The sequence below is a fragment of the Calonectris borealis genome, unplaced genomic scaffold (genome assembly GCF_964195595.1).
Source record: "Calonectris borealis unplaced genomic scaffold, bCalBor7.hap1.2 HAP1_SCAFFOLD_65, whole genome shotgun sequence".
Classification (NCBI taxonomy): Eukaryota; Metazoa; Chordata; class Aves; order Procellariiformes; family Procellariidae; genus Calonectris; species Calonectris borealis.
Genome location: NW_027441470.1, coordinates 607,022 through 749,142, shown reverse-complemented (window position 1 = coordinate 749,142; position 142,121 = coordinate 607,022).

Here is a 142,121-nt window from a genome sequence, read left to right as displayed (position 1 = left end):
TCAGTGCCTAAGGCCCACGTGGAGGGTGGTCGCTTCGGAGCTTGTCTGTGAAGCGGGTAAGTGCTAGGTCGAGGTTAGTTGAGAGAACAGACACAGAGCCCCGGTTTGGTGGGGCTGCCAAGGGAAGGTGAGAGCCAGCATCAACCTTGATTCCTGGCTACCTCAGTGCTTAGGCCCATGTGGCGGGTGGCTGCTTCAGGCTTGGCTCTGCTGAGGATAAGGGATATGTCGAGGATAGATGGAAGAACAGACTCAGCGCCCCGGTGTTGGTGGGGCTGAGAAGGGACTGCTAAGAAATCGTGACGGCCAGCGTCAACCTTGATTCCTGGCTACTTCTGTGCCTGAGCCCCATGCGGTGGGAGGCCGCTTCGGAGCTTGGCTCTGAAGTGGGTAAGTGCTAGGGTGAGGTTAGGTGGGAGAAGAGACACAGAGCCCCGGTGTTGGTGGGGCTGAGAAGGTGCTGCCAAGAGATCGTGAGGGCCAGCATCAACCTTGATTCCTGGCTACTTCAGTGCCTAAGCCCCCCGTGGAGAGTGGCCTCTTCGGAGCTTGGCTCCGATGAAGGTAAGGGATACGTCGAAGATAACTGGGAGAACCGACAGAGAGCCCCGGTGGTGGTGGGGACCTCAAAGGGCTGCCAGGGCAGGCGAGTGCAACGAACACCCGTCACCTTGGTTCCCTCTGTGTTGGAGCGCCATCTGGTGGGTAGACGTTTCAGAGCCTGGCTCTGATGAAGGTAGGATGTAGGTTGATGTTTAGGTGGGAGACCAAAGAGAAGGGAGCAGTTGTTGGTGGGGCTGAGGAGGGGCTGAGAAGAGATCGTGAGGGCCAGCACCAGCCTTCATTCCTGGCCATGTCTGCCCCTGAGCCCCATGTGGAGGGTGGCCGCTTCGGAGCTTGTCCCTGATGAGGGTCAGGGCTAGGTTGAGGTTAGGTGGGAGAACCGGCACAGAGCCACGGTGTTGATGGGGCTGCCTAGGGACTGCAAACGGAAGGCGAGGTCCAGCATCAGCCTTGATTCCTGGCTATCTCAGTGCCTAGGGCCCTCGTGGAGGGTGGTCGCTTGGGAGCTTGGCTCTGATGAGGGTAAGGGATGTGTCGAGGATAATAAGGAGAACAGACACAGAGCCCCAGTGTTGGTGGGGCTGAGAAGGGGTTGCCAAGAGATCGTGAGGGCCAGCATGAACCTTGATTCCTGGCTACCTCAGTGCCTAAGACCCACGTGGAGGGTGGCCGCTCCGAAGTTTGGCCCTGAGGAGGGTAAGGGGTAGCTTGATGTTAGGTGCGAGCAGAGGCACAGAGCCCCGGTGTTGGTGGGGCTGCCAAGAGATCGTGAGGGCCAGCATCAACCTTGATTCCGGGCTACCTCAGTGCCAAGCCCCATGCGGTGGGTGGCTGCTTCGAAGCTTGGCTCTGAGGCGGGTAAGTGATAGGCCGAGGTTAGATGGAAGATCAGACAGAGAGCAACGATGCTGGTGGGGCTGAGAAGGGGCTGCCAAGGGAAGGTGAGGGCCAGCATCAGCCTTGATTCCTGGCTACCTCAGTGCCAAGTCCCATGTGGAGGGTGGCCACTGGAGCTTGGCTCTCATGAGGGTAAGGGATACGTCGAGGTTAGCTGAGAGAACAGACACAGAGCCCCGGTGTTGGTGGGGCTGAGAAGGGGCGGACAAGAGATCGTGAGGGCCAGCATCAACTTGATTCCTGGCTACTTCTGTGCCTGAGCCCCATGAGGTGGGTGGCCGCTTCGGAGCTTAGCTCTGATGAGGGTAAGGGATGTGTCGAGGATAATTGGGAGAACAGACACAGAACCCCGGTGTTGGTGGGGCTGCCAAGTGAAGGTGAGGGCCAGTATCAATCTTGATTCCTGGCTACCTCAGCGCTTAGGCCCATGTGGTGGATAGCCGCGTCGGAGCGTGGCCCTGATGGGGATAAGGGATATGTCGAGCATAGGTGGAAGAAGAGACAGAGCCCCGGTGTTGATAGGGCTGAGAAGGGGCTGCCAAGAGATCGTGAGGGCCAGCATCAGCCTTGATTCCTGGCTACCTCAGTGCTTAGGCCCATGTGGCGGGTGGCTGCTTCAGGCTTGGCTCTGCTGAGGATAAGGGATATGTCGAGGATAGATGGAAGAACAGACTCAGAGCCCCGGTGTTGGTGGGGCTGAGAAGGGACTGCTAAGAAATCGTGACGGCCAGCGTCAACCTTGATTCCTGGCTACTTCTGTGCCTGAGCCCCATGCGGTGGGAGGCCGCTTCGGAGCTTGGCTCTGAAGTGGGTAAGTGCTAGGGTGAGGTTAGGTGGGAGAAGAGACACAGAGCCCCGGTGTTGGTGGGGCTGAGAAGGTGCTGCCAAGAGATCGTGAGGGCCAGCATCAACCTTGATTCCTGGCTACTTCAGTGCCTAAGCCCCCCGTGGAGAGTGGCCTCTTCGGAGCTTGGCTCCGATGAAGGTAAGGGATACGTCGAAGATAACTGGGAGAACCGACAGAGAGCCCCGGTGGTGGTGGGGACCTCAAAGGGCTGCCAGGGCAGGCGAGTGCAACGAACACCCGTCACCTTGGTTCCCTCTGTGTTGGAGCGCCATCTGGTGGGTAGACGTTTCAGAGCCTGGCTCTGATGAAGGTAGGATGTAGGTTGATGTTTAGGTGGGAGACCAAAGAGAAGGGAGCAGTTGTTGGTGGGGCTGAGGAGGGGCTGAGAAGAGATCGTGAGGGCCAGCACCAGCCTTCATTCCTGGCCATGTCTGCCCCTGAGCCCCATGTGGAGGGTGGCCGCTTCGGAGCTTGTCCCTGATGAGGGTCAGGGCTAGGTTGAGGTTAGGTGGGAGAACCGGCACAGAGCCACGGTGTTGATGGGGCTGCCTAGGGACTGCAAACGGAAGGCGAGGTCCAGCATCAGCCTTGATTCCTGGCTATCTCAGTGCCTAGGGCCCTCGTGGAGGGTGGTCGCTTGGGAGCTTGGCTCTGATGAGGGTAAGGGATGTGTCGAGGATAATAAGGAGAACAGACACAGAGCCCCAGTGTTGGTGGGGCTGAGAAGGGGCTGCCAAGAGATCGTGAGGGCCAGCATGAACCTTGATTCCTGGCTACCTCAGTGCCTAAGACCCACGTGGAGGGTGGCCGCTCCGAAGTTTGGCCCTGAGGAGGGTAAAGGGTAGCTTGATGTTAGGTGCGAGCAGAGGCACAGAGCCCCGGTGTTGGTGGGGCTGCCAAGAGATCGTGAGGGCCAGCATCAACCTTGATTCCGGGCTACCTCAGTGCCAAGCCCCATGCGGTGGGTGGCTGCTTCAGAGCTTGGCTCTGCTGAGGATAAGGGATATGTCGAGGATAGGTGGAAGAACAGACTCAGAACCCCGGTGTTGGTGGGGCTGAGAAGGGACTGCCAAGAAATCGTGAGGGCCAGCATCAGTCTTGGTTCCTGGCTACTTCAGTGCCAAGCCCCATGTGGAGGGTGGCCACTTCGAAGCTTGGCTCCGATGAGGGTCAGGGCTAGGTTGAGGTTAGGTGGGAGAACAGGCAGAGAACCCCGGTGTTAGTGGGGATTTCAAAGGGCTGCCAGGGCAGGCGAGTGCAACGGTCAGTCAATCTTGGTTCCATCTATGTTGGAGCGCCATCTAGTGGGTAGATGTTTTAGACCCTGAATCTGATGAAGGTAAGATGTAGGTTGATGTTTAGGTGGGAGACCATAGAGATGGGGGCAGTTGTTGGTGGGGCTGAGGAGGGGCTGCCAAGGGAAGGTGAGGGCCAGCGTGAACCTTGGTTCCTGGCTACCTCAGTGCCTAAGGCCCACGTGGAGGATGGTTGCTTCGGAGCTTGGCTCTGATGAGGGTAAGGGATATGTCAAGGTTAGCTGAGAGAACAGACACAGAGCCCCGGTATTGGTAGGGCTGAGAAGGGGCTGCCAAGAGATCGTGAGGGCCAGCATCAACCTTGATTCCGGGCTACCTCAGTGCCAAAGCCCTATGAGGCGGGTTGTTGCTTCAGAGCTTGTCTCTGAAGCGGGTAACTGCTAGGTCGAGGTTAGTTGAGAGAACAGACACAGAGCCCCGGTTTTGGTGGGGCCGCCAAGGGAAGGTGAGAGCTAGCCTCAACCTTGATTCCTGGCTACCTCTGTGCTTAGGCCCATGTGGAGGGTGGCCGCTCCGAAGTTTGGCCCTGAGGAGGGTAAGGGGTAGCTTGATGTTAGGTGCGAGCAGAGGCACAGAGCCCCGGTGTTGGTGGGGCTGCCAAGAGATCGTGAGGGCCAGCATCAACCTTGATTCCGGGCTACCTCAGTGCCAAGCCCCATGTGGTGGGTGGCTGCTTCGAAGCTTGGCTCTGAGGCGGGTAAGTGATAGGCCGAGGTTAGATGGAAGATCAGACAGAGAGCAACGATGCTGGTGGGGCTGAGAAGGGGCTGCCAAGGGAAGGTGAGGGCCAGCATCAGCCTTGATTCCTGGCTACCTCAGCGCTTAGGCCCATGTGGTGGATAGCCGCGTCGGAGCGTGGCCCTGATGGGGATAAGGGATATGTCGAGCATAGGTGGAAGAAGAGACAGAGCCCCGGTGTTGATGGGGCTGAGAAGGGGCTGCCAAGAGATCGTGAGGGCCAGCATCAGCCTTGATTCCTGGCTACCTCAGCGCCAAGCCCCATGAGGTGGGTGGCCGCTTTGGAGCTTAGCTCTGATGAGGATAAGGCATGTGTCGAGTATAATTGGGAGAACAAACAGAGAGCCCCGCTGTTGGTGGGGACCTCAAAGGGCTGCCAGGGCAGGCGAGGTCAACAAACAGTCAATCTTGGTTCCATCTGTGTTGGAGCGCCATCTAGAGGGTAGACGTTTTAGACCCTGAATCTGATGAAGGTAAGATGTAGGTTGATGTTTAGGTGGGAGACCATAGAGATGGGGGCAGTTGTTGGTGGGGCTGCCAAGGGAAGGTGAGGGCCAGCGTGAACCTTGGTTCCTGGCTACCTCAGTGCCTAAGGCCCACGTGGAGGATGGTTGCTTCGGAGCTTGGCTCTGATGAGGGTAAGGGATATGTCAAGGTTAGCTGAGAGAACAGACACAGAGCCCCGGTATTGGTAGGGCTGAGAAGGGGCTGCCAAGAGATCGTGAGGGCCAGCATCAACCTTGATTCCTGGCTACCTCAGTGCCAAAGCCCTATGAGGCGGGTTGTTGCTTCAGAGCTTGTCTCTGAAGCGGGTAACTGCTAGGTCGAGGTTAGTTGAGAGAACAGACACAGAGCCCCGGTTTTGGTGGGGCCGCCAAGGGAAGGTGAGAGCTAGCCTCAACCTTGATTCCTGGCTACCTCTGTGCTTAGGCCCATGTGGAGGGTGGCCGCTTCGAAGTTTGGCCCTGAGGAGGGTAAGGGGTAGCTTGATGTTAGGTGCGAGCAGAGGCACAGAGCCCCGGTGTTGGTGGGGCTGCCAAGAGATCGTGAGGGCCAGCATCAACCTTGATTCCGGGCTACCTCAGTGCCAAGCCCCATGCGGTGGGTGGCTGCTTCGAAGCTTGGCTCTGAGGCGGGTAAGTGATAGGCCGAGGTTAGATGGAAGATCAGACAGAGAGCAACGATGCTGGTGGGGCTGAGAAGGGGCTGCCAAGGGAAGGTGAGGGCCAGCATCAGCCTTGATTCCTGGCTACCTCAGTGCCAAGTCCCATGTGGAGGGTGGCCACTGGAGCTTGGCTCTCATGAGGGTAAGGGATACGTCGAGGTTAGCTGAGAGAACAGACACAGAGCCCCGGTGTTGGTGGGGCTGAGAAGGGGCGGACAAGAGATCGTGAGGGCCAGCATCAACTTGATTCCTGGCTACTTCTGTGCCTGAGCCCCATGAGGTGGGTGGCCGCTTCGGAGCTTAGCTCTGATGAGGGTAAGGGATGTGTCGAGGATAATTGGGAGAACAGACACAGAACCCCGGTGTTGGTGGGGCTGCCAAGTGAAGGTGAGGGCCAGTATCAATCTTGATTCCTGGCTACCTCAGCGCTTAGGCCCATGTGGTGGATAGCCGCGTCGGAGCGTGGCCCTGATGGGGATAAGGGATATGTCGAGCATAGGTGGAAGAAGAGACAGAGCCCCGGTGTTGATGGGGCTGAGAAGGGGCTGCCAAGAGATCGTGAGGGCCAGCATCAGCCTTGATTCCTGGCTACCTCAGCGCCAAGCCCCATGAGGTGGGTGGCCGCTTTGGAGCTTAGCTCTGATGAGGATAAGGCATGTGTCGAGGATAATTGGGAGAACAAACAGAGAGCCCCGCTGTTGGTGGGGACCTCAAAGGGCTGCCAGGGCAGGCGAGGTCAACAAACAGTCAATCTTGGTTCCATCTGTGTTGGAGCGCCATCTAGTGGGTAGACGTTTTAGACCCTGGATCTGATGAAGGTAAGATGTAGGTTGATGTTTAGGTGGGAGACCAAAGAGAAGGGGGCAGTTGTTGGTGGGGCTGAGGAGGGGCTGCCAAGGGAAGGTGAGGGCCAGCATGAAGCTTGGTTCCTGGCTACCTCAGTGCCTAAGGCCCACGTGGAGGGTGGTCGCTTCGGAGCTTGTCTGTGAAGCGGGTAAGTGCTAGGTCGAGGTTAGTTGAGAGAACAGACACAGAGCCCCGGTTTGGTGGGGCTGCCAAGGGAAGGTGAGAGCCAGCATCAACCTTGATTCCTGGCTACCTCAGTGCTTAGGCCCATGTGGCGGGTGGCTGCTTCAGGCTTGGCTCTGCTGAGGATAAGGGATATGTCGAGGATAGATGGAAGAACAGACTCAGCGCCCCGGTGTTGGTGGGGCTGAGAAGGGACTGCTAAGAAATCGTGACGGCCAGCGTCAACCTTGATTCCTGGCTACTTCTGTGCCTGAGCCCCATGCGGTGGGAGGCCGCTTCGGAGCTTGGCTCTGAAGTGGGTAAGTGCTAGGGTGAGGTTAGGTGGGAGAAGAGACACAGAGCCCCGGTGTTGGTGGGGCTGAGAAGGTGCTGCCAAGAGATCGTGAGGGCCAGCATCAACCTTGATTCCTGGCTACTTCAGTGCCTAAGCCCCCCGTGGAGAGTGGCCTCTTCGGAGCTTGGCTCCGATGAAGGTAAGGGATACGTCGAAGATAACTGGGAGAACCGACAGAGAGCCCCGGTGGTGGTGGGGACCTCAAAGGGCTGCCAGGGCAGGCGAGTGCAACGAACACCCGTCACCTTGGTTCCCTCTGTGTTGGAGCGCCATCTGGTGGGTAGACGTTTCAGAGCCTGGCTCTGATGAAGGTAGGATGTAGGTTGATGTTTAGGTGGGAGACCAAAGAGAAGGGAGCAGTTGTTGGTGGGGCTGAGGAGGGGCTGAGAAGAGATCGTGAGGGCCAGCACCAGCCTTCATTCCTGGCCATGTCTGCCCCTGAGCCCCATGTGGAGGGTGGCCGCTTCGGAGCTTGTCCCTGATGAGGGTCAGGGCTAGGTTGAGGTTAGGTGGGAGAACCGGCACAGAGCCACGGTGTTGATGGGGCTGCCTAGGGACTGCAAACGGAAGGCGAGGTCCAGCATCAGCCTTGATTCCTGGCTATCTCAGTGCCTAGGGCCCTCGTGGAGGGTGGTCGCTTGGGAGCTTGGCTCTGATGAGGGTAAGGGATGTGTCGAGGATAATAAGGAGAACAGACACAGAGCCCCAGTGTTGGTGGGGCTGAGAAGGGGCTGCCAAGAGATCGTGAGGGCCAGCATGAACCTTGATTCCTGGCTACCTCAGTGCCTAAGACCCACGTGGAGGGTGGCCGCTCCGAAGTTTGGCCCTGAGGAGGGTAAGGGGTAGCTTGATGTTAGGTGCGAGCAGAGGCACAGAGCCCCGGTGTTGGTGGGGCTGCCAAGAGATCGTGAGGGCCAGCATCAGTCTTGGTTCCGGGCTACCTCAGTGCCAAGCCCCATGCGGTGCGTGGCTGCTTCAGAGCTTGGCTCTGCTGAGGATAAGGGATATGTCGAGGATAGGTGGAAGAACAGACTCAGAACCCCGGTGTTGGTGGGGCTGAGAAGGGACTGCCAAGAAATCGTGAGGGCCAGCATCAGCCTTGATTCCTGGTTGCTTCTGTGCCTGAGCCCCATGAGGTGGGTGGCCGCTTCGGAGCTTGGCTCTGATGAGGGTAAGGGATGTGTCGAGGATAATTGGGAGAAGAGACACAGAGCCCTAGTGTTGGTGGGGCTGAGAAAGTGCTGCCAAGAGATCGTGAGGGCCAGCATCAGTCTTGGTTCCTGGCTACTTCAGTGCCAAGCCCCATGTGGAGGGTGGCCACTTCGAAGCTTGGCTCCGATGAGGGTCAGGGCTAGGTTGAGGTTAGGTGGGAGAACAGGCAGAGAGCCCCGGTGTTAGTGGGGATTTCAAAGGGCTGCCAGGGCAGGCGAGGTCAACAAACAGTCAATCTTGGTTCCATCTGTGTTGGAGCGCCATCTAGTGGGTAGACGTTTTAGACCCTGGATCTGATGAAGGTAAGATGTAGGTTGATGTTTAGGTGGGAGACCATAGAGATGGGGGCAGTTGTTGGTGGGGCTGAGGAGGGGCTGCCAAGGGAAGGTGAGGGCCAGCGTGAACCTTGGTTCCTGGCTACCTCAGTGCCTAAGGCCCACGTGGAGGATGGTTGCTTCGGAGCTTGGCTCTGATGAGGGTAAGGGATATGTCGAGGTTAGCTGAGAGAACAGACACAGAGCCCCGGTATTGGTAGGGCTGAGAAGGGGCTGCCAAGAGATCGTGAGGGCCAGCATCAACCTGGATTCCTGGCTACCTCAGTGCCAAAGCCCTATGAGGCGGGTTGTTGCTTCAGAGCTTGTCTCTGAAGCGGGTAACTGCTAGGTCGAGGTTAGTTGAGAGAACAGACACAGAGCCCCGGTTTTGGTGGGGCCGCCAAGGGAAGGTGAGAGCTAGCCTCAACCTTGATTCCTGGCTACCTCTGTGCTTAGGCCCATGTGGAGGGTGGCCGCTTCGAAGTTTGGCCCTGAGGAGGGTAAGGGGTAGCTTGATGTTAGGTGCGAGCAGAGGCACAGAGCCCCGGTGTTGGTGGGGCTGCCAAGAGATCGTGAGGGCCAGCATCAACCTTGATTCCGGGCTACCTCAGTGCCAAGCCCCATGCGGTGGGTGGCTGCTTCGAAGCTTGGCTCTGAGGCGGGTAAGTGATAGGCCGAGGTTAGATGGAAGATCAGACAGAGAGCAACGATGCTGGTGGGGCTGAGAAGGGGCTGCCAAGGGAAGGTGAGGGCCAGCATCAGCCTTGATTCCTGGCTACCTCAGTGCCAAGTCCCATGTGGAGGGTGGCCACTGGAGCTTGGCTCTCATGAGGGTAAGGGATACGTCGAGGTTAGCTGAGAGAACAGACACAGAGCCCCGGTGTTGGTGGGGCTGAGAAGGGGCGGACAAGAGATCGTGAGGGCCAGCATCAACTTGATTCCTGGCTACTTCTGTGCCTGAGCCCCATGAGGTGGGTGGCCGCTTCGGAGCTTAGCTCTGATGAGGGTAAGGGATGTGTCGAGGATAATTGGGAGAACAGACACAGAACCCCGGTGTTGGTGGGGCTGCCAAGTGAAGGTGAGGGCCAGTATCAATCTTGATTCCTGGCTACCTCAGCGCTTAGGCCCATGTGGTGGATAGCCGCGTCGGAGCGTGTCCCTGATGGGGATAAGGGATATGTCGAGCATAGGTGGAAGAAGAGACAGAGCCCCGGTGTTGATGGGGCTGAGAAGGGGCTGCCAAGAGATCGTGAGGGCCAGCATCAGCCTTGATTCCTGGCTACCTCAGCGCCAAGCCCCATGAGGTGGGTGGCCGCTTTGGAGCTTAGCTCTGATGAGGATAAGGCATGTGTCGAGTATAATTGGGAGAACAAACAGAGAGCCCCGCTGTTGGTGGGGACCTCAAAGGGCTGCCAGGGCAGGCGAGGTCAACAAACAGTCAATCTTGGTTCCATCTGTGTTGGAGCGCCATCTAGTGGGTAGACGTTTTAGACCCTGGATCTGATGAAGGTAAGATGTAGGTTGATGTTTAGGTGGGAGACCAAAGAGAAGGGGGCAGTTGTTGGTGGGGCTGAGGAGGGGCTGCCAAGGGAAGGTGAGGGCCAGCATGAAGCTTGGTTCCTGGCTACCTCAGTGCCTAAGGCCCACGTGGAGGGTGGTCGCTTCGGAGCTTGTCTGTGAAGCGGGTAAGTGCTAGGTCGAGGTTAGTTGAGAGAACAGACACAGAGCCCCGGTTTGGTGGGGCTGCCAAGGGAAGGTGAGAGCCAGCATCAACCTTGATTCCTGGCTACCTCAGTGCTTAGGCCCATGTGGCGGGTGGCTGCTTCAGGCTTGGCTCTGCTGAGGATAAGGGATATGTCGAGGATAGATGGAAGAACAGACTCAGCGCCCCGGTGTTGGTGGGGCTGAGAAGGGACTGCTAAGAAATCGTGACGGCCAGCGTCAACCTTGATTCCTGGCTACTTCTGTGCCTGAGCCCCATGCGGTGGGAGGCCGCTTCGGAGCTTGGCTCTGAAGTGGGTAAGTGCTAGGGTGAGGTTAGGTGGGAGAAGAGACACAGAGCCCCGGTGTTGGTGGGGCTGAGAAGGTGCTGCCAAGAGATCGTGAGGGCCAGCATCAACCTTGATTCCTGGCTACTTCAGTGCCTAAGCCCCCCGTGGAGAGTGGCCTCTTCGGAGCTTGGCTCCGATGAAGGTAAGGGATACGTCGAAGATAACTGGGAGAACCGACAGAGAGCCCCGGTGGTGGTGGGGACCTCAAAGGGCTGCCAGGGCAGGCGAGTGCAACGAACACCCGTCACCTTGGTTCCCTCTGTGTTGGAGCGCCATCTGGTGGGTAGACGTTTCAGAGCCTGGCTCTGATGAAGGTAGGATGTAGGTTGATGTTTAGGTGGGAGACCAAAGAGAAGGGAGCAGTTGTTGGTGGGGCTGAGGAGGGGCTGAGAAGAGATCGTGAGGGCCAGCACCAGCCTTCATTCCTGGCCATGTCTGCCCCTGAGCCCCATGTGGAGGGTGGCCGCTTCGGAGCTTGTCCCTGATGAGGGTCAGGGCTAGGTTGAGGTTAGGTGGGAGAACCGGCACAGAGCCACGGTGTTGATGGGGCTGCCTAGGGACTGCAAACGGAAGGCGAGGTCCAGCATCAGCCTTGATTCCTGGCTATCTCAGTGCCTAGGGCCCTCGTGGAGGGTGGTCGCTTGGGAGCTTGGCTCTGATGAGGGTAAGGGATGTGTCGAGGATAATAAGGAGAACAGACACAGAGCCCCAGTGTTGGTGGGGCTGAGAAGGGGCTGCCAAGAGATCGTGAGGGCCAGCATGAACCTTGATTCCTGGCTACCTCAGTGCCTAAGACCCACGTGGAGGGTGGCCGCTCCGAAGTTTGGCCCTGAGGAGGGTAAGGGGTAGCTTGATGTTAGGTGCGAGCAGAGGCACAGAGCCCCGGTGTTGGTGGGGCTGCCAAGAGATCGTGAGGGCCAGCATCAACCTTGATTCCGGGCTACCTCAGTGCCAAGCCCCATGCGGTGGGTGGCTGCTTCGAAGCTTGGCTCTGAGGCGGGTAAGTGATAGGCCGAGGTTAGATGGAAGATCAGACAGAGAGCAACGATGCTGGTGGGGCTGAGAAGGGGCTGCCAAGGGAAGGTGAGGGCCAGCATCAGCCTTGATTCCTGGCTACCTCAGCGCTTAGGCCCATGTGGTGGATAGCCGCGTCGGAGCGTGGCCCTGATGGGGATAAGGGATATGTCGAGCATAGGTGGAAGAAGAGACAGAGCCCCGGTGTTGATGGGGCTGAGAAGGGGCTGCCAAGAGATCGTGAGGGCCAGCATCAGCCTTGATTCCTGGCTACCTCAGCGCCAAGCCCCATGAGGTGGGTGGCCGCTTTGGAGCTTAGCTCTGATGAGGATAAGGCATGTGTCGAGTATAATTGGGAGAACAAACAGAGAGCCCCGCTGTTGGTGGGGACCTCAAAGGGCTGCCAGGGCAGGCGAGGTCAACAAACAGTCAATCTTGGTTCCATCTGTGTTGGAGCGCCATCTAGTGGGTAGACGTTTTAGACCCTGGATCTGATGAAGGTAAGATGTAGGTTGATGTTTAGGTGGGAGACCAAAGAGAAGGGGGCAGTTGTTGGTGGGGCTGAGGAGGGGCTGCCAAGGGAAGGTGAGGGCCAGCGTGAACCTTGGTTCCTGGCTACCTCAGTGCCTAAGGCCCACGTGGAGGGTGGTCGCTTCGGAGCTTGTCTGTGAAGCGGGTAAGTGCTAGGTCGAGGTTAGTTGAGAGAACAGACACAGAGCCCCGGTTTGGTGGGGCTGCCAAGGGAAGGTGAGAGCCAGCATCAACCTTGATTCCTGGCTACCTCAGTGCTTAGGCCCATGTGGTTGTTGGCTGCTTCAGGCTTGGCTCTGCTGAGGATAAGGGATATGTCGAGGATAGATGGAAGAACAGACTCAGAGCCCCGGTGTTGGTGGGGCTGAGAAGGGACTGCTAAGAAATCGTGACGGCCAGCGTCAACCTTGATTCCTGGCTACTTCTGTGCCTGAGCCCCATGCGGTGGGAGGCCGCTTCGGAGCTTGGCTCTGAAGTGGGTAAGTGCTAGGGTGAGGTTAGGTGGGAGAAGAGACACAGAGCCCCGGTGTTGGTGGGGCTGAGAAGGTGCTGCCAAGAGATCGTGAGGGCCAGCATCAACCTTGATTCCTGGCTACTTCAGTGCCTAAGCCCCCCGTGGAGAGTGGCCTCTTCGGAGCTTGGCTCCGATGAAGGTAAGGGATACGTCGAAGATAACTGGGAGAACCGACAGAGAGCCCCGGTGGTGGTGGGGACCTCAAAGGGCTGCCAGGGCAGGCGAGTGCAACGAACACCCGTCACCTTGGTTCCCTCTGTGTTGGAGCGCCATCTGGTGGGTAGACGTTTCAGAGCCTGGCTCTGATGAAGGTAGGATGTAGGTTGATGTTTAGGTGGGAGACCAAAGAGAAGGGAGCAGTTGTTGGTGGGGCTGAGGAGGGGCTGACAAGAGATCGTGAGGGCCAGCACCAGCCTTCATTCCTGGCCATGTCTGCCCCTGAGCCCCATGTGGAGGGTGGCCGCTTCGGAGCTTGTCCCTGATGAGGGTCAGGGCTAGGTTGAGGTTATGTGGAAGAACCGGCACAGAGCCACGGTGTTGATGGGGCTGCCTAGGGACTGCAAACGGAAGGCGAGGTCCAGCATCAGCCTTGATTCCTGGCTATCTCAGTGCCTAGGGCCCTCGTGGAGGGTGGTCGCTTGGGAGCTTGGCTCTGATGAGGGTAAGGGATGTGTCGAGGATAATAAGGAGAACAGACACAGAGCCCCAGTGTTGGTGGGGCTGAGAAGGGGCTGCCAAGAGATCGTGAGGGCCAGCATGAACCTTGATTCCTGGCTACCTCAGTGCCTAAGACCCACGTGGAGGGTGGCCGCTCCGAAGTTTGGCCCTGAGGAGGGTAAGGGGTAGCTTGATGTTAGGTGCGAGCAGAGGCACAGAGCCCCGGTGTTGGTGGGGCTGCCAAGAGATCGTGAGGGCCAGCATCAACCTTGATTCCGGGCTACCTCAGTGCCAAGCCCCATGCGGTGCGTGGCTGCTTCAGAGCTTGGCTCTGCTGAGGATAAGGGATATGTCGAGGATAGGTGGAAGAACAGACTCAGAACCCCGGTGTTGGTGGGGCTGAGAAGGGGCTGCCAAGAGATCGTGAGGGCCAGCATCAACCTTGATTCCGGGCTACCTCAGTGCCAAGCCCCATGCGGTGCGTGGCTGCTTCAGAGCTTGGCTCTGCTGAGGATAAGGGATATGTCGAGGATAGGTGGAAGAACAGACTCAGAACCCCGGTGTTGGTGGGGCTGAGAAGGGGCTGCCAAGAGATCGTGAGGGCCAGCATCAACCTTGATTCCGGGCTACCTCAGTGCCAAGCCCCATGCGGTGCGTGGCTGCTTCAGAGCTTGGCTCTGCTGAGGATAAGGGATATGTCGAGGATAGGTGGAAGAACAGACTCAGAACCCCGGTGTTGGTGGGGCTGAGAAGGGGCTGCCAAGAGATCGTGAGGGCCAGCATCAACCTTGATTCCGGGCTACCTCAGTGCCAAGCCCCATGCGGTGCGTGGCTGCTTCAGAGCTTGGCTCTGCTGAGGATAAGGGATATGTCGAGGATAGGTGGAAGAACAGACTCAGAACCCCGGTGTTGGTGGGGCTGAGAAGGGACTGCCAAGAAATCGTGAGGGCCAGCATCAGCCTTGATTCCTGGTTGCTTCTGTGCCTGAGCCCCATGAGGTGGGTGGCCGCTTCGGAGCTTAGCTCTGATGAGGGTAAAAGGGATGTGTCGAGGATAATTGGGAGAAGAGACACAGAGCCCTAGTGTTGGTGGGGCTGAGAAGGTGCTGCCAAGAGATCGTGAGGGCCAGCATCAGTCTTGGTTCCTGGCTACTTCAGTGCCAAGCCCCATGTGGAGGGTGGCCACTTCGGAGCTTGGCTCCGATGAGGGTCAGGGCTAGGTTGAGGTTAGTTGGGAGAACAGGTAGAGAGCCCCGGTGTTAGTGGGGATTTCAAAGGGCTGCCAGGGCAGGCGAGTTCAACAGTCAGTCAATCTTGGTTCCATCTGTGTTGGAGCGCCATCTAGTGGGTAGAGGTTTTAGACCCTGAATCTGATGAAGGTAAGATGTAGGTTGATGTTTAGGTGGGAGACCATAGAGATGGGGGCAGTTGTTGGTGGGGCTGAGGAGGGGCTGCCAAGGGAAGGTGAGGGCCAGCATGAACCTTAATTCCTGGCTGCTTCTGTGCCTGAGCCCCATTCAGTGTGTGGCCGCTTCGCAGCTTGCCTGTGAAGCAGGTAAGTGCTAGGTAAATATTAGTTGAGAGAATAGAAACAGAGCCCGAGGAAGAAAAGGAGGACCAGAGGAACAAAATCAGAGCCCGTCGAACAAAACCAGAACCCGAGGAACAAAAAGAGAGCCCGAGGAAAAAAACTAGAGACTGAGGAAAAATACCAGGACCCGAGGAAAAAAACTGAGTTTGAGGAACTAATGGAGAGCTTGAGGAACAAAACCAGAGCCAGAGGAAAAAAACTAGGGCCCGAGGAACAAAAGCAGCCTTCGAGGAAGAAAACCAGAGCCCGAGGAATAAAAGTAGAGCCCCAGGAACAAAAGCAGCCCTAGAGGAAGAAAAACAGGGCCCGAGGAACAAACGAGAGCCCGAGGAACAAAACCAGAGCCTGAGGAAAAAAACCAGAGCCCGAGAGAAAAAAGCAGGGTCCGAGGAACAAAACTAGCCCTCGAGGAAGAAAACCAGAGCCCGAGGAAGAAAACCAGAGCCCGAGGAAGACAACGAGAGCTAGAGGAGCAAAACCACAGCTCGAGGAACAAAACCAGCTCCCAAGGAACGAAACCAGAGCCCGAGGAAGAAAACCAGATCCCGAGGAAGAAAACCAGATCCCGAGGAACAAAACCAGAGCCCAATGAACGAAACCAGAGCCCGAGGAACAAAACCAGAGGTAGAGGAGCAAAATCACAGCTCGAGGAAAAAAACCAGTGCCTGAGGAAAGAAACCAGAGCCCATGGAACAAAACCAGAGCATAAGGGAAAAAGGAGGGTGCGAGGAAAAAAAACAGAGCCCATGGAACAAAACCAGAGTACGAGTAGAAATCCAGAGATGTAGGGACAAAACCACAGCTCATGGAACTAAAACAGAGCCCGAGGAACAAAACCAGAGAGTGGAAATAAACCAGAGGCCGAGGAACAAAGCCAGAGCCCGTGGAACTAAACCAGAGCCCGGGGCACAAAACCAGAGACCGAGAAAAAAAAGCAGGGGCAGAGGAACAAAAGCAGAGGCCGAGGAACAAAATCAGAGCTCGAGGAAGAAAACCAGAAGCCGAGAAATTAAACCAGAGCCTGAGGAAGAAAACCAGAGCCCGAGGAACAAAACCAGAGACCGAGAAACAAATGGTGGGACCGAGGAACAAAACGAGACCCGTGGACCCAAACCAGAGCCTGAGAGGCTAAAGCAGATCTGGAAGAACAAAACTAGAGCCCGGGGAACAAAACCAGCACCCGAGGAAGAAAACCAGAGCCCGAGGAAGACAACGAGAGCTAGAGGAGCAAAACCACAGCTCGAGGAACAAGACCAGAGGCCGAGAAAAGAAAACAGAGCCCGAGGAAGGAAACCAGAGCCCAAGGAACAAAACCAGATCCTGAAGAACAAAAGGAGGGCCCGAGGAATAAAACCAGAGCCCAAAGAACAAAACTAGCCCTTGAGGAAGAAAACCAGAGCCCGAGGAGGAAAACCAGAGCCCGAGGAAGACAACGAGAGCTAGAGGAGCAAAACCACAGCTCGAGGAACAGAACCAGTGCCCGAGGAAAGAATCCAGAGCACGAGGACCGAAACCAGATACCAAAGAACAAAACCACAGCACGAGGAAAAAGACCAGCGCCCGAGGAAGAAAACCAGATCCCGAGGACCAAAACCAGAGCCCAAAGAAGGAAACCAGATCTCGAGGAACAAAACCAGAGGTAGAGGAGCAAAGCCACAGCTCGAGGAACAAAACAAGAGCCTGAGGAACTAAACTAGAGCCCGAGGAATAAAACCAGAGCCCATGGAACAAAACCAGAGCCCGACTAGAAAAACCTGAGCTGGAGGAACAAAACCAGAGCCCGTGGAACTAAACCAGAGCCTGAGGAACAGAACCAGAGCCTGTGGAACTAAACCAGAGCCCGAGGAACAAAACTAGCCCTCGAGGAAGAAAACCAGAGCCCGAGGAAGACAACCAGAGCTAGAGGAGCAAAACCACAGCTCGAGGAAAGAAACCAGAGCCCGAGGAAAGAACCCAGAGCCCGAGGAACAAAACCAGATCCCGAAGAACAAAAGGAGGGCCCGCGGAATAAAACCAGACCCCGAGGAACAAAACTAGCCCTCGAGGAAGAAAACCAGAGCCCGAGGAGGAAAACCAGAGCCCGAGGAAGACAACGAGAGCTAGAGGAGCAAAACAACAGCTCGAGGAACAAAACCAGCGCCCGAGGAAAAAAACCAGATCCCGAGGAAAAAAACCAGAGCCCAATGAACAAAACCAGATCGTGAGGAACAAAACCAGAGGTAGAAGAGCAAAGCCACAGCTCGAGGAACGAAACAAGAGCCCGAGGAACTAAACTAGAGCCCGAGGAATAAAACCAGAGCCCTACGAACAAAACAAGAGCCTGAGGAACAAAACTAGAGCCAATGAAACTAAACGAGAGCCCGAGGAACAAAACCAGAGCCCATGGAACAAAACTAGAGCCCGAGTAGTAAAACCAGAGCTGGAGGAACAAAACCAGAGCCCGTGGAACTAAACCAGAGCGGGAGGAACAGAACCAGAGCCTGTGGAACTTAACCAGAGCCCGAGGAAGAAAACCAGAGCCCCAGAAAAAAAAACACGGGCAGAGGAACAAAAGCAGAGGCCGAGGAACAAAACCAGAGCTCGAGGAAGAAAACTAGAGCCCGAGGAAAAAAAACAGAGACTGAGGAAGAAACGGAGGGTCCAAGGAACAAAACTAGACCTTTGGAACCAAACCAGAGCCCGAGGAGCTAAAGGAGAGCTGGAAGAACAAAACCAGAGCCCGAGGAACAAAATTAGCCCTCGAGGAAGAAAACCAGAGCCCGAGGAACAAAACCAGAGCTAGAGGAGCAAAGCCACAGCTCGAGGAACGAAACCAGTGCCCGAGGAAAGAAACCAGAGCCCGAGGAATAAAACCAGAGCCCGAGGAACAAAACCAGATCCCGAAGAACAAAAAGGAGGGCCCGAGGAATAAAACCAGAGCCCGAGGAACAAAACTAGCCCTCGAGGAAGAAAACCAGAGCCCGAGGAAGAAAACGAGAGCTAGAGGAGCAAAACCACAGCTCGAGGAACAAAACCAGAGCCCGAGGAAAGAATCCAGAGCCCGGGGAACGAAACCAGAGCCCGAGGAACAAAACGAGATCGCGAAGAACAAAAGGAGGCCCCGAGGAAAAAAACCAGAGCCCGACGAAAAAAACCAGAGCCTGAGGAACAAAACCAGAGCCAATGGAACTAAACCAGAGCTCGAGGAACAAAACCAGAACCCGAGAAATTAAACCAGAGCCCGAGGAAGAACACCAGAAGCCGAGGAACAAAACCATAGACGGAGGAACAAATGGTGGGCCCGAGGAACAAAACGAGTCCCGTGGACCCAAACCAGAGCCCGAGAAGCTAAAGCAGAGCTGGAAGGACAAAACCAGAGCCCGGGGAACAAAACCAGCCCTCGAGGAAGAAAACCAGAGCCCGAGGAAGAAAACCAGAGACCGAGGAAGAAATGGTGGGCCCGAGGAACAAAACGAGACCTGTGGACCCAAACCAGAGCCCGAGGAGTTAAAGCAGAGCTGGAAGAACAAAATCAGAGCCCGGGGAACAAAACCAGCCCTCGAGGAAGAAAACGAGAGCCCGAGGAAGAAAACCAGAGCCCGAGGAAGACAACCAGAGCTAGAGGAGCAAAACCACAGCTCGAGGAACAAAACCAGAGCCCAAGGAAAGAAACCAGAGCCCGAGGAACGAAACCAGAGCCCGAGGAACAAAATCAGATCGCGAAGAACAAAAGGAGGCCCCGAGGAACAAAACCAGAGCCCAGGCAACAAAACCAGCCCTCGAGGAAGAAAACCAGAGCCCGAGGAAGAAAACTAGAGCCCAAGGAAGACAACCAGAGCTAGAGGAGCAAAACCACAGCTCGAGGAACAAAACCAGAGCCCGAGGAAGAAAACCAGAGCCCGAGGAACAAAACCAGATCCCGAAGAACAAAAGGAGGGCCCGAGGAATAAAACCAGAGCCCGAGGAACAGAACTAGCCCTCGAGGAAGAAAAGCAGAGCCCGAGGAACAAAACCAGAGACCGAGGAAGACAACCAGAGCTAGAGGAGCAGAACCACAGCTCGAGGAACAAAACGAGCTCCCGAGGAAAGAAACCAGAGCCCGAGGAACAAAACCAGATCCCGAGGAACAAAACCAGATCGCGAAGAACAAAAGGAGGCCCCGAGGAAAAAAACCAGAGCCCGTGGAATTATACTAGAGTCCGAGGAACAAAACCAGAGCCCGACGAAAAAAACCAGAGCCTGAGGAACAAAACCAGAGCCAATGGAACTAAACCAGAGCTCGAGGAACAAAACCAGAACCCGAGAAATTAAACCAGAGCCCGAGGAAGAACACCAGAAGCCGAGGAACAAAACCATAGACGGAGGAACAAATGGTGGGCCCGAGGAACAAAACGAGTCCTGTGGACCCAAACCAGAGCCCGAGAAGATAAAGCAGAGCTGGAAGGACAAAACCAGAGCCCGAGGAACAAAACCAGCCCTCGAGGAAGAAAACCAGAGTCCGAGGAACAAAACCAGAGCCCGAGGAAGACAACGAGAGCTAGAGGAGCAAAACCACAGCTCGAGGAACAAAACGAGCTCCCGAGGAAAGAAACCAGAGCCCGAGGAAAAAACCAGATCCCAAGGAACAAAACTAGATCGCGAAGAACAAAAGGAGGCCCCAAGGAACAAAACCAGAGCCCGTGGAATTATAGTAGAGTCCGAGGAAGAAAACCAGGGCCCGAGGTAAAAAAACAGAGCCTGAGGAACAAAAGCAGAGCCCGTGGAACTAAACCAGAGCCCGGGGAACAAAACCAGAGGCCGAGAAAAAAAAGCAGGGGCAGAGGAACAAAAAAAGAGGCTGAGGAAAAATTCCAGAGCCCGAGGAAGAAAACCAGAGCCCGAGGAACAAAACCAGAGACCGAGGAAGAAATGGTGGGCCCGAGGAACAAAACGAGACCTGTGGACACAAACCAGAGCCCGAGGAGTTAAAGGAGAGCTGGAAGAACAAAACCAGAGCCCGGGGAACAAAACCAGCCCTCGAGGAAGAAAACGAGAGCCCGAGGAAGAAAACCAGAGCATGAGGAAGACAACCAGAGCTAGAGGAGCAAAACCACAGCTCGAGGAACAAAACCAGAGCCCAAGGAAAGAAACCAGAGCCCGAGGAACAAAATCAGATCGCGAAGAACAAAAGGAGGCCCCGAGGAACAAAACTAGAGCACGTGGAATTATACTAGAATCCGAGGAACAAAACCAGAGCCCGAGGAAAAAAACCAGAGCCTGAGGAAGAAAACCAGAGCCAATGGAACTAAAAGAGAACTCGAGGAACAAAACCAGAACCCGAGAAATTAAACCAGAGCCCGAGGAAGAACACCAGAAGCCGAGGAACAAAACCATAGACGGAGGAACAAATGGTGGGCCCGAGGAACAAAACGAGTCCTGTGAACCCAAACCAGAGCCCGAGAAGCTAAAGCAGAGCTGGAAGGACAAAACCAGAGCCCGAGGAACAAAACCAGCCCTCGAGGAAGAAAACCAGAGTCCGAGGAAGAAAACCAGAGCCCGAGGAAGACAACCAGAGCTAGAGGAGCAAAACCACAGCTCGAGGAACAAAAGCAGCGCCCAACGAAAGAAACCAGAGCCCGAGGAACAAAACCAGATCCCGAGGAACAAAACCAGATCGCGAAGAACAAAAGGAGGCCCCAAGGAACAAAACCAGAGCCCTTGGAATTATACTAGAGTCCGAGGAACAAAACCAGAGCCCGAGGAAAAAAACCAGAGCCTGAGGAACAAAACCAGAGCCAATGGAACTAAACCAGAGCCCGAGGAAGAACACCAGAACCCGAGGAAAAAAACCAGAGACCGAGGAACACATGGTGGGCCCGAGGAACAAAACAAGACCCGTGGACCCAAACCAGAGCCCGAGGAGCTAAAGCAGAGCTGGAAGAACAAAACCAGAGCCCGGGGAACAAAACCAGCCCTCGAGGAAGAATACCAGAGCCCGAGGAAGACAACCAGAGCTAGAGGAGCAAAACCACAATTCGAGGAACAAAACGAGCTACCGAGGAAAGAAAACAGAGCCCGAGGAAGAAAACCAGAGCCCGAGGAACAAAACCAGATCGCGAAGAACAAAAGGAGGCCCCAAGGAAAAAAACCAGAGCCCGTGGAATTATACTAGAGTCCGAGGAACAAAACCAGAGCCCGAGGAAAAAAAACAGAGCCTGAGGAACAAACCCAGAGCCAATGGAACTAAAAGAGAGCTCGAGGAACAAAACCAGAACCCGAGAAATTAAACCAGAGCCCGAGGAAGAAAACCAGAACCCGAGGAAGAAAACCAGAGACCGAGGAACAAATGGTGGGCCCGAGGAACAAAACGAGACCCGTGGACCTAAACCAGAGCCCGAGGAGCTAAAGCAGAGCTGGAAGAACAAAACCAGAGCCCGGGGAACAAAACCAGCCCTCGAGGAAGAAAACCAGAGCCCGAGGAAGAAAACCAGAGCCCGAGGAAGACAACGAGAGCTAGAGGAGCAAAACCACAGCTCGAGGAACAAAATCATCGCCCAACGAAAGAAACCAGAGCCCGAGGAACGAAACCAGAGCCTGAGGAACAAAATCAGATCCCGAAGAACAAAAGGAGGCCCCGAGGAACAAAACCAGAGCCCAGGCAACAAAACCAGCCCTCGAGGAAGAAAACCAGAGCCCGAGGAAGAAAACCAGAGCCCGAGGAAGACAACGAGAGCTAGAGGAGCAAAACCACAGCTCGAGGAACAAACCCAGAGCCCGAGGAAAGAAACCAGAGCCCGAGGAAGAAAACCAGAGCCTGAGGAACAAAACCAGATCCCGAAGAACAAAAGGAGGGCCCGAGGAATAAAACCAGACCCCGAGGAACAAAACTAGCCCTCGAGGAAGAAAAGCAGAGCCCGAGGAAGAAAACCAGAGCCCGAGGAAGACAACGAGAGCTAGAGGAGCAAAACCACAGCTCGAGGAACAAAACGAGCTCCCGAGGAAAGAAACCAGAGCCCGAGGAACAAAACCAGATCCCGAGGAAAAAAACCAGATCGCAAAGAACAAAAGGAGGCCCCAAGGAACAAAACCAGAGCCCGTGGAATTATACTAGAGTCCGAGGAACAAAACCAGAGCCCGAGGAAAAAAAACAGAGCCTGAGGAACAAAACCAGAGCCAATGGAACTAAACCAGAGCTCGAGGAACAAAACCAGAACCCGAGAAATTAAACCAGAGCCCTAGGAATAAAACCAGAACCCGAGGAACAAAACCAGAGACCGAGGAACAAATGGTGGGCCCGAGGAACAAAACGAGACCCGTGGACCTAAACCAGAGCCCGAGGAGCTAAAGCAGAGCTGGAAGAACAAAACCAGAGCCCGGGGAACAAAACCAGCCCTCGAGGAAGAAAAGCAGAGCCCGAGGAAGACAACCAGAGCTAGAGGAGTAAAACCACAGCTTGAGGAACAAAACCAGAGCCCGAGGAAAGAAACCAGAGCCCGAGGAACAAAAACAGGTCCCGAAGAAGAAAAGGAGGGCCAGAGGAAAAAAACGAGACCACGAGGAACAAAACTAGCCCTCGAGGAAGAATACCAGAGCCCGAGGAAGACAATGAGAGCTAGAGGAGCAAAACCACAGCTCGAGGAACAAAACGAGCTCCCGAGGAAAGAAACCAGAGCCCGAGGAAGAAAACCAGATCCCGAGGAAGATAACCAGATCGCGAAGAACAAAAGGAGGCCCCAAGGAACAAAACCAGAGCCCGTGGAATTATACTAGAGTCCGAGGAACAAAACCAGAGCCCGAGGAAAATAACCAGAGCCCGAGGAAGAAAACCAGAGCCAATGGAACTAAAACAGAGCTCGAGGAACAAAACCAGAACCCGAGAAATTAAACCAGAGCCCGAGGAAGAAAACCAGAGACCGAGGAACACATGGTGGGCCCGAGGAACAAAACGAGTCCCGTGGACCCAAACCAGAGCCCGAGAAGATAAAGCAGAGCAGGAAGGACAAAAGCAGAGCCCGGGCAACAAAACCAGCCCTCGAGGAAGAGAACCAGAGCCCGAGGAAGAAAAGCAGAGCCCGAGGAAGACAACCAGAGCTAGAGGAGCAAAACCACAGCTCGAGGAAGAAAACCAGCGCCCAACGAAAGAAACCAGAGCCCGAGGAATGAAACCAGAGCCCGAGGAACAAAATCAGATCGTGAAGAACAAAAGGAGGCCCCGAGGAACAAAACCAGAGCCCAGGCAACAAAACCAGCCCTCGAGGAAGAAAACCAGAGCCCGAGGAAGAAAACCAGAGCCCGAGGAAGACAACCAGAGCTAGAGGAGCAAAACCACAGCTCGAGCAACAAAACCAGAGCCCGAGGAAAGAAAGCAGACCCCAAGGAAGAAAACCAGAGCCCGAGGAACAAAACCATAGATCGAGGAAGAAATGGTGGGCCCGAGGAACAAAACGAGACCCGTGGACCCAAACCAGAGCCCGAGGAGATAAAGCAGAGCTGGAAGAACAAAACCAGAACCCGGGGAACAAAACCAGCCCTCGAGGAAGAAAACCAGAGCCCGAGGAAGAAAACCAGAGCCCGAGGAAGACAACCAGAGCTAGAGGAGCAAGACCACAGCTCGAGGAACAAAACCAGAGCCCGAGGAAAGAAACCAGAGCCCGAGGAACAAAACCAGAGCCCGAGGAACAAAACCAGATCCCGAAGAACAAAAGGAGGGCCCGAGGAATAAAACCAGACGCCGAGGAACAAAACTAGCCCTCAAGGAAGAAAACCAGAGCCCGAGGAAGAAAACCAGAGCCCGAGGAAGACAACGAGAGCTAGAGGAGCAAAGCCACAGCTCGAGGAACAAAACGAGCTCCCGAGGAAAGAAACCAGAGCCCGAGGAACAAAACCAGATCCCGAGGAACAAAACCAGATCGCGAAGAACAAAAGGAGGCCCCAAGGAACAAAACCAGAGCCCGTGGAATTATACTAGAGTCTGAGGAAGAAAACCAGAGCCCGAGGAAAAAAACCAGAGCCTGAGGAACAAACCCAGAGCCAATGGAACTAAAAGAGAGCTCGAGGAACAAAACCAGAACCCGAGAAATTAAACCAGAGCCCGAGGAAGAAAACCAGAACCCGAGGAACAAAACCAGAGACCGAGGAACAAATGGTGGGCCCGAGGAACAAAACGAGACCCATGGACCCAAACCAGAGCCCGAGAAGCTAAAGCAGAGCTGGAAGAACAAAACCAGAGCCCGGGGAACAAAACCAGCCCTCGAGGAAGAAAACCAGAGCCCGGGGAAGACAACCAGAGCTAGAGGAGTAAAACCACAGCTCGAGGAACAAAACCAGAGCCCGAGGAAAGAAACCAGAGCCCGAGGAACAAAAAAAGGTCCCGAAGAACAAAAGGAGGGCCCGAGGAATAAAACCAGAGCCCGAGGAACACAACCAGATCCCGAGGAACAAAACCAGATCGCGGAGAACAAAAGGAGGCCCCGAGGAACAAAACCAGAGCCCGTGGAATTATACTAGAGTCCGAGGAACAAAACCAGAGCCCCAGGAAAAAAACGAGAGCCTGAGGAACAGAACCAGAGCTAATGGAACTAAAACAGAGCTCGAGGAACAAAACCAGAACCCGAGAAATTAAACCAGAGCCCTCGAGGAAGAACACCAGAACCCGAGGAACAAAACCATAGACGGAGGAACAAATGGTGGGCCCGAGGAACAAAACGAGTCCCGTGGACCCAAACCAGAGCCCGAGAAGCTAAAGCAGAGCTGGAAGGACAAAACCAGAGCCCGGGGAACAAAACCAGCCCTCGAGGAAAGAAACCAGAGCCCGAGGAAGAAAACCAGAGCCCGAGGAACAAAACCAGATCCCGAAGAAAAAAAAGGAGGGCCCGAGGAATAAAACCAGATCCCGAGGAACAAAACTAGCCCTCGAGGAAGAAAACCAGAGCCCGAGGAAGACAACGAGAGCTAGAGGAGCAAAACCACAGCTCGAGGAACAAAACGAGCTCCCGAGGAAAGAAACCAGAGCCCGAGGAACAAAACCAGATCCCGAGGAACAAAACCAGATCGCGAAGAACAAAAGGAGGCCCCGAGGAACAAAACCAGAGCCCGTGGAATTATACTAGAGTCTGAGGAACAAAACCAGAGCCCGAGGAAAAAAAACAGAGCCTGAGGAACAAAACCAGAGCCAATGGAACTAAACCAGAGCTCGAGGAACAAAACCAGAACCCGAGAAATTAAACCAGAGCCCGAGGAAGAACACCAGAAGCCGAGGAACAAAACCAGAGACGGAGGAAGAAATGGTGGGCCCGAGGAACAAAACGAGTCCCGTGGAACCAAACCAGAGCCCGAGGAGCTAAAGCAGAGCTGGAAGAACAAAACCAGAGCCCGGGCAACAAAACCAGCCCTCGATGAAAAAAACAGAGCCCGAGGAAGAAAACCAGAGCCCGAGGAAGACAACGAGAGCTAGAGGAGCAAAACCACAGCTTGAGGAACAAAACCAGCGCCCAACGAAAGAAACCAGAGCCCGAGGAACGAAACCAGAGCCCGAGGAACAAAATCAGATCCCGAAGAACAAAAGGAGGCTCCGAGGAACAAAACCAGAGCCCAGGCAACAAAACCAGCCCTCGAGGAAGAAAACCAGAGCCCGAGGAAGAAAACCAGAGCCCGAGGAAGATAACCAGAGCTAGAGGAGCAAAACCACAGCTCGAGGAACAAAACCACAGCCCGAGGAAAGAAACCAGAGCCCAAGGAAGAAAACCAGAGCCCGAGGAACAAAACAAGATCCCGAAGAACAAAAGGAGGGCCCGAGGAATAAAACCAGAGCCCGAGGAACAAAACTAGCCCTCGAGGAAGAAAACCAGAGCCCGAGGAAGAAAACCAGAGCCCGAGGAAGAAAACCAGAGCCCGAAGAAGAAAACCAAAACCCGAGGAACAAAACCAGAGACGGAGGAAAAAATGGTGGGCCTGAGGAACAAAACGAGACCCGTGGACCCAAACCAGAGCCCGAGGAGCTAAAGCAGAGCTGGAAGAACAAAACCAGAGCCCGGGGAACAAAACCAGCCCTCGAGGAAGAAAACCAGAGCCCGAGGAAGACAACCAGAGCTAGAGGAGTAAAACCACAGCTCGAGGAACAAAACCAGAGCCCGAGGAAAGAAACCAGAGCCCGAGGAACAAAAACAGGTTCTGAAGAATAAAAGGAGGGCCAGAGGAAAAAAACGAGACACCGAGGAACAAAACTAGCCCTCGAGGAAGAATACCAGAGCCCGAGGAAGACAACCAGAGCCAGAGGAGTAAAACCACAGCTCGAGGAACAAAACCAGAGCCCAAGGAAAGAAACCAGAGCCCGAGGAACGAAACCAGAGCCCGAGGAACAAAATCAGATCGCGAAGAACAAAAGGAGGCCCCGAGGAACAAAACCAGAGCCCAGGCAACAAAACCAGCCCTCGAGGAAGAAAACCAGAGCCCGAGGAAGAAAACTAGAGCCCAAGGAAGACAACCAGAGCTAGAGGAGCAAAACCACAGCTCGAGGAACAAAACCAGAGCCCGAGGAAGAAAACCAGAGCCCGAGGAACAAAACCAGATCCCGAAGAACAAAAGGAGGGCCCGAGGAATAAAACCAGAGCCCGAGGAACAGAACTAGCCCTCGAGGAAGAAAAGCAGAGCCCGAGGAACAAAACCAGAGACCGAGGAAGACAACCAGAGCTAGAGGAGCAGAACCACAGCTCGAGGAACAAAACGAGCTCCCGAGGAAAGAAACCAGAGCCCGAGGAACAAAACCAGATCCCGAGGAACAAAACCAGATCGCGAAGAACAAAAGGAGGCCCCGAGGAAAAAAACCAGAGCCCGTGGAATTATACTAGAGTCCGAGGAACAAAACCAGAGCCCGACGAAAAAAACCAGAGCCTGAGGAACAAAACCAGAGCCAATGGAACTAAACCAGAGCTCGAGGAACAAAACCAGAACCCGAGAAATTAAACCAGAGCCCGAGGAAGAACACCAGAAGCCGAGGAACAAAACCATAGACGGAGGAACAAATGGTGGGCCCGAGGAACAAAACGAGTCCTGTGGACCCAAACCAGAGCCCGAGAAGATAAAGCAGAGCTGGAAGGACAAAACCAGAGCCCGAGGAACAAAACCAGCCCTCGAGGAAGAAAACCAGAGTCCGAGGAACAAAACCAGAGCCCGAGGAAGACAACGAGAGCTAGAGGAGCAAAACCACAGCTCGAGGAACAAAACGAGCTCCCGAGGAAAGAAACCAGAGCCCGAGGAAAAAACCAGATCCCAAGGAACAAAACTAGATCGCGAAGAACAAAAGGAGGCCCCAAGGAACAAAACCAGAGCCCGTGGAATTATAGTAGAGTCCGAGGAAGAAAACCAGGGCCCGAGGTAAAAAAACAGAGCCTGAGGAACAAAAGCAGAGCCCGTGGAACTAAACCAGAGCCCGGGGAACAAAACCAGAGGCCGAGAAAAAAAAGCAGGGGCAGAGGAACAAAAAAAGAGGCTGAGGAAAAATTCCAGAGCCCGAGGAAGAAAACCAGAGCCCGAGGAACAAAACCAGAGACCGAGGAAGAAATGGTGGGCCCGAGGAACAAAACGAGACCTGTGGACACAAACCAGAGCCCGAGGAGTTAAAGGAGAGCTGGAAGAACAAAACCAGAGCCCGGGGAACAAAACCAGCCCTCGAGGAAGAAAACGAGAGCCCGAGGAAGAAAACCAGAGCATGAGGAAGACAACCAGAGCTAGAGGAGCAAAACCACAGCTCGAGGAACAAAACCAGAGCCCAAGGAAAGAAACCAGAGCCCGAGGAACAAAATCAGATCGCGAAGAACAAAAGGAGGCCCCGAGGAACAAAACTAGAGCACGTGGAATTATACTAGAATCCGAGGAACAAAACCAGAGCCCGAGGAAAAAAACCAGAGCCTGAGGAAGAAAACCAGAGCCAATGGAACTAAAAGAGAACTCGAGGAACAAAACCAGAACCCGAGAAATTAAACCAGAGCCCGAGGAAGAACACCAGAAGCCGAGGAACAAAACCATAGACGGAGGAACAAATGGTGGGCCCGAGGAACAAAACGAGTCCCGTGAACCCAAACCAGAGCCCGAGAAGCTAAAGCAGAGCTGGAAGGACAAAACCAGAGCCCGAGGAACAAAACCAGCCCTCGAGGAAGAAAACCAGAGTCCGAGGAAGAAAACCAGAGCCCGAGGAAGACAACCAGAGCTAGAGGAGCAAAACCACAGCTCGAGGAACAAAAGCAGCGCCCAACGAAAGAAACCAGAGCCCGAGGAACAAAACCAGATCCCGAGGAACAAAACCAGATCGCGAAGAACAAAAGGAGGCCCCAAGGAACAAAACCAGAGCCCTTGGAATTATACTAGAGTCCGAGGAACAAAACCAGAGCCCGAGGAAAAAAACCAGAGCCTGAGGAACAAAACCAGAGCCAATGGAACTAAACCAGAGCCCGAGGAAGAACACCAGAACCCGAGGAAAAAAACCAGAGACCGAGGAACACATGGTGGGCCCGAGGAACAAAACAAGACCCGTGGACCCAAACCAGAGCCCGAGGAGCTAAAGCAGAGCTGGAAGAACAAAACCAGAGCCCGGGGAACAAAACCAGCCCTCGAGGAAGAATACCAGAGCCCGAGGAAGACAACCAGAGCTAGAGGAGCAAAACCACAATTCGAGGAACAAAACGAGCTACCGAGGAAAGAAAACAGAGCCCGAGGAAGAAAACCAGAGCCCGAGGAACAAAACCAGATCGCGAAGAACAAAAGGAGGCCCCAAGGAAAAAAACCAGAGCCCGTGGAATTATACTAGAGTCCGAGGAACAAAACCAGAGCCCGAGGAAAAAAAACAGAGCCTGAGGAACAAACCCAGAGCCAATGGAACTAAAAGAGAGCTCGAGGAACAAAACCAGAACCCGAGAAATTAAACCAGAGCCCGAGGAAGAAAACCAGAACCCGAGGAAGAAAACCAGAGACCGAGGAACAAATGGTGGGCCCGAGGAACAAAACGAGACCCGTGGACCTAAACCAGAGCCCGAGGAGCTAAAGCAGAGCTGGAAGAACAAAACCAGAGCCCGGGGAACAAAACCAGCCCTCGAGGAAGAAAACCAGAGCCCGAGGAAGAAAACCAGAGCCCGAGGAAGACAACGAGAGCTAGAGGAGCAAAACCACAGCTCGAGGAACAAAATCATCGCCCAACGAAAGAAACCAGAGCCCGAGGAACGAAACCAGAGCCTGAGGAACAAAATCAGATCCCGAAGAACAAAAGGAGGCCCCGAGGAACAAAACCAGAGCCCAGGCAACAAAACCAGCCCTCGAGGAAGAAAACCAGAGCCCGAGGAAGAAAACCAGAGCCCGAGGAAGACAACGAGAGCTAGAGGAGCAAAACCACAGCTCGAGGAACAAACCCAGAGCCCGAGGAAAGAAACCAGAGCCCGAGGAAGAAAACCAGAGCCTGAGGAACAAAACCAGATCCCGAAGAACAAAAGGAGGGCCCGAGGAATAAAACCAGACCCCGAGGAACAAAACTAGCCCTCGAGGAAGAAAAGCAGAGCCCGAGGAAGAAAACCAGAGCCCGAGGAAGACAACGAGAGCTAGAGGAGCAAAACCACAGCTCGAGGAACAAAACGAGCTCCCGAGGAAAGAAACCAGAGCCCGAGGAACAAAACCAGATCCCGAGGAAAAAAACCAGATCGCAAAGAACAAAAGGAGGCCCCAAGGAACAAAACCAGAGCCCGTGGAATTATACTAGAGTCCGAGGAACAAAACCAGAGCCCGAGGAAAAAAAACAGAGCCTGAGGAACAAAACCAGAGCCAATGGAACTAAACCAGAGCTCGAGGAACAAAACCAGAACCCGAGAAATTAAACCAGAGCCCTAGGAATAAAACCAGAACCCGAGGAACAAAACCAGAGACCGAGGAACAAATGGTGGGCCCGAGGAACAAAACGAGACCCGTGGACCTAAACCAGAGCCCGAGGAGCTAAAGCAGAGCTGGAAGAACAAAACCAGAGCCCGGGGAACAAAACCAGCCCTCGAGGAAGAAAAGCAGAGCCCGAGGAAGACAACCAGAGCTAGAGGAGTAAAACCACAGCTTGAGGAACAAAACCAGAGCCCGAGGAAAGAAACCAGAGCCCGAGGAACAAAAACAGGTCCCGAAGAAGAAAAGGAGGGCCAGAGGAAAAAAACGAGACCACGAGGAACAAAACTAGCCCTCGAGGAAGAATACCAGAGCCCGAGGAAGACAATGAGAGCTAGAGGAGCAAAACCACAGCTCGAGGAACAAAACGAGCTCCCGAGGAAAGAAACCAGAGCCCGAGGAAGAAAACCAGATCCCGAGGAAGATAACCAGATCGCGAAGAACAAAAGGAGGCCCCAAGGAACAAAACCAGAGCCCGTGGAATTATACTAGAGTCCGAGGAACAAAACCAGAGCCCGAGGAAAATAACCAGAGCCCGAGGAAGAAAACCAGAGCCAATGGAACTAAAACAGAGCTCGAGGAACAAAACCAGAACCCGAGAAATTAAACCAGAGCCCGAGGAAGAAAACCAGAGACCGAGGAACACATGGTGGGCCCGAGGAACAAAACGAGTCCCGTGGACCCAAACCAGAGCCCGAGAAGATAAAGCAGAGCAGGAAGGACAAAAGCAGAGCCCGGGCAACAAAACCAGCCCTCGAGGAAGAGAACCAGAGCCCGAGGAAGAAAAGCAGAGCCCGAGGAAGACAACCAGAGCTAGAGGAGCAAAACCACAGCTCGAGGAAGAAAACCAGCGCCCAACGAAAGAAACCAGAGCCCGAGGAATGAAACCAGAGCCCGAGGAACAAAATCAGATCGTGAAGAACAAAAGGAGGCCCCGAGGAACAAAACCAGAGCCCAGGCAACAAAACCAGCCCTCGAGGAAGAAAACCAGAGCCCGAGGAAGAAAACCAGAGCCCGAGGAAGACAACCAGAGCTAGAGGAGCAAAACCACAGCTCGAGCAACAAAACCAGAGCCCGAGGAAAGAAAGCAGACCCCAAGGAAGAAAACCAGAGCCCGAGGAACAAAACCATAGATCGAGGAAGAAATGGTGGGCCCGAGGAACAAAACGAGACCCGTGGACCCAAACCAGAGCCCGAGGAGATAAAGCAGAGCTGGAAGAACAAAACCAGAACCCGGGGAACAAAACCAGCCCTCGAGGAAGAAAACCAGAGCCCGAGGAAGAAAACCAGAGCCCGAGGAAGACAACCAGAGCTAGAGGAGCAAGACCACAGCTCGAGGAACAAAACCAGAGCCCGAGGAAAGAAACCAGAGCCCGAGGAACAAAACCAGAGCCCGAGGAACAAAACCAGATCCCGAAGAACAAAAGGAGGGCCCGAGGAATAAAACCAGACGCCGAGGAACAAAACTAGCCCTCAAGGAAGAAAACCAGAGCCCGAGGAAGAAAACCAGAGCCCGAGGAAGACAACGAGAGCTAGAGGAGCAAAGCCACAGCTCGAGGAACAAAACGAGCTCCCGAGGAAAGAAACCAGAGCCCGAGGAACAAAACCAGATCCCGAGGAACAAAACCAGATCGCGAAGAACAAAAGGAGGCCCCAAGGAACAAAACCAGAGCCCGTGGAATTATACTAGAGTCTGAGGAAGAAAACCAGAGCCCGAGGAAAAAAACCAGAGCCTGAGGAACAAACCCAGAGCCAATGGAACTAAAAGAGAGCTCGAGGAACAAAACCAGAACCCGAGAAATTAAACCAGAGCCCGAGGAAGAAAACCAGAACCCGAGGAACAAAACCAGAGACCGAGGAACAAATGGTGGGCCCGAGGAACAAAACGAGACCCATGGACCCAAACCAGAGCCCGAGAAGCTAAAGCAGAGCTGGAAGAACAAAACCAGAGCCCGGGGAACAAAACCAGCCCTCGAGGAAGAAAACCAGAGCCCGGGGAAGACAACCAGAGCTAGAGGAGTAAAACCACAGCTCGAGGAACAAAACCAGAGCCCGAGGAAAGAAACCAGAGCCCGAGGAACAAAAAAAGGTCCCGAAGAACAAAAGGAGGGCCCGAGGAATAAAACCAGAGCCCGAGGAACACAACCAGATCCCGAGGAACAAAACCAGATCGCGGAGAACAAAAGGAGGCCCCGAGGAACAAAACCAGAGCCCGTGGAATTATACTAGAGTCCGAGGAACAAAACCAGAGCCCCAGGAAAAAAACGAGAGCCTGAGGAACAGAACCAGAGCTAATGGAACTAAAACAGAGCTCGAGGAACAAAACCAGAACCCGAGAAATTAAACCAGAGCCCTCGAGGAAGAACACCAGAACCCGAGGAACAAAACCATAGACGGAGGAACAAATGGTGGGCCCGAGGAACAAAACGAGTCCCGTGGACCCAAACCAGAGCCCGAGAAGCTAAAGCAGAGCTGGAAGGACAAAACCAGAGCCCGGGGAACAAAACCAGCCCTCGAGGAAAGAAACCAGAGCCCGAGGAAGAAAACCAGAGCCCGAGGAACAAAACCAGATCCCGAAGAAAAAAAAGGAGGGCCCGAGGAATAAAACCAGATCCCGAGGAACAAAACTAGCCCTCGAGGAAGAAAACCAGAGCCCGAGGAAGACAACGAGAGCTAGAGGAGCAAAACCACAGCTCGAGGAACAAAACGAGCTCCCGAGGAAAGAAACCAGAGCCCGAGGAACAAAACCAGATCCCGAGGAACAAAACCAGATCGCGAAGAACAAAAGGAGGCCCCGAGGAACAAAACCAGAGCCCGTGGAATTATACTAGAGTCTGAGGAACAAAACCAGAGCCCGAGGAAAAAAAACAGAGCCTGAGGAACAAAACCAGAGCCAATGGAACTAAACCAGAGCTCGAGGAACAAAACCAGAACCCGAGAAATTAAACCAGAGCCCGAGGAAGAACACCAGAAGCCGAGGAACAAAACCAGAGACGGAGGAAGAAATGGTGGGCCCGAGGAACAAAACGAGTCCCGTGGAACCAAACCAGAGCCCGAGGAGCTAAAGCAGAGCTGGAAGAACAAAACCAGAGCCCGGGCAACAAAACCAGCCCTCGATGAAAAAAACAGAGCCCGAGGAAGAAAACCAGAGCCCGAGGAAGACAACGAGAGCTAGAGGAGCAAAACCACAGCTTGAGGAACAAAACCAGCGCCCAACGAAAGAAACCAGAGCCCGAGGAACGAAACCAGAGCCCGAGGAACAAAATCAGATCCCGAAGAACAAAAGGAGGCTCCGAGGAACAAAACCAGAGCCCAGGCAACAAAACCAGCCCTCGAGGAAGAAAACCAGAGCCCGAGGAAGAAAACCAGAGCCCGAGGAAGATAACCAGAGCTAGAGGAGCAAAACCACAGCTCGAGGAACAAAACCACAGCCCGAGGAAAGAAACCAGAGCCCAAGGAAGAAAACCAGAGCCCGAGGAACAAAACAAGATCCCGAAGAACAAAAGGAGGGCCCGAGGAATAAAACCAGAGCCCGAGGAACAAAACTAGCCCTCGAGGAAGAAAACCAGAGCCCGAGGAAGAAAACCAGAGCCCGAGGAAGAAAACCAGAGCCCGAAGAAGAAAACCAAAACCCGAGGAACAAAACCAGAGACCGAGGAAAAAATGGTGGGCCTGAGGAACAAAACGAGACCCGTGGACCCAAACCAGAGCCCGAGGAGCTAAAGCAGAGCTGGAAGAACAAAACCAGAGCCCGGGGAACAAAACCAGCCCTCGAGGAAGAAAACCAGAGCCCGAGGAAGACAACCAGAGCTAGAGGAGTAAAACCACAGCTCGAGGAACAAAACCAGAGCCCGAGGAAAGAAACCAGAGCCCGAGGAACAAAAACAGGTTCTGAAGAATAAAAGGAGGGCCAGAGGAAAAAAACGAGACACCGAGGAACAAAACTAGCCCTCGAGGAAGAATACCAGAGCCCGAGGAAGACAACCAGAGCCAGAGGAGTAAAACCACAGCTCGAGGAACAAAACCAGAGCCCAAGGAAAGAAACCAGAGCCCGAGGAACGAAACCAGAGCCCGAGGAACAAAATCAGATCGCGAAGAACAAAAGGAGGCCCCGAGGAACAAAACCAGAGCCCAGGCAACAAAACCAGCCCTCGAGGAAGAAAACCAGAGCCCGAGGAAGAAAACTAGAGCCCAAGGAAGACAACCAGAGCTAGAGGAGCAAAACCACAGCTCGAGGAACAAAACCAGAGCCCGAGGAAGAAAACCAGAGCCCGAGGAACAAAACCAGATCCCGAAGAACAAAAGGAGGGCCCGAGGAATAAAACCAGAGCCCGAGGAACAGAACTAGCCCTCGAGGAAGAAAAGCAGAGCCCGAGGAACAAAACCAGAGACCGAGGAAGACAACCAGAGCTAGAGGAGCAGAACCACAGCTCGAGGAACAAAACGAGCTCCCGAGGAAAGAAACCAGAGCCCGAGGAACAAAACCAGATCCCGAGGAACAAAACCAGATCGCGAAGAACAAAAGGAGGCCCCGAGGAAAAAAACCAGAGCCCGTGGAATTATACTAGAGTCCGAGGAACAAAACCAGAGCCCGACGAAAAAAACCAGAGCCTGAGGAACAAAACCAGAGCCAATGGAACTAAACCAGAGCTCGAGGAACAAAACCAGAACCCGAGAAATTAAACCAGAGCCCGAGGAAGAACACCAGAAGCCGAGGAACAAAACCATAGACGGAGGAACAAATGGTGGGCCCGAGGAACAAAACGAGTCCTGTGGACCCAAACCAGAGCCCGAGAAGATAAAGCAGAGCTGGAAGGACAAAACCAGAGCCCGAGGAACAAAACCAGCCCTCGAGGAAGAAAACCAGAGTCCGAGGAACAAAACCAGAGCCCGAGGAAGACAACGAGAGCTAGAGGAGCAAAACCACAGCTCGAGGAACAAAACGAGCTCCCGAGGAAAGAAACCAGAGCCCGAGGAAAAAACCAGATCCCAAGGAACAAAACTAGATCGCGAAGAACAAAAGGAGGCCCCAAGGAACAAAACCAGAGCCCGTGGAATTATAGTAGAGTCCGAGGAAGAAAACCAGGGCCCGAGGTAAAAAAACAGAGCCTGAGGAACAAAAGCAGAGCCCGTGGAACTAAACCAGAGCCCGGGGAACAAAACCAGAGGCCGAGAAAAAAAAGCAGGGGCAGAGGAACAAAAAAAGAGGCTGAGGAAAAATTCCAGAGCCCGAGGAAGAAAACCAGAGCCCGAGGAACAAAACCAGAGACCGAGGAAGAAATGGTGGGCCCGAGGAACAAAACGAGACCTGTGGACACAAACCAGAGCCCGAGGAGTTAAAGGAGAGCTGGAAGAACAAAACCAGAGCCCGGGGAACAAAACCAGCCCTCGAGGAAGAAAACGAGAGCCCGAGGAAGAAAACCAGAGCATGAGGAAGACAACCAGAGCTAGAGGAGCAAAACCACAGCTCGAGGAACAAAACCAGAGCCCAAGGAAAGAAACCAGAGCCCGAGGAACAAAATCAGATCGCGAAGAACAAAAGGAGGCCCCGAGGAACAAAACTAGAGCACGTGGAATTATACTAGAATCCGAGGAACAAAACCAGAGCCCGAGGAAAAAAACCAGAGCCTGAGGAAGAAAACCAGAGCCAATGGAACTAAAAGAGAACTCGAGGAACAAAACCAGAACCCGAGAAATTAAACCAGAGCCCGAGGAAGAACACCAGAAGCCGAGGAACAAAACCATAGACGGAGGAACAAATGGTGGGCCCGAGGAACAAAACGAGTCCCGTGAACCCAAACCAGAGCCCGAGAAGCTAAAGCAGAGCTGGAAGGACAAAACCAGAGCCCGAGGAACAAAACCAGCCCTCGAGGAAGAAAACCAGAGTCCGAGGAAGAAAACCAGAGCCCGAGGAAGACAACCAGAGCTAGAGGAGCAAAACCACAGCTCGAGGAACAAAAGCAGCGCCCAACGAAAGAAACCAGAGCCCGAGGAACAAAACCAGAGCCCGAGGAACAAAATCAGATCGCGAAGAACAAAAGGAGGCCCCAAGGAACAAAACCAGAGCCCTTGGAATTATACTAGAGTCCGAGGAACAAAACCAGAGCCCGAGGAAAAAAACCAGAGCCTGAGGAACAAAACCAGAGCCAATGGAACTAAACCAGAGCCCGAGGAAGAACACCAGAACCCGAGGAAAAAAACCAGAGACCGAGGAACACATGGTGGGCCCGAGGAACAAAACAAGACCCGTGGACCCAAACCAGAGCCCGAGGAGCTAAAGCAGAGCTGGAAGAACAAAACCAGAGCCCGGGGAACAAAACCAGCCCTCGAGGAAGAATACCAGAGCCCGAGGAAGACAACCAGAGCTAGAGGAGCAAAACCACAATTCGAGGAACAAAACGAGCTACCGAGGAAAGAAAACAGAGCCCGAGGAAGAAAACCAGAGCCCGAGGAACAAAACCAGATCGCGAAGAACAAAAGGAGGCCCCAAGGAAAAAAACCAGAGCCCGTGGAATTATACTAGAGTCCGAGGAACAAAACCAGAGCCCGAGGAAAAAAAACAGAGCCTGAGGAACAAACCCAGAGCCAATGGAACTAAAAGAGAGCTCGAGGAACAAAACCAGAACCCGAGAAATTAAACCAGAGCCCGAGGAAGAAAACCAGAACCCGAGGAAGAAAACCAGAGACCGAGGAACAAATGGTGGGCCCGAGGAACAAAACGAGACCCGTGGACCTAAACCAGAGCCCGAGGAGCTAAAGCAGAGCTGGAAGAACAAAACCAGAGCCCGGGGAACAAAACCAGCCCTCGAGGAAGAAAACCAGAGCCCGAGGAAGAAAACCAGAGCCCGAGGAAGACAACGAGAGCTAGAGGAGCAAAACCACAGCTCGAGGAACAAAATCATCGCCCAACGAAAGAAACCAGAGCCCGAGGAACGAAACCAGAGCCTGAGGAACAAAATCAGATCCCGAAGAACAAAAGGAGGCCCCGAGGAACAAAACCAGAGCCCAGGCAACAAAACCAGCCCTCGAGGAAGAAAACCAGAGCCCGAGGAAGAAAACCAGAGCCCGAGGAAGACAACGAGAGCTAGAGGAGCAAAACCACAGCTCGAGGAACAAACCCAGAGCCCGAGGAAAGAAACCAGAGCCCGAGGAAGAAAACCAGAGCCTGAGGAACAAAACCAGATCCCGAAGAACAAAAGGAGGGCCCGAGGAATAAAACCAGACCCCGAGGAACAAAACTAGCCCTCGAGGAAGAAAAGCAGAGCCCGAGGAAGAAAACCAGAGCCCGAGGAAGACAACGAGAGCTAGAGGAGCAAAACCACAGCTCGAGGAACAAAACGAGCTCCCGAGGAAAGAAACCAGAGCCCGAGGAACAAAACCAGATCCCGAGGAAAAAAACCAGATCGCAAAGAACAAAAGGAGGCCCCAAGGAACAAAACCAGAGCCCGTGGAATTATACTAGAGTCCGAGGAACAAAACCAGAGCCCGAGGAAAAAAAACAGAGCCTGAGGAACAAAACCAGAGCCAATGGAACTAAACCAGAGCTCGAGGAACAAAACCAGAACCCGAGAAATTAAACCAGAGCCCTAGGAATAAAACCAGAACCTGAGGAACAAAACCAGAGACCGAGGAACAAATGGTGGGCCCGAGGAACAAAACGAGACCCGTGGACCTAAACCAGAGCCCGAGGAGCTAAAGCAGAGCTGGAAGAACAAAACCAGAGCCCGGGGAACAAAACCAGCCCTCGAGGAAGAAAAGCAGAGCCCGAGGAAGACAACCAGAGCTAGAGGAGTAAAACCACAGCTTGAGGAACAAAACCAGAGCCCGAGGAAAGAAACCAGAGCCCGAGGAACAAAAACAGGTCCCGAAGAAGAAAAGGAGGGCCAGAGGAAAAAAACGAGACCACGAGGAACAAAACTAGCCCTCGAGGAAGAATACCAGAGCCCGAGGAAGACAATGAGAGCTAGAGGAGCAAAACCACAGCTCGAGGAACAAAACGAGCTCCCGAGGAAAGAAACCAGAGCCCGAGGAAGAAAACCAGATCCCGAGGAAGATAACCAGATCGCGAAGAACAAAAGGAGGCCCCAAGGAACAAAACCAGAGCCCGTGGAATTATACTAGAGTCCGAGGAACAAAACCAGAGCCCGAGGAAAATAACCAGAGCCCGAGGAAGAAAACCAGAGCCAATGGAACTAAAACAGAGCTCGAGGAACAAAACCAGAACCCGAGAAATTAAACCAGAGCCCGAGGAAGAAAACCAGAGACCGAGGAACACATGGTGGGCCCGAGGAACAAAACGAGTCCCGTGGACCCAAACCAGAGCCCGAGAAGATAAAGCAGAGCAGGAAGGACAAAAGCAGAGCCCGGGCAACAAAACCAGCCCTCGAGGAAGAGAACCAGAGCCCGAGGAAGAAAAGCAGAGCCCGAGGAAGACAACCAGAGCTAGAGGAGCAAAACCACAGCTCGAGGAAGAAAACCAGCGCCCAACGAAAGAAACCAGAGCCCGAGGAATGAAACCAGAGCCCGAGGAACAAAATCAGATCGTGAAGAACAAAAGGAGGCCCCGAGGAACAAAACCAGAGCCCAGGCAACAAAACCAGCCCTCGAGGAAGAAAACCAGAGCCCGAGGAAGAAAACCAGAGCCCGAGGAAGACAACCAGAGCTAGAGGAGCAAAACCACAGCTCGAGCAACAAAACCAGAGCCCGAGGAAAGAAAGCAGACCCCAAGGAAGAAAACCAGAGCCCGAGGAACAAAACCATAGATCGAGGAAGAAATGGTGGGCCCGAGGAACAAAACGAGACCCGTGGACCCAAACCAGAGCCCGAGGAGATAAAGCAGAGCTGGAAGAACAAAACCAGAACCCGGGGAACAAAACCAGCCCTCGAGGAAGAAAACCAGAGCCCGAGGAAGAAAACCAGAGCCCGAGGAAGACAACCAGAGCTAGAGGAGCAAGACCACAGCTCGAGGAACAAAACCAGAGCCCGAGGAAAGAAACCAGAGCCCGAGGAACAAAACCAGAGCCCGAGGAACAAAACCAGATCCCGAAGAACAAAAGGAGGGCCCGAGGAATAAAACCAGACGCCGAGGAACAAAACTAGCCCTCAAGGAAGAAAACCAGAGGCCGAGGAAGAAAACCAGAGCCCGAGGAAGACAACGAGAGCTAGAGGAGCAAAGCCACAGCTCGAGGAACAAAACGAGCTCCCGAGGAAAGAAACCAGAGCCCGAGGAACAAAACCAGATCCCGAGGAACAAAACCAGATCGCGAAGAACAAAAGGAGGCCCCAAGGAACAAAACCAGAGCCCGTGGAATTATACTAGAGTCTGAGGAAGAAAACCAGAGCCCGAGGAAAAAAACCAGAGCCTGAGGAACAAACCCAGAGCCAATGGAACTAAAAGAGAGCTCGAGGAACAAAACCAGAACCCGAGAAATTAAACCAGAGCCCGAGGAAGAAAACCAGAACCCGAGGAACAAAACCAGAGACCGAGGAACAAATGGTGGGCCCGAGGAACAAAACGAGACCCATGGACCCAAACCAGAGCCCGAGAAGCTAAAGCAGAGCTGGAAGAACAAAACCAGAGCCCGGGGAACAAAACCAGCCCTCGAGGAAGAAAACCAGAGCCCGGGGAAGACAACCAGAGCTAGAGGAGTAAAACCACAGCTCGAGGAACAAAACCAGAGCCCGAGGAAAGAAACCAGAGCCCGAGGAACAAAAAAAGGTCCCGAAGAACAAAAGGAGGGCCCGAGGAATAAAACCAGAGCCCGAGGAACACAACCAGATCCCGAGGAACAAAACCAGATCGCGGAGAACAAAAGGAGGCCCCGAGGAACAAAACCAGAGCCCGTGGAATTATACTAGAGTCCGAGGAACAAAACCAGAGCCCCAGGAAAAAAACGAGAGCCTGAGGAACAGAACCAGAGCTAATGGAACTAAAACAGAGCTCGAGGAACAAAACCAGAACCCGAGAAATTAAACCAGAGCCCTCGAGGAAGAACACCAGAACCCGAGGAACAAAACCATAGACGGAGGAACAAATGGTGGGCCCGAGGAACAAAACGAGTCCCGTGGACCCAAACCAGAGCCCGAGAAGCTAAAGCAGAGCTGGAAGGACAAAACCAGAGCCCGGGGAACAAAACCAGCCCTCGAGGAAAGAAACCAGAGCCCGAGGAAGAAAACCAGAGCCCGAGGAACAAAACCAGATCCCGAAGAAAAAAAAGGAGGGCCCGAGGAATAAAACCAGATCCCGAGGAACAAAACTAGCCCTCGAGGAAGAAAACCAGAGCCCGAGGAAGACAACGAGAGCTAGAGGAGCAAAACCACAGCTCGAGGAACAAAACGAGCTCCCGAGGAAAGAAACCAGAGCCCGAGGAACAAAACCAGATCCCGAGGAACAAAACCAGATCGCGAAGAACAAAAGGAGGCCCCGAGGAACAAAACCAGAGCCCGTGGAATTATACTAGAGTCTGAGGAACAAAACCAGAGCCCGAGGAAAAAAAACAGAGCCTGAGGAACAAAACCAGAGCCAATGGAACTAAACCAGAGCTCGAGGAACAAAACCAGAACCCGAGAAATTAAACCAGAGCCCGAGGAAGAACACCAGAAGCCGAGGAACAAAACCAGAGACGGAGGAAGAAATGGTGGGCCCGAGGAACAAAACGAGTCCCGTGGAACCAAACCAGAGCCCGAGGAGCTAAAGCAGAGCTGGAAGAACAAAACCAGAGCCCGGGCAACAAAACCAGCCCTCGATGAAAAAAACAGAGCCCGAGGAAGAAAACCAGAGCCCGAGGAAGACAACGAGAGCTAGAGGAGCAAAACCACAGCTTGAGGAACAAAACCAGCGCCCAACGAAAGAAACCAGAGCCCGAGGAACGAAACCAGAGCCCGAGGAACAAAATCAGATCCCGAAGAACAAAAGGAGGCTCCGAGGAACAAAACCAGAGCCCAGGCAACAAAACCAGCCCTCGAGGAAGAAAACCAGAGCCCGAGGAAGAAAACCAGAGCCCGAGGAAGATAACCAGAGCTAGAGGAGCAAAACCACAGCTCGAGGAACAAAACCACAGCCCGAGGAAAGAAACCAGAGCCCAAGGAAGAAAACCAGAGCCCGAGGAACAAAACAAGATCCCGAAGAACAAAAGGAGGGCCCGAGGAATAAAACCAGAGCCCGAGGAACAAAACTAGCCCTCGAGGAAGAAAACCAGAGCCCGAGGAAGAAAACCAGAGCCCGAGGAAGAAAACCAGAGCCCGAAGAAGAAAACCAAAACCCGAGGAACAAAACCAGAGACCGAGGAAAAAATGGTGGGCCTGAGGAACAAAACGAGACCCGTGGACCCAAACCAGAGCCCGAGGAGCTAAAGCAGAGCTGGAAGAACAAAACCAGAGCCCGGGGAACAAAACCAGCCCTCGAGGAAGAAAACCAGAGCCCGAGGAAGACAACCAGAGCTAGAGGAGTAAAACCACAGCTCGAGGAACAAAACCAGAGCCCGAGGAAAGAAACCAGAGCCCGAGGAACAAAAACAGGTTCTGAAGAATAAAAGGAGGGCCAGAGGAAAAAAACGAGACACCGAGGAACAAAACTAGCCCTCGAGGAAGAATACCAGAGCCCGAGGAAGACAACCAGAGCCAGAGGAGTAAAACCACAGCTCGAGGAATAAAACCAGAGCCCGAGGAAAGAAACCAGAGCCCGAGGAAGAAAACCAGATCCCGAGGAACAAAACCAGATCGCGAAGAACAAAAGGAGGGCCCGAGGAACAAAACCAGAGCCCAGGCAACAAAACCAGCCCTCGAGGAAGAAAACCAGAGCCCGAGGAAGAAAACCAGAGCCCGAGGAAGACAACCAGAGCTAGAGGAGCAAAACCAGATCCCGAGGAACAAAACCAGATCGCGCAGAACAAAAGGAGGCCCCAAGGAACAAAACCAGAGCCCGTGGAATTATACTAGAGTCCGAGGAACAAACCAGAACCCGAGGAAAAAAAACAGAGCCTGAGGAATAAAACCAGAGCCAATGGAACTAAACCAGAGCTCGAGGAACAAAACCAGAACCCGAGAAATTAAACCAGAGCCCGAGGAAGAACACCAGAAGCCGAGGAACAAAACCATAGACGGAGGAACAAATGGTGGGCCCGAGGAACAAAACGAGTCCCGTGGAACCAAACCAGAGCCCGAGGAGCTAAAGCAGAGCTGGAAGAACAAAACCAGAGCCCGGGCAACAAAACCAGCCCTCGATGAAAAAAACAGAGCCCGAGGAAGAAAACCAGAGCCCGAGGAAGACAACGAGAGCTAGAGGAGCAAAACCACAGCTTGAGGAACAAAACCAGCGCCCAACGAAAGAAACCAGAGCCCGAGGAACGAAACCAGAGCCCGAGGAACAAAATCAGATCCCGAAGAACAAAAGGAGGCTCCGAGGAACAAAACCAGAGCCCAGGCAACAAAACCAGCCCTCGAGGAAGAAAACCAGAGCCCGAGGAAGAAAACCAGAGCCCGAGGAAGATAACCAGAGCTAGAGGAGCAAAACCACAGCTCGAGGAACAAAACCACAGCCCGAGGAAAGAAAGCAGACCCCAAGGAAGAAAACCAGAGCCCGAGGAACAAAACAAGATCCCGAAGAACAAAAGGAGGGCCCGAGGAATAAAACCAGAGCCCGAGGAACAAAACTAGCCCTCGAGGAAGAAAAGCAGAGCCCGAGGAACAAAACCAGAGCCCGAGGAAAAAATGGTGGGCCTGAGGAACAAAACGAGACCCGTGGACCCAAACCAGAGCCCGAGGAGCTAAAGCAGAGCTGGAAGAACAAAACCAGAGCCCGGGGAACAAAACCAGCCCTCGAGGAAGAAAACCAGAGCCCGAGGAAGACAACCAGAGCTAGAGGAGTAAAACCACAGCTCGAGGAACAAAACCAGAGCCCGAGGAAAGAAACCAGAGCCCGAGGAACAAAAACAGGTTCTGAAGAATAAAAGGAGGGCCAGAGGAAAAAAACGAGACACCGAGGAACAAAACTAGCCCTCGAGGAAGAATACCAGAGCCCGAGGAAGACAACCAGAGCCAGAGGAGTAAAACCACAGCTCGAGGAATAAAACCAGAGCCCGAGGAAAGAAACCAGAGCCCGAGGAAGAAAACCAGATCCCGAGGAACAAAACCAGATCGCGAAGAACAAAAGGAGGGCCCGAGGAATAAAACCAGAGCCCGAGGAACAAAACCAGATCCCGAGGAACAAAACCAGATCGCGAAGAACAAAAGGAGGCCCCGAGGAACAAAACCAGAGCCCAGGCAACAAAACCAGCCCTCGAGGAAGAAAACCAGAGCCCGAGGAAGAAAACCAGAGCCCGAGGAAGACAACCAGAGCTAGAGGAGCAAAACCAGATCCCGAGGAACAAAACCAGATCGCGCAGAACAAAAGGAGGCCCCAAGGAACAAAACCAGAGCCCGTGGAATTATACTAGAGTCCGAGGAACAAACCAGAACCCGAGGAAAAAAAACAGAGCCTGAGGAATAAAACCAGAGCCAATGGAACTAAACCAGAGCTCGAGGAACAAAACCAGAACCCGAGAAATTAAACCAGAGCCCGAGGAAGAACACCAGAAGCCGAGGAACAAAACCATAGACGGAGGAACAAATGGTGGGCCCGAGGAACAAAACGAGTCCCGTGGAACCAAACCAGAGCCCGAGGAGCTAAAGCAGAGCTGGAAGAACAAAACCAGAGCCCGGGCAACAAAACCAGCCCTCGATGAAAAAAACAGAGCCCGAGGAAGAAAACCAGAGCCCGAGGAAGACAACGAGAGCTAGAGGAGCAAAACCACAGCTTGAGGAACAAAACCAGCGCCCAACGAAAGAAACCAGAGCCCGAGGAACGAAACCAGAGCCCGAGGAACAAAATCAGATCCCGAAGAACAAAAGGAGGCTCCGAGGAACAAAACCAGAGCCCAGGCAACAAAACCAGCCCTCGAGGAAGAAAACCAGAGCCCGAGGAAGAAAACCAGAGCCCGAGGAAGATAACCAGAGCTAGAGGAGCAAAACCACAGCTCGAGGAACAAAACCACAGCCCGAGGAAAGAAACCAGAGCCCAAGGAAGAAAACCAGAGCCCGAGGAACAAAACAAGATCCCGAAGAACAAAAGGAGGGCCCGAGGAATAAAACCAGAGCCCGAGGAACAAAACTAGCCCTCGAGGAAGAAAACCAGAGCTCGAGGAACAAAACCAGAACCCGAGAAATTAAACCAGAGCCCGAGGAAGAACACCAGAAGCCGAGGAACAAAACCATAGACGGAGGAACAAATGGTGGGCCCGAGGAACAAAACGAGTCCCGTGGACCCAAACCAGAGCCCGAGGAGCTAAAGCAGAGCTGGAAGAACAAAACCAGAGCCCGGGGAACAAAACCAGCCCTCGAGGAAGAAAACCAGAGCCCGAGGAAGACAACCAGAGCTAGAGGAGTAAAACCACAGCTCGAGGAACAAAACCAGAGCCCGAGGAAAGAAACCAGAGCCCGAGGAACAAAAACAGGTTCTGAAGAATAAAAGGAGGGCCAGAGGAAAAAAACGAGACACCGAGGAACAAAACTAGCCCTCGAGGAAGAATACCAGAGCCCGAGGAAGACAACCAGAGCCAGAGGAGTAAAACCACAGCTCGAGGAATAAAACCAGAGCCCGAGGAAAGAAACCAGAGCCCGAGGAAGAAAACCAGATCCCGAGGAACAAAACCAGATCCCGAAGAACAAAAGGAGGGCCCAAGGAATAAAACCAGAGCCCGAGGAACAAAACCAGATCCCGAGGAACAAAACCAGATCGCGAAGAACAAAAGGAGGCCCCGAGGAACAAAACCAGAGCCCAGGCAACAAAACCAGCCGTCGAGGAAGAAAACCAGAGCCCGAGGAAGAAAACCAGAGTCCGAGGAAGACAACCAGAGCTAGAGGAGCAAAACCAGATCCGAGGAACAAAACCAGATCGCGCAGAACAAAAGGAGGCCCCAAGGAACAAAACCAGAGCCCGTGGAATTATACTAGAGTCCGAGGAACAAACCAGAACCCGAGGAAAAAAAACAGAGCCTGAGGAATAAAACCAGAGCCAATGGAACTAAACCAGAGCTCGAGGAACAAAACCAGAACCCGAGAAATTAAACCAGAGCCCGAGGAAGAACACCAGAAGCCGAGGAACAAAACCATAGACGGAGGAACAAATGGTGGGCCCGAGGAACAAAACGAGTCCCGTGGAACCAAACCAGAGCCCGAGGAGCTAAAGCAGAGCTGGAAGAACAAAACCAGAGCCCGGGCAACAAAACCAGCCCTCGATGAAAAAAACAGAGCCCGAGGAAGAAAACCAGAGCCCGAGGAAGACAACGAGAGCTAGAGGAGCAAAACCACAGCTTGAGGAACAAAACCAGCGCCCAACGAAAGAAACCAGAGCCCGAGGAACGAAACCAGAGCCCGAGGAACAAAATCAGATCCCGAAGAACAAAAGGAGGCTCCGAGGAACAAAACCAGAGCCCAGGCAACAAAACCAGCCCTCGAGGAAGAAAACCAGAGCCCGAGGAAGAAAACCAGAGCCCGAGGAAGATAACCAGAGCTAGAGGAGCAAAACCACAGCTCGAGGAACAAAACCACAGCCCGAGGAAAGAAACCAGAGCCCAAGGAAGAAAACCAGAGCCCGAGGAACAAAACAAGATCCCGAAGAACAAAAGGAGGGCCCGAGGAATAAAACCAGAGCCCGAGGAACAAAACTAGCCCTCGAGGAAGAAAAGCAGAGCCCGAGGAACAAAACCAGAGCCCGAGGAAGAAAACCAGAGCCCGAAGAAGAAAACCAAAACCCGAGGAACAAAACCAGAGACCGAGGAAAAAATGGTGGGCCTGAGGAACAAAACGAGACCCGTGGACCCAAACCAGAGCCCGAGGAGCTAAAGCAGAGCTGGAAGAACAAAACCAGAGCCCGGGGAACAAAACCAGCCCTCGAGGAAGAAAACCAGAGCCCGAGGAAGACAACCAGAGCTAGAGGAGTAAAACCACAGCTCGAGGAACAAAACCAGAGCCCGAGGAAAGAAACCAGAGCCCGAGGAACAAAAACAGGTTCTGAAGAATAAAAGGAGGGCCAGAGGAAAAAAACGAGACACCGAGGAACAAAACTAGCCCTCGAGGAAGAATACCAGAGCCCGAGGAAGACAACCAGAGCCAGAGGAGTAAAACCACAGCTCGAGGAATAAAACCAGAGCCCGAGGAAAGAAACCAGAGCCCGAGGAAGAAAACCAGATCCCGAGGAACAAAACCAGATCCCGAAGAACAAAAGGAGGGCCCGAGGAATAAAACCAGAGCCCGAGGAACAAAACCAGATCCCGAGGAACAAAACCAGATCGCGAAGAACAAAAGGAGGCCCCGAGGAACAAAACCAGAGCCCAGGCAACAAAACCAGCCCTCGAGGAAGAAAACCAGAGCCCGAGGAAGAAAACCAGAGCCCGAGGAAGACAACCAGAGCTAGAGGAGCAAAACCAGATCCGAGGAACAAAACCAGATCGCGCAGAACGAAAGGAGGCCCCAAGGAACAAAACCAGAGCCCGTGGAATTATACTAGAGTCTGAGGAAGAAAACCAGAGCCCGAGGAAAAAACCCAGAGCCTGAGGAACAAACCCAGAGCCAATGGAACTAAAAGAGAGCTCGAGGAACAAAACCAGAACCCGAGAAATTAAACCAGAGCCCGAGGAAGAAAACCAGAACCCGAGGAACAAAACCAGAGACCGAGGAACAAATGGTGGGCCCGAGGAACAAAACGAGACCCATGGACCCAAACCAGAGCCCGAGAAGCTAAAGCAGAGCTGGAAGAACAAAACCAGAGCCCGGGGAACAAAACCAGCCCTCGAGGAAGAAAACCAGAGCCCGAGGAAGACAACCAGAGCTAGAGGAGTAAAACCACAGCTCGAGGAACAAAACCAGAGCCCGAGGAAAGAAACCAGAGCCCGAGGAACAAAAACAGGTCCCGAAGAACAAAAGGAGGGCCCGAGGAATAAAACCAGAGCCCGAGGAACACAACCAGATCCCGAGGAACAAAACCAGATCGCGGAGAACAAAAGGAGGCCCCGAGGAACAAAACCAGAGCCCGTGGAATTATACTAGAGTCCGAGGAACAAAACCAGAGCCCCAGGAAAAAAACGAGAGCCTGAGGAACAGAACCAGAGCTAATGGAACTAAAACAGAGCTCGAGGAACAAAACCAGAACCCGAGAAATTAAACCAGAGCCCTCGAGGAAGAACACCAGAACCCGAGGAACAAAACCATAGACGGAGGAACAAATGGTGGGCCCGAGGAACAAAACGAGTCCCGTGGACCCAAACCAGAGCCCGAGAAGCTAAAGCAGAGCTGGAAGGACAAAACCAGAGCCCGGGGAACAAAACCAGCCCTCGAGGAAAGAAACCAGAGCCCGAGGAAGAAAACCAGAGCCCGAGGAACAAAACCAGATCCCGAAGAAAAAAAAGGAGGGCCCGAGGAATAAAACCAGATCCCGAGGAACAAAACTAGCCCTCGAGGAAGAAAACCAGAGCCCGAGGAAGACAACGAGAGCTAGAGGAGCAAAACCACAGCTCGAGGAACAAAACGAGCTCCCGAGGAAAGAAACCAGAGCCCGAGGAACAAAACCAGATCCCGAGGAACAAAACCAGATCGCGAAGAACAAAAGGAGGCCCCAAGGAACAAAACCAGAGCCCGTGGAATTATACTAGAGTCTGAGGAAGAAAACCAGAGCCCGAGGAAAAAAACCAGAGCCTGAGGAACAAACCCAGAGCCAATGGAACTAAAAGAGAGCTCGAGGAACAAAACCAGAACCCGAGAAATTAAACCAGAGCCCGAGGAAGAAAACCAGAACCCGAGGAACAAAACCAGAGACCGAGGAACAAATGGTGGGCCCGAGGAACAAAACGAGACCCATGGACCCAAACCAGAGCCCGAGAAGCTAAAGCAGAGCTGGAAGAACAAAACCAGAGCCCGGGGAACAAAACCAGCCCTCGAGGAAGAAAACCAGAGCCCGGGGAAGACAACCAGAGCTAGAGGAGTAAAACCACAGCTCGAGGAACAAAACCAGAGCCCGAGGAAAGAAACCAGAGCCCGAGGAACAAAAACAGGTCCCGAAGAACAAAAGGAGGGCCCGAGGAATAAAACCAGAGCCCGAGGAACACAACCAGATCCCGAGGAACAAAACCAGATCGCGGAGAACAAAAGGAGGCCCCGAGGAACAAAACCAGAGCCCGTGGAATTATACTAGAGTCCGAGGAACAAAACCAGAGCCCCAGGAAAAAAACGAGAGCCTGAGGAACAGAACCAGAGCTAATGGAACTAAAACAGAGCTCGAGGAACAAAACCAGAACCCGAGAAATTAAACCAGAGCCCTCGAGGAAGAACACCAGAACCCGAGGAACAAAACCATAGACGGAGGAACAAATGGTGGGCCCGAGGAACAAAACGAGTCCCGTGGACCCAAACCAGAGCCCGAGAAGCTAAAGCAGAGCTGGAAGGACAAAACCAGAGCCCGGGGAACAAAACCAGCCCTCGAGGAAAGAAACCAGAGCCCGAGGAAGAAAACCAGAGCCCGAGGAACAAAACCAGATCCCGAAGAAAAAAAAGGAGGGCCCGAGGAATAAAACCAGATCCCGAGGAACAAAACTAGCCCTCGAGGAAGAAAACCAGAGCCCGAGGAAGACAACGAGAGCTAGAGGAGCAAAACCACAGCTCGAGGAACAAAACGAGCTCCCGAGGAAAGAAACCAGAGCCCGAGGAACAAAACCAGATCCCGAGGAACAAAACCAGATCGCGAAGAACAAAAGGAGGCCCCGAGGAACAAAACCAGAGCCCGTGGAATTATACTAGAGTCTGAGGAACAAAACCAGAGCCCGAGGAAAAAAAACAGAGCCTGAGGAACAAAACCAGAGCCAATGGAACTAAACCAGAGCTCGAGGAACAAAACCAGAACCCGAGAAATTAAACCAGAGCCCGAGGAAGAACACCAGAAGCCGAGGAACAAAACCAGAGACGGAGGAAGAAATGGTGGGCCCGAGGAACAAAACGAGTCCCGTGGAACCAAACCAGAGCCCGAGGAGCTAAAGCAGAGCTGGAAGAACAAAACCAGAGCCCGGGCAACAAAACCAGCCCTCGATGAAAAAAACAGAGCCCGAGGAAGAAAACCAGAGCCCGAGGAAGACAACGAGAGCTAGAGGAGCAAAACCACAGCTTGAGGAACAAAACCAGCGCCCAACGAAAGAAACCAGAGCCCGAGGAACGAAACCAGAGCCCGAGGAACAAAATCAGATCCCGAAGAACAAAAGGAGGCTCCGAGGAACAAAACCAGAGCCCAGGCAACAAAACCAGCCCTCGAGGAAGAAAACCAGAGCCCGAGGAAGAAAACCAGAGCCCGAGGAAGATAACCAGAGCTAGAGGAGCAAAACCACAGCTCGAGGAACAAAACCACAGCCCGAGGAAAGAAAGCAGACCCCAAGGAAGAAAACCAGAGCCCGAGGAACAAAACAAGATCCCGAAGAACAAAAGGAGGGCCCGAGGAATAAAACCAGAGCCCGAGGAACAAAACTAGCCCTCGAGGAAGAAAAGCAGAGCCCGAGGAACAAAACCAGAGCCCGAGGAAGAAAACCAGAGCCCGAAGAAGAAAACCAAAACCCGAGGAACAAAACCAGAGACCGAGGAAAAAATGGTGGGCCTGAGGAACAAAACGAGACCCGTGGACCCAAACCAGAGCCCGAGGAGCTAAAGCAGAGCTGGAAGAACAAAACCAGAGCCCGGGGAACAAAACCAGCCCTCGAGGAAGAAAACCAGAGCCCGAGGAAGACAACCAGAGCTAGAGGAGTAAAACCACAGCTCGAGGAACAAAACCACAGCCCGAGGAAAGAAACCAGAGCCCGAGGAAGAAAACCAGATCCCGAGGAACAAAACCAGATCGCGAAGAACAAAAGGAGGGCCCGAGGAATAAAACCAGAGCCCGAGGAACAAAACCAGATCCCGAGGAACAAAACCAGATCGCGAAGAACAAAAGGAGGCCCCGAGGAACAAAACCAGAGCCCAGGCAACAAAACCAGCCCTCGAGGAAGAAAACCAGAGCCCGAGGAAGAAAACCAGAGCCCGAGGAAGACAACCAGAGCTAGAGGAGCAAAACCAGATCCCGAGGAACAAAACCAGATCGCGCAGAACAAAAGGAGGCCCCAAGGAACAAAACCAGAGCCCGTGGAATTATACTAGAGTCCGAGGAACAAACCAGAACCCGAGGAAAAAAAACAGAGCCTGAGGAATAAAACCAGAGCCAATGGAACTAAACCAGAGCTCGAGGAACAAAACCAGAACCCGAGAAATTAAACCAGAGCCCGAGGAAGAACACCAGAAGCCGAGGAACAAAACCATAGACGGAGGAACAAATGGTGGGCCCGAGGAACAAAACCAGATCCCGAGGAACAAAACTAGCCCTCGAGGAAGAAAACCAGAGCCCGAGGAAGACAACGAGAGCTAGAGGAGCAAAACCACAGCTCGAGGAACAAAACGAGCTCCCGAGGAAAGAAACCAGAGCCCGAGGAACAAAACCAGATCCCGAGGAACAAAACCAGATCGCGAAGAACAAAAGGAGGCCCCGAGGAACAAAACCAGAGCCCGTGGAATTATACTAGAGTCTGAGGAACAAAACCAGAGCCCGAGGAAAAAAAACAGAGCCTGAGGAACAAAACCAGAGCCAATGGAACTAAACCAGAGCTCGAGGAACAAAACCAGAACCCGAGAAATTAAACCAGAGCCCGAGGAAGAACACCAGAAGCCGAGGAACAAAACCAGAGACGGAGGAAGAAATGGTGGGCCCGAGGAACAAAACGAGTCCCGTGGAACCAAACCAGAGCCCGAGGAGCTAAAGCAGAGCTGGAAGAACAAAACCAGAGCCCGGGCAACAAAACCAGCCCTCGATGAAAAAAACAGAGCCCGAGGAAGAAAACCAGAGCCCGAGGAAGACAACGAGAGCTAGAGGAGCAAAACCACAGCTTGAGGAACAAAACCAGCGCCCAACGAAAGAAACCAGAGCCCGAGGAACGAAACCAGAGCCCGAGGAACAAAATCAGATCCCGAAGAACAAAAGGAGGCTCCGAGGAACAAAACCAGAGCCCAGGCAACAAAACCAGCCCTCGAGGAAGAAAACCAGAGCCCGAGGAAGAAAACCAGAGCCCGAGGAAGATAACCAGAGCTAGAGGAGCAAAACCACAGCTCGAGGAACAAAACCACAGCCCGAGGAAAGAAAGCAGACCCCAAGGAAGAAAACCAGAGCCCGAGGAACAAAACAAGATCCCGAAGAACAAAAGGAGGGCCCGAGGAATAAAACCAGAGCCCGAGGAACAAAACTAGCCCTCGAGGAAGAAAAGCAGAGCCCGAGGAACAAAACCAGAGCCCGAGGAAGAAAACCAGAGCCCGAAGAAGAAAACCAAAACCCGAGGAACAAAACCAGAGACCGAGGAAAAAATGGTGGGCCTGAGGAACAAAACGAGACCCGTGGACCCAAACCAGAGCCCGAGGAGCTAAAGCAGAGCTGGAAGAACAAAACCAGAGCCCGGGGAACAAAACCAGCCCTCGAGGAAGAAAACCAGAGCCCGAGGAAGACAACCAGAGCTAGAGGAGTAAAACCACAGCTCGAGGAACAAAACCAGAGCCCGAGGAAAGAAACCAGAGCACGAGGAACAAAAACAGGTTCTGAAGAATAAAAGGAGGGCCAGAGGAAAAAAACGAGACACCGAGGAACAAAACTAGCCCTCGAGGAAGAATACCAGAGCCCGAGGAAGACAATCAGAGCCAGAGGAGTAAAACCACAGCTCGAGGAATAAAACCAGAGCCCGAGGAAAGAAACCAGAGCCCGAGGAAGAAAACCAGATCCCGAGGAACAAAACCAGATCCCGAAGAACAAAAGGAGGGCCCGAGGAATAAAACCAGAGCCCGAGGAACAAAACCAGATCCCGAGGAACAAAACCAGATCGCGAAGAACAAAAGGAGGCCCCGAGGAACAAAACCAGAGCCCAGGCAACAAAACCAGCCCTCGAGGAAGAAAACCAGAGCCCGAGGAAGAAAACCAGAGCCCGAGGAAGACAACCAGAGCTAGAGGAGCAAAACCAGATCCCGAGGAACAAAACCAGATCGCGCAGAACAAAAGGAGGCCCCAAGGAACAAAACCAGAGCCCGTGGAATTATACTAGAGTCCGAGGAACAAACCAGAACCCGAGGAAAAAAAACAGAGCCTGAGGAATAAAACCAGAGCCAATGGAACTAAACCAGAGCTCGAGGAACAAAACCAGAACCCGAGAAATTAAACCAGAGCCCGAGGAAGAACACCAGAAGCCGAGGAACAAAACCATAGACGGAGGAACAAATGGTGGGCCCGAGGAACAAAACGAGTCCCGTGGAACCAAACCAGAGCCCGAGGAGCTAAAGCAGAGCTGGAAGAACAAAACCAGAGCCCGGGCAACAAAACCAGCCCTCGATGAAAAAAACAGAGCCCGAGGAAGAAAACCAGAGCCCGAGGAAGACAACGAGAGCTAGAGGAGCAAAACCACAGCTTGAGGAACAAAACCAGCGCCCAACGAAAGAAACCAGAGCCCGAGGAACGAAACCAGAGCCCGAGGAACAAAATCAGATCCCGAAGAACAAAAGGAGGCTCCGAGGAACAAAACCAGAGCCCAGGCAACAAAACCAGCCCTCGAGGAAGAAAACCAGAGCCCGAGGAAGAAAACCAGAGCCCGAGGAAGATAACCAGAGCTAGAGGAGCAAAACCACAGCTCGAGGAACAAAACCACAGCCCGAGGAAAGAAACCAGAGCCCAAGGAAGAAAACCAGAGCCCGAGGAACAAAACAAGATCCCGAAGAACAAAAGGAGGGCCCGAGGAATAAAACCAGAGCCCGAGGAACAAAACTAGCCCTCGAGGAAGAAAACCAGAGCTCGAGGAACAAAACCAGAACCCGAGAAATTAAACCAGAGCCCGAGGAAGAACACCAGAAGCCGAGGAACAAAACCATAGACGGAGGAACAAATGGTGGGCCCGAGGAACAAAACGAGTCCCGTGGACCCAAACCAGAGCCCGAGGAGCTAAAGCAGAGCTGGAAGAACAAAACCAGAGCCCGGGGAACAAAACCAGCCCTCGAGGAAGAAAACCAGAGCCCGAGGAAGACAACCAGAGCTAGAGGAGTAAAACCACAGCTCGAGGAACAAAACCAGAGCCCGAGGAAAGAAACCAGAGCCCGAGGAACAAAAACAGGTTCTGAAGAATAAAAGGAGGGCCAGAGGAAAAAAACGAGACACCGAGGAACAAAACTAGCCCTCGAGGAAGAATACCAGAGCCCGAGGAAGACAATCAGAGCCAGAGGAGTAAAACCACAGCTCGAGGAATAAAACCAGAGCCCGAGGAAAGAAACCAGAGCCCGAGGAAGAAAACCAGATCCCGAGGAACAAAACCAGATCGCGAAGAACAAAAGGAGGGCCCGAGGAATAAAACCAGAGCCCGAGGAACAAAACCAGATCCCGAGGAACAAAACCAGATCGCGAAGAACAAAAGGAGGCCCCGAGGAACAAAACCAGAGCCCAGGCAACAAAACCAGCCCTCGAGGAAGAAAACCAGAGCCCGAGGAAGAAAACCAGAGCCCGAGGAAGACAACCAGAGCTAGAGGAGCAAAACCAGATCCCGAGGAACAAAACCAGATCGCGCAGAACAAAAGGAGGCCCCAAGGAACAAAACCAGAGCCCGTGGAATTATACTAGAGTCCGAGGAACAAACCAGAACCCGAGGAAAAAAAACAGAGCCTGAGGAATAAAACCAGAGCCAATGGAACTAAACCAGAGCTCGAGGAACAAAACCAGAACCCGAGAAATTAAACCAGAGCCCGAGGAAGAACACCAGAAGCCGAGGAACAAAACCATAGACGGAGGAACAAATGGTGGGCCCGAGGAACAAAACCAGATCCCGAGGAACAAAACTAGCCCTCGAGGAAGAAAACCAGAGCCCGAGGAAGACAACGAGAGCTAGAGGAGCAAAACCACAGCTCGAGGAACAAAACGAGCTCCCGAGGAAAGAAACCAGAGCCCGAGGAACAAAACCAGATCCCGAGGAACAAAACCAGATCGCGAAGAACAAAAGGAGGCCCCGAGGAACAAAACCAGAGCCCGTGGAATTATACTAGAGTCTGAGGAACAAAACCAGAGCCCGAGGAAAAAAAACAGAGCCTGAGGAACAAAACCAGAGCCAATGGAACTAAACCAGAGCTCGAGGAACAAAACCAGAACCCGAGAAATTAAACCAGAGCCCGAGGAAGAACACCAGAAGCCGAGGAACAAAACCAGAGACGGAGGAACAAATGGTGGGCCCGAGGAACAAAACGAGTCCCGTGGAACCAAACCAGAGCCCGAGGAGCTAAAGCAGAGCTGGAAGAACAAAACCAGAGCCCGGGCAACAAAACCAGCCCTCGATGAAAAAAACAGAGCCCGAGGAAGAAAACCAGAGCCCGAGGAAGACAACGAGAGCTAGAGGAGCAAAACCACAGCTTGAGGAACAAAACCAGCGCCCAACGAAAGAAACCAGAGCCCGAGGAACGAAACCAGAGCCCGAGGAACAAAATCAGATCCCGAAGAACAAAAGGAGGCTCCGAGGAACAAAACCAGAGCCCAGGCAACAAAACCAGCCCTCGAGGAAGAAAACCAGAGCCCGAGGAAGAAAACCAGAGCCCGAGGAAGATAACCAGAGCTAGAGGAGCAAAACCACAGCTCGAGGAACAAAACCACAGCCCGAGGAAAGAAAGCAGACCCCAAGGAAGAAAACCAGAGCCCGAGGAACAAAACAAGATCCCGAAGAACAAAAGGAGGGCCCGAGGAATAAAACCAGAGCCCGAGGAACAAAACTAGCCCTCGAGGAAGAAAAGCAGAGCCCGAGGAACAAAACCAGAGCCCGAGGAAGAAAACCAGAGCCCGAAGAAGAAAACCAAAACCCGAGGAACAAAACCAGAGACCGAGGAAAAAATGGTGGGCCTGAGGAACAAAACGAGACCCGTGGACCCAAACCAGAGCCCGAGGAGCTAAAGCAGAGCTGGAAGAACAAAACCAGAGCCCGGGGAACAAAACCAGCCCTCGAGGAAGAAAACCAGAGCCCGAGGAAGACAACCAGAGCTAGAGGAGTAAAACCACAGCTCGAGGAACAAAACCAGAGCCCGAGGAAAGAAACCAGAGCACGAGGAACAAAAACAGGTTCTGAAGAATAAAAGGAGGGCCAGAGGAAAAAAACGAGACACCGAGGAACAAAACTAGCCCTCGAGGAAGAATACCAGAGCCCGAGGAAGACAATCAGAGCCAGAGGAGTAAAACCACAGCTCGAGGAATAAAACCAGAGCCCGAGGAAAGAAACCAGAGCCCGAGGAAGAAAACCAGATCCCGAGGAACAAAACCAGATCGCGAAGAACAAAAGGAGGGCCCGAGGAATAAAACCAGAGCCCGAGGAACAAAACCAGATCCCGAGGAACAAAACCAGATCGCGAAGAACAAAAGGAGGCCCCGAGGAACAAAACCAGAGCCCAGGCAACAAAACCAGCCCTCGAGGAAGAAAACCAGAGCCCGAGGAAGAAAACCAGAGCCCGAGGAAGACAACCAGAGCTAGAGGAGCAAAACCAGATCCCGAGGAACAAAACCAGATCGCGCAGAACAAAAGGAGGCCCCAAGGAACAAAACCAGAGCCCGTGGAATTATACTAGAGTCCGAGGAACAAACCAGAACCCGAGGAAAAAAAACAGAGCCTGAGGAATAAAACCAGAGCCAATGGAACTAAACCAGAGCTCGAGGAACAAAACCAGAACCCGAGAAATTAAACCAGAGCCCGAGGAAGAACACCAGAAGCCGAGGAACAAAACCATAGACGGAGGAACAAATGGTGGGCCCGAGGAACAAAACGAGTCCCGTGGAACCAAACCAGAGCCCGAGGAGCTAAAGCAGAGCTGGAAGAACAAAACCAGAGCCCGGGCAACAAAACCAGCCCTCGATGAAAAAAACAGAGCCCGAGGAAGAAAACCAGAGCCCGAGGAAGACAACGAGAGCTAGAGGAGCAAAACCACAGCTTGAGGAACAAAACCAGCGCCCAACGAAAGAAACCAGAGCCCGAGGAACGAAACCAGAGCCCGAGGAACAAAATCAGATCCCGAAGAACAAAAGGAGGCTCCGAGGAACAAAACCAGAGCCCAGGCAACAAAACCAGCCCTCGAGGAAGAAAACCAGAGCCCGAGGAAGAAAACCAGAGCCCGAGGAAGATAACCAGAGCTAGAGGAGCAAAACCACAGCTCGAGGAACAAAACCACAGCCCGAGGAAAGAAACCAGAGCCCAAGGAAGAAAACCAGAGCCCGAGGAACAAAACAAGATCCCGAAGAACAAAAGGAGGGCCCGAGGAATAAAACCAGAGCCCGAGGAACAAAACTAGCCCTCGAGGAAGAAAACCAGAGCTCGAGGAACAAAACCAGAACCCGAGAAATTAAACCAGAGCCCGAGGAAGAACACCAGAAGCCGAGGAACAAAACCATAGACGGAGGAACAAATGGTGGGCCCGAGGAACAAAACGAGTCCCGTGGACCCAAACCAGAGCCCGAGGAGCTAAAGCAGAGCTGGAAGAACAAAACCAGAGCCCGGGGAACAAAACCAGCCCTCGAGGAAGAAAACCAGAGCCCGAGGAAGACAACCAGAGCTAGAGGAGTAAAACCACAGCTCGAGGAACAAAACCAGAGCCCGAGGAAAGAAACCAGAGCCCGAGGAACAAAAACAGGTTCTGAAGAATAAAAGGAGGGCCAGAGGAAAAAAACGAGACACCGAGGAACAAAACTAGCCCTCGAGGAAGAATACCAGAGCCCGAGGAAGACAACCAGAGCCAGAGGAGTAAAACCACAGCTCGAGGAATAAAACCAGAGCCCGAGGAAAGAAACCAGAGCCCGAGGAAGAAAACCAGATCCCGAGGAACAAAACCAGATCCCGAAGAACAAAAGGAGGGCCCGAGGAATAAAACCAGAGCCCGAGGAACAAAACCAGATCCCGAGGAACAAAACCAGATCGCGAAGAACAAAAGGAGGCCCCGAGGAACAAAACCAGAGCCCAGGCAACAAAACCAGCCCTCGAGGAAGAAAACCAGAGCCCGAGGAAGAAAACCAGAGCCCGAGGAAGACAACCAGAGCTAGAGGAGCAAAACCAGATCCGAGGAACAAAACCAGATCGCGCAGAACGAAAGGAGGCCCCAAGGAACAAAACCAGAGCCCGTGGAATTATACTAGAGTCCGAGGAACAAACCAGAACCCGAGGAAAAAAAACAGAGCCTGAGGAATAAAACCAGAGCCAATGGAACTAAACCAGAGCTCGAGGAACAAAACCAGAACCCGAGAAATTAAACCAGAGCCCGAGGAAGAACACCAGAAGCCGAGGAACAAAACCAGAGACGGAGGAACAAATGGTGGGCCCGAGGAACAAAACGAGTCCCGTGGAACCAAACCAGAGCCCGAGGAGCTAAAGCAGAGCTGGAAGAACAAAACCAGAGCCCGGGCAACAAAACCAGCCCTCGATGAAAAAAACAGAGCCCGAGGAAGAAAACCAGAGCCCGAGGAAGACAACGAGAGCTAGAGGAGCAAAACCACAGCTTGAGGAACAAAACCAGCGCCCAACGAAAGAAACCAGAGCCCGAGGAACGAAACCAGAGCCTGAGGAACAAAATCAGATCCCGAAGAACAAAAGGAGGCTCCGAGGAACAAAGCCAGAGCCCAGGCAACAAAACCAGCCCTCGAGGAAGAAAACCAGAGCCCGAGGAAGAAAACCAGAGCCCGAGGAAGATAACCAGAGCTAGAGGAGCAAAACCACAGCTCGAGGAACAAAATCACAGCCCGAGGAAAGAAACCAGAGCCCAAGGAAGAAAACCAGAGCCCGAGGAACAAAACAAGATCCCGAAGAACAAAAGGAGGGCCCGAGGAATAAAACCAGAGCCCGAGGAACAAAACTAGCCCTCGAGGAAGAAAAGCAGAGCCCGAGGAACAAAACCAGAGCCCGAGGAAGAAAACCAGAGCCCGAAGAAGAAAACCAAAACCCGAGGAACAAAACCAGAGACCGAGGAAAAAATGGTGGGCCTGAGGAACAAAACGAGACCCGTGGACCCAAACCAGAGCCCGAGGAGCTAAAGCAGAGCTGGAAGAACAAAACCAGAGCCCGGGGAACAAAACCAGCCCTCGAGGAAGAAAACCAGAGCCCGAGGAAGACAACCAGAGCTAGAGGAGTAAAACCACAGCTCGAGGAACAAAACCAGAGCCCGAGGAAAGAAACCAGAGCCCGAGGAACAAAAACAGGTTCTGAAGAATAAAAGGAGGGCCAGAGGAAAAAAACGAGACACCGAGGAACAAAACTAGCCCTCGAGGAAGAATACCAGAGCCCGAGGAAGACAACCAGAGCCAGAGGAGTAAAACCACAGCTCGAGGAATAAAACCAGAGCCCGAGGAAAGAAACCAGAGCCCGAGGAAGAAAACCAGATCCCGAGGAACAAAACCAGATCCCGAAGAACAAAAGGAGGGCCCGAGGAATAAAACCAGAGCCCGAGGAACAAAACCAGATCCCGAGGAACAAAACCAGATCGCGAAGAACAAAAGGAGACCCCGAGGAACAAAACCAGAGCCCAGGCAACAAAACCAGCCCTCGAGGAAGAAAACCAGAGCCCGAGGAAGAAAACCAGAGCCCGAGGAAGACAACCAGAGCTAGAGGAGCAAAACCAGATCCCGAGGAACAAAACCAGATCGCGCAGAACAAAAGGAGGCCCCAAGGAACAAAACCAGAGCCCGTGGAATTATACTAGAGTCCGAGGAACAAACCAGAACCCGAGGAAAAAAAACAGAGCCTGAGGAATAAAACCAGAGCCAATGGAACTAAACCAGAGCTCGAGGAACAAAACCAGAACCCGAGAAATTAAACCAGAGCCCGAGGAAGAACACCAGAAGCCGAGGAACAAAACCATAGACGGAGGAACAAATGGTGGGCCCGAGGAACAAAACGAGTCCCGTGGAACCAAACCAGAGCCCGAGGAGCTAAAGCAGAGCTGGAAGAACAAAACCAGAGCCCGGGCAACAAAACCAGCCCTCGATGAAAAAAACAGAGCCCGAGGAAGAAAACCAGAGCCCGAGGAAGACAACGAGAGCTAGAGGAGCAAAACCACAGCTTGAGGAACAAAACCAGCGCCCAACGAAAGAAACCAGAGCCCGAGGAACGAAACCAGAGCCCGAGGAACAAAATCAGATCCCGAAGAACAAAAGGAGGCTCCGAGGAACAAAACCAGAGCCCAGGCAACAAAACCAGCCCTCGAGGAAGAAAACCAGAGCCCGAGGAAGAAAACCAGAGCCCGAGGAAGATAACCAGAGCTAGAGGAGCAAAACCACAGCTCGAGGAACAAAACCACAGCCCGAGGAAAGAAACCAGAGCCCAAGGAAGAAAACCAGAGCCCGAGGAACAAAACAAGATCCCGAAGAACAAAAGGAGGGCCCGAGGAATAAAACCAGAGCCCGAGGAACAAAACTAGCCCTCGAGGAAGAAAACCAGAGCTCGAGGAACAAAACCAGAACCCGAGAAATTAAACCAGAGCCCGAGGAAGAACACCAGAAGCCGAGGAACAAAACCATAGACGGAGGAACAAATGGTGGGCCCGAGGAACAAAACGAGTCCCGTGGACCCAAACCAGAGCCCGAGGAGCTAAAGCAGAGCTGGAAGAACAAAACCAGAGCCCGGGGAACAAAACCAGCCCTCGAGGAAGAAAACCAGAGCCCGAGGAAGACAACCAGAGCTAGAGGAGTAAAACCACAGCTCGAGGAACAAAACCAGAGCCCGAGGAAAGAAACCAGAGCCCGAGGAACAAAAACAGGTTCTGAAGAATAAAAGGAGGGCCAGAGGAAAAAAACGAGACACCGAGGAACAAAACTAGCCCTCGAGGAAGAATACCAGAGCCCGAGGAAGACAACCAGAGCCAGAGGAGTAAAACCACAGCTCGAGGAATAAAACCAGAGCCCGAGGAAAGAAACCAGAGCCCGAGGAAGAAAACCAGATCCCGAGGAACAAAACCAGATCCCGAAGAACAAAAGGAGGGCCCGAGGAATAAAACCAGAGCCCGAGGAACAAAACCAGATCCCGAGGAACAAAACCAGATCGCGAAGAACAAAAGGAGGCCCCGAGGAACAAAACCAGAGCCCAGGCAACAAAACCAGCCCTCGAGGAAGAAAACCAGAGCCCGAGGAAGAAAACCAGAGCCCGAGGAAGACAACCAGAGCTAGAGGAGCAAAACCAGATCCGAGGAACAAAACCAGATCGCGCAGAACGAAAGGAGGCCCCAAGGAACAAAACCAGAGCCCGTGGAATTATACTAGAGTCCGAGGAACAAACCAGAACCCGAGGAAAAAAAACAGAGCCTGAGGAATAAAACCAGAGCCAATGGAACTAAACCAGAGCTCGAGGAACAAAACCAGAACCCGAGAAATTAAACCAGAGCCCGAGGAAGAACACCAGAAGCCGAGGAACAAAACCAGAGACGGAGGAACAAATGGTGGGCCCGAGGAACAAAACGAGTCCCGTGGAACCAAACCAGAGCCCGAGGAGCTAAAGCAGAGCTGGAAGAACAAAACCAGAGCCCGGGCAACAAAACCAGCCCTCGATGAAAAAAACAGAGCCCGAGGAAGAAAACCAGAGCCCGAGGAAGACAACGAGAGCTAGAGGAGCAAAACCACAGCTTGAGGAACAAAACCAGCGCCCAACGAAAGAAACCAGAGCCCGAGGAACGAAACCAGAGCCCGAGGAACAAAATCAGATCCCGAAGAACAAAAGGAGGCTCCGAGGAACAAAGCCAGAGCCCAGGCAACAAAACCAGCCCTCGAGGAAGAAAACCAGAGCCCGAGGAAGAAAACCAGAGCCCGAGGAAGATAACCAGAGCTAGAGGAGCAAAACCACAGCTCGAGGAACAAAACCACAGCCCGAGGAAAGAAAGCAGACCCCAAGGAAGAAAACCAGAGCCCGAGGAACAAAACAAGATCCCGAAGAACAAAAGGAGGGCCCGAGGAATAAAACCAGAGCCCGAGGAACAAAACTAGCCCTCGAGGAAGAAAAGCAGAGCCCGAGGAACAAAACCAGAGCCCGAGGAAGAAAACCAGAGCCCGAAGAAGAAAACCAAAACCCGAGGAACAAAACCAGAGACCGAGGAAAAAATGGTGGGCCTGAGGAACAAAACGAGACCCGTGGACCCAAACCAGAGCCCGAGGAGCTAAAGCAGAGCTGGAAGAACAAAACCAGAGCCCGGGGAACAAAACCAGCCCTCGAGGAAGAAAACCAGAGCCCGAGGAAGACAACCAGAGCTAGAGGAGTAAAACCACAGCTCGAGGAACAAAACCAGAGCCCGAGGAAAGAAACCAGAGCCCGAGGAACAAAAACAGGTTCTGAAGAATAAAAGGAGGGCCAGAGGAAAAAAACGAGACACCGAGGAACAAAACTAGCCCTCGAGGAAGAATACCAGAGCCCGAGGAAGACAACCAGAGCCAGAGGAGTAAAACCACAGCTCGAGGAATAAAACCAGAGCCCGAGGAAAGAAACCAGAGCCCGAGGAAGAAAACCAGATCCCGAGGAACAAAACCAGATCCCGAAGAACAAAAGGAGGGCCCGAGGAATAAAACCAGAGCCCGAGGAACAAAACCAGATCCCGAGGAACAAAACCAGATCGCGAAGAACAAAAGGAGGCCCCGAGGAACAAAACCAGAGCCCAGGCAACAAAACCAGCCCTCGAGGAAGAAAACCAGAGCCCGAGGAAGAAAACCAGAGCCCGAGGAAGACAACCAGAGCTAGAGGAGCAAAACCAGATCCGAGGAACAAAACCAGATCGCGCAGAACAAAAGGAGGCCCCAAGGAACAAAACCAGAGCCCGTGGAATTATACTAGAGTCCGAGGAACAAACCAGAACCCGAGGAAAAAAAACAGAGCCTGAGGAATAAAACCAGAGCCAATGGAACTAAACCAGAGCTCGAGGAACAAAACCAGAACCCGAGAAATTAAACCAGAGCCCGAGGAAGAACACCAGAAGCCGAGGAACAAAACCAGAGACGGAGGAACAAATGGTGGGCCCGAGGAACAAAACGAGTCCCGTGGAACCAAACCAGAGCCCGAGGAGCTAAAGCAGAGCTGGAAGAACAAAACCAGAGCCCGGGCAACAAAACCAGCCCTCGATGAAAAAAACAGAGCCCGAGGAAGAAAACCAGAGCCCGAGGAAGACAACGAGAGCTAGAGGAGCAAAACCACAGCTTGAGGAACAAAACCAGCGCCCAACGAAAGAAACCAGAGCCCGAGGAACGAAACCAGAGCCCGAGGAACAAAATCAGATCCCGAAGAACAAAAGGAGGCTCCGAGGAACAAAACCAGAGCCCAGGCAACAAAACCAGCCCTCGAGGAAGAAAACCAGAGCCCGAGGAAGAAAACCAGAGCCCGAGGAAGATAACCAGAGCTAGAGGAGCAAAACCACAGCTCGAGGAACAAAACCACAGCCCGAGGAAAGAAACCAGAGCCCAAGGAAGAAAACCAGAGCCCGAGGAACAAAACAAGATCCCGAAGAACAAAAGGAGGGCCCGAGGAATAAAACCAGAGCCCGAGGAACAAAACTAGCCCTCGAGGAAGAAAACCAGAGCCCGAGGAAGAAAACCAGAGCCCGAGGAAGAAAACCAGAGCCCGAAGAAGAAAACCAAAACCCGAGGAACAAAACCAGAGACCGAGGAAGAAATGGTGGGCCCGAGGAACAAAACGAGACCCGTGGACCCAAACCAGAGCCCGAGGAGCTAAAGCAGAGCTGGAAGAACAAAACCAGAGCCCGGGGAACAAAACCAGCCCTCGAGGAAGAAAACCAGAGCCCGAGGAAGACAACCAGAGCTAGAGGAGTAAAACCACAGCTCGAGGAACAAAACCAGAGCCCGAGGAAAGAAACCAGAGCCCGAGGAACAAAAACAGGTTCTGAAGAATAAAAGGAGGGCCAGAGGAAAAAAACGAGACACCGAGGAACAAAACTAGCCCTCGAGGAAGAATACCAGAGCCCGAGGAAGACAACCAGAGCCAGAGGAGTAAAACCACAGCTCGAGGAATAAAACCAGAGCCCGAGGAAAGAAACCAGAGCCCGAGGAAGAAAACCAGATCCCGAGGAACAAAACCAGATCCCGAAGAACAAAAGGAGGGCCCGAGGAATAAAACCAGAGCCCGAGGAACAAAACCAGATCCCGAGGAACAAAACCAGATCGCGAAGAACAAAAGGAGGCCCCGAGGAACAAAACCAGAGCCCAGGCAACAAAACCAGCCCTCGAGGAAGAAAACCAGAGCCCGAGGAAGAAAACCAGAGCCCGAGGAAGACAACCAGAGCTAGAGGAGCAAAACCAGATCCGAGGAACAAAACCAGATCGCGCAGAACGAAAGGAGGCCCCAAGGAACAAAACCAGAGCCCGTGGAATTATACTAGAGTCCGAGGAACAAACCAGAACCCGAGGAAAAAAAACAGAGCCTGAGGAATAAAACCAGAGCCAATGGAACTAAACCAGAGCTCGAGGAACAAAACCAGAACCCGAGAAATTAAACCAGAGCCCGAGGAAGAACACCAGAAGCCGAGGAACAAAACCAGAGACGGAGGAACAAATGGTGGGCCCGAGGAACAAAACGAGTCCCGTGGAACCAAACCAGAGCCCGAGGAGCTAAAGCAGAGCTGGAAGAACAAAACCAGAGCCCGGGCAACAAAACCAGCCCTCGATGAAAAAAACAGAGCCCGAGGAAGAAAACCAGAGCCCGAGGAAGACAACGAGAGCTAGAGGAGCAAAACCACAGCTTGAGGAACAAAACCAGCGCCCAACGAAAGAAACCAGAGCCCGAGGAACGAAACCAGAGCCCGAGGAACAAAATCAGATCCCGAAGAACAAAAGGAGGCTCCGAGGAACAAAACCAGAGCCCAGGCAACAAAACCAGCCCTCGAGGAAGAAAACCAGAGCCCGAGGAAGAAAACCAGAGCCCGAGGAAGATAACCAGAGCTAGAGGAGCAAAACCACAGCTCGAGGAACAAAACCACAGCCCGAGGAAAGAAACCAGAGCCCAAGGAAGAAAACCAGAGCCCGAGGAACAAAACAAGATCCCGAAGAACAAAAGGAGGGCCCGAGGAATAAAACCAGAGCCCGAGGAACAAAACTAGCCCTCGAGGAAGAAAACCAGAGCCCGAGGAAGAAAACCAGAGCCCGAGGAAGAAAACCAGAGCCCGAAGAAGAAAACCAAAACCCGAGGAACAAAACCAGAGACCGAGGAAGAAATGGTGGGCCCGAGGAACAAAACGAGACCCGTGGACCCAAACCAGAGCCCGAGGAGCTAAAGCAGAGCTGGAAGAACAAAACCAGAGCCCGGGGAACAAAACCAGCCCTCGAGGAAGAAAACCAGAGCCCGAGGAAGACAACCAGAGCTAGAGGAGTAAAACCACAGCTCGAGGAACAAAACCAGAGCCCGAGGAAAGAAACCAGACCCGAGGAACAAAAACAGGTGTGAAAGACTGAATTATAGAACTTTTGTCTCAAAGACTGCTTATCTGGGCGAGGGTTCCTTTGGCTGCTGAATATGATAAGATCAGCTGCAAGGTGTGAAAGATCTGGGCGAGGGTTCCTTTGGCTGCTGAATATGATAAGATCAGCTGCAAGGCGTGAAAGATCTGGGCGAGGATTCCTTTGGCTGCTGAATATGATAAGAATGGCTGCAAGGCCACAGAGATCTCCGGCTAGTAAGGTGTGAAAGATCTCCGGCTGGCACGTGCTTGGACAGTCAAGACTCAGGAATGCGGAGACATGTCGTTGCCATGGAAACTGCAGCCCTCGAACGAGAATAAAAGGGACTGCCAAGAGGACCCCGGTGCGATTGCCGACCCCGCCGAAACACCGCGGACCCCGGAGCGACCGCCCACCGCCGGAACACCGAGAGACTTGGACCCCCGGGACGCCACGGATCCATGGTGGGGACTATTCTTGCAAATCTATCCTGAATACCTGCTTGACTTCTGTCTTTTTACTCTATTCTATCCTATCGCTACTAATTTTCTACTTTTGATATTAAAAGTTGCTGTTTTGGGTATACGGCATTTGATCTCGTTTTGTGTCTTAATCTCGCTCTTGGGATCATATCGAAACCTCCCCCGACTTCGGATCGGGACGTTCCCGACATCGGATCGGGACATTAAATTGGCGTCACGGACAGGATCCCTTGAGACGAGAGTGCCGTACTATTTCCCAAATACGTGAGACCTCTCAGGAAAGTAAGGGGTGCGGGTCTGTGTTTGCTGTGTTTGAAATTTACGTGCTGCCTTCCTGAGACGACCGCTTCCCCGCTTTGTCTGTGTTTAAAACTTACGTGCTGTTTTGTTTTCTAAAATACGTGAGACCTCTCGGGAGAGTAAAGGGGTGCAGGGCTGTGTTTGTAACTTACGTGCTGCCTTCCTGAGAAGACTGCTTCCCCGCTTTGTTTTGCAAATACGTGAAACCTCTCAGGAGAGTGAAGGGGGGCGGGTTTGTGTTTGAAACTTGCGCGCTGCCTTCCTGAGATGACCGCTTCCCCGCTTTGTATAAAGATGAGTGATACTAAAACTGTCCCTTCGGGGAGAGAAGTTTTGTTTGAGTTTTTGGAGAAACATAATGCACGACCCTCTGTACCCGGAATGGATTGGGCTCAGGGAAATTGGTATAATTTGCAGAGTGTGGTTGATCGGACGAGTGCTTTGCAAAAGGATGCGAGAGTGAGATCTGGAAGAGGAAAAGCGATTGTTTGTGCTGTTCTTGGTGCCAGTTTAGCCGCTGCTGTAGAGGCAAGAGAACGTTGTCGCGTTGAGGAATCCCTAATTGTTGAATCCCTCCAAAACCTCGTTCGGTCCCTTCAGGGGCAAGTGGCGGAATTAAAGGAACAGCTTGAAGGAGAGAGAGACCAGGTGAAATATCTGCAGATTGCTCTTAAGGAGCAACTCCTTGCGGGCACTGCCCATGAGGAAATACCCCCAAGATCGGAAACTGGTTATCCTTTTAACGACTTGCAGGCAGCAAGAGAAAAAGTAGAGAAATTGGAACCGCCCTCGCTGCGACCCTTGGTTAAGACCGAGTATATTTATGATGATGAGGAGGATCAGTTCCCCCAGGTTACAACCAAGGAGGTCCCCTATACTGCCACTGAATTGGCGAAGCTAAAAAAGGATTTTGGCCGAACCCCTAGGGAGTCGGAGACGGAGTATGTGTGGAGAGTGTCGTTATCTGGGGGGGATCAGATTTTGTTAAGTGAAAAGGAGGCGGAGGGGTATTGGGGACCGGGAGTATTTTTAACTACCGGGAATTACCGCGCCCCTTGGTCTTTAACCCAGCGGGCAGCCTATTGGGCGGGGGGATTGAACCCCTTGGAGAGGGGGGATCCCCTTGCAATCACGGGGACTGTTGATCAGTTGGTGGAAAGTGTGCATAAGGCAGCTTGCTTGCAGATGATGTATGATCGGAAGTTGGAGCCTAGGCAGGAGTCCCCGATGATGATGCCTGTAGATCCTGAGCGAATGACTCCCCTTATAAGGGGACTTCCCGATTCCTTAAAGCCGATTGGTATACAGTTACAGGGGAAAATACAAGCAATACCTCAGGGCGAAAGAGTTGCAGCTGCTTTAGAAGGACTTACACCCGACCGGCACTGCCGGTCCCCGGATAGGAAGATGTGGACTTGGGGGGAGGTCGCCCAAGAATTGATCAATTATGGGCGCAAGTATGGCCCTGTAAACCTTCCAGCCACTAAAACAGACTCTAGAGGCCTGAGGCGAACTGAAGTAAAAATGGTTCCACGCCCTGAGGGCGATGGAAAAACACCCCTCTCTAAACCACCTGGAGGGAGGGACATCCCAAATAAGCGCAGCAGTCTGTGGGCAAAGGGATGGCAAAAGGGGATCCCACGTGACTTAATGGATGGATTGCCGACTGACAAGTTAGAAAAACTGGTGTCTGAATGGCCCGATAAATCGGCAGATAAAGACACGGGTTCTAAAAATATAACCCCGAGTGCACCCTCTTTAATTGACTTATCAGAAACAAATGTCCCCCGATATTCGGCGGGAAACTAGATGCTTCGTCCTCTGATGGTGAGCGGGGGGGCGAAGGTTGGATGTACATCAGACAGCTCACCGAGAACGGCCAGGGTGATTTACTAATTACAGGTGTTGTGGGTCCAAAACAAGTCCCGGTCACGTTTTTGGTAGATACTGGGGCTCAAATTTCGGCTATTAAAACAAAAGATGCTACTAGCTGTGGAGTTAAATTTTCTAAACAGAGACTGTTTGTAGCAGATGCATTTGGCAATGTTCAACCACAGGCGTTAGCAATGGTCAGCCTACGATTGCCGGGAGAAGATATTGCTACCACGGTAACAATGGTTGTGGGAGATTTTCCACTCAACCTCCTGGGACTTGATGTCCTGAAAGGGAGGACCTGGATTGATAATAAAGGGAGACAGTGGTCGTTTGGCTCTCCAACAATAGACATTTGACTGCTACAAGCTGCGCCGCCACTTCCCCCTTCGAAGCTTACGAATGTTAAACCTTACCCGATACCCTTGGGGGCCAGAGAAGGAATAACACCTGTGTTAGAGGACTTAAAGGGACAGGGCATCGTGGTTCCGACCCACTCCCCTTTTAACTCCCCAGTGTGGCCAGTACGAAAACCCAATGGCAAGTGGAGACTAACTGTGGATTATCGTAGACTTAATGCAAACACCGGTCCATTGACAGCCGCAGTACCGAATATTGCTGAGCTTATAGCTACAATCCAGGAACGAGCCCACCCGATCATGGCGACGGTGGATGTTAAGGACATGTTTTTCATGGTCCCCCTACAATCTGAGGACCAAGACCGTTTTGCTTTTACTTGGGAAGGTCAGCAATTCACTTTCACCCGACTCCCCCAGGGATACAAGCATTCCCCAACATTAGCCCACCATGCATTGGCGCAGGAGCTGGAAAAAATCCAGGTAGAGGAGGAGGTCAGTGTTTACCAATATATCGATGATATACTTGTGGGAGGGGATAAGGTAGAAAGGGTTCAGACAACCCAAGATAATATAATTTCCCATCTGGAAAGTTTGGGACTGAAGATTCCGCCTGAGAAAACACAAACACCCTCGAGTGAAGTAAAGTTTTTAGGGATCTGGTGGAAGGGAGGAATGACATGTATCCCACCTGACACCCTCTCCTCGCTAGATCAGATTAAGATGCCAGAGTCAAAAAAGGACTTACAGCATGTGCTGGGGCTGCTTGTGTTTTGGAGAAAACACATTCCTGATTTTTCAATTATTGCAAGACCCCTGCATGACTTATTGCGAAAAGGGGCACAGTGGGAATGGACTGAGCCTCATGAAGAGGCATTGCAGTTGTTGGTGTTTGAAGCAACTGCCCATCAAGCTCTGGGTCCTATTCACCCTACAGACCCAGTCCATATCGAATGGGGATTTGCCAAAACTGGGCTATCGATACATTTGTGGCAAAAGGGCCCCAAAGGACCCACTCGACCTATTGGATTCTATTCTCGCAGTTTTAAAGATGCTGAAAAAAGATATACAGCTTGGGAAAAGGGTTTGTTTGTGGTCAGTTTAGCCTTGAGAGAGGCTGAACGAACTATCCGACAACAACCAATAGTGCTCAGAGGCCCATTTAAAGTGATTAAAACAGTTTTGGCAGGAACTCCACCCCCTGACGGGGTGGCCCAGAGAGCTTCTGTTCGAAAATGGTATGCCCAGATAGAACATTACTGCGACATCTTCACGGTATCTGAGGGAGCCACAAAGATGTTAACCATTCAGGAGGAGATGGGCCCGGATAGGGAAATGAGTGAGTTCCCTCCCGTAATACAAGTGGCCCCTCCATTTTCCGGGCAGTTACAGAATGTTTGGTTTACTGACGCGTCTTCCAAGCGGGAAGGAAAAACCTGGAAATATCGAGCCGTGGCACTCCGTGTAGACATTAATGAACAAATAATTACTGAAGGGGAAGGTAGTGCTCAAGTAGGGGAACTAGTTGCAGTATGGAGTATTTTTCAACATCAGGCCCAATCTGCTTCTCCTGCCTATATTTATACTGATTCCTACGCTGTATTTAAAGGCTGTACTGAATGGCTTCCGTTTTGGGAACAGAACGAGTGGGAAGTCAATAGGATACCTGTGTGGCAGAAGGAGAAATGGCAAGACATTCTAACTATTGCTAGGCAAGGAAAATTTGCAGTAGGCTGGGTGGCTTCCCACCAACAAGATGATACTCCTGCAAGCCAGTGGAATGGCAAAGCTGATGAACTAGCCCGATTGGCTCCCCTGCAGAACACCCAAATAACTGAAGATTGGGAACGGTTGCTAGAATGGCTACATGTAAAAAGGAAACACTCAGGGGTTAAGGACCTCTATTGCGAGGCCCAAGCCCGAGGTTGGCCAGTTACCAGGGAAGAATGTAAGACTTGTGTGTCCGCTTGCGAACAATGTCGTACCCGCTTAGAAAGACATCCCCTGGAGGATGACCCCCTCCACTTGAGGGAGGGGAAAGGCCTATGGGAGGCCTGGCAGGTGGACTACATCGGCCCTTTCCGGAAATCAGAAGGTAAGCATTATGTGTTGGTTGGAGTAGAGATAGTGTCGGGGCTAGTCCAGACCAAAGCATTTGCTAGAGCAACGGGGGAAAACACGGTAAAAGCTCTGAAGGAGTGGTTTGGTACCTTCCCCAAACCGCAATCAATTCAATCAGATAATGGCTCCCACTTTATTGCCAGAGTAGTCCAAGACTGGGCAATTCAGGAGGGAATTTCATGGGTATTTCATACTCCGTATTACCCACAGGCAAATGGGATTGTGGAAAGAACAAATGGCTTGCTGAAGCGCTTCCTTAAACCACACAAGCCAGGCTGGGCCGAACGGCTGTGGGACGCAGTGACTAGTGTCAACAGTCGTTGGGGCATAAATGGGTGCCCGAAAATTACTGCATTTTGTCCGAAGGCCCCAACCATTATACCAGCCCCATACGGCCCTGATCGTCTTAAAAACCCATCACATTTTCCCGGCCAACCAGTTTTGGTTGAACTCCCTACTGTAGGAGCTGTACCCCTGGTACTGGAAACCCCAGTAAATAAGCATGCCTGGAAGGCAAAAGATGCTCGTGGGAAAGAACACAAGATTAACACGAGGTGGATTGTTCCATCTTTCTAATAACGATCTGTCCGGTTCCTTAAAACGAACCGAGTCTGCTTTCTTTTCTTTTTCAGGTGGAGACTCTGAAGCCAACCAGAAGAAATAACTGAAGCCAAGGATCACCCGAATGGTTTTGTTATATCATTGAAAATAATGTTTTGGTTAATTATTTTTACTGTGTTTGGTGTTTGGGGAGGCTTCTGTGCCCCCCTTTTCGACGTGTCATGGCAAAATGAATTTATTGTTTTAGGTCAACAAGTAGCTGATACCTTTAACCTTACCAATTGTTGGGTATGTGGAGGACCCTTGGGTTTAGAAAGTTGGCCCTGGACTTCCATCCCTCTTTCTCCTAAATGGTTAGTGAGTAATTACAGTGAGATCAAAAATGATTCCTATTGGAGCGAGGATACGCAACCTTGGACGATACAATACCCGACCCGAGGTGAATATTGTCTAAATCGAACACAGGAGGGTGGTGTTTTTGTAGGAAATAGCAAATGTAATTGGACCTATACATATGGAAACCATTGCTTCATTGAGGGCTGTAAGACAACGCTTAACTACAATAATGAGCCTTTTGTACCTCGCGAGCTGGGATGGGCCTGGGTGAATGAGACCGGACACCGGAAAATGTTTCCTTCCTATTGGTCTCCGATCAATCGCACAAAAAGTATTACCGGTGTTGCTGAAAAATGTTCCTGGCGTAATGATACCGGTGCTTGGTCCTGTTCCATTTACAAGATACCTGGCAACAACATACCCACACTGTTAAACCATCCACTCGGAGCAGACAATACCACATATTTCCAATTACCACGAACCCCCACAGGTCTGTTTGAAAATGGTGCCTGGGCAATGAAAGGTCATTATTGGATCTGTGGACAGCATGCATACAAGCAATTGCCCAAAAATTGGACTGGGGTGTGTTATGTGGGGCTAATTCGCCCCTTGTTCTTTTTGCTCCCAGAGGATGAAGGTGACGGTTTGGGTGTTAAGTTATATGATGATCTCAATCGATATCGGCGGTCCATTGATACCTCTATAACAGGTGGAAGTGGTCAAACCTGGGGTAAAGATGAGTGGACCCCTCAGCGTATAATCCAGCATTATGGACCTGCCACCTGGAACCCCAACGAGTGGATTAGCGGTGCTCGAGAACCTATCTATAATTTAAACCGCATCATCCGGCTACAAGCTGTCCTAGAAATTATTACTAACGAGACGGCCCGTGCCCTGGATCTATTAGCAGACCAGGCTACGCAAATGCGAACAGCGATATTCCAACACCGCATGGTTCTCGATTACCTGCTAGCCGAAGAAGGGGGTGTCTGTGGTAAACTGAATGATTCCAACTGTTGCTTAAAAATTGATGACAGTGGTAAAATTGTTAAACAAATTACCGCAGGAATACGAAAATTGGCCCATGTTCCTGTCCAGACATGGAAAGGCTGGGATGTTGACTTGTTTTCCTGGCTCCCAGGCGGCCCATGGGTTAAGCGAGTTTTATTTTATTTGTTATGTAGTTTTGCCATGTTATTGTTCTTGCCATGCATTATTCCATGTTTTATACAGTTAATTCAACGTGTTGTAACTAATATGCAATTTGTAACCACCATTTCACCTGATGGTGTTAAACAAATACGCGCTGTGCGTCGAACCATGCCGTCAGTAGTGCGGATTGTATGAATTGCTCTTTTCTAGCCTTTTCTACATAACTATCTTTCTCAAAACCGCCATGGGTCCTGAAGCAATCTTTGAGCCACGGGGTGGTGTGAAAGACTGAATTATAGAACTTTTGTCTCAAAGACTGCTTATCTGGGCGAGGGTTCCTTTGGCTGCTGAATATGATAAGATCAGCTGCAAGGTGTGAAAGATCTGGGCGAGGGTTCCTTTGGCTGCTGAATATGATAAGATCAGCTGCAAGGCGTGAAAGATCTGGGCGAGGATTCCTTTGGCTGCTGAATATGATAAGAATGGCTGCAAGGCCACAGAGATCTCCGGCTAGTAAGGTGTGAAAGATCTCCGGCTGGCACGTGCTTGGACAGTCAAGACTCAGGAATGCGGAGACATGTCGTTGCCATGGAAACTGCAGCCCTCGAACGAGAATAAAAGGGACTGCCAAGAGGACCCCGGTGCGATTGCCGACCCCGCCGAAACACCGCGGACCCCGGAGCGACCGCCCACCGCCGGAACACCGAGAGACTTGGACCCCCGGGACGCCACGGATCCATGGTGGGGACTATTCTTGCAAATCTATCCTGAATACCTGCTTGACTTCTGTCTTTTTACTCTATTCTATCCTATCGCTACTAATTTTCTACTTTTGATATTAAAAGTTGCTGTTTTGGGTATACGGCATTTGATCTCGTTTTGTGTCTTAATCTCGCTCTTGGGATCATATCGAAACCTCCCCCGACTTCGGATCGGGACGTTCCCGACATCGGATCGGGACAACAGGTTCTGAAGAATAAAAGGAGGGCCAGAGGAAAAAAACGAGACACCGAGGAACAAAACTAGCCCTCGAGGAAGAATACCAGAGCCCGAGGAAGACAACCAGAGCCAGAGGAGTAAAACCACAGCTCGAGGAATAAAACCAGAGCCCGAGGAAAGAAACCAGAGCCCGAGGAAGAAAACCAGATCCCGAGGAACAAAACCAGATCCCGAAGAACAAAAGGAGGGCCCGAGGAATAAAACCAGATCCCGAGGAACAAAACTAGCCCTCGAGGAAGAAAAGCAGAGCCCGAGGAAGACAACGAGAGCTAGAGGAGCAAAACCACAGCTCGAGGAACAAAACGAGCTCCCGAGGAAAGAAACCAGAGCCCGAGGATCAAAACCAGATCCCGAGGAACAAAACCAGATCCCGAAGAACAAAAGGAGGCCCCAAGGAACAAAACCAGAGCCTGTGGAATTATACTAGAGTCCGAGGAACAAAACCAGAGCCCGAGGAAAAAAACCAGAGCCTGAGGAACAAAACCAGAGCCAATGGAACTAAACCAGAGCTCGAGGAACAAAACCAGAACCCGAGAAATTAAACCAGAGCCCGAGGAAGAACACCAGAACCCGAGGAACAAAACCAGAGACGAGGAACAAATGGTGGGCCTGAGGAACAAAACGAGACACGTGGACCCAAACCAGAGCCCGAGGAGCTAAAGCAGAGCTGGAAGAACAAAACCAGAGCCCGGGGAACAAAACCAGCCGTCGAGGAAGAAAACCAGAGCCCGAGGAAGAAAAGCAGAGCCCGAGGAAGACAACCAGAGCTAGAGGAGCAAAACTACAGCTCGAGGAACAAAACCAGAGCCCGAGGAAAGAAACCAGAGCCCAAGGAACAAAAACAGGTCCCGAAGAACAAAAGGAGGGTCCGAGGAAAAAAACGAGACGCCGAGGAACAAAACTAGCTCTCGAGGAAGAATACCAGAGCCCGAGGAAGAAAACCAGAGCCCGAGGAACAAAACCAGATCCCGAAGAACAAAAGGAGGGCCCGAGGAATAATACCAGAGCCCGAGGAACAAAACTAGCCCTCGAGGAAGAAAAGCAGAGCCCGAGGAAGAAAACCAGAGCTCGAGGAAGACAATGAGAGCTAGAGGAGCAAAACGACAGCTCGAGGAACAAAACGAGCTCCCGAGGAAAGAAACCAGAGCCCGAGGAACGAAACCAGAGCCCGAGGAACAAAAGGAGGGTCCGAGGAACAGAAACAGAGCCCAGGCAAAAAAACCAGCCCTCGAGGAAGAAAACCAGAGCCCGAGGAAGAAAACCAGAGCCCGAGGAAGACAAGCAGAGCTAGAGGAGCAAAACCACAGCTCGAGGAACAAAACCAGCGCCCGAGGAAAGAAACCAGAGCTCGAGGAACAAAAACAGGTCCCGAAGAACAAAAGGAGGGTCCGAGGAATAAAACGAGACCCCGAGGAACAAAACTAACCCTCGAGGAAGAATAGCAGAGCCCGAGGAAGACAACCAGAGCTAGAGGAGCAAAACCACAGCTCGAAGAACAAAACCAGAGCCCGAGGAAAGAAACCAGAGCCCGAGGAAGAAAACCAGAGCCCGAGGAACAAAACCAGAGCCCGAAGAACAGAACTAGCCCTCGAGGAAGAAAAGCAGAGCCCGAGGAACAAAACCAGATCCCGAGGAGCAAAACCAGATCGCGAAGAACAAAAGGAGGGCCCAAGGAACAAAACCAGAGCCCGTGGAATTATACTAGAGTCCGAGGAACAAAACCAGAGTCAGAGGAAAAAAACCAGAGCCTGAGGAACAAAACCAGAGAGAATGGAACTAAACCAGAGCCCGGGGAACAAAACCAGAGGCCGAGAAATTAAACCAGAGCCTGAGGAAGAACACCAGAACCCGAGGAACAAAACCAGAGACGGAGGAAGAAATGGTGGGCCCGAGGAACAAAACGAGACCCATGGACCCAAACCAGAGCCCGAGGAGCTAAAGCAGAGCTGGAAGAACAAAACCAGAGCCCGGGGAACAAAACCAGCCCTCGAGGAAGAAAACCAGAGCCCGAGGAAGAAAACCAGAGCCCGAGGAAGACAACGAGAGCTAGAGGAGCAAAACCACAGCTCGAGGAAGAAAACCAGAGCCCGAGGAAAGAAACCAGAGCCCAAGGAACAAAAAAAGGTCCCAAAGAAGAAAAGGAGGGCCCGAGGAAAAAAACGAGACCCCGAGGAACAAAACTAGCCCTCGAGGAAGAAAACCAGAGCCCGAGGAAGACAACCAGAGCTAGAGGAGCAAAACCACAGCTCGAGGAACAAAACCAGAGCCCGAGGAAAGAAACCAGAGCCCGAGGAAGAAAACCAGAGCCCGAGGAACAAAACCAGATCCCGAAGAACAAAAGGAGGCCCCGAGAAATAAAACGAGACCCCGAGGAACAAAACTAGCCCTCGAGGAAGAAAAGCAGAGCCTGACGAAGAAAACCAGAGCCCGAGGAAGACAATGAGAGCTAGAGGAGCAAAACCACAGCTCGAGGAACAAAACGAGCTCCCGAGGAAAGAGACCAGAGCCCGAGGAACAAAACCAGATCCCGAGGAACAAAACCAGATCGCGAAGAACAAAAGGAGGCCCCGAGGAACAAAACCAGAGCCCGTGGAATTATACTAGAGTCCGAGGAACAAAACCAGAGCCCGAGGAAAAAAAATAGAGCCTGAGGAACAAAACCAGAGCCAATGGAACTAAACCAGAGCTCGAGGAACAAAACCAGAACCCGAGAAATTAAACCAGAGCCCGAGGAAGAAAACCAGAACCCGAGGAACAAAACCAGAGACCGAGGAACAAATGGTAGGCCCGAGGAACAAAACGAGTCCCGTGGACCCAAACCAGAGCCCGAGAAGCTAAAGCAGAGCTGGAAGGACAAAACCAGAGCCCGGGGAATAAAACCAGCCCTCGAGGAAGAAAACCAGAGCCCGAGGAAGAAAACCAGAGCCCGAGGAAGACAACCAGAGCTAGAGGAGCAAAACCACAGATCGAGGAACAAAACCAGAGCCCGAGGAAAGAAACCAGAGACCGAGGAACGAAACCAGAGCCCGAGGAACAAAAACAGGTCCAGAAGAACAAAAGGAGGGTCCGGGTAATAAAATGAGACCCCGAGGAACAAAACTAGCCCTCGAGGAAGAAAACCAGAGCCCAAGGAAGACAACCAGAGCTAGAGGAGCAAAACCACAGCTCGAGGAACAAAACCAGAGCCCGAGGAAAGAAAGCAGAGCCCGAGGAAGAAAACCAGAGCCCGAGGAACAAAACCAGATCCCGAAGAAAAAAAGAAGGGCCCGAGGAATAAAACCAGAGCCCGAGGAACAGAACTAGCCCTCGAGGAAGAAAAGCAGAGCCCGAGGAAGAAAACCAGAGCCCGAGGAAGACAACGAGAGCTAGAGGAGCAAAACCACAGCTCGAGGAACAAAACGAGCTCCCGAGGAAAGAAACCAGAGCCCGAGTAATAAAACCAGATCCCGAGGAGCAAAACCAGATCGCGAAGAACAAAAGGAGGCCCCAAGGAACAAAACCAGAGCCCGTGGAATTATAGTAGAGTCCGAGGAACAAAACCAGAGCCCGAGGACGAAAGCCAGAGCCTGAGGAGCAAAAGCAGAGCCCGTGGAACTAATCCAGAGCCCGGGGAACAAAACCAGAGGCCGAGAAATAAAAGCAGGGGCAGAGGAACAAAAAAAGAGGCCGAGGAACAATACCAGAGCCCGAGGAAGAAAACCAGAGCCCGAGGAACAAAACCAGAGACCGAGGAAGAAATGGTGGGCCCGAGGAACAAAACGAGACCCATGGACCCAAACCAGAGCCCGAGGAGTTAAAGCAGAGCTAGAGGAGCAAAACCACAGCTTGAGGAACAAAACCAGAGCCCGAGGAAAGAAACCAGAGCCTGAGGAACGAAACCAGATCCCGAGGAACAAAATCAGATCGCGAAGAACAAAAGGAGGCCCCGAGGAACAAAGCCAGAGCCCAGGCAACAAAACCAGCCCTCGAGGAAGAAAACCAGAGCCCGACGAAGAAAACCAGAGCCCGAGGAAGACAACCAGAGCTAGAGGAGCAAAACCACAGCTCGAGGAACAAAACGAGCTCCCGAGGAAAGAAACCAGAGCCCGAGTAATAAAACCAGATCCCGAGGAGCAAAACCAGATCGCGAAGAACAAAAGGAGGCCCCAAGGAACAAAACCAGAGCCCGTGGAATTATAGTAGAGTCCGAGGAACAAAACCAGAGCCCGAGGACGAAAACCAGAGCCTGAGGAGCAAAAGCAGAGCCCGTGGAACTAATCCAGAGCCCGGGGAACAAAACCAGAGGCCGAGAAATAAAAGCAGGGGCAGAGGAACAAAAAAAGAGGCCGAGGAACAATACCAGAGCCCGAGGAAGAAAACCAGAGCCCGAGGAACAAAACCAGAGACCGAGGAAGAAATGGTGGGCCCGAGGAACAAAACGAGACCCATGGACCCAAACCAGAGCCCGAGGAGTTAAAGCAGAGCTGGAAGAACAAAACCAAAACCCGGGGAACAAAACCAGCCCTCGACGAAGAAAACCAGAGCCCGAGGAAGAAAACCAGAGCCCGAGGAAGACAATGAGAGCTAGAGGAGCAAAACCACAGCTCGAGGAACAAAACCAGAGCCCGAGGAACGAAACCAGAGCCCGAGGAACAAAATCAGATCGCGAAGAACAAAAGGAGGTCCCGAGGAACAAAAGCAGAGCCTGTGGAATTATACTAGAGTCCGAGGAAGAAAACCAGAGCCCGAGGAAAAAAACCAGAGCCTGAGGAAGAAAACCAGAGCCAATGGAACTAAAAGAGAGCTCGAGGAACAAAACCAGAACGCGAGAAATTAAACCAGAGCCCGAGGAAGAAAACCAGAACCCCAGGAACAAAACCAGAGACGGAGGATCAAATGGTGGGCCTGAGGAACAAAACGTGGACCCAAACCAGAGACCGAGGAACAAAACGTGGACGCAAACCAGAGCCCGAGGAGCTAAAGCAGAACTGGAAGAACAAAACCAGAGCCCGGGGAACAAAACCAGCCCTCGAGGAAGAAAACCAGAGCCCGAGGAACAAAACCAGATCCCGAAGAACAAAAGGAGGGCCCGAGGAATAAAACGAGACCCCGAGGAACAAAACTAGCATTCGAGGAAGAAAATCAGAGCCCGAGGAAGAAAACCAGAGCCCGAGGAATGAAACCAGAGCCCGAAGAATGAAACCACAGCCCGAGGAAGAAAACCAGAGCCTGAGGAACAAAACCAGATCCCGAGGAACAAAAGGAGGGCCCGAGGAATAAAACCAGATCCCGAAGAACAAAACTAGCCTTCGAGGAAGAAAACCAGAGCCCGAGGAAGACAACCAGAGCTAGAGGAGCAAAACCACAGCTCGAGGAACAAAACGAGCTCCCGAGGAAAGAAACCAGAGCCCGAGGAACAAAACCAGATCCCGAGGAACAAAACCAGATCGCGAAGAACAAAAGGAGGCCCCAAGGAACAAAACCAGAGCCCGTGGAATTATACTAGAGTCCGAGGAACAAAACCAGAGCCCAAGGAAAAAAAACAGAGCCTGAGGAAGAAAACCAGAGCTAATGGAAATAAAACAGAGCTCGAGGAACAAAACCAGAACCCGAGAAATTAAACCAGAGCCCGAGGAAGAATACCAGAACCCGAGGAACAAAACCAGAGACGGAGGAACAAATGGTGGGCCCGAGGAACAAAACGAGACACGTGGACCCAAACCAGAGCCCGAGGAGCTAAAGCAGAGCTGGAAGAACAAAACCAGAGCCCGGGGAACAAAACCAGCCCTCGAGGAAGAAAACCAGAGCCCGAGGAAGAAAAGCAGAGCCCGAGGAAGACAACCAGAGCTAGAGGAGCAAAACCACAGCTTGAGGAACAAAACCAGAGCCCGAGGAAAGAAACCAGAGCCTGAGGAACGAAACCAGATCCCGAGGAACAAAACCAGATCCTGAGGAACAAAACCAGATCCCGAAGAACAAAAGGAGGCCCGAGGAAAAAAACCAGAGCCCGAGGAACAAAACTAGCCCTCGAGGAAGAAAACCAGAGCTCGAGGAAGACAACCAGAGCTAGAGGAGCAAAACCACAGCTCGAGGAACAAAACCAGAGCCCGAGGAAAGAAACTAGAGCCCAAGGAAGAAAACCAGAGCCCGACGAACAAAACCAGATCCCGAAGAACAAAAGGAGGGCCCGAGGAATAAAACCAGAGCCCGAGGAATAAAACTAGCCCTCGAGGAAGAAAACCAGAGCCCGAGGAAGAAAACCAGAGCCCGAGGAAGACAACCAGAGCTAGAGGAGCAAAACCACAGCTCGAGGAACAAAACCAGCGCCCAACGAAAGAAACCAGAGCCCGAAGAACGAAACCAGAGCCCGAGGAACAAAATCAGATCGCGAAGAACAAAAGGAGGCCCCGAGGAACAAAGCCAGAGCCCAGGCAACAAAACCAGCCCTCGAGGAAGAAAACCAGAGCCCGAGGAAGAAAACCAGAGCCCGAGGAAGACAACCAGAGCTAGAGGAGCAAAACCACAGCTCGAGGAACAAAACCAGAGCCCGAGGAAGAAAACCAGAGCCCGAGGAACAAAACCAGATCCCGAAGAAAAAAAAGGAGGGCCCGAGGAATAAAACCAGATCCCGAGGAACAAAACCAGCCCTCGAGGAAGAAAAGCAGAGCCCGAGGAAGAAAACCAGAGTCCGAGGAAGACAACCAGAGCTAGAGGAGCAAAACCACAGCTCTAGGAACAAAACGAGTTCCCGAGGAAAGAAACCAGAGTCCGAGGAACAAAACCAGATCCCGAGGAACAAAACCAGATCGTGAAGAACAAAAGGAGGCCCCGAGGAACAAAACCAGAGCCCGTGGAATTATACTAGAGTCTGAGGAACAAAACCAGAGCCCGAGGAAAAAAACCAGAGCCCGAGGAAGACAACCAGAGCTAGAGGAGCAAAACCACAGCTCGAAGAACAAAACCACTGGCCAACGAAAGAAACCAGAGCCCGAGGAACGAAACCAGAGCCCGAGGAACAAAATCAGATCGCGAAGAACAAAAGGAGGTCCCGAGGAACAAAGCCAGAGCCCAGGCAACAAAACCAGCCCTCGAGGAAGAAAACCAGAGCCCGACGAAGAAAACCAGAGCCCGAGGAAGACAACCAGAGCTAGAGGAGCAAAACCACAGCTCGAGGAACAAAACCACAGCCCGAGGAAAGAAACCAGAGCCCGAGGAAGAAAACCAGAGCCCGAGGAACAAAACCAGATCCCGAAGAAAAAAAAGGAGGGCCCGAGGAATAAAACCAGATCCCGAGGAACAAAACCAGCCCTCGAGGAAGAAAAGCAGAGCCCGAGGAAGAAAACCAGAGCCCGAGGAACAAAACCAGAGCCCGAAGAACAAAAGGAGGGCCCGAGGAATAAAACCAGATCCCGAGGAACAAAACTAGCCCTCGAGGAAGAAAAGCAGAGCCCGAGGAAGACAACCAGAGCTAGAGGAGCAAAACCACAGCTCGAGGAACAAAACGAGCTCCCGAGGAAAGAAACCAGAGCCCGAGGATCAAAACCAGATCCCGAGGAACAAAACCAGATCGCGAAGAACAAAAGGAGGCCCCAAGGAACAAAACCAGAGCCCGTGGAATTATACTAGAGTCCGAGGAACAAAACCAGAGCCCGAGGAAAAAAAACAGAGCCTGAGGAACAAAACCAGAGGCAATGGAACTAAACCAGAGCTCGAGGAACAAAACCAGAACCCGAGAAATTAAACCAGAGCCCGAGGAAGAACACCAGAACCCGAGGAACAAAACGAGAGACGAGGAACAAATGGTGGGCCTGAGGAACAAAACGAGACCCGTGGACCCAAACCAGAGCCCGAGGAGCTAAAGCAGAGCTGGAAGAACAAAACCAGAGCCCGGGGAACAAAACCAGCCGTCGAGGAAGAAAACCAGAGCCCGAGGAAGAAAAGCAGAGCCCGAGGAAGACAACCAGAGCTAGAGGAGCAAAACTACAGCTCGAGGAACAAAACCAGAGCCCGAGGAAAGAAACCAGAGCCCAAGGAACAAAAACAGGTCCCGAAGAACAAAAGGAGGGTCCGAGGAAAAAAACGAGACCCCGAGGAACAAAACTAGCTCTCGCGGAAGAATACCAGAGCCCGAGGAAGAAAACCAGAGCCCGAGGAACAAAACCAGATCCCGAAGAACAAAAGGAGGGCCCGAGGAATAATACCAGAGCCCGAGGAACAAAACTAGCCCTCGAGGAAGAAAAGCAGAGCCCGAGGAAGAAAACCAGAGCTCGAGGAAGACAATGAGAGCTAGAGGAGCAAAACGCAGCTCGAGGAACAAAACGAGCTCCCGAGGAAAGAAACCAGAGCCCGAGGAACGAAACCAGAGCCCGAGGAACAAAAGGAGGGTCCGAGGAACAGAACCAGAGCCCAGGCAAAAAAACCAGCCCTCGAGGAAGAAAACCAGAGCCCGAGGAAGAAAACCAGAGCCCGAGGAAGACAAGCAGAGCTAGAGGAGCAAAACCACAGCTCGAGGAACAAAACCAGCGCCCGAGGAAAGAAACCAGAGCTCGAGGAACAAAAACAGGTCCCGAAGAACAAAAGGAGGGTCCGAGGAATAAAACGAGACCCCGAGGAACAAAACTAACCCTCGAGGAAGAATAGCAGAGCCCGAGGAAGACAACCAGAGCTAGAGGAGCAAAACCACAGCTCGAAGAACAAAACCAGAGCCCGAGGAAAGAAACCAGAGCCCGAGGAAGAAAACCAGAGCCCGATGAACAAAACCAGAGCCCGAAGAACAGAACTAGCCCTCGAGGAAGAAAAGCAGAGCCCGAGGAACAAAACCAGATCCCGAGGAGCAAAACCAGATCGCGAAGAACAAAAGGAGGGCCCAAGGAACAAAACCAGAGCCCTTGGAATTATACTAGAGTCCGAGGAACAAAACCAGAGTCAGAGGAAAAAAACCAGAGCCTGAGGAACAAAACCAGAGAGAATGGAACTAAACCAGAGCCCGGGGAACAAAACCAGAGGCCGAGAAATTAAACCAGAGCCTGAGGAAGAACACCAGAACCCGAGGAACAAAACCAGAGACGGAGGAAGAAATGGTGGGCCCGAGGAACAAAACGAGACCCATGGACCCAAACCAGAGCCCGAGGAGCTAAAGCAGAGCTGGAAGAACAAAACCAGAGCCCGGGGAACAAAACCAGCCCTCGAGGAAGAAAACCAGAGCCCGAGGAAGAAAACCAGAGCCCGAGGAAGACAACGAGAGCTAGAGGAGCAAAACCACAGCTCGAGGAAGAAAACCAGAGCCCGAGGAAAGAAACCAGAGCCCAAGGAACAAAAAAAGGTCCCAAAGAAGAAAAGGAGGGCCCGAGGAAAAAAACGAGACCCCGAGGAACAAAACTAGCCCTCGAGGAACAAAACCAGAGCCCGAGGAAGACAACCAGAGCTAGAGGAGCAAAACCACAGCTCGAGGAACAAAACCAGAGCCCGAGGAAAGAAACCAGAGCCCGAGGAAGAAAACCAGAGCCCGAGGAACAAAACCAGATCCCGAAGAACAAAAGGAGGCCCCGAGAAATAAAACGAGACCCCGAGGAACAAAACTAGCCCTCGAGGAAGAAAAGCAGAGCCTGACGAAGAAAACCAGAGCCCGAGGAAGACAATGAGAGCTAGAGGAGCAAAACCACAGCTCGAGGAACAAAACGAGCTCCCGAGGAAAGAGACCAGAGCCCGAGGAACAAAACCAGATCCCGAGGAACAAAACCAGATCGCGAAGAACAAAAGGAGGCCCCGAGGAACAAAACCAGAGCCCGTGGAATTATACTAGAGTCTGAGGAACAAAACCAGAGCCCGAGGAAAAAAAATAGAGCCTGAGGAACAAAACCAGAGCCAATGGAACTAAACCAGAGCTCGAGGAACAAAACCAGAACCCGAGAAATTAAACCAGAGCCCGAGGAAGAAAACCAGAGCCCGAGGAACAAAACCAGAGACCGAGGAACAAATGGTAGGCCCGAGGAACAAAACGAGTCCCGTGGACCCAAACCAGAGCCCAAGAAGCTAAAGCAGAGCTGGAAGAAGAAAACCAGAGCCCGGGGAATAAAACCAGCCCTCGAGGAAGAAAACCAGAGCCCGAGGAAGAAAAGCAGAGCCCGAGGAAGACAACCAGAGCTAGAGGAGCAAAACCACAGATCGAGGAACAAAACCAGAGCCCGAGGAAAGAAACCAGAGACCGAGGAACGAAACCAGAGCCCGAGGAACAAAAACAGGTCCCGAAGAACAAAAGGAGGGTCCGGGTAATAAAATGAGACCCCGAGGAACAAAACTAGCCCTCGAGGAAGAAAACCAGAGCCCAAGGAAGACAACCAGAGCTAGAGGAGCAAAACCACAGCTCGAGGAACAAAACCAGAGCCCGAGGAAAGAAAGCAGAGCCCGAGGAAGAAAACCAGAGCCCGAGGACGAAAACCAGAGCCTGAGGAACAAAAGCAGAGCCCGTGGAACTAATCCAGAGCCCGGGGAACAAAACCAGAGGCCGAGAAATAAAAGCAGGGGCAGAGGAACAAAAAAAGAGGCCGAGGAACAATACCAGAGCCCGAGGAAGAAAACCAGAGCCCGAGGAACAAAACCAGAGCCCGAGGAAGAAATGGTGGGCCCGAGGAACAAAACGAGACCCATGGACCCAAACCAGAGCCCGAGGAGTTAAAGCAGAGCTGGAAGAACAAAACCAGAACCCGGGGAACAAAACCAGCCCTCGAGGAAGAAAACCAGAGCCCGAGGAAGAAAACCAGAGCCCGAGGAAGACAATGAGAGCTAGAGGAGCAAAACCACAGCTCGAGGAACAAAACCAGAGCCCGAGGAACGAAACCAGAGCCTGAGGAACAAAATCAGATCGCGAAGAACAAAAGGAGGCCCCGAGGAACAAAACCAGAGCCCGTGGAATTATACTAGAGTCCGAGGAACAAAACCAGAGCCCGAGGAAAAAAACCAGAGCCTGAGGAAGAAAACCAGAGCCAATGGAACTAAAAGAGAGCTCGAGGAACAAAACCAGAACGCGAGAAATTAAACCAGAGCCCGAGGAAGAAAACCAGAACCCCAGGAACAAAACCAGAGACGGAGGATCAAATGGTGGGCCTGAGGAACAAAACGTGGACCCAAACCAGAGCCCGAGGAACAAAACGTGGACGCAAACCAGAGCCCGAGGAGCTAAAGCAGAACTGGAAGAACAAAACCAGAGCCCGGGGAACAAAACCAGCCCTCGAGGAAGAAAACCAGAGCCCGAGGAACAAAACCAGATCCCGAAGAACAAAAGGAGGGCCCGAGGAATAAAACGAGACCCCGAGGAACAAAACTAGCATTCGAGGAAGAAAAGCAGAGCCCGAGGAAGAAAACCAGAGCCCGAGGAATGAAACCAGAGCCCGAGGAAGAAAACCAGAGCCCGAGGAACAAAACCAGATCCCGAAGAACAAAAGGAGGGCCCGAGGAATAAAACCAGACCCCGAGGAACAAAACTAGCCCTCGAGGAAGAAAAGCAGAGCCCGAGGAAGAAAACCAGAGCCCGAGGAAGACATCCAGAGCTAGTGGAGCAAAACCACAGCTTGAGGAACAAAACGAGCTCCCGAGGAAAGAAACCAGAGCCCGAGGAACAAAACCAGATCCCGAGGAACAAAACCAGATCGCGAAGAACAAAAGGAGGCCCCGAGGAACAAAACCAGAGCCCGTGGAATTATACTAGAGTCCGAGGAACAAAACCAGAGCCCGAGGAAAAAAAATAGAGCCTGAGGAACAAAACCAGAGCCAATGGAACTAAACCAGAGCTCGAGGAACAAAACCAGAACCCGAGAAATGAAACCAGAGCCCGAGGAAGAAAACCAGAACCCGAGGAACAAAACCAGAGACCGAGGAACAAATGGTAGGCCCGAGGAACAAAACGAGTCCCGTGGACCCAAACCAGAGCCCAAGAAGCTAAAGCAGAGCTGGAAGAAGAAAACCAGAGCCCGGGGAATAAAACCAGCCCTCGAGGAAGAAAACCAGAGCCCGAGGAAGAAAACCAGAGCCCGAGGAAGACAACCAGAGCTAGAGGAGCAAAACCACAGATCGAGGAACAAAACCAGAGCCCGAGGAAAGAAACCAGAGACCGAGGAACGAAACCAGAGCCCGAGGAACAAAAACAGGTCCCGAAGAACAAAAGGAGGGTCCGGGTAATAAAATGAGACCCCGAGGAACAAAACTAGCCCTCGAGGAAGAAAACCAGAGCCCAAGGAAGACAACCAGAGCTAGAGGAGCAAAACCACAGCTCGAGGAACAAAACCAGAGCCCGAGGAAAGAAAGCAGAGCCCGAGGAAGAAAACCAGAGCCCGAGGACGAAAACCAGAGCCTGAGGAACAAAAGCAGAGCCCGTGGAACTAATCCAGAGCCCGGGGAACAAAACCAGAGGCCGAGAAATAAAAGCAGGGGCAGAGGAACAAAAAAAGAGGCCGAGGAACAATACCAGAGCCCGAGGAAGAAAACCAGAGCCCGAGGAACAAAACCAGAGCCCGAGGAAGAAATGGTGGGCCCGAGGAACAAAACGACACCCATGGACCCAAACCAGAGCCCGAGGAGTTAAAGCAGAGCTGGAAGAACAAAACCAGAACCCGGGGAACAAAACCAGCCCTCGAGGAAGAAAACCAGAGCCCGAGGAAGAAAACCAGAGCCCGAGGAAGACAATGAGAGCTAGAGGAGCAAAACCACAGCTCGAGGAACAAAACCAGAGCCCGAGGAACGAAACCAGAGCCTGAGGAACAAAATCAGATCGCGAAGAACAAAAGGAGGCCCCGAGGAACAAAACCAGAGCCCGAGGAAAAAAACCAGAGCCTGAGGAAGAAAACCAGAGCCAATGGAACTAAAAGAGAGCTCGAGGAACAAAACCAGAACGCGAGAAATTAAACCAGAGCCCGAGGAAGAAAACCAGAACCCCAGGAACAAAACCAGAGACGGAGGATCAAATGGTGGGCCTGAGGAACAAAACGTGGACCCAAACCAGAGCCCGAGGAACAAAACGTGGACGCAAACCAGAGCCCGAGGAGCTAAAGCAGAACTGGAAGAACAAAACCAGAGCCCGGGGAACAAAACCAGCCCTCGAGGAAGAAAACCAGAGCCCGAGGAACAAAACCAGATCCCGAAGAACAAAAGGAGGGCCCGAGGAATAAAACGAGACCCCGAGGAACAAAACTAGCATTCGAGGAAGAAAAGCAGAGCCCGAGGAAGAAAACCAGAGCCCGAGGAATGAAACCAGAGCCCGAGGAAGAAAACCAGAGCCCGAGGAACAAAACCAGATCCCGAAGAACAAAAGGAGGGCCCGAGGAATAAAACCAGACCCCGAGGAACAAAACTAGCCCTCGAGGAAGAAAAGCAGAGCCCGAGGAAGAAAAGCAGAGCCCGAGGAAGACAACCAGAGCTAGTGGAGCAAAACCACAGCTTGAGGAACAAAACGAGCTCCCGAGGAAAGAAACCAGAGCCCGAGGAACAAAACCAGATCCCGAGGAACAAAACCAGATCGCGAAGAACAAAAGGAGGCCCCAAGGAACAAAACCAGAGACGGAGGAACAAATGGTGGGCCTGAGGAATAAAACGAGACCCGTGGACCCAAACCAGGGCCCGAGGAGCTAAAGCAGAGCTGGAAGAACAAAACCAGAGCCCGGGGAACAAAACCAGCCCTCGAGGAAGAAAACCAGAGCCCGAGGAAGAAAAGCAGAGCCCGAGGAAGACAACCAGAGCTAGAGGAGCAAAACCACAGCTCGAGGAACAAAACCAGAGCCCGAGGAAAGAAACCAGAGCCTGAGGAATGAAACCAGATCCCGAGGAACAAAACCAGATCCTGAGGAACAAAACCAGATCCCGAAGAACAAAAGGAGGCCCGAGGAAATAAACCAGAGCCCGAGGAACAAAACTAGCCCTCGAGGAAGAAAACCAGAGCCCGAGGAAGACAACCAGAGCTAGAGGAGCAAAACCACAGCTCGAGGAACAAAACCAGAGCCCGAGTAAAGAAACCACAGCCCAAGGAACAAAAACAGGTCCTGAAGAACAAAAGGAGGGCCCGAGGAAGAAAACGAGACCCCGAGGAACAAAACTAGCCCTCGAGGAAGAAAACCAGAGCCCGAGGAAGACAACGAGAGCTAGAGGAGCAAAACCACAGCTCGAGGAACAAAACGAGCTCCCGAGGAAAGAAACCAGAGCCCGAGGAAGAAAACCAGAGCCCGAGGAACAAAACCAGATCCTGAAGAACAAAAGGAGGGCCCAAGGAATAAAACCAGACCCCAAGAAACAAAACTAGCCCTCGAGGAAGAAAAGGAGAGCCCGAGGAAGAAAACCAGAGCCCGAGGAAGACAACGAGAGCTAGAGGAGCAAAACCACAGCTCGAGGAACAAAACAAGCTCCCGAGGAAAGAAACCAGAGCCCGAGGAACAAAACCAGATCCCGAGGAACAAAACCAGATCGCGAAGAACAAAAGGAGGCCCCAAGGAACAAAACCAGAGCCCGTGGAATTATACTAGAGTCCGAGGAACAAAACCAGAGCCCGAGAAATTAAACCACAGCCCGAGGAAGAATACCAGAACCCGAGGAACAAAACCAGAGACGGAGGAACAAATGGTGGGCCTGAGGAACAAAACGAGACACGTGGACCCAAACCAGAGCCCGAGGAGCTAAAGCAGAGCTGGAAGAACAAAACCAGAGCCCGGGCAACAAAACCAGCCATCGAGGAAGAAAACCAGAGCCCGAGGAAGACAACCAGAGCTAGAGGAGCAAAACCACAGCTCGAGGAACAAAACCAGAGCCCGAGGAAAGAAACCAGAGCCTGAGGAAAGAAACCAGATCCCGAGGAACAAAACCAGATCCTGAGGAACAAAACCAGATCCCGAAGAACAAAAGGAGGGACCGAGGAAAAAAACCAGAGCCTGAGGAAAAAAACTAGCCCTCGAGGAAGAAAACCAGAGCCCGAGGAAGACAACCAGAGCTAGAGGAGCAAAACCACAGCTCGAGGAACAAAACGAGCTCCCGAGGAAAGAAACCAGATCCCGAGGAACAAAACCAGATCGCAAAGAACAAAAGGAGGCCCCAAGGAACAAAACCGGAGCCCGTGGAATTATACTAGAGTCCGAGGAACAAAACCAGAGCCCAAGGAAAAAAAACAGAGCCTGAGGAAGAAAACCAGAGCCAATGGAAATAAAACAGAGCTCGAGGAACAAAACCAGAACCCGAGAAATTAAACCACAGCCCGAGGAAGAATACCAGAACCCGAGGAACAAAACCAGAGACGGAGGAACAAATGGTGGGCCCGAGGAACAAAACGAGACACGTGGACCCAAACCAGAGCCCGAGGAGCTAAAGCAGAGCTGGAAGAACAAAACCAGAGCCCGGGCAACAAAACCAGCCCTCGAGGAAGAAAACCAGAGCCCGAGGAAGAAAACCAAGGCCCGAGGAAGACAACCAGAGCTAGAGGAGCAAAACCACAGCTCGAGGAACAAAACCAGAGCCCGAGGAAAGAAACCAGAGCCCGAGGAACGAAACCAGAGCCCGAGGAACAAAACCAGATCCCGAAGAACAAAAGGAGGCCCTGAGGAACAAACCAGAGCCCGTGGAATTATACTAGAGTCCGAGGAACAAAACCAGAGCCCGAGGAAAAAAAATAGAGTCTGAGGAACAAAACCAGAGCCAATGGAACTAAAAGAGAGCTCGAGGAACAAAACCAGAACCCGAGAAATTAAACCAGAGCCCGAGGAAGAAAACCAGAACCCCAGGAACAAAACCAGAGACGGAGGAACAAATGGTGGGACTGAGGAACAAAACGTGGACGCAAACCAGAGCCCGAGGAACAAAACGTGGACGCAAACCAGAGCCCGAGGAGCAAAAGCAGAACTGGAAGAAGAAAACCAGAGCCCGGGGAACAAAACCAGCCCTCGAGGAAGAAAACCAGAGCCCGAGTAACAAAACCAGATCGCGAAGAACAAAAGGAGACCCCAAGGAACAAAACCAGAGCCCGTGGAATTATACTAGAGTCCGAGGAACAAAACCAGAGCCCGAGGAAAAATAAAAGAGCCTGAGGAAGAAAACCAGAGCCAATGGAACTAAACCAGAGCTTGAGGAACAAAACCAGAACCTGAGAAATTAAATTATAGCCCGAGGAATAAAACTAGAACCTGAGGAAAAAAACCAGAGACCGAGGAAGAAATGGTGGGCCCGAGGAACAAAACGAGACCCGTGGACACAAACCAGAGCACGAGGAGCTAAAGCAGAGCTGGAAGAACAAAACCAGAGCCCGGGCAACAAAACCAGCCCTCGAGGAAGAAAACCAGAGCCCGAGGAACAAAACCAGATCCCGAAGAACAAAAGGAGGGCCCGAGGAATAAAACGAGACCCCGAGGAACAAAACTAGCCCTCGAGGAAGAAATGTAGAGCCCGAGGAAGAAAACCAGAGCCCGAGGAATGAAACCAGAGCCCGAGGAAGAAAACCAGAGCCCGAGGAACAAAACCAGATCCCGAAGAACAAAAGGAGGGCCCGAGGAATAAAACCAGAGCCCGAGGAACAAAACTAGCCCTCGAGGAAGAAAAGCAGAGCCCGAGGAAGAAAACCAGAGCCTGAGGAAGACATCCAGAGCTAGAGGAGCAAAACCACAGCTCGAGGAACAAAACGAGCTCCCGAGGAAAGAAACCAGAGCCCGAGGAACAAAACCAGATCGCGAAGAACAAAAGGAGGCCCCAAGGAACAAAACCAGAGCCCGTGGAATTATACTAGAGTCCGAGGAACAAAACCAGAGCCCGAGGAAAAAATCCAGAGCCTGAGGAAGAAAACCAGAGCCAATGGAACTAAAAGAGAGCTTGAGGAACAAAACCAGAACCCGAGAAATTAAACCAGAGCCCGAGGAAGAAAACCAGAACCCGGGGAAAAAAACCAGAGACCGGGGAAGAAATGGTGGGCCTGAGGAACAAAACGAGACCCGTGGACCCAAACCAGAGCCCGAGGAGCTAAAGTAGAGCTGGAAGAAGAAAACCAGAGCCCGGGGAACAAAACCAGCCCTCGAGGAAGAAAACCAGAGCCCGAGGAAGAAAACCAGAGCCCGAGGAAGAAAACCAGAGCCCGAGGAAGAAAACCAGATCGCGAAGAACAAAAGGAGGCCCCAAGGAACAAAACCAGAGCCCGTGGAATTATACTAGAGTCCGAGGAACAAAACCAGAGCCCGAGGAAAAAAACCAGAGCCCGAGGAAGACAACCAGAGCCCGAGGAACAAAACCAGATCCCGAAGAACAAAAGGAGGGCCCGAGGAATAAAACCAGACCCCGAGGAACAAAACTAGCCCTCGAGGAAGAAAAGCAGAGCCCGAGGAAGAAAAGCAGAGCCCGAGGAATGAAACCAGAGCCCGAGGAAGAAAACCAGAGCCCGAGGAACAAAACCAGATCCCGAAGAACAAAAGGAGGGCCCGAGGAATAAAACCAGACCCCGAGGAACAAAACTAGCCTTCGAGGAAGAAAAGCAGAGCCCGAGGAAGACAACCAGAGCTAGAGGAGCAAAACCACAGCTCGAGGAACAAAACCAGAGCCCGAGGAAAGAAACCAGAGCCCGAGGAAGAAAACCAGAGCCCGAGGAACAAAACCAGATCGCGAAGAACAAAAGGAGGCCCCAAGGAACAAATCCAGAGCCCGTGGAATTATACTAGAGTCCGATGAACAAAACCAGAGCCCAAGGAAAAAAAACAGAGTCTGAGGAAGAAAACCAGAGCCAATGGAACTAAAAGAGAGCTCGAGGAACAAAACCAGAACCCGAGAAATTAAACCAGAGCCCGAGGAAGAAAACCAGAACCCGAGGAACAAAACCAGAGACCGAGGAAGAAATGGTGGGCCCGAGGAACAAAACGAGACCCGTGGACCCAAACCAGAGCCCGAGGAGCTAAAGCAGAGCTGGAAGAAGAAAACCAGAGCCCGGGCAACAAAACCAGCCCTCGAGGAAGAAAACCAGAGCCCGAGGAAGAAAACCAGAGCCCGAGGAACAAAACCAGATCCCGAAGAACAAAAGGAGGGCCTGAGGAAAAAAACCAGAGCCCGAGGAAGAAAACTAGCCCTCGAGGAAGAAAACCAGAGCCCGAGGAAGACAACCAGAGCTAGAGGAGCAAAACCACAGCTCGAGGAACAAAACCAGAGCCCGAGGAAAGAAACCAGAGCCCGAGGAACAAAAACAGGTCCCGAAGAAGAAAAGGAGGGTACGAGGAAAAAAATGAGACCCCGAGGAACAAAACTAGCCCTCGAGGAAGAAAAGCAGAGCCCGAGGAAGTAAACCAGAGCCCGAGGAAGACAACGAGAGCTAGAGGAGCAAAACCACAGCTCGAGGAACAAAACGAGCTCCCGAGGAAAGAAACCAGAGCCCGAGGAAGAAAACCAGATCCCGAGGAACAAAACCAGATCGCGAAGAACAAAAGGAGGCCCCAAGGAACAAAACCAGAGCCCGTGGAATTATACTAGAGTCCGAGGAACAACACCAGAGCCCGAGGAAAACAACCAGAGCCTGAGGAACAAAAGCAGAGCCCGTGGAACTAAACCAGAGCCCGGGGAACAAAACCAGAGGCCCAGAAAAAAAAGCAGGGGCAGAGGAACAAAAAAAGAGGCCGAGGAACAATACCAGAGCCCGAGGAAGAAAACCAGAGCCCGAGGAACAAAACCAGAGACCGAGGAAGAAATGGTGGGCCTGAGGAACAAAACGACACCCGTGGACCCAAACCAGAGCCCGAGGAGCTAAAGCAGAGCTGGAAAAACAAAACCAGAGCCCAGGGAACAAAACCAGCCCTCGAGGAAGAAAAGCAGAGCCCGAGGAAGAAAACCAGAGCCCGAGGAAGACAACCAGAGCTAGAGGAGCAAAACCACAGCTCGAGGAACAAAACAAGCTCCCGAGGAAAGAAACCAGAGCCCGAGGAAGAAAACCAGATCCCGAGGAAGAAAACCAGATCGCGAAGAACAAAAGGAGGCCCCAAGGAACAAAACCAGAGCCCGTGGAATTATACTAGAGTCCGAGGAACAAAACCAGAGCCCGAGGAAAAAAAACAGAGCCTGAGGAACAAAACCAGAGCGAATGGAACTAAACCAGAGCCCGGGGAACAAAACCAGCCCTCGAGGAAGAAAACCAGAGCGCGAGGAAGAAAACCAGAACCTGAGGAAGACAACCAGAGGCCAAGGAACAAAAACAGGTCCCGAAGAACAAAAGGAGGGTCCGAGGAAGAAAACGAGACCCCGAGGAACAAAACCAGCCCTCGAGGAAGAAAACCAGAGCCCGAGGAAGACAACCAGAGCTAGAGGAGCAAAACCACAGCTCGAGGAACAAAACCAGAGCCCGAGGAAAGAAACCAGAGCCCGAGGAACAAAACCAGAGCCCGAGGAACAAAACCAGATCCCGAAGAACAAAAGGAGGGCCCGAGGAATAAAACCAGACCCCGAGGAACAAAACTAGCCCTCGAGGAAGAAAAGCAGAGCCCGAGGAAGAAAACCAGAGTCCGAGGAAGACAACCAGAGCTAGAGGAGCAAAACCACAGCTCGAGGAACAAAACAAGCTCCCGAGGAAAGAAACCAGAGCCCGAGGAACAAAACCAGATCCCGAGGAACAAAACCAGATCGCGAAGAACAAAAGGAGGCCCCGAGGAACAAAACCAGAGCCCGTGGAATTATACTAGAGTCCAAGGAACAACACCAGAGCCCGAGGAAAAAAACCAGAGCCTGAGGAACAAAACCAGAGCCAATGGAACTAAACCAGAGCTCGAGGAACAAAACCAGAACCCCAGAAATTAAACCAGAGCCCGAGGAAGAAAACCAGAACCCGAGGAACAAAACCAGAGACCAAGGAAGAAATGGTGGGCCCGAGGAACAAAACGAGACCCATGGACCCAAACCAGAGGCCGAGGAGCTAAAGCAGAGCTGGAAGAAGAAAACCAGAGCCCGGGGAACAAAACCAGCCCTCGAGGAAGAAAACCAGGGCCCGAGGAAGACAACCAGAGCTAGAGGAGCAAAACCACAGCTCGAGGAACAAAACCAGAGCCCGAGGAAAGAAACCAGAGCCTGAGGAACGAAAGCAGGTCCCGAAGAACAAAAGGAGGGTCCGAGGAATAAAACGAGACCCCGAGGAACGAAACTAGCCCTCGAGGAAGAAAACCAGAGCCCGAGGAAGACAACGAGAGCTAGAGGAGCAAAACCAGAGCCCGAGGAACAAAAGGAGCTCCCGAGGAAAGAAACCAGAGCCCGAGGAAGAAAACCAGAGCCCGAGGAACAAAACCAGATCCCGAAGAACAAAAGGAGGGCCTGAGGAAAAAAACCAGAGCCCGAGGAAGAAAACTAGCCCTCGAGGAACAACACCAGAGCCCGAGGAAGACAACCAGAGCTAGAGGAGCAAAACCACAGCTCGAGGAACAAAACCAGAGCCCGAGGAAAGAAACCAGAGCCCGAGGAACAAAAACAGGTCCCGAAGAAGAAAAGGAGGGTCCGAGGAAAAAAACGAGACCCCAAGGAAAAAAACTAGCCCTCGAGGAAGAAAAGCAGAGCCCGAGGAAGTAAACCAGAGCCTGAGGAAGACAACGAGAGCTAGAGGTGCAAAACCACAGCTCGAGGAACAAAACGAGCTCCCGAGGAAAGAAACCAGAGCCCGAGGAACAAAACCAGATCCCGAGGAACAAAACCAGATCGCGAAGAACAAAAGGAGGCCCCAAGGAACAAAACCAGAGCCCGTGGAATTATACTAGAGTCCGAGGAACAACACCAGAGCCCGAGGAAAAAAACCAGAGCCTGAGGAACAAAAGCAGAGCCCGTGGAACTAAACCAGAGCCCGGGGAACAAAACCAGAGGCCCAGAAAAAAAAGCAGGGGCAGAGGAACAAAAAAAGAGGCCGAGGAACAATACCAGAGCCCGAGGAAGAAAACCAGAGCCCGAGGAACAAAACCAGAGACCGAGGAAGAAATGGTGGGCCTGAGGAACAAAACGACACCCGTGGACCCAAACCAGAGCCCGAGGAGCTAAAGCAGAGCTGGAAGAACAAAACCAGAGCCCGGGGAACAAAACCAGCCCTCGAGGAAGAAAAGCAGAGCCCGAGGAAGAAAACCAGAGCCCGAGGAAGACAACCAGAGCTAGAGGAGCAAAACCACAGCTCGAGGAACAAAACCAGAGCCCGAGGAAAGAAACCACATCCCGAGGAACAAAACCAGATCCCGAGGAACAAAACCAGATCGTGAAGAACAAAAGGAGGCCCCGAGGAACAAAACCAGAGCCCGTGGAATTATACTAGAGTCCGAGGAACAAAACCAGAGCCCGAGGAAAAAAAACAGAGCCTGAGGAACAAAACCAGAGCGAATGGAACTAAACCAGAGCCCGGGGAACAAAACCAGCCCTCGAGAAAGAAAACCAGAGCGCGAGGAAGAAAACCAGAGCCCGAGGAAGAAAACCAGAGCCCGAGGAAGACAACCAGAGCTAGAAGAGCAAAACCACAGCTCGAGGAACAAAACCAGAGCCCGAGGAAAGAAACCAGAGCCTGAGGAAAGAAACCAGATCCCGAGGAACAAAACCAGATCCTGAGGAACAAAACCAGATCCCGAAGAACAAAAGGAGGGCCCGAGGAAAAAAACCAGAGCCCGAGGAAAAAACTAGCCCTCGAGGAAGAAAACCAGAGCCCGAGGAAGACAACCAGAGCTAGAGGAGCAAAACCACAGCTCGAGGAACAAAACCAGAGCCCGAGGAAAGAAACCAGAGCCCAAGGAACAAAAACAGGTCCCGAAGAACAAAAGGAGGGCCCGAGGAAGAAAACGAGACCCCGAGGAACAAAACTAGCCCTCGAGGAAGAAAACCAGAGCCCGAGGAAGACAACGAGAGCTAGAGGAGCAAAACCACAGCTCGAGGAACAAAACGAGCTCCCGAGGAAAGAAACCAGAGCCCGAGGAAGAAAACCAGAGCCCGAGGAACAAAACCAGATCCCGAAGAAGAAAAGGAGGGCCCAAGGAATAAAACCAGACCCCAAGAAACAAAACTAAAGCTCGAGGAAGAAAAGCAGAGCCCGAGGAAGAAAACCAGAGCCCGAGGAAGACAACGAGAGCTAGAGGAGCAAAACCACACCTCGAGGAACAAAACAAGCTCCCGAGGAAAGAAACCAGAGCCCGAGGAACAAAACCAGAGCCCGAGGAACAAAACCAGATCGCGAAGAACAAAAGGAGGCCCCAAGGAACAAAACCAGAGCCCGTGGAATTATACTAGAGTCCGAGGAACAAAACCAGAGCCTGAGGAAAAAAAACAGAGCCTGAGGAACAAAACCAGAGCGAATGGAACTAAACCAGAGCCCGGGGAATAAAACCAGCCCTCGTGGAAGAAAACCAGAGCGCGAGGAAGAAAACCAGAGCCCGAGGAAGACAACCAGAGCCCAAGGAACAAAAACAGGTCCCGAAGAACAAAAGGAGGGTCCGAGGAAGAAAACGAGACCCCGAGGAACAAAACTAGCCCTCGAGGAAGAAAACCAGAGCCCGAGGAAGACAACCAGAGATAGAGGAGCAAAACCACAGCTCGAGGAACAAAACCAGAGCCCGAGGAAAGACACCAGAGCCCGAGGAACAAAACCAGATCCCGAAGAACAAATGGAGGGCCCGAGGAATAAAACCAGACCCCGAGGAACAAAACTAGCCCTCGAGGAAGAAAACCAGAGCCCGAGGAAGACAACCAGATCCCGAGGAGCAAAACCACAGCTCGAGGAACAAAACGAGCTCCCGAGGAAAGAAACCAGAGCCCGAGGAACAAAACCAGATCCCGAGGAACAAAACCAGATCGCGAAGAACAAAAGGAGGCCCCAAGGAACAAAACCAGAGCCTGTGGAATTATACTAGAGTCCGAGGAACAACACCAGAGCCCGAGGAAAAAAACCAGAGCCTGAGGAAGAAAACCAGAGCCAATGGAACTAAAACAGAGCTCGAGGAACAAAACCAGAACCCGAGAAATTAAACCAGAGCCCGAGGAAGAAAACCAGAACCCGAGGAACAAAACCAGAGACCGAGGAAGAAATGGTGGGCCCGAGGAACAAAACGAGACCCGTGGACCCAAACCAGAGCCCGAGGAGCTAAAGCAGAGCTGGAAGAAGAAAACCAGAGCCCGGGGAACAAAACCAGCCCTCGAGGAAGAAAACCAGAGCCCGAGGAAGAAAACCAGAGCCCGAGGAACAAAACCAGATCCCGATGAACAAAAGGAGGGCCTGAGGAAAAAAACCAGAGCCCGAGGAAGAAAACTAGCCCTCGAGGAAGAAAACCAGAGCCCGAGGATGACAACCAGAGCTAGAGGAGCAAAACCACAGCTCGAGGAACAAAACCAGAGCCCGAGGAAAGAAACCAGAGCCCGAGGAACAAAAACAGGTCCCGAAGAAGAAAAGGAGGGTACGAGGAAAAAAATGAGACCCCGAGGAACAAACCTAGCCCTCGAGGAAGAAAAGCAGAGCCCGAGGAAGTAAACCAGAGCCCGAGGAAGACAACGAGAGCTAGAGGAGCAAAACCACAGCTCGAGGAACAAAACGAGCTCCCGAGGAAAGAAACCAGAGCCCGAGGAAGAAAACCAGATCCCGAGGAACAAAACCAGATCGCGAAGAACAAAAGGAGGCCCCAAGGAACAAAACCAGAGCCCGTGGAATTATACTAGAGTCCGAGGAACAACACCAGAGCCCGAGGAAAACAACCAGAGCCTGAGGAACAAAAGCAGAGCCCGTGGAACTAAACCAGAGCCCGGGGAACAAAACCAGAGGCCCAGAAAAAAAAGCAGGGGCAGAGGAACAAAAAAAGAGGCCGAGGAACAATACCAGAGCCCGAGGAAGAAAACCAGAGCCCGAGGAACAAAACCAGAGACCGAGGAAGAAATGGTGGGCCTGAGGAACAAAACGACACCCGTGGACCCAAACCAGAGCCCGAGGAGCTAAAGCAGAGCTGGAAGAACAAAACCAGAGCCCGGGGAACAAAACCAGCCCTCGAGGAAGAAAAGCAGAGCCCAAGGAAGAAAACCAGAGCCCGAGGAAGACAACCAGAGCTAGAGGTGCAAAACCACAGCTCGAGGAACAAAACAAGCTCCCGAGGAAAGAAACCAGAGCCCGAGGAACGAAACCAGATCCCGAGGAACAAAACCAGATCGCGAAGAACAAAAGGAGGCCCCGAGGAGCAAAACCAGAGCCCGTAGAATTATACTAGAGTCCGAGGAACAAAACCAGACCCGAGGAAAAAAAACAGAGCCTGAGGAACAAAACCAGAGCAAATGGAACTAAACCAGAGCTCGAGGAACAAAACCAGAACCCGAGAAATTAAACCAGAGCCCGAGGAAGAAAACCAGAACCCTAGGAACAAAAGCAGAGACCGAGGAACAAATGGTGGGCCTGAGGAACAAAACGAGACCCGTGGACCCAAACCAGAGCCCGAGGAGCTAAAGCAGAGCTGGAAGAACAAAACCAGAGCCCGGGGAACAAAACCAGCCGTCGAGGAAGAAAACCAGAGCCCGAGGAAGAAAACCAGAGCCCGAGGAAGACAACCAGAGCTAGAGGAGCAAAACCACAGCTCGAGGAACAAAACCAGAGCCCGAGGAAAGAAACCAGAGCCCAAGGAACAAAAACAGGTCCCGAAGAACAAAAGGAGGGTCCGAGGAAAAAAACGAGACCCCGAGGAACAAAACTAGCTCTCGAGGAAGAATACCAGAGCCCGAGGAAGAAAACCAGAGCCCGAGGAACAAAACCAGATCCCGAAGAACAAAAGGAGGGCCCGAGGAATAATACCAGAGCCCGAGGAACAAAACTAGCCCTCAAGGAAGAAAAGAAGAGCCCGAGGAAGAAAACCAGAGCTCGAGGAAGACAATGAGAGCTAGAGGAGCAAAACGACAGCTCGAGGAACAAAACGAGCTCCCGAGGAAAGAAACCAGAGCCCGAGGAACGAAACCAGAGCCCGAGGAACAAAAGGAGGGTCCGAGGAACAGAACCAGAGCCCAGGCAAAAAAACCAGCCCTCGAGGAAGAAAACCAGAGCCCGAGGAAGAAAACCAGAGCCTGAGGAAGACAAGCAGAGCTAGAGGAGCAAAACCACAGCTCGAGGAACAAAACCAGCGCCCGAGGAAAGAAACCAGAGCTCGAGGAACAAAAACAGGTCCCGAAGAACAAAAGGAGGGTCCGAGGAATAAAACGAGACCCCGAGGAACAAAACTAACCCTCGAGGAAGAATAGCAGAGCCCGAGGAAGACAACCAGAGCTAGAGGAGCAAAACCACAGCTCGAAGAACAAAACCAGAGCCCGAGGAAAGAAACCAGAGCCCGAGGAAGAAAACCAGAGCCCGAGGAACAAAACCAGAGCCCGAAGAACAGAACTAGCCCTCGAGGAAGAAAAGCAGAGCCCGAGGAACAAAACCAGATCCGAGGAGCAAAACCAGATCGCGAAGAACAAAAGGAGGGCCCAAGGAACAAAACCAGAGCCCGTGGAATTATACTAGAGTCCGAGGAACAAAACCAGAGTCAGAGGAAAAAAACCAGAGCCTGAGGAACAAAAGCAGAGCGAATGGAACTAAACCAGAGCCCGGGGAACAAAAGCAGAGGCCGAGAAATTAAACCAGAGCCTGAGGAAGAACACCAGAACCCGAGGAACAAAACCAGAGACGGAGGAAGAAATGGTGGGCCCGAGGAACAAAACGAGACCCATGGACCCAAACCAGAGCCCGAGGAGCTAAAGCAGAGCTGGAAGAACAAAACCAGAGCCCGGGGAACAAAACCAGCCCTCGAGGAAGAAAACCAGAGCCCGAGGAAGAAAACCAGAGCCCGAGGAAGACAACGAGAGCTAGAGGAGCAAAACCACAGCTCGAGGAAGAAAACCAGAGCCCGAGGAAAGAAACCAGAGCCCAAGGAACAAAAACAGGTCCCAAAGAAGAAAAGGAGGGCCCGAGGAAAAAAACGAGACCCCGAGGAACAAAACTAGCCCTCGTGGAATAATACCAGAGCCCGAGGAAGACAACCAGAGCTAGAGGAGCAAAACCACAGCTCAAGGAACAAAACCAGAGCCCGAGGAAAGAAACCAGAGCCCGAGGAAGAAAACCAGAGCCCGAGGAACAAAACCAGATCCCGAAGAACAAAAGGAGGGCCCGAGGAATAAAACCAGACCCCGAGGAACAAAACTAGCCCTCGAGGAAGAAAAGCAGAGCCTGACGAAGAAAACCAGAGCCCGAGGAAGACAATGAGAGCTAGAGGAGCAAAACCACAGCTCGAGGAACAAAACGAGCTCCCGAGGAAAGAGACCAGAGCCCGAGGAACAAAACCAGATCCCGAGGAACAAAACCAGATCGCGAAGAACAAAAGGAGGCCCCGAGGAAAAAAACCAGAGCCCATGGAATTATACTAGAGTCCGAGGAACAAAACCAGAGCCCGAGGAAAAAAAATAGAGCCTGAGGAACAAAACCAGAGCCAATGGAACTAAACCAGAGCTCGAGGAACAAAACCAGAACCCGAGAAATTAAACCAGAGCCCGAGGAAGAAAACCAGAACCCGAGGAACAAAACCAGAGACCGAGGAACAAATGGTAGGCCCGAGGAACAAAACGAGTCCCGTGGACCCAAACCAGAGCCCGAGAAGCTAAAGCAGAGCTGGAAGGACAAAACCAGAGCCCGGGGAATAAAACCAGCCCTCGAGGAAGAAAACCAGAGCCCGAGGAAGAAAACCAGAGCCCGAGGAAGACAACCAGAGCTAGAGGAGCAAAACCACAGATCGAGGAACAAAACCAGAGCCCGAGGAAAGAAACCAGAGACCGAGGAATGAAACCAGAGCCCAAGGAACAAAAACAGGTCCCGAAGAACAAAAGGAGGGTCCGGGTAATAAAACGAGACCCCGAGGAACAAAACTAGCCCTCGAGGAAGAAAACCAGAGCCCAAGGAAGACAACCAGAGCTAGAGGAGCAAAACCACAGCTCGAGGAACAAAACCAGAGCCCGAGGAAAGAAAGCAGAGCCCGAGGAAGAAAACCAGAGCCCGAGGAACAAAACCAGATCCCGAAGAAAAAAAGAAGGGCCCGAGGAATAAAACCAGAGCCCGAGGAACAGAACTAGCCCTCGAGGAAGAAAAGCAGAGCCCGAGGAAGAAAACCAGAGCCCGAGGAAGACAACGAGAGCTAGAGGAGCAAAACCACAGCTCGAGGAACAAAACGAGCTTCCGAGGAAAGAAACCAGAGCCCGAGTAATAAAACCAGATCCTGAGGAGCAAAACCATATCGCGAAGAACAAAAGGAGACCCCAAGGAACAAAACCAGAGCCCGTGGAATTATAGTAGAGTCCGAGGAACAAAACCAGAGCCCGAGGACGAAAACCAGAGCCTGAGGAGCAAAAGCAGAGCCCGTGGAACTAATCCAGAGCCCGGGGAACAAAACCAGAGGCCGAGAAATAAAAGCAGGGGCAGAGGAACAAAAAAAGAGGCCGAGGAACAATACCAGAGCCCGAGGAAGAAAACCAGAGCCCGAGGAACAAAACCAGAGACCGAGGAAGAAATGGTGGGCCCGAGGAACAAAACGAGACCCATGGACCCAAACCAGAGCCCGAGGAGTTAAAGCAGAGCTAGAGGAGCAAAACCACAGCTTGAGGAACAAAACCAGAGCCCGAGGAAAGAAACCAGAGCCTGAGGAACGAAACCAGATCCCGAGGAACAAAATCAGATCGCGAAGAACAAAAGGAGGCCCCGAGGAACAAAGCCAGAGCCCAGGCAACAAAACCAGCCCTCGAGGAAGAAAACCAGAGCCCGACGAAGAAAACCAGAGCCCGAGGAAGACAACCAGAGCTAGAGGAGCAAAACCACAGCTCGAGGAACAAAACGAGCTCCCGAGGAAAGAAACCAGAGCCCGAGTAATAAAACCAGATCCCGAGGAGCAAAACCAGATCGCGAAGAACAAAAGGAGGCCCCAAGGAACAAAACCAGAGCCCGTGGAATTATAGTAGAGTCCGAGGAACAAAACCAGAGCCCGAGGACGAAAACCAGAGCCTGAGGAGCAAAAGCAGAGCCCGTGGAACTAATCCAGAGCCCGGGGAACAAAACCAGAGGCCGAGAAATAAAAGCAGGGGCAGAGGAACAAAAAAAGAGGCCGAGGAACAATACCAGAGCCCGAGGAAGAAAACCAGAGCCCGAGGAACAAAACCAGAGACCGAGGAAGAAATGGTGGGCCCGAGGAACAAAACGAGACCCATGGACCCAAACCAGAGCCCGAGGAGTTAAAGCAGAGCTGGAAGAACAAAACCAGAACCCGGGGAACAAAACCAGCCCTCGACGAAGAAAACCAGGGCCCGAGGAAGAAAACCAGAGCCCGAGGAAGACAATGAGAGCTAGAGGAGCAAAACCACAGCTCGAGGAACAAAACCAGAGCCCGAGGAACGAAACCAGAGCCCAAGGAACAAAATCACATCGCGAAGAACAAAAGGAGGTCCCGAGGAACAAAAGCAGAGCCTGTGGAATTATACTAGAGTGCAAGGAAGAAAACCAGAGCCTGAGGAAAAAAACCAGAGCCTGAGGAAGAAAACCAGAGCCAATGGAACTAAAAGAGAGCTCGAGGAACAAAACCAGAATGCGAGAAATTAAACCAGAGCCCGAGGAAGAAAACCAGAACCCCAGGAACAAAACCAGAGACGGAGGATCAAATGGTGGGCCTGAGGAACAAAACGTGGACCCAAACCAGAGCCCGAGGAACAAAACGTGGACGCAAACCAGAGCCCGAGGAGCTAAAGCAGAACTGGAAGAACAAAACCAGAGCCCGGGGAACAAAACCAGCCCTCGAGGAAGAAAACCAGAGCCCGAGGAACAAAACCAGATCCCGAAGAACAAAAGGAGGGCCCGAGGAATAAAACGAGACCCCGAGGAACAAAACTAGCATTCGAAAAAGAAAATCAGAGCCCGAGGAAGAAAACCAGAGCCCGAGGAATGAAACCAGAGCCCGAAGAATGAAACCACAGCCCGAGGAAGAAAACCAGAGCCTGAGGAACAAAACCAGATCCCGAGGAACAAAAGGAGGGCCCGAGGAATAAAACCAGATCCCGAAGAACAAAACTAGCCCTCGAGGAAGAAAAGCAGAGCCCGAGGAAGAAAAGCAGAGCCCGAGGAAGACAACCAGAGCTAGAGGAGCAAAACCACAGCTCGAGGAACAAAACGAGCTCCCGAGGAAAGAAACCAGAGCCCGAGGAACAAAACCAGATCCCGAGGAACAAAACCAGATCGCGAAGAACAAAAGGAGGCCCCAAGGAACAAAACCAGAGCCCGTGGAATTATACTAGAGTCCGAGGAACAAAACCAGAGCCCAAGGAAAAAAAACAGAGCCTGAGGAAGAAAACCAGAGCCAATGGAAATAAAACAGAGCTCGAGGAACAAAACCAGAACCCGAGAAATTAAACCACAGCCCGAGGAAGAATACCAGAACCCGAGGAACAAAACCAGAGACGGAGGAACAAATGGTGGGCCCGAGGAACAAAACGAGACACGTGGACCCAAACCAGAGCCCGAGGAGCTAAAGCAGAGCTGGAAGAACAAAACCAGAGCCCGGGGAACAAAACCAGCCCTCGAGGAAGAAAACCAGAGCCCGAGGAAGAAAAGCAGAGCCCGAGGAAGACAACCAGAGCTAGAGGAGCAAAACCACAGCTTGAGGAACAAAACCAGAGCCCGAGGAAAGAAACCAGAGCCTGAGGAACGAAACCAGATCCCGAGGAACAAAACCAGATCCTGAGGAACAAAACCAGATCCCGAAGAACAAAAGGAGGCCCGAGGAAAAAAACCAGAGCCCGAGGAACAAAACTAGCCCTCGAGGAAGAAAACCAGAGCCCGAGGAAGACAACCAGAGCTAGAGGAGCAAAACCACAGCTCGAGGAACAAAACCAGAGCCCGAGGAAAGAAACTAGAGCCCAAGGAAGAAAACCAGAGCCCGACGAACAAAACCAGATCCCGAAGAACAAAAGGAGGGCCCGAGGAATAAAACCAGAGCCCGAGGAATAAAACTAGCCCTCGAGGAAGAAAACCAGAGCCCGAGGAAGAAAACCAGAGCCCGAGGAAGACAACCAGAGCTAGAGGAGAAAAACCACAGCTCGAGGAACAAAACCAGCGCCCAACGAAAGAAACCAGAGCCCGAAGAACGAAACAAGAGCCCGAGGAACAAAATCAGATCGCGAAGAACAAAAGGAGGCCCCGAGGAACAAAGCCAGAGCCCAGGCAACAAAACCAGCCCTCGAGGAAGAAAACCAGAGCCCGACGAAGAAAACCAGAGCCCGAGGAAGACAACCAGAGCTAGAGGAGCAAAACCACAGCTCGAGGAACAAAACGAGCTCCCGAGGAAAGAAACCAGAGCCCGAGTAATAAAACCAGATCCCGAGGAGCAAAACCAGATCGCGAAGAACAAAAGGAGGCCCCAAGGAACAAAACCAGAGCCCGTGGAATTATAGTAGAGTCCGAGGAACAAAACCAGAGCCCGAGGACGAAAACCAGAGCCTGAGGAGCAAAAGCAGAGCCCGTGGAACTAATCCAGAGCCCGGGGAACAAAACCAGAGCCCGAGAAATAAAAGCAGGGGCAGAGGAACAAAAAAAGAGGCCGAGGAACAATACCAGAGCCCGAGGAAGAAAACCAGAGCCCGAGGAACAAAACCAGAGACCGAGGAAGAAATGGTGGGCCCGAGGAACAAAACGAGACCCATGGACCCAAACCAGAGCCCGAGGAGTTAAAGCAGAGCTGGAAGAACAAAACCAGAACCCGGGGAACAAAACCAGCCCTCGACGAAGAAAACCAGAGCCCGAGGAAGAAAACCAGAGCCCGAGGAAGACAATGAGAGCTAGAGGAGCAAAACCACAGCTCGAGGAACAAAACCAGAGCCCGAGGATCGAAACCAGAGCCCGAGGAACAGAATCAGATCGCGAAGAACAAAAGGAGGTTCCGAGGAACAAAAGCAGAGCCTGTGGAATTATACTAGAGTGCAAGGAAGAAAACCAGAGCCTGAGGAAAAAAACCAGAGCCTGAGGAAGAAAACCAGAGCCAATGGAACTAAAAGAGAGCTCGAGGAACAAAACCAGAATGCGAGAAATTAAACCAGAGCCCGAGGAAGAAAACCAGAACCCCAGGAACAAAACCAGAGACGGAGGATCAAATGGTGGGCCTGAGGAACAAAACGTGGACCCAAACCAGAGCCCGAGGAACAAAACGTGGACGCAAACCAGAGCCCGAGGAGCTAAAGCAGAACTGGAAGAACAAAACCAGAGCCCGGGGAACAAAACCAGCCCTCGAGGAAGAAAACCAGAGCCCGAGGAACAAAACCAGATCCCGAAGAACAAAAGGAGGGCCCGAGGAATAAAACGAGACCCCGAGGAACAAAACTAGCATTCGAGGAAGAAAAGCAGAGCCCGAGGAAGAAAACCAGAGCCCGAGGAATGAAACCAGAGCCCGAGGAAGAAAACCAGAGCCCGAGGAACAAAACCAGATCCCGAAGAACAAAAGGAGGGCCCGAGGAATAAAACCAGACCCCGAGGAACAAAACTAGCCCTCGAGGAAGAAAAGCAGAGCCCGAGGAAGAAAAGCAGAGCCCGAGGAAGACAACCAGAGCTAGTGGAGCAAAACCACAGCTTGAGGAACAAAACGAGCTCCCAAGGAAAGAAACCAGAGCCCGAGGAACAAAACCAGATCCCGAGGAACAAAACCAGATCGCGAAGAACAAAAGGAGGCCCCAAGGAACAAAACCAGAGACGGAGGAACAAATGGTGGGCCTGAGGAATAAAACGAGACCCGTGGACCCAAACCAGAGCCCGAGGAGCTAAAGCAGAGCTGGAAGAACAAAACCAGAGCCCAGGCAACAAAACCAGCCCTCGAGGAAGAAAACCAGAGCCCGAGGAAGAAAAGCAGAGCCCGAGGAAGACAACCAGAGCTAGAGGAGCAAAACCACAGCTCGAGGAACAAAACCAGAGCCCGAGGAAAGAAACCAGAGCCTGAGGAACGAAACCAGATCCCGAGGAACAAAACCAGATCCTGAGGAACAAAACCAGATCCCGAAGAACAAAAGGAGGCCCGAGGAAATAAACCAGAGCCCGAGGAACAAAACTAGCCCTCGAGGAAGAAAACCAGAGCCTGAGGAAGACAACCAGAGCTAGAGGAGCAAAACCACAGCTCGAGGAACAAAACCAGAGCCCGAGTAAAGAAACCACAGCCCAAGGAACAAAAACAGGTCCCGAAGAACAAAAGGAGGGCCCGAGGAAGAAAACGAGACCCCGAGGAACAAAACTAGCCCTCGAGGAAGAAAACCAGAGCCCGAGGAAGACAACGAGAGCTAGAGGAGCAAAACCACAGCTCGAGGAACAAAACGAGCTCCCGAGGAAAGAAACCAGAGCCCGAGGAAGAAAACCAGAGCCCGAGGAACAAAACCAGATCCTGAAGAACAAAAGGAGGGCCCAAGGAATAAAACCAGACCCCAAGAAACAAAACTAGCCCTCGAGGAAGAAAAGGAGAGCCCGAGGAAGAAAACCAGAGCCCGAGGAAGACAACGAGAGCTAGAGGAGCAAAACCACAGCTCGAGGAACAAAACGAGCTCCCGAGGAAAGAGACCAGAGCCCGAGGAACAAAACCAGATCCCGAGGAACAAAACCAGATCGCGAAGAACAAAAGGAGGCCCCGAGGAACAAAACCAGAGCCCGTGGAATTATACTAGAGTCCGAGGAACAAAACCAGAGCCCGAGGAAAAAAAATAGAGCCTGAGGAACAAAACCAGAGCCAATGGAACTAAACCAGAGCTCGAGGAACAAAACCAGAACCCGAGAAATTAAACCAGAGCCCGAGGAAGAAAACCAGAACCCGAGGAACAAAACCAGAGACCGAGGAACAAATGGTAGGCCCGAGGAACAAAACGAGTCCCGTGGACCCAAACCAGAGCCCAAGAAGCTAAAGCAGAGCTGGAAGAAGAAAACCAGAGCCCGGGGAATAAAACCAGCCCTCGAGGAAGAAAACCAGAGCCCGAGGAAGAAAACCAGAGCCCGAGGAAGACAACCAGAGCTAGAGGAGCAAAACCACAGATCGAGGAACAAAACCAGAGCCCGAGGAAAGAAACCAGAGACCGAGGAACGAAACCAGAGCCCGAGGAACAAAAACAGGTCCCGAAGAACAAAAGGAGGGTCCGGGTAATAAAATGAGACCCCGAGGAACAAAACTAGCCCTCGAGGAAGAAAACCAGAGCCCAAGGAAGACAACCAGAGCTAGAGGAGCAAAACCACAGCTCGAGGAACAAAACCAGAGCCCGAGGAAAGAAAGCAGAGCCCGAGGAAGAAAACCAGAGCCCGAGGACGAAAACCAGAGCCTGAGGAACAAAAGCAGAGCCCGTGGAACTAATCCAGAGCCCGGGGAACAAAACCAGAGGCCGAGAAATAAAAGCAGGGGCAGAGGAACAAAAAAAGAGGCCGAGGAACAATACCAGAGCCCGAGGAAGAAAACCAGAGCCCGAGGAACAAAACCAGAGCCCGAGGAAGAAATGGTGGGCCCGAGGAACAAAACGACACCCATGGACCCAAACCAGAGCCCGAGGAGTTAAAGCAGAGCTGGAAGAACAAAACCAGAACCCGGGGAACAAAACCAGCCCTCGAGGAAGAAAACCAGAGCCCGAGGAAGAAAACCAGAGCCCGAGGAAGACAATGAGAGCTAGAGGAGCAAAACCACAGCTCGAGGAACAAAACCAGAGCCCGAGGAACGAAACCAGAGCCTGAGGAACAAAATCAGATCGCGAAGAACAAAAGGAGGCCCCGAGGAACAAAACCAGAGCCCGTGGAATTATACTAGAGTCCGAGGAACAAAACCAGAGCCCGAGGAAAAAAACCAGAGCCTGAGGAAGAAAACCAGAGCCAATGGAACTAAAAGAGAGCTCGAGGAACAAAACCAGAACGCGAGAAATTAAACCAGAGCCCGAGGAAGAAAACCAGAACCCCAGGAACAAAACCAGAGACGGAGGATCAAATGGTGGGCCTGAGGAACAAAACGTGGACCCAAACCAGAGCCCGAGGAACAAAACGTGGACGCAAACCAGAGCCCGAGGAGCTAAAGCAGAACTGGAAGAACAAAACCAGAGCCCGGGGAACAAAACCAGCCCTCGAGGAAGAAAACCAGAGCCCGAGGAACAAAACCAGATCCCGAAGAACAAAAGGAGGGCCCGAGGAATAAAACGAGACCCCGAGGAATAAAACTAGCATTCGAGGAAGAAAAGCAGAGCCCGAGGAAGAAAACCAGAGCCCGAGGAATGAAACCAGAGCCCGAGGAACAAAACCAGAGCCCGAGGAACAAAACCAGATCCCGAAGAACAAAAGGAGGGCCCGAGGAATAAAACCAGACCCCGAGGAACAAAACTAGCCCTCGAGGAAGAAAAGCAGAGCCCGAGGAAGAAAAGCAGAGCCCGAGGAAGACAACCAGAGCTAGTGGAGCAAAACCACAGCTTGAGGAACAAAACGAGCTCCCGAGGAAAGAAACCAGAGCCCGAGGAACAAAACCAGATCCCGAGGAACAAAACCAGATCGCGAAGAACAAAAGGAGGCCCCAAGGAACAAAACCAGAGACGGAGGAACAAATGGTGGGCCTGAGGAATAAAACGAGACCCGTGGACCCAAACCAGAGCCCGAGGAGCTAAAGCAGAGCTGGAAGAACAAAACCAGAGCCCGGGGAACAAAACCAGCCCTCGAGGAAGAAAACCAGAGCCCGAGGAAGAAAAGCAGAGCCCGAGGAAGACAACCAGAGCTAGAGGAGCAAAACCACAGCTCGAGGAACAAAACCAGAGCCCGAGGAAAGAAACCAGAGCCTGAGGAACGAAACCAGATCCCGAGGAACAAAACCAGATCCTGAGGAACAAAACCAGATCCCGAAGAACAAAAGGAGGCCCGAGGAAATAAACCAGAGCCCGAGGAACAAAACTAGCCCTCGAGGAAGAAAACCAGAGCCCGAGGAAGACAACCAGAGCTAGAGGAGCAAAACCACAGCTCGAGGAACAAAACCAGAGCCCGAGTAAAGAAACCACAGCCCAAGGAACAAAAACAGGTCCCGAAGAAGAAAAGGAGGGCCCGAGGAAGAAAACGAGACCCCGAGGAACAAAACTAGCCCTCGAGGAAGAAAACCAGAGCCCGAGGAAGACAACGAGAGCTAGAGGAGCAAAACCACAGCTCGAGGAACAAAACGAGCTCCCGAGGAAAGAAACCAGAGCCCGAGGAAGAAAACCAGAGCCCGAGGAACAAAACCAGATCCTGAAGAACAAAAGGAGGGCCCAAGGAATAAAACCAGACCCCAAGAAACAAAACTAGCCCTCGAGGAAGAAAAGGAGAGCCCGAGGAAGAAAACCAGAGCCCGAGGAAGACAACGAGAGCTAGAGGAGCAAAACCACAGCTCGAGGAACAAAACAAGCTCCCGAGGAAAGAAACCAGAGCCCGAGGAACAAAACCAGATCCCGAGGAACAAAACCAGATCGCGAAGAACAAAAGGAGGCCCCAAGGAACAAAACCAGAGCCCGTGGAATTATACTAGAGTCCGAGGAACAAAACCAGAGCCCGAAGAAAAAAAACAGAGCCTGAGGAACAAAACCAGAGCGAATGGAACTAAACCAGAGCCCGGGGAACAAAACCAGCCCTCGAGGAAGAAAACCAGAGCGCGAGGAAGAAAACCAGAACCCGAGGAAGACAACCAGAGGCCAAGGAACAAAAACAGGTCCCGAAGAACAAAAGGAGGGTCCGAGTAAGAAAACGAGACCCCGAGGAACAAAACCAGCCCTCGAGGAAGAAAACCAGAGCACGAGGAAGACAACCAGAGCTAGAGGAGCAAAACCACAGCTCGAGGAACAAAACCAGCTCCCGAGGAAAGAAACCAGAGCCCGAGGAAGACAACCAGAGCTAGAGGAGCAAAACCACAGCTCGAGGAACAAAACCAGAGCCCGAGGAAGAAAACCAGAGCCCAAGGAACAAAACCAGAGACGGAGGAACAAATGGTGGGACTGAGGAACAAAACGTGGACGCAAACCAGAGCCCGAGGAACAAAACGTGGACGCAAACCAGAGCCCGAGGAGCAAAAGCAGAACTGGAAGAAGAAATCCAGAGCCCGGGGAACAAAACCAGCCCTCGAGGAAGAAAACCAGAGCCCGAGGAACAAAACCAGATCCCGAGGAACAAAAGGAGACCCCAAGGAACAAAACCAGAGCCCGTGGAATTATACTAGAGTCCGAGGAACAAAACCAGAGCCCGAGGAAAAAAACCAGAGCCTGAGGAGCAAAACCGGAGCCAATGGAACTAGACCAGAGCTCGAGGAACAAAACCAGAACCCGAGAAATTAAACCAGAGCCCGAGGAAGAAAACTAGAACCTGAGGAAAAAAACCAGAGACCGAGGAAGAAATGGTGGGCCCGAGGAACAAAACGAGACCCGTGGACCCAAACCAGAGCCCGAGGAGCTAAAGCAGAGCTGGAAGAACAAAACCAGAGCCCGGGCAACAAAACCAGCCCTCGAGGAAGAAAACCAGAGCCCGAGGAACAAAACCAGATCCCGAAGAAAAAAAGGAGGGCCCGAGGAATAAAACGAGACCCCGAGGAACAAAACTAGCCCTCGAGGAAGAAAAGTAGAGCCCGAGGAAGAAAACCAGAGCCCGAGGAATGAAACCAGAGCCCGAGGAAGAAAACCAGAGCCCGCGGAACAAAACCAGATCCCGAAGAACAAAAGGAGGGCCCGAGGAATAAAACCAGACCCCGAGGAACAAAACTAGACCTCGAGGAAGAAAAGCAGAGCCCGAGGAAGAAAACCAGAGCCCGAGGAAGACAACGAGAGCTAGAGGAGCAAAACCACAGCTCGAGGAAAAAAACGAGCTCCCGAGGAAAGAAACCAGAGCCCGAGGAACGAAACCAGAGCCCGAGGAAAAAAATCAGATCGCGAAGAACAAAAGGAGGCCCCAAGGAACAAAACCAGAGCCCGTGGAATTATACTAGAGTCCGAGGAACAAAACCAGAGCCCGAGGAAAAAAACCAGAGACCGAGGAAGAAATGGTGGGCCCGAGGAACAAAACGAGACCCGTGGACCCAAACCAGAGCCCGAGGAGCTAAAGCAGAGCTGGAAGAACAAAACCAGAGCCCGGGGAACAAAACCAGCCCTCGAGGAAGAAAAGCAGAGCCCGAGGAAGAAAACGAGAGCCTGAGGAAGACAACCAGAGCCCGAGGAAAGAAACCAGAGCCCGAGGAAGAAAACCAGAGCCCGAGGAACAAAACCAGATCGCGAAGAACAAAAGGAGGCCCCAAGGAACAAAACCAGAGCCCGTGGAATTATACTAGAGTCAGAGGAACAAAACCAGAGCCCGAGGAAAAAAAACAGAGCATGAGGAAGAAAACCAGAGCCAATGGAAATAAAACAGAGCTCGAGGAACAAAACCAGAACCCGAGAAATTAAACCAGAGCCCGAGGAAGAAAACCAGAACCCGAGGAACAAAACCAGAGACGGAGGAACAAATGGTGGGCCTGAGGAACAAAACGAGACACGTGGACCCAAACCAGAGCCCGAGGAGCTAAAGCAGAGCTGGAAGAACAAAACCAGAGCCCGGGCAACAAAACCAGCCATCGAGGAAGAAAACCAGAGCCCGAGGAAGACAACCAGAGCTAGAGGAGCAAAACCACAGCTCGAGGAACAAAACCAGAGCCCGAGGAAAGAAACCAGAGCCTGAGGAAAGAAACCAGATCCCGAGGAACAAAACCAGATCCTGAGGAACAAAACCAGATCCCGAAGAACAAAAGGAGGGCCCGAGGAAAAAAACCAGAGCCTGAGGAAAAAAACTAGCCCTCGAGGAAGAAAACCAGAGCCCGAGGAAGACAACCAGAGCTAGAGGAGCAAAACCACAGCTCGAGGAACAAAACGAGCTCCCGAGGAAAGAAACCAGAGCCCGAGGAACAAAACCAGATCGCAAAGAACAAAAGGAGGCCCCAAGGAACAAAACCGGAGCCCGTGGAATTATACTAGAGTCCGAGGAACAAAACCAGAGCCCAAGGAAAAAAAACAGAGCCTGAGGAAGAAAACCAGAGCCAATGGAAATAAAACAGAGCTCGAGGAACAAAACCAGAACCCGAGAAATTAAACCACAGCCCGAGGAAGAATACCAGAACCCGAGGAACAAAACCAGAGACGGAGGAACAAATGGTGGGCCCGAGGAACAAAACGAGACACGTGGACCCAAACCAGAGCCCGAGGAGCTAAAGCAGAGCTGGAAGAACAAAACCAGAGCCCGGGCAACAAAACCAGCCCTCGAGGAAGAAAACCAGAGCCCGAGGAAGAAAACCAAGGCCCGAGGAAGACAACCAGAGCTAGAGGAGCAAAACCACAGCTCGAGGAACAAAACCAGAGCCCGAGGAAAGAAACCAGAGCCCGAGGAACGAAACCAGAGCCCGAGGAACAAAACCAGATCCCGAAGAACAAAAGGAGGCCCCGAGGAACAAACCAGAGCCCGTGGAATTATACTAGAGTCCGAGGAACAAAACCAGAGCCCGAGGAAAAAAACCAGAGCCTGAGGAAGAAAACCAGAGCCAATGGAACTAAAAGAGAGCTCGAGGAACAAAACCAGAACCCGAGAAATTAAACCAGAGCCCGAGGAAGAAAACCAGAACCCCAGGAACAAAACCAGAGACGGAGGAACAAATGGTGGGACTGAGGAACAAAACGTGGACGCAAACCAGAGCCCGAGGAACAAAACGTGGACGCAAACCAGAGCCCGAGGAGCAAAAGCAGAACTGGAAGAAGAAAACCAGAGCCCGGGGAACAAAACCAGCCCTCGAGGAAGAAAACCAGAGCCCGAGTAACAAAACCAGATCGCGAAGAACAAAAGGAGACCCCAAGGAACAAAACCAGAGCCCGTGGAATTATACTAGAGTCCGAGGAACAAAACCAGAGCCCGAGGAAAAATAAAAGAGCCTGAGGAAGAAAACCAGAGCCAATGGAACTAAACCAGAGCTTGAGGAACAAAACCAGAACCTGAGAAATTAAATTATAGCCCGAGGAATAAAACTAGAACCTGAGGAAAAAAACCAGAGACCGAGGAAGAAATGGTGGGCCCGAGGAACAAAACGAGACCCGTGGACACAAACCAGAGCACGAGGAGCTAAAGCAGAGCTGGAAGAACAAAACCAGAGCCCGGGCAACAAAACCAGCCCTCGAGGAAGAAAACCAGAGCCCGAGGAACAAAACCAGATCCCGAAGAACAAAAGGTGGGCCCGAGGAATAAAACGAGACCCCGAGGAACAAAACTAGCCCTCGAGGAAGAAAAGTAGAGCCCGAGGAAGAAAACCAGAGCCCGAGGAATGAAACCAGAGCCCGAGGAAGAAAACCAGAGCCCGAGGAACAAAACCAGATCCCGAAGAACAAAAGGAGGGCCCGAGGAATAAAACCAGAGCCCGAGGAACAAAACTAGCCCTCGAGGAAGAAAACCAGAGCCCGAGGAAGAAAACCAGAGCCTGAGGAAGACATCCAGAGCTAGAGGAGCAAAACCACAGCTCGAGGAACAAAACGAGCTCCCGAGGAAAGAAACCAGAGCCCGAGGAACAAAACCAGATCGCGAAGAACAAAAGGAGGCCCCAAGGAACAAAACCAGAGCCCGTGGAATTATACTAGAGTCCGAGGAACAAAACCAGAGCCCGAGGAAAAAATCCAGAGCCTGAGGAAGAAAACCAGAGCCAATGGAACTAAAAGAGAGCTTGAGGAACAAAACCAGAACCCGAGAAATTAAACCAGAGCCCGAGGAAGAAAACCAGAACCCGGGGAAAAAAACCAGAGACCGGGGAAGAAATGGTGGGCCTGAGGAACAAAACGAGACCCGTGGACCCAAACCAGAGCCCGAGGAGCTAAAGTAGAGCTGGAAGAAGAAAACCAGAGCCTGGGGAACAAAACCAGCCCTCGAGGAAGAAAACCAGAGCCCGAGGAAGAAAACCAGAGCCCGAGGAAGAAAACCAGAGCCCGAGGAACAAAACCAGATTGCGAAGAACAAAAGGAGGCCCCAAGGAACAAAACCAGAGCCCGTGGAATTATACTAGAGTCCGAGGAACAAAACCAGAGCCCGAGGAAAAAAACCAGAGCCCGAGGAAGACAACCAGAGCCCGAGGAACAAAACCAGATCCCGAAGAACAAAAGGAGGGCCCGAGGAATAAAACCAGACCCCGAGGAACAAAACTAGCCCTCGAGGAAGAAAAGCAGAGCCCGAGGAAGAAAAGCAGAGCCCGAGGAATGAAACCAGAGCCCGAGGAAGAAAACCAGAGCCCGAGGAACAAAACCAGATCCCGAAGAACAAAAGGAGGGCCCGAGGAATAAAACCAGACCCCGAGGAACAAAACTAGCCTTCGAGGAAGAAAAGCAGAGCCCGAGGAAGACAACCAGAGCTAGAGGAGCAAAACCACAGCTCGAGGAACAAAACCAGAGCCCGAGGAAAGAAACCAGAGCCCGAGGAAGAAAACCAGAGCCCGAGGAACAAAACCAGATCGCGAAGAACAAAAGGAGGCCCCAAGGAACAAAACCAGAGCCCGTGGAATTATACTAGAGTCCGAGGAACAAAACCAGAGCCCAAGGAAAAAAAACAGAGTCTGAGGAAGAAAACCAGAGCCAATGGAACTAAAAGAGAGCTCGAGGAACAAAACCAGAACCCGAGAAATTAAACCAGAGCCCGAGGAAGAAAACCAGAACCCGAGGAACAAAACCAGAGACCGAGGAAGAAATGGTGGGCCCGAGGAACAAAACGAGACCCGTGGACCCAAACCAGAGCCCGAGGAGCTAAAGCAGAGCTGGAAGAAGAAAACCAGAGCCCGGGCAACAAAACCAGCCCTCGAGGAAGAAAACCAGAGCCCGAGGAAGAAAACCAGAGCCCAAGGAACAAAACCAGATCCCGAAGAACAAAAGGAGGGCCTGAGGAAAAAAACCAGAGCCCGAGGAAGAAAACTAGCCCTCGAGGAAGAAAACCAGAGCCCGAGGAAGACAACCAGAGCTAGAGGAGCAAAACCACAGCTCGAGGAACAAAACCAGAGCCCGAGGAAAGAAACCAGAGCCCGAGGAACAAAAACAGGTCCCGAAGAAGAAAAGGAGGGTACGAGGAAAAAAATGAGACCCCAAGGAACAAAACTAGCCCTCGAGGAAGAAAAGCAGAGCCCGAGGAAGTAAACCAGAGCCCGAGGAAGACAACGAGAGCTAGAGGAGCAAAACCACAGCTCGAGGAACAAAACGAGCTCCCGAGGAAAGAAACCAGAGCCCGAGGAAGAAAACCAGATCCCGAGGAAAAAAACCAGATCGCGAAGAACAAAAGGAGGCCCCAAGGAACAAAACCAGAGCCCGTGGAATTATACTAGAGTCCGAGGAACAACACCAGAGCCCGAGGAAAACAACCAGAGCCTGAGGAACAAAAGCAGAGCCCGTGGAACTAAACCAGAGCCCGGGGAACAAAACCAGAGGCCGAGAAAAAAAAGCAGGGGCAGAGGAACAAAAAAAGAGGCCGAGGAACAATACCAGAGCCCGAGGAAGAAAACCAGAGCCCGAGGAACAAAACCAGAGACCGAGGAAGAAATGGTGGGCCTGAGGAACAAAACGACACCCGTGGACCCAAACCAGAGCCCGAGGAGCTAAAGCAGAGCTGGAAAAACAAAACCAGAGCCCAGGGAACAAAACCAGCCCTCGAGGAAGAAAAGCAGAGCCCGAGAAAGAAAACCAGAGCCCGAGGAAGACAACCAGAGCTAGAGGAGCAAAACCACAGCTCGAGGAACAAAACAAGCTCCCGAGGAAAGAAACCAGAGCCCGAGGAACAAAACCAGATCCCGAGGAAGAAAACCAGATCGCGAAGAACAAAAGGAGGCCCCAAGGAACAAAACCAGAGCCCGTGGAATTATACTAGAGTCCGAGGAACAAAACCAGAGCCCGAGGAAAAAAAACAGAGCCTGAGGAACAAAACCAGAGCGAATGGAACTAAACCAGAGCCCGGGGAACAAAACCAGCCCTCGAGGAAGAAAACCAGAGCGCGAGGAAGAAAACCAGAACCTGAGGAAGACAACCAGAGGCCAAGGAACAAAAACAGGTCCCGAAGAACAAAAGGAGGGTCCGAGGAAGAAAACGAGACCCCGAGGAACAAAACCAGCCCTCGAGGAAGAAAACCAGAGCCCGAGGAAGACAACCAGAGCTAGAGGAGCAAAACCACAGCTCGAGGAACAAAACCAGAGCCCGAGGAAAGAAACCAGAGCCCGAGGAACAAAACCAGAGCCCGAGGAACAAAACCAGATCCCGAAGAACAAAAGGAGGGCCCGAGGAATAAAACCAGACCCCGAGGAACAAAACTAGCCCTCGAGGAAGAAAAGCAGAGCCTGAGGAAGAAAACCAGAGTCCGAGGAAGACAACCAGAGCTAGAGGAGCAAAACCACAGCTCGAGGAACAAAACGAGCTCCCGAGGAAAGAAACCAGAGCCCGAGGAACAAAACCAGATCCCGAGGAACAAAACCAGATCGCGAAGAACAAAAGGAGGCCCCAAGGAACAAAACCAGAGCCCGTGGAATTATACTAGAGTCCAAGGAACAACACCAGAGCCCGAGGAAAAAAACCAGAGCCTGAGGAACAAAACCAGAGCCAATGGAACTAAACCAGAGCTCGAGGAACAAAACCAGAACCCCAGAAATTAAACCAGAGCCCGAGGAAGAAAACCAGAACCCGAGGAACAAAACCAGAGACCAAGGAAGAAATGGTGGGCCCGAGGAACAAAACGAGACCCATGGACCCAAACCAGAGGCCGAGGAGCTAAAGCAGAGCTGGAAGAAGAAAACCAGAGCCCGGGGAACAAAACCAGCCCTCGAGGAAGAAAACCAGGGCCCGAGGAAGACAACCAGAGCTAGAGGAGCAAAACCACAGCTCGAGGAACAAAACCAGAGCCCGAGGAAAGAAACCAGAGCCTGAGGAACGAAAGCAGGTCCCGAAGAACAAAAGGAGGGTCCGAGGAATAAAACGAGACCCCGAGGAACGAAACTAGCCCTCGAGGAAGAAAACCAGAGCCCGAGGAAGACAACGAGAGCTAGAGGAGCAAAACCAGAGCCCGAGGAACAAAAGGAGCTCCCGAGGAAAGAAACCAGAGCCCGAGGAAGAAAACCAGAGCCCGAGGAACAAAACCAGATCCCGAAGAACAAAAGGAGGGCCTGAGGAAAAAAACCAGAGCCCGAGGAAGAAAACTAGCCCTCGAGGAACAACACCAGAGCCCGAGGAAGACAACCAGAGCTAGAGGAGCAAAACCACAGCTCGAGGAACAAAACCAGAGCCCGAGGAAAGAAACCAGAGCCCGAGGAACAAAAACAGGTCCCGAAGAAGAAAAGGAGGGTCCGAGGAAAAAAACGAGACCCCAAGGAAAAAAACTAGCCCTCGAGGAAGAAAAGCAGAGCCCGAGGAAGTAAACCAGAGCCTGAGGAAGACAACGAGAGCTAGAGGAGCAAAACCACAGCTCGAGGAACAAAACGAGCTCCCGAGGAAAGAAACCAGAGCCCGAGGAACAAAACCAGATCCCGAGGAACAAAACCAGATCGCGAAGAACAAAAGGAGGCCCCAAGGAACAAAACCAGAGCCCGTGGAATTATACTAGAGTCCGAGGAACAACACCAGAGCCCGAGGAAAAAAACCAGAGCCTGAGGAACAAAAGCAGAGCCCGTGGAACTAAACCAGAGCCCGGGGAACAAAACCAGAGGCCCAGAAAAAAAAGCAGGGGCAGAGGAACAAAAAAAGAGGCCGAGGAACAATACCAGAGCCCGAGGAAGAAAACCAGAGCCCGAGGAACAAAACCAGAGACCGAGGAAGAAATGGTGGGCCTGAGGAACAAAACGACACCCGTGGACCCAAACCAGAGCCCGAGGAGCTAAAGCAGAGCTGGAAGAACAAAACCAGAGCCCGGGGAACAAAACCAGCCCTTGAGGAAGAAAAGCAGAGCCCGAGGAAGAAAACCAGAGCCCGAGGAAGACAACCAGAGCTAGAGGAGCAAAACCACAGCTCGAGGAACAAAACCAGAGCCCGAGGAAAGAAACCACATCCCGAGGAACAAAACCAGATCCCGAGGAACAAAACCAGATCGTGAAGAACAAAAGGAGGCCCCGAGGAACAAAACCAGAGCCCGTGGAATTATACTAGAGTCCGAGGAACAAAACCAGAGCCCGAGGAAAAAAAACAGAGCCTGAGGAACAAAACCAGAGCGAATGGAACTAAACCAGAGCCCGGGGAACAAAACCAGCCCTCGAGAAAGAAAACCAGAGCGCGAGGAAGAAAACCAGAGCCCGAGGAAGAAAACCAGAGCCCGAGGAAGACAACCAGAGCTAGAAGAGCAAAACCACAGCTCGAGGAACAAAACCAGAGCCCGAGGAAAGAAACCAGAGCCTGAGGAAAGAAACCAGATCCCGAGGAACAAAACCAGATCCTGAGGAACAAAACCAGATCCCGAAGAACAAAAGGAGGGCCCGAGGAAAAAAACCAGAGCCCGAGGAAAAAAACTAGCCCTCGAGGAAGAAAACCAGAGCCCGAGGAAGACAACCAGAGCTAGAGGAGCAAAACCACAGCTCGAGGAACAAAACCAGAGCCCGAGGAAAGAAACCAGAGCCCAAGGAACAAAAACAGGTCCCGAAGAACAAAAGGAGGGTCCGAGGAAGAAAACGAGACCCCGAGGAACAAAACTAGCCCTCGAGGAAGAAAACCAGAGCCCGAGGAAGACAACGAGAGCTAGAGGAGCAAAACCACAGCTCGAGGAACAAAACGAGCTCCCGAGGAAAGAAACCAGAGCCCGAGGAAGAAAACCAGAGCCCGAGGAACAAAACCAGATCCCGAAGAACAAAAGGAGGGCCCAAGGAATAAAACCAGACCCCAAGAAACAAAACTAGCCCTCGAGGAAGAAAAGCAGAGCCCGAGGAAGAAAACCAGAGCCCGAGGAAGACAACGAGAGCTAGAGGAGCAAAACCACAGCTCGAGGAACAAAACGAGCTCCCGAGGAAAGAAACCAGAGCCCGAGGAACAAAACCAGATCCCGAGGAACAAAACCAGATCGCGAAGAACAAAAGGAGGCCCCAAGGAACAAAACCAGAGCCCGTGGAATTATACTAGAGTCCGAGGAACAACACCAGAGCCCGAGGAAAAAAACCAGAGCCTGAGGAAGAAAACCAGAGCCAATGGAACTAAAACAGAGCTCGAGGAACAAAACCAGAACCCCAGAAATTAAACCAGAGCCCGAGGAAGAAAACCAGAACCCGAGGAACAAAACCAGAGACCAAGGAAGAAATGGTGGGCCCGAGGAACAAAACGAGACCCATGGACCCAAACCAGAGGCCGAGGAGCTAAAGCAGAGCTGGAAGAAGAAAACCAGAGCGCGGGGAACAAAACCAGCCGTCGAGGAAGAAAACCAGAGCCCGAGGAAGAAAACCAGAGCCCGAGGAAGACAACCAGAGCTAGAGGAGCAAAACCACAGCTCGAGGAACAAAACCAGAGCCCGAGGAAAGAAACCAGAGCCCAAGGAACAAAAGCAGGTCCCGAAGAACGAAAGGAGGGTCCGAGGAATAAAACGAGACCCCGAGGAACAAAACTAGCCCTCGAGGAAGAAAAGCAGAGCCTGAGGAAGACAACCAGAGCTAGAGGAGCAAAACCACAGCTCGAGGAACAAAACCAGAGCCCGAGGAATGAAACCAGAGCCCGAGGAAGAAAACCAGAGCCCGAGGAACAAAACCAGATCCCGAAGAACAAAAGAAGGGCCCGAGGAATAAAACCATACCCCGAGGAACAAAACTAGCCCTCGAGGAAGAAAAGCAGAGCCCGAGGAAGAAAACCAGAGCCCGAGGAAGACAGCCAGAGCTAGAGGAGCAAAACCCCAGCTCGAGGAACAAAACCAGAGCCCGAGGAAAGAACCTAGAGCCCGAGGAACAAAACCAGATCCCGAGGAAGAAAAGGAGGGTCCGAGGAATAAAACGAGACCCCGAGGAACAAAACTAGCCCTCGAGGAAGAAAACCAGAGCCCGAGGAAGACAACCAGAGCTAGAGGAGCAAAACCACAGCTCGAGGAACAAAACGAGCTCCCGAGGAAAGAAACCAGAGCCCGAGGAAGAAAACCAGAGCCCGAGGAACAAAACCAGATCCCGAAGAACAAAAGGAGGGCCCGAGGAAAAAAACCAGAGTCCGAGGAACAAAACTAGCCCTCGAGGAAGAAAACCAGAGCCTGAGGAAGACAACCAGAGCTAGAGGAGCAAAACCACAGCTCGAGGAACAAAACCAGAGCCCGAGGAAAGAAACCAGAGCCCAAGGAACAAAAACAGGTCCCGAAGAACACAAGGAGGGTCCGAGGAAGAAAACGAGACCCCGAGGAACAAAACCAGCCCTCGAGGAAGAAAACCAGAGCCCGAGGAAGTAAACCAGAGCCTGAGGAAGACAACGAGAGCTAGAGGAGCAAAACCCCAGCTCGAGGAACAAAACCAGCTCCCGAGGAAAGAAACCAGAGCCCGAGGAAGAAAACCAGATCCCGAGGAACAAAACCAGATCGCGAAGAACGAAAGGAGGCCCCGAGGAATAAAACCAGACCCCGAGGAACAAAACTAGCCCTCGAGGAAGAAAAGCAGAGCCCGAGGAAGAAAAGCAGAGCCCGAGGAATGAAACCAGAGCCCGAGGAAGAAAACCAGAGCCCGAGGAACAAAACCAGATCCCGAAGAACAAAAGGAGGGCCCGAGGAATAAAACCAGACCCCGAGGAACAAAACTAGCCTTCGAGGAAGAAAAGCAGAGCCCGAGGAAGACAACCAGAGCTAGAGGAGCAAAACCACAGCTCGAGGAACAAAACCAGAGCCCGAGGAAAGAAACCAGAGCCCGAGGAAGAAAACCAGAGCCCGAGGAACAAAACCAGATCGCGAAGAACAAAAGGAGGCCCCAAGGAACAAAACCAGAGCCCGTGGAATTATACTAGAGTCCGAGGAACAAAACCAGAGCCCAAGGAAAAAAAACAGAGTCTGAGGAAGAAAACCAGAGCCAATGGAACTAAAAGAGAGCTCGAGGAACAAAACCAGAACCCGAGAAATTAAACCAGAGCCCGAGGAAGAAAACCAGAACCCGAGGAACAAAACCAGAGACCGAGGAAGAAATGGTGGGCCCGAGGAACAAAACGAGACCCGTGGACCCAAACCAGAGCCCGAGGAGCTAAAGCAGAGCTGGAAGAAGAAAACCAGAGCCCGGGCAACAAAACCAGCCCTCGAGGAAGAAAACCAGAGCCCGAGGAAGAAAACCAGAGCCCAAGGAACAAAACCAGATCCCGAAGAACAAAAGGAGGGCCTGAGGAAAAAAACCAGAGCCCGAGGAAGAAAACTAGCCCTCGAGGAAGAAAACCAGAGCCCGAGGAAGACAACCAGAGCTAGAGGAGCAAAACCACAGCTCGAGGAACAAAACCAGAGCCCGAGGAAAGAAACCAGAGCCCGAGGAACAAAAACAGGTCCCGAAGAAGAAAAGGAGGGTACGAGGAAAAAAATGAGACCCCGAGGAACAAAACTAGCCCTCGAGGAAGAAAAGCAGAGCCCGAGGAAGTAAACCAGAGCCCGAGGAAGACAACGAGAGCTAGAGGAGCAAAACCACAGCTCGAGGAACAAAACGAGCTCCCGAGGAAAGAAACCAGAGCCCGAGGAAGAAAACCAGATCCCGAGGAAAAAAACCAGATCGCGAAGAACAAAAGGAGGCCCCAAGGAACAAAACCAGAGCCCGTGGAATTATACTAGAGTCCGAGGAACAACACCAGAGCCCGAGGAAAACAACCAGAGCCTGAGGAACAAAAGCAGAGCCCGTGGAACTAAACCAGAGCCCGGGGAACAAAACCAGAGGCCGAGAAAAAAAAGCAGGGGCAGAGGAACAAAAAAAGAGGCCGAGGAACAATACCAGAGCCCGAGGAAGAAAACCAGAGCCCGAGGAACAAAACCAGAGACCGAGGAAGAAATGGTGGGCCTGAGGAACAAAACGACACCCGTGGACCCAAACCAGAGCCCGAGGAGCTAAAGCAGAGCTGGAAAAACAAAACCAGAGCCCAGGGAACAAAACCAGCCCTCGAGGAAGAAAAGCAGAGCCCGAGAAAGAAAACCAGAGCCCGAGGAAGACAACCAGAGCTAGAGGAGCAAAACCACAGCTCGAGGAACAAAACAAGCTCCCGAGGAAAGAAACCAGAGCCCGAGGAACAAAACCAGATCCCGAGGAAGAAAACCAGATCGCGAAGAACAAAAGGAGGCCCCAAGGAACAAAACCAGAGCCCGTGGAATTATACTAGAGTCCGAGGAACAAAACCAGAGCCCGAGGAAAAAAAACAGAGCCTGAGGAACAAAACCAGAGCGAATGGAACTAAACCAGAGCCCGGGGAACAAAACCAGCCCTCGAGGAAGAAAACCAGAGCGCGAGGAAGAAAACCAGAACCTGAGGAAGACAACCAGAGGCCAAGGAACAAAAACAGGTCCCGAAGAACAAAAGGAGGGTCCGAGGAAGAAAACGAGACCCCGAGGAACAAAACCAGCCCTCGAGGAAGAAAACCAGAGCCCGAGGAAGACAACCAGAGCTAGAGGAGCAAAACCACAGCTCGAGGAACAAAACCAGAGCCCGAGGAAAGAAACCAGAGCCCGAGGAACAAAACCAGAGCCCGAGGAACAAAACCAGATCCCGAAGAACAAAAGGAGGGCCCGAGGAATAAAACCAGACCCCGAGGAACAAAACTAGCCCTCGAGGAAGAAAAGCAGAGCCTGAGGAAGAAAACCAGAGTCCGAGGAAGACAACCAGAGCTAGAGGAGCAAAACCACAGCTCGAGGAACAAAACGAGCTCCCGAGGAAAGAAACCAGAGCCCGAGGAACAAAACCAGATCCCGAGGAACAAAACCAGATCGCGAAGAACAAAAGGAGGCCCCAAGGAACAAAACCAGAGCCCGTGGAATTATACTAGAGTCCAAGGAACAACACCAGAGCCCGAGGAAAAAAACCAGAGCCTGAGGAACAAAACCAGAGCCAATGGAACTAAACCAGAGCTCGAGGAACAAAACCAGAACCCCAGAAATTAAACCAGAGCCCGAGGAAGAAAACCAGAACCCGAGGAACAAAACCAGAGACCAAGGAAGAAATGGTGGGCCCGAGGAACAAAACGAGACCCATGGACCCAAACCAGAGGCCGAGGAGCTAAAGCAGAGCTGGAAGAAGAAAACCAGAGCCCGGGGAACAAAACCAGCCCTCGAGGAAGAAAACCAGGGCCCGAGGAAGACAACCAGAGCTAGAGGAGCAAAACCACAGCTCGAGGAACAAAACCAGAGCCCGAGGAAAGAAACCAGAGCCTGAGGAACGAAAGCAGGTCCCGAAGAACAAAAGGAGGGTCCGAGGAATAAAACGAGACCCCGAGGAACGAAACTAGCCCTCGAGGAAGAAAACCAGAGCCCGAGGAAGACAACGAGAGCTAGAGGAGCAAAACCAGAGCCCGAGGAACAAAAGGAGCTCCCGAGGAAAGAAACCAGAGCCCGAGGAAGAAAACCAGAGCCCGAGGAACAAAACCAGATCCCGAAGAACAAAAGGAGGGCCTGAGGAAAAAAACCAGAGCCCGAGGAAGAAAACTAGCCCTCGAGGAACAACACCAGAGCCCGAGGAAGACAACCAGAGCTAGAGGAGCAAAACCACAGCTCGAGGAACAAAACCAGAGCCCGAGGAAAGAAACCAGAGCCCGAGGAACAAAAACAGGTCCCGAAGAAGAAAAGGAGGGTCCGAGGAAAAAAACGAGACCCCAAGGAAAAAAACTAGCCCTCGAGGAAGAAAAGCAGAGCCCGAGGAAGTAAACCAGAGCCTGAGGAAGACAACGAGAGCTAGAGGAGCAAAACCACAGCTCGAGGAACAAAACGAGCTCCCGAGGAAAGAAACCAGAGCCCGAGGAACAAAACCAGATCCCGAGGAACAAAACCAGATCGCGAAGAACAAAAGGAGGCCCCAAGGAACAAAACCAGAGCCCGTGGAATTATACTAGAGTCCGAGGAACAACACCAGAGCCCGAGGAAAAAAACCAGAGCCTGAGGAACAAAAGCAGAGCCCGTGGAACTAAACCAGAGCCCGGGGAACAAAACCAGAGGCCCAGAAAAAAAAGCAGGGGCAGAGGAACAAAAAAAGAGGCCGAGGAACAATACCAGAGCCCGAGGAAGAAAACCAGAGCCCGAGGAACAAAACCAGAGACCGAGGAAGAAATGGTGGGCCTGAGGAACAAAACGACACCCGTGGACCCAAACCAGAGCCCGAGGAGCTAAAGCAGAGCTGGAAGAACAAAACCAGAGCCCGGGGAACAAAACCAGCCCTTGAGGAAGAAAAGCAGAGCCCGAGGAAGAAAACCAGAGCCCGAGGAAGACAACCAGAGCTAGAGGAGCAAAACCACAGCTCGAGGAACAAAACCAGAGCCCGAGGAAAGAAACCACATCCCGAGGAACAAAACCAGATCCCGAGGAACAAAACCAGATCGTGAAGAACAAAAGGAGGCCCCGAGGAACAAAACCAGAGCCCGTGGAATTATACTAGAGTCCGAGGAACAAAACCAGAGCCCGAGGAAAAAAAACAGAGCCTGAGGAACAAAACCAGAGCGAATGGAACTAAACCAGAGCCCGGGGAACAAAACCAGCCCTCGAGAAAGAAAACCAGAGCGCGAGGAAGAAAACCAGAGCCCGAGGAAGAAAACCAGAGCCCGAGGAAGACAACCAGAGCTAGAAGAGCAAAACCACAGCTCGAGGAACAAAACCAGAGCCCGAGGAAAGAAACCAGAGCCTGAGGAAAGAAACCAGATCCCGAGGAACAAAACCAGATCCTGAGGAACAAAACCAGATCCCGAAGAACAAAAGGAGGGCCCGAGGAAAAAAACCAGAGCCCGAGGAAAAAAACTAGCCCTCGAGGAAGAAAACCAGAGCCCGAGGAAGACAACCAGAGCTAGAGGAGCAAAACCACAGCTCGAGGAACAAAACCAGAGCCCGAGGAAAGAAACCAGAGCCCAAGGAACAAAAACAGGTCCCGAAGAACAAAAGGAGGGTCCGAGGAAGAAAACGAGACCCCGAGGAACAAAACTAGCCCTCGAGGAAGAAAACCAGAGCCCGAGGAAGACAACGAGAGCTAGAGGAGCAAAACCACAGCTCGAGGAACAAAACGAGCTCCCGAGGAAAGAAACCAGAGCCCGAGGAAGAAAACCAGAGCCCGAGGAACAAAACCAGATCCCGAAGAACAAAAGGAGGGCCCAAGGAATAAAACCAGACCCCAAGAAACAAAACTAGCCCTCGAGGAAGAAAAGCAGAGCCCGAGGAAGAAAACCAGAGCCCGAGGAAGACAACGAGAGCTAGAGGAGCAAAACCACAGCTCGAGGAACAAAACGAGCTCCCGAGGAAAGAAACCAGAGCCCGAGGAACAAAACCAGATCCCGAGGAACAAAACCAGATCGCGAAGAACAAAAGGAGGCCCCAAGGAACAAAACCAGAGCCCGTGGAATTATACTAGAGTCCGAGGAACAACACCAGAGCCCGAGGAAAAAAACCAGAGCCTGAGGAAGAAAACCAGAGCCAATGGAACTAAAACAGAGCTCGAGGAACAAAACCAGAACCCCAGAAATTAAACCAGAGCCCGAGGAAGAAAACCAGAACCCGAGGAACAAAACCAGAGACCAAGGAAGAAATGGTGGGCCCGAGGAACAAAACGAGACCCATGGACCCAAACCAGAGGCCGAGGAGCTAAAGCAGAGCTGGAAGAAGAAAACCAGAGCGCGGGGAACAAAACCAGCCGTCGAGGAAGAAAACCAGAGCCCGAGGAAGAAAACCAGAGCCCGAGGAAGACAACCAGAGCTAGAGGAGCAAAACCACAGCTCGAGGAAGAAAACCAGAGCCCGAGGAAAGAAACCAGAGCCCAAGGAACAAAAGCAGGTCCCGAAGAACGAAAGGAGGGTCCGAGGAATAAAACGAGACCCCGAGGAACAAAACTAGCCCTCGAGGAAGAAAAGCAGAGCCTGAGGAAGACAACCAGAGCTAGAGGAGCAAAACCACAGCTCGAGGAACAAAACCAGAGCCCGAGGAATGAAACCAGAGCCCGAGGAAGAAAACCAGAGCCCGAGGAACAAAACCAGATCCCGAAGAACAAAAGAAGGGCCCGAGGAATAAAACCATACCCCGAGGAACAAAACTAGCCCTCGAGGAAGAAAAGCAGAGCCCGAGGAAGAAAACCAGAGCCCGAGGAAGACAGCCAGAGCTAGAGGAGCAAAACCCCAGCTCGAGGAACAAAACCAGAGCCCGAGGAAAGAACCTAGAGCCCGAGGAACAAAACCAGATCCCGAGGAACAAAAGGAGGGTCCGAGGAATAAAACGAGACCCCGAGGAACAAAACTAGCCCTCGAGGAAGAAAACCAGAGCCCGAGGAAGACAACCAGAGCTAGAGGAGCAAAACCACAGCTCGAGGAACAAAACGAGCTCCCGAGGAAAGAAACCAGAGCCCGAGGAAGAAAACCAGAGCCCGAGGAACAAAACCAGATCCCGAAGAACAAAAGGAGGGCCCGAGGAAAAAAACCAGAGTCCGAGGAACAAAACTAGCCCTCGAGGAAGAAAACCAGAGCCTGAGGAAGACAACCAGAGCTAGAGGAGCAAAACCACAGCTCGAGGAACAAAACCAGAGCCCGAGGAAAGAAACCAGAGCCCAAGGAACAAAAACAGGTCCCGAAGAACACAAGGAGGGTCCGAGGAAGAAAACGAGACCCCGAGGAACAAAACCAGCCCTCGAGGAAGAAAACCAGAGCCCGAGGAAGTAAACCAGAGCCTGAGGAAGACAACGAGAGCTAGAGGAGCAAAACCCCAGCTCGAGGAACAAAACCAGCTCCCGAGGAAAGAAACCAGAGCCCGAGGAAGAAAACCAGATCCCGAGGAACAAAACCAGATCGCGAAGAACGAAAGGAGGCCCCGAGGAACAAAACCAGAGCCCGTGGAATTATACTAGAGTCCGAGGAACAACACCAGAGCCCGAGGAAAAAAACCAGAGCCTGAGGAACAAAACCAGAGCCAATGGAACTAAACCAGAGCCCGGGGAACAAAACCAGCCCTCGAGGAAGAAAACCAGAGCGCGAGGAAGAAAACCAGAGCCCGAGGAAGAATACCAGAACCCGAGGAACAAAACCAGAGACGGAGGAACAAATGGTGGGCCGGAGGAATAAAACGAGACCCGTGGACCCAAACCAGAGCCCGAGGAGCTAAAGTAGAGCTGGAAGAACAAAACCATAGCCCGGGGAACAAAACCAGCCATCGAGGAAGAAAACCAGAGCCCGAGGAAGAAAACCAGAGCCCGAGGAAGACAACCAGAGCTAGAGGAGCAAAACTACAGCTCGAGGAACAAAACCAGAGCCCGAGGAAAGAAACCGGAGCCCGAGGAACGAAACCAGATCCCGAGGAACAAAATCAGATCACGAAGAACAAAAGGAGGCCCCGAGGAACAAAACCAGAGCCCGTGGAATTATACTAGAGTCCGAGGAACAAAACCAGAGCCCGAGGAAAAAAACCAGAGCCTGAGGAACAAAACCAGAGCCAATGGAACTAAAAGAGAGCTCGAGGAACAAAACCAGAACCCGAGAAATTAAACCAGAGCCCGAGGAAGAACACCAGAAGCCGAGGAACAAAACCAGAGACGGAGGAACAAATGGTGGGCCTGAGGAACAAAACGTGGACGCAAACCAGAGCCCGAGGAACAAAACGTGGACGCAAACCAGAGCCCGAGGAGTTAAAGCAGAACTGGAAGACCAAAACCAGAGCCCGGGGAACAAAACCAGCCCTCGAGGAAGAAAACCAGAGCCCAAGGAACAAAACCAGATCGCGAAGAACAAAAGGAGGGCCCGAGGAATAAAACGAGACCCTGAGGAACAAAACTAGCCCTCGAGGAAGAAAAGCAGAGCCCAAGGAAGAAAAGCAGAGCCCGAGGAAGACAACCAGAGCTAGAGGAGCAAAACCACAGCTCGAGGTACAAAACCAGAGTCCGAGGAATGAAACCAGAGCCCGAGGAAGAAAACCAGAGCCCGAGGAACAAAACCAGATCCCGAAGAACAAAAGGAGGGCCCGAGGAATAAAACCAGAGCCCGAGGAACAAAACTAGCCCTCGAGGAAGAAAAGCAGAGCCCGAGGAAGAAAACCAGAGCCCGAGGAAGACAACCAGAGCTAGAGGAGCAAAACCACAGCTCGAGGAACAAAAGCAGAGCCCGAGGAAAGAACCTAGAGCCCGAGGAACAAAACCAGATCCCGAGGAACAAAACCAGATCGCGAAGAACAAAAGGAGGCCCCAAGGAACAAAACCAGAGCCCGTGGAATTATACTAGAGTCCGAGGAACAAAACCAGAGCCTGAGGAAAAAAAACAGAGCCTGAGGAACAAAACCAGAGCCAATGGAACTAAACGAGAGCTCGAGGAACAAAACCAGAACCCGAGAAATTAAACCAGAGCCCGAGGAAGAAAACCAGAAGCCGAGGAACAAAACCAGAGACCGAGGAAGAAATGGTGGGCCCGAGGAACAAAACGAGACCCGTGGACCCAAACCAGAGCCCGAGGAGCTAAAGCAGAGCTGGAAGAACAAAAGCAGAGACCGGGGAACAAAACCAGCCGTCGAGGAAGAAAACCAGAGCCCGAGGAAGAAAACCAGAGCCCGAGGAAGACTACCAGAGCTAGAGGAGCAAAACCACAGCTCGAGGAACAAAACCAGAGCCCGAGGAAAGAAACCAGAGCCCGAGGAACGAAACCAGAGCCCGAGGAACAAAATCAGATCGCGAAGAACAAAAGGAGGCCCCAAGGAACAAAACCAGAGCCCGTGGAATTATACTAGAGTCCGAGGAACAAAACCAGAGCCCGAGGAAAAAAACCAGAGCCTGAGGAAGAAAACCAGAGCCAATGGAACTAAAACAGAGCTCGAGGAACAAAACCAGAACCCGAGAAATTAAACCAGAGCCCGAGGAACAAAACCAGAGCCCGAGGAACAAAAGCAGAGACCGAGGAACAAATGGTGGGCCTGAGGAACAAAACGAGACCCGTGGACCCAAACCAGAGCCCGAGGAGCTAAAGCAGAGCTCGAAGAACAAAACCAGAGCCCGGGGAACAAAACCAGCCGTCGAGGAAGAAAACCAGAGCCCGAGGAAGAAAACCAGAGCCCGAGGAAGACAACCAGAGCTAGAGGAGCAAAACCACAGCTCGAGGAACAAAACCAGAGCCCGAGGAAAGAAACCAGAGCCCAAGGAACAAAAGCAGGTCCCGAAGAACAAAAGGAGGGTCCGAGGAATAAAACGAGACCCCGAGGAACAAAACTAGCCCTCGAGGAAGAAAACCAGAGCCCGAGGAAGACAACGAGAGCTAGAGGAGCAAAACCACAGCTCGAGGAACAAAACAAGCTCCCGAGGAAAGAAACCAGAGCCCGAGGAAGAAAACCAGATCCCGAGGAACAAAACCAGATCGCGAAGAACAATAGGAGGCCCCGAGGAACAAAACCAGAGCCCGTGGAATTATACTAGAGTCCGAGGAACAAAACCAGAGCCCGAGGAAAAAAACCAGAGCCTGAGGAACAAAAGCAGAGCCCGTGGAACTAAACCAGAGCATAGGGAACAAAACTAGAACCCGAGAAATTAAAGCACAGCCCGAGGAAGAAAACCAGAACCCGAGGAACAAAACCAGAGCCCGAGGAAGAAAACCAGAGCCCGAGGAACAAAACCAGAGACCGAGGAAGAAATGGTGGGCCCGAGGTACAAAACGAGACCCGTGGACCCAAACCAGAGCCCGAGGAGCTAAAGCAGAGCTTGAAGAACAAAACCAGAGCCCGGGCAACAAAACCAGCCCTCGAGGAAGAAAACCAGAGCCCGCGGAAGAAAACCAGAGCCCGAGGAAGACAACCAGAGCTAGAGGAGCAAAACCACAGCTCAAGGAACAAAACCAGAGCCCGAGGAAAGAAACCAGAGCCCGAGGAACGAAACCAGATCCCGAGGAACAAAACCAGATCCCGAAGAACAAAAGGAGGGCCCGAGGAAAAAAACGAGACCCTGAGGAACAAAACTAGCCCTCGAGGAAGAAAAGCAGAGCCCGAGGAAGACAACCAGAGCTAGAGGAGCAAAACCACAGCTCGAGGAACAAAACCAGAGCGCGAGGAAAGAAACCAGAGCCCGAGGAAGAAAACCAGATCCCGAGGAACAAAACCAGATCCTGAAGAACAAAAGGAGAGCCCGAGGAATAAAACCAGACCCCGAGTAACGAAACCAGAGTCCGAGGAACAAAATCAGATCGCGAAGAACAAAAGGAGGCCCCGAGGAACAAAACCAGAGCCCGTGGAATTATACTAGAGTCCGAGGAACAAAACCAGAGCCCGAGGAAAAAAACCAGAGCCTGAGGAACAAAACCAGAGCCAATGGAACTAAAAGAGAGCTCGAGGAACAAAACCAGAACCCGAGAAATTAAACCAGAGCCCGAGGAAGAAAACCAGAAGCCGAGGAACAAAACCAGAGACGGAGGAACAAATGGTGGGCCTGAGGAACAAAACGTGGACGCAAACCAGAGCCCGAGGAACAAAACGTGGACGCAAACCAGAGCCCGAGGAGCTAAAGCAGAACGGAAAGAACAAAACCAGATCCCGGGGAACAAAACCAGCCCTCGAGGAAGAAAACCAGAGCCCAAGAAACAAAACCAGATCGCGAAGAACAAAAGGAGGGCCCGAGGAATATAACGAGACCTCGAGGAACAAAACTAGCCCTCGAGGAAGAAAAGCAGAGCCTGAGGAAGAAAAGCAGAGCCCGAGGAAGACAACCAGAGCTAGAGGAGCAAAACCACAGCTCGAGGAACAAAACCAGAACCCGAGGAAAGAAACCAGAGCCTGAGGAACGAAACCAGATCCCGAGGAACAAAACCAGATCGCGAAGAACAAAAGGAGGGCCCGAGGAAAAAAAACAGAGCCCGAGGAACAAAACTAGCCCTCGAGGAAGAAAAGCAGAGCCCGAGGAAGACAACCAGAGCTAGAGGAGCAAAACCACAGCTCGAGGAACAAAATGAGCTTCCGAGGAAAGAAACCAGAGCCTGAGGAACAAAACCAGATCCCGAGGAACAAAACCAGATTGCGAAGAACAAAAGGAGGCCCCAAGGAATAAAACCAGAGCCCGTGGAATTATACTAGAGTCCGAGGAACAAAACCAGAGCCCGAGGAAAAAAAACAGAGCCTGAGGAACAAAACCAGAGCCAATGGAACTAAAACAGAGCTTGAGGAACAAAACCAGAACCCGAGAAATTAAACCAGAGCCCGAGGAAGAAAACCAGAACCCGAGGAACAAAACCAGAGACCGAGGAAGAAATGGTGGGCCCGAGGAACAAAATGAGACCCATGGACCCAAACCAGAGCCCGAGGAGCTAAAGCAGAGCTGGAAGAACAAAAGCAGAGCCCGGGGAACAAAACCAGCCCTCGAGGAAGAAAACCAGAGCCCGAGGAAGAAAACCAGAGCCCGAGGAAGACAACCAGAGCCCGACGAAAGAAACCAGAGCCCAAGGAACAAAAGCAGGTCCCGAAGAACAAAAGGAGGGTCCAAGGAATAAAACGAGACCCCGAGGAACAAAACTAGCCCTCGAAGAAGAAAACCAGAGCCCGAGGAAGACAACGAGAGCTAGAGGAGCAAAACCACAGCTCGAGGAACAAAAGGAGCTCCCGAGGAAAGAAACCAGAGCCCGAGGAAGAAAACCAGATCCCGAGGAAAAAAACGAGATCCTGAAGAAAAAAAGGAGGGCCCGAGGAAAAAAACCAGAGGCCGAGGAACAAAACTAGCCTTCGAGGAAGAAAACCAGAGCCCGAGGAAGACAACCAGAGATAGAGGAGCAAAACCACAGCTCGAGGAACAAAACCAGAGCCCGAGGAAAGAAACCAGAGCCCGAGGAACAAAAACAGGTCCCGAAGAACAAAAGGACGGTTCGAGGAAAAAAACGAGACCCCGAGGAACAAAACTAGCCCTCGAGGAAGAAAAGCAGAGCCCGAGGAAGAAAACCAGAGCCTTAGGAAGACAACGAGAGCTAGAGGAGCAAAACCCCAGCTCGAGGAACAAAACGAGCTCCCGAGGAAAGAAACCAGAGCCCGAGGAAGAAAACCAGATCCCGAGGAACAAAACCAGATCGCGAAGAACAAAAGGAGGCCCCAAGGAACAAAACCAGAGCCCGTGGAATAATACTAGAGACCGAGGAACAAAACCAGAGCCCGAGGAAAAAAACTAGAGCCTGAGGAACAAAACCAGAGCCAATGGAACTAAAACAGAGCTTGAGGAACAAAACCAGAACCGGAGAAATTAAACCAGAGCCCGAGGAAGAAAACCAGAACCCGAGGAACAAAACCAGAGACCGAGGAAGAAATGGTGGGCCCGAGGAAAAAAACGAGACCCATGGACCCAAACCAGAGCCCGAGGAGCTAAAGCAGAGCTGGAAGAACAAAACCAGAGCCCGGGGAACAAAACCAGCCCTCGAGGAAGAAAACCAGAGCCCGAGGAAGACAACCAGAGCTAGAGGAGCAAAACCACAGCTCGAGGAACAAAACCAGAGCCCGAGGAAAGAAACCAGAGCGCAAGGAACAAAAGCAGGTCCCGAAGAACAAAAGGAGGGTCCGAGGAATAAAACGAGACCCCGAGGAACAAAACTAGCCCTCGAGGAAGAAAACCAGAGCCCGAGGAAGACAACCAGAGCTAGAGGAGCAAAACCACAGCTCGAGGAACAAAAGGAGCTCCCGAGGAAAGAAACCAGAGCCCGAGGAAGAAAACCAGATCCCGAGGAACAAAACCAGATCCCGAAGAACAAAAGGAGGGCCCGAGGAAAAAAACCAGAGCCCGAGGAACAAAACTAGCCTTCGAGGAAGAAAACCAGAGCCCGAGGAAGACAACCAGAGCTAGAGGAGCAAAACCACAGCTCGAGGAACAAAACCAGAGCCCGAGGAAAGAAACCAGAGCCCGAGGAACAAAAACAGGTCCCGAAGAACAAAAGGACGGTCCGAGGAAAAAAACGAGACCCCGAGGAACAAAACTAGCCCTCGAGGAAGAAAAGCAGAGCCCGAGGAAGAAAACCAGAGCCCGTGGAATAATACTAGAGTCCGAGGAACAACACCAGAGCCCGAGGAAAAAAACCAGAGCCTGAAACAAAAGCAGAGCCCGTGGAACTAAACCAGAGCCTGGGGAACAAAACCAGAGGCCGAGATAAAAAAGCAGGGGCAGAGGAACAAAAAAAGAGGCCAAGGAACAATACCAGAGCCCGAGGAAGAAAACCAGAGCCCGAGGAACAAAACCAGAGACCGAGGAAGAAATGGTGGGCCTGAGGAACAAAACGAGACCCGTGGACCCAAACCAGAGCCCGAGGAGCTAAAGCAGAGCTGGAAGAAGAAAACCAGAGCCCGGGCAACAAAACCAGCCGTCGAGGAAGAAAACCAGAGCCCGAGGAAGAAAACCAGAGCCCGAGGAAGACAACCAGAGCTAGAGGAGCAAAACCACAGCTCGAGGAACAAAACCAGAGCCCGAGGAAAGAAACCAGAGCCTGAGGAACGAAACCAGATCCCGAGGAACAAAACCAGATCCCGAAGAACAAAAGAAGGGCCCGAGGAAAAAAACGAGACCCCGAGGAAAAAACCAGATCCTGAAGAACAAAAGGAGGGCCCGAGGAATAAGACCAGACCCCGAGGAACAAAACTAGCCCTCGAGGAAGAAAACCAGAGCCGGAGGAAGAAAACCAGAGCCCGAGGAAGACAACGAGAGCTAGAGGAGCAAAACCACAGCTTGAGGAACAAAAGGAGCTCCCGAGGAAAGAAACCAGAGCCCGAGGAACAAAACCAGATCGCAAAGAACAAAAGGAGGCCCCGAGGAACAAAACCAGAGCCCGTGGAATTATACTAGAGTCTGAGGAACAAAACCAGAGCCCGAGGAAAAAAGCCAGAGCCTGAGGAACAAAACCAGAGCCAATGGAACTAAAAGAGAGCTGAAGGAACAAAACCAGAATCCGAGAAATTAAACCAGAGCCCGAGGAAGAAAACCAGAACGCGAGGAACAAAACCAGAGACGGAGGAACAAATGGTGGGCCCGAGGAACAAAACGTGGACGCAAAACAGAGCCCGAGGAGCTAAAGCAGAACTGGAAGAACAAAACCAGAGCCCGGGGAACAAAACCAGCCCTCGAGAAAGAAAACCAGAGCCCGAGGAACAAAACCAGATCCCGAAGAACAAAAGGAGGGCCCGAGGAATAAAACGAGACCCCGAGGAACAAAAGTAGCCCTCGAGGAAGAAAAGCAGAGCCCGAGGAAGAAAACCAGAGCCCGAGGAAGACAACCAGAGCTAGAGGAGCAAAACCACAGCTCGAGGAACAAAACCAGAGCCTGAGGAATGAAACCAGAGCCCGAGGAAGAAAACCAGAGCCCGAGGAACAAAACCAGATCGCGAAGAACAAAAGGAAGCCCCAAGGAACAAAACCAGAGCCTGTGGAATTATACTAGAGTCCGAGGAACAAAACCAGGGCCCGAGGAAAAATAACAGAACCTGAGGAAGAAAACCAGAGCCAATGGAACTAAACGAGAGCTCGAGGAACAAAACCAGAACCCGAGAAATTAAACCAGAGCCCGAGGAAGAAAACCAGAACCCGAGGAACAAAACCAGAGACCGAGGAAGAAATGGTGGGCCCGAGGAACAAAACGAGACCCGTGGACCCAAACCAGAGCCCGAGGAGATAAAGCAGAGCTGGAAGAACAAAAGCAGAGCCCGGGGAACAAAACCAGATCCCGAAGAACAAAAGGAGGGCCCGAGGAAAAAAAACAGAGCCCGAGGAACAAAACTAGCCCTCGAGGAAGAAAACCAGAGCCCGAGGAAGACAACCAGAGCTAGAGGAGCAAAACCACAGCTCGAGGAACAAAACCAGAGCCCGAGGAATGAAACCAGAGCCCGAGGAAGAAAACCAGAGCCCGAGGAACAAAACCAGATCCAGAAGAACAAAAGGAGGGCCCGAGGAATAAAAGCAGACCCCAAGGAACAAAACAAGCCCTCGAGGAAGAAAAGCAGAGCCCGAGGAAGACAACCAGAGCTAGAGGAGAAAAACCACAGCTCGAGATACAAAAGGAGCTCCCGAGGAAAGAAACCAGAGCCCGAGGAGCAAAACCAGATCCCGAGGAACAAAACCAGATTGCGAAGAACAAAAGGAGGCCCCAAGGAACAAAACCAGAGCCCGTGGAATTATACTAGAGTCCGAGGAACAAAACCAGAGCCCGAGGAACAAAACCAGAGCCTGAGGAACAAAACCAGAGCCAATGGAACTAAACCAGAGCTTGACGAACAAAACCAGAACCTGAGAAATTAAACCAGAGCCCGAGGAAGAAAACCAGAACCCGAGGAACAAAACCAGAGACCGAGGAAGAAATGGTGGGCCAGAGGAACAAAACGAGACCCGTGGACCCAAACCAGAGCCCGAGGAGCTAAAGCAGAGCTGGAAGAACAAAACCAGAGCCCGGGCAACAAAACCAGCCCTCGAGGAAGAAAACCAGAGCCGGAGAAAGAAAACCAGAGCCCGAGGAAGACAACCAGAGCTAGAGGAGCAAAACCACAGCTCGAGGAAGAAAACCAGAGCCCGAGGAAAGAAACCAGAGGCCGAGGAACAAAAACAGGTCCCGAAGAACAAAAGGAGGGTCCGAGGAAAAAAACGAGACCCCGAGGAACAAAACTAGCCCTCGAGGAAGAAAAGCAGAGCCCGAGGAAGAAAACCAGAGCCCGAGGAATAAAACCAGAGCCCGAGGAAGACAACCAGAGCTAGAGGAGCAAAACCGCAGCTCGAGGAACAAAACGAGCTCCCGAGGAAAGAAACCAGAGCCCGAGGAACAAAACCAGATCCCGAGGAACAAAACCAGATCGCGAAGCACAAAAGGAGGCCCCGAGGAACAAAACCAGAGCCCGTGGAATTATACTAGAGTCCGAGGAACAAAACCAGAGCCCGAGGAACAAAACCAGATCCCGAGGAACAAAACCAGATCGCGAAGAACAAAAGGAGGGCCCAAGGAACAAAACCAGAGCCCGTGGAATTATACTAGAGTCCGAGGAACAACACCAGAGCCCGAGGAAAAAAACCAGAGCCTGAGGAACAAAACCAGAGCCAATGGAACTAAACCAGAGCTCGAGGAACAAAACCAGAACCCGAGAAATTAAACCAGAGCCCGAGGAAGAACACCAGAACCCGAGGAACAAAACCATAGACGGAGGAACAAATGGTGGGCCCGAGGAACAAAACGAGACCCGTGGACCCAAACCAGAGCCTGAGGAGCTAAAGCAGAGCTGGAAGGACAAAACCAGAGCCCGGGGAACAAAACCAGCCCTCGAGGAAGAAAACCAGAGCCCGAGGAAGAAAACCAGAGCCCGAGGAAGACAACCAGAGCTAGAGGAGCAAAACCACAGCTCGAGGAACAAAACCAGAGCCCGAGGAAAGAAACCAGAGCCCGAGGAACGAAACCAGATCCCGAGGAACAAAACCAGATCCCGAAGAACAAAAGGAGGGCCCGAGGAAAAAAACAAGACCCCGAGGAACAAAACTAGCCCTCGAGGAAGAATACCAGAGCCCGAGGAAGACAACCAGAGCTAGAGGAGCAAAACCACAGCTCGAGGAACAAAACCAGAGCCCGAGGAAAGAAACCAGAGCCCGAGGAAGAAAACCAGAACCCGAGGAACAAAACCAGATCCTGAAGAAGAAAAGGAGGGCCCGAGGAATAAAACCATACCCCGAGGAACAAAACTAGCCCTCGAGGAAGAAAAGCAGAGGCTGAGGAAGAAAACCAGAGCCCGAGGAAGACAACGAGAGCTAGAGGAGCAAAACCCCAGCTCGAGGAACAAAATGAGCTCCCGAGGAAAGAAACCAGAGCCCGAGGAACAAAACCAGATCCCGAGGAACAAAATCAGATCGCGAAGAACAAAAGGAGGCCCCAAGGAACAAAACCAGAGCCCGTGGAATTATACTAGAGTCCTAGGAACAAAACCAGAGCCCGAGGAAAAATAACAGAACCTGAGGAAGAAAACCAGAGCCAATGGAACTAAAAGAGAGCTCGAGGAACAAAACCAGAACCCGAGAAATTAAACCAGAGCCCGAGGAAGAAAACCAGAACCCGAGGAACGAAACCAGAGCCCGAGGAAGAAATGGTGGGCCCGAGGAACAAAACGAGACCCGTGGACCCAAACCAGAGCCCGAGGAGCTAAAGCAGAGCTGGAAGAACAAAACCAGAGCCCGGGGAACAAAACCAGCCGTCGAGGAGGAAAACCAGAGCCCGAGGAAGACAACGAGAGCTAGAGGAGCAAAACCACAGCTCGAGGAACAAAACCAGAGCCCGAGGAAAGAAACCAGAGCCCGAGGAACAAAACCAGAGCCCGAGGAACAAAACCAGATCCCGAGGAACAAAATCAGATTGCGAAGAACAAAAGGAGGCCCCAAGGAACAAAACCAGAGCCCGTGGAATTATGCTAGAGTCCGAGGAACAAAACCAGAGCCCGAGGAAAAAAAACAGAGCCTGAGGAACAAAACCAGAGCCAATGGAACTAAAACAGAGCTTGACGAACAAAACCAGAACTCGAGAAATTAAACCAGAGCCCGAGGAAGAAAACCAGAACCCGAGGAACAAAACCAGAGACCGAGGAAGAAATGGTGGGCCCGAGGAACAAAACGAGACCCATGGAGCCAAACCAGAGCCCGAGGAGCTAAAGCAGAGCTGGAAGAACAAAACCAGAGCCCGGGGAACAAAACCAGCCCTCGAGGAAGAAAAGCAGAGCCCGAGGAAGAAAACCAGAGCCCGAGGAAGACAACCAGAGCTAGAGGAGCAAAACCACAGCTCGAGGAACAAAACCAGAGCCCGAGGAAAGAAACCAGAGCCCAAGGAACAAAAACAGGTCCCGAAGAACAAAAGGAGGGTCTGAGGAATAAAACCAGACCCCGAGGAACAAAACTAGCCCTCGAGGAAGAAAAGCAGAGCCCGAGGAAGGAAACCAGAGCCCGAGGAAGACAACCAGAGCTAGAGGAGCAAAACTACAGCTCGAGGAAGACAACCAGAGCTAGAGGAGCAAAACAAGAGCCCGAGGAAGAAAACCAGATCCCGAGGAACAAAACCAGATCGCGAAGAACAAAAGGAGGGCGCGAGGAATAAAACGAGACCCCGAGGAACAAAACTAGCCCTCGAGGAAGAAAAGCAGAGCCCGAGGAAGAAAACCAGAGCCCGAGGAAGACAACCAGAGCTAGAGGAGCAAAACCATAGCTCGAGGAAGACAACCAGAGCTAGAGGAGCAAAACAAGAGCCCGAGGAAGAAAACCAGAGCCCGAGGAACAAGACCAGATCCCGAGGAACAAAACCAGATCGCGAAGAACAAAAGGAGGCCCCGAGGAACAAAACCAGAGCCCGTGGAATTATGCTAGAGTCCGAGGAACAAAACCAGAGCCTGAGGAAAAAAAACAGAGCCTGAGGAACAAAACCAGAGCCAATGGAACTAAACCAGAGCTCGAGGAACAAAACCAGAACCCGAGAAATTAAACCAGAGCCCGAGGAAGAAAACCGGAAGCCGAGGAACAAAACCAGAGACCGAGGAAGAAATGGTGGGCCCGAGGAACAAAACGAGTCCCGTGGACCCAAACCAGAGCCCGAGAAGCTAAAGCAGAGCTGGAAGAACAGAACCAGAGCCCGGGGAACAAAACCAGCCCTCGAGGAGGAAAACCTGAGCCCGAGGAAGGCAACGAGAGCTAGAGGAGCAAAACCACAGCTCGAGGAACAATACCAGAGCCCGAGGAAAGAAACCAGAGCCCGAGGAACGAAACCAGAGCCCGAGGAACAAAATCAGATCGCGAAGAACAAAAGGAGGCCCCAAGGAACAAAACCAGAGCCCGTGGAATTATACTAGAGTCCGAGGAACAAAACCAGAGCCCGAGGAAAAAAACCAGAGCCCGAGGAGCTAAAGCAGAGCTGGAAGAAGAAATCAGAGCCCGGGGAACAAAACCAGCCCTCGAGGAAGAAAACCAGAGCCTGAGGAAGAAAACCAGAGCCCGAGGAAGACAACCAGAGCTAGAGGAGCAAAACCCCAGCTCGAGGAACAAAACCAGAGCCCGAGGAAAGAACCTAGAGCCCGAGGAACAAAACCAGATCCCGAGGAACAAAAGGAGGGTCCGAGGAATAAAACGAGACCCCGAGGAACAAAACTAGCCCTCGAGGAAGAAAACCAGAGCCCGAGGAAGACAACCAGAGCTAGAGGAGCAAAACCACAGCTCGAGGAACAAAACGAGCTCCCGAGGAAAGAAACCAGAGCCCGAGGAAGAAAACCAGAGCCCGAGGAACAAAACCAGATCCCGAAGAACAAAAGGAGGGCCCGAGGAAAAAAACCAGAGCCCGAGGAACAAAACTAGCCCTCGAGGAATAAAACCAGAGCCTGAGGAAGACAACCAGAGCTAGAGGAGCAAAACCACAGCTCGAGGAACAAAACCAGAGCCCGAGGAAAGAAACCAGAGCCCAAGGAACAAAAACAGGTCCCGAAGAACACAAGGAGGGTCCGAGGAAGAAAACGAGACCCCGAGGAACAAAACCAGCCCTCGAGGAAGAAAAGCAGAGCCCGAGGAAGTAAACCAGAGCCTGAGGAAGACAACGAGAGCTAGAGGAGCAAAACCCCAGCTCGAGGAACAAAACCAGCTCCCGAGGAAAGAAACCAGAGCCCGAGGAAGAAAACCAGATCCCGAGGAACAAAACCAGATCGCGAAGAACGAAAGGAGGCCCCGAGGAACAAAACCAGAGCCCGTGGAATTATACTAGAGTCCGAGGAACAACACCAGAGCCCGAGGAAAAAAACCAGAGCCTGAGGAACAAAACCAGAGCCAATGGAACTAAACCAGAGCCCGGGGAACAAAACCAGCCCTCGAGGAAGAAAACCAGAGCCCGAGGAAGAAAACCAGAGCCCGAGGAAAGAAACCGGAGCCCGAGGAACGAAACCAGATCCAGAGGAACAAAATCAGATCGCGAAGAACAAAAGGAGGCCCCGAGGAACAAAACCAGAGCCCGTGGAATTATACTAGAGTCCGAGGAACAAAACCAGAGCCCGAGGAAGAAAACCAGAAGCCGAGGAACAAAACCAGAGACCGAGGAAGAAATGGTGGGCCTGAGGAACAAAACGTGGACGCAAACCAGAGCCCGAGGAACAAAACGTGGACGCAAACCAGAGCCCGAGGAGTTAAAGCAGAACTGGAAGACCAAAACCAGAGCCCGGGGAACAAAACCAGCCCTCGAGGAAGAAAACCAGAGCCCAAGGAACAAAACCAGATCGCGAAGAACAAAAGGAGGGCCCGAGGAATAAAACGAGACCCCGAGGAACAAAACTAGCCCTCGAGGAAGAAAAGCAGAGCCCAAGGAAGAAAAGCAGAGCCCGAGGAAGACAACCAGAGCTAGAGGAGCAAAACCACAGCTCGAGGTACAAAACCAGAGTCCGAGGAATGAAACCAGAGCCCGAGGAAGAAAACCAGAGCCCGAGGAACAAAACCAGATCCCGAAGAACAAAAGGAGGGCCCGAGGAATAAAACCAGAGCCCGAGGAACAAAACTAGCCCTCGAGGAAGAAAAGCAGAGCCCGAGGAAGAAAACCAGAGCCCGAGGAAGACAACCAGAGCTAGAGGAGCAAAACCACAGCTCGAGGAACAAAAGCAGAGCCCGAGGAAAGAACCTAGAGCCCGAGGAACAAAACCAGATCCCGAGGAACAAAACCAGATCGCGAAGAACAAAAGGAGGCCCCAAGGAACAAAACCAGAGCCCGTGGAATTATACTAGAGTCCGAGGAACAAAACCAGAGCCTGAGGAAAAAAAACAGAGCCTGAGGAACAAAACCAGAGCCAATGGAACTAAACCAGAGCTCGAGGAACAAAACCAGAACCCGAGAAATTAAACCAGAGCCCGAGGAAGAAAACCAGAAGCCGAGGAACAAAACCAGAGACCGAGGAAGAAATGGTGGGCCCGAGGAACAAAACGAGACCCGTGGACCCAAACCAGAGCCCGAGGAGCTAAAGCAGAGCTGGAAGAACAAAAGCAGAGACCGGGGAACAAAACCAGCCGTTGAGGAAGAAAACCAGAGCCCGAGGAAGAAAACCAGAGCCCGAGGAAGACTACCAGAGCTAGAGGAGCAAAACCACAGCTCGAGGAACAAAACCAGAGCCCGAGGAAAGAAACCAGAGCCCGAGGAACGAAACCAGAGCCCGAGGAACAAAATCAGATCGCGAAGAACAAAAGGAGGCCCCAAGGAACAAAACCAGAGCCCGTGGAATTATACTAGAGTCCGAGGAACAAAACCAGAGCCCGAGGAAAAAAACCAGAGCCTGAGGAAGAAAACCAGAGCCAATGGAACTAAAACAGAGCTCGAGGAACAAAACCAGAACCCGAGAAATTAAACCAGAGCCCGAGGAACAAAACCAGAGCCCGAGGAACAAAAGCAGAGACCGAGGAACAAATGGTGGGCCTGAGGAACAAAACGAGACCCGTGGACCCAAACCAGAGCCCGAGGAGCTAAAGCAGAGCTCGAAGAACAAAACCAGAGCCCGGGGAACAAAACCAGCCGTCGAGGAAGAAAACCAGAGCCCGAGGAAGAAAACCAGAGCCCGAGGAAGACAACCAGAGCTAGAGGAGCAAAACCACAGCTCGAGGAACAAAACCAGAGCCCGAGGAAAGAAACCAGAGCCCAAGGAACAAAAGCAGGTCCCGAAGAACAAAAGGAGGGTCCGACGAATAAAACGAGACCCCGAGGAACAAAACTAGCCCTCGAGGAAGAAAACCAGAGCCCGAGGAAGAGAACGAGAGCTAGAGGAGCAAAACCACAGCTCGAGGAACAAAACGAGCTCCCGAGGAAAGAAACCAGAGCCCGAGGAAGAAAACCAGATCCCGAGGAACAAAACCAGATCGCGAAGAACAATAGGAGGCCCCGAGGAACAAAACCAGAGCCCGTGGAATTATACTAGAGTCCGAGGAACAAAACCAGAGCCCGAGGAAAAAAACCAGAGCCTGAGGAACAAAAGCAGAGCCCGTGGAACTAAACCAGAGCATGGGGAACAAAACTAGAACCCGAGAAATTAAAGCACAGCCCGAGGAAGAAAACCAGAACCCGAGGAACAAAACCAGAGCCCGAGGAAGAAAACCAGAGCCCGAGGAACAAAACCAGAGACCGAGGAAGAAATGGTGGGCCCGAGGAACAAAACGAGACCCGTGGACCCAAACCAGAGCCCGAGGAGCTAAAGCAGAGCTTGAAGAACAAAACCAGAGCCCGGGCAACAAAACCAGCCCTCGAGGAAGAAAACCAGAGCCCGAGGAAGAAAACCAGAGCCCGAGGAAGACTACCAGAGCTAGAGGAGCAAAACCACAGCTCGAGGAACAATACCAGAGCCCGAGGAAAGAAACCAGAGCCCGAGGAACGAAACCAGAGCCCGAGGAACAAAATCAGATCGCGAAGAACAAAAGGAGGCCCCAAGGAACAAAACCAGAGCCCGTGGAATTATACTAGAGTCCGAGGAACAAAACCAGAGCCCGAGGAACAAAAGCAGAGACCGAGGAACAAATGGTGGGCCTGAGGAACAAAACGAGACCCGTGGACCCAAACCAGAGCCCGAGGAGCTAAAGCAGAGCTCGAAGAACAAAAGCAGAGCCCGGGCAACAAAACCAGCCCTCGAGGAAGAAAACCAGAGCCCGCGGAAGAAAACCAGAGCCCGAGGAAGACAACCAGAGCTAGAGGAGCAAAACCACAGCTCAAGGAACAAAACCAGAGCCCGAGGAAAGAAACCAGAGCCCGAGGAACGAAACCAGATCCCGAGGAACAAAACCAGATCCTGAAGAACAAAAGGAGAGCCCGAGGAATAAAACCAGACCCCGAGTAACGAAACCAGAGTCCGAGGAACAAAATCAGATCGCGAAGAACAAAAGGAGGCCCCGAGGAACAAAACCAGAGCCCGTGGAATTATACTAGAGTCCGAGGAACAAAACCAGAGCCCGAGGAAAAAAACCAGAGCCTGAGGAACAAAACCAGAGCCAATGGAACTAAAAGAGAGCTCGAGGAACAAAACCAGAACCTGAGAAATTAAACCAGAGCCCGAGGAAGAAAACCAGAAGCCGAGGAACAAAACCAGAGACGGAGGAACAAATGGTGGGCCTGAGGAACAAAACGTGGACGCAAACCAGAGCCCCAGGAACAAAACGTGGACGCAAACCAGAGCCCGAGGAGCTAAAGCAGAACGGAAAGAACAAAACCAGATCCCGGGGAACAAAACCAGCCCTCGAGGAAGAAAACCAGAGCCCAAGAAACAAAACCAGATCGCGAAGAACAAAAGGAGGGCCCGAGGAATATAACGAGACCTCGAGGAACAAAACTAGCCCTCGAGGAAGAAAAGCAGAGCCTGAGGAAGAAAAGCAGAGCTCGAGGAACACAACCAGAGCCCGAGGAATGAAACCAGAGCCCGAGGAAGAAAACCAGAGCCCGAGGAACAAAACCAGATCCCGAAGAACAAAAGGAGGGCCCGAGGAATAAAAGCAGACCCCGAGGAACAAAACTAGCCCTCGAGGAAGAAAACCAGAGCCCGAGGAAGACAACGAGAGCTAGAGGAGCAAAACCACAGCTCGAGGAACAAAACCAGAACCCGAGGAAAGAAACCAGAGCCTGAGGAACGAAACCAGATCCCGAGGAACAAAACCAGATCGCGAAGAACAAAAGGAGGGCCCGAGGAAAAAAAACAGAGCCCGAGGAACAAAACTAGCCCTCGAGGAAGAAAACCAGAGCCCGAGGAAGACAACCAGAGCTAGAGGAGCAAA